Source organism: Mirounga angustirostris, unplaced genomic scaffold, assembly GCF_029215605.1.
Source record: "Mirounga angustirostris isolate CCGP_5_RB_7025 unplaced genomic scaffold, mMirAng1.0.hap1 SCAF_3, whole genome shotgun sequence".
In the NCBI taxonomy this organism is placed as follows: Eukaryota; Metazoa; Chordata; class Mammalia; order Carnivora; family Phocidae; genus Mirounga; species Mirounga angustirostris.
Window position 1 is genome coordinate 191,807,914 of NW_026991711.1, and position 115,179 is coordinate 191,923,092.

At 52.9% G+C, this 115,179-nt stretch overlaps 1 protein-coding gene and 1 long non-coding RNA gene across 12 annotated transcripts; one reads left to right on the forward strand and one right to left on the reverse strand.

Moving 5' to 3' along the window:
• Positions 1–28,962: 28,962 nt before the first annotated feature.
• LOC123838682 (uncharacterized) lies at positions 28,963–63,686 on the reverse strand. Of its 2 annotated transcripts, XR_010410361.1 has the most exons (5): positions 63,406–63,686; positions 41,964–42,127; positions 36,684–36,734; positions 31,456–31,555; positions 28,963–30,629 (listed from the first exon to the last, which is right to left on the reverse strand). It is a non-coding gene; the product is annotated as an uncharacterized LOC123838682 (long non-coding RNA). The 2 variants fall into 2 exon arrangements; XR_006789489.3 differs by lacking the exons at positions 41,964–42,127; positions 63,406–63,686 and adding an exon at positions 36,822–37,135 and having other exon boundaries at positions 28,970–30,629.
• Positions 63,687–63,798: 112 nt separating this feature from the next.
• On the forward strand, positions 63,799–104,447 carry MLPH (melanophilin). 10 transcript variants are annotated; one of them, XM_064587299.1, is made up of 16 exons: positions 63,805–64,059; positions 70,373–70,503; positions 83,965–84,186; positions 84,329–84,525; positions 85,641–85,679; positions 87,206–87,309; positions 88,506–88,622; positions 89,716–89,932; positions 92,098–92,237; positions 95,899–96,084; positions 96,349–96,504; positions 97,970–98,062; positions 98,702–98,773; positions 100,322–100,379; positions 102,389–102,489; positions 104,083–104,447. In XM_064587299.1, exons 2-16 carry the CDS (start codon positions 70,394–70,396, stop codon positions 104,107–104,109), a joined length of 1,839 nt encoding a protein of 612 aa, XP_064443369.1. In that variant the 5' UTR covers positions 63,805–64,059; positions 70,373–70,393; the 3' UTR covers positions 104,110–104,447. The 10 variants fall into 10 exon arrangements, with proteins under 10 accessions (XP_064443371.1, XP_064443372.1, XP_064443374.1 ...); XM_045867653.3 differs by having other exon boundaries at positions 63,807–64,059; positions 84,329–84,441; positions 104,083–104,436; XM_064587298.1 differs by lacking the exons at positions 100,322–100,379; positions 102,389–102,489; positions 104,083–104,447 and adding an exon at positions 99,730–100,198 and having other exon boundaries at positions 63,802–64,059.
• The last annotated feature ends 10,732 nt before the right edge of the window (positions 104,448–115,179 follow it).

Consider the following 115,179-nt stretch of genomic DNA (forward strand, 5'->3'; position numbering starts at 1 on the left):
GGGGCCACCTGAGATTCCAGAGGTAGCCTAACGTAAAATCCTCCAGAGACGCAACTCCACTATTTCAAGAGAAGAAAGATTGTAAGCCCGACCAAAGAGGAGGATTTGGGGTTTCCGCTGACCCCACAGCCAGAGGGCAGCTGACATTCGTCGCTCCACCTGGGTGCCGGTTTCGAGCCGCCCTGAGCAGCATCGTGGAAAGCAGGAATGAGGCCCCAGGGCCTTCCATGCCGCCAATGAACCGCAGGTCTCAGGCACGTCCGCTCAGCTTTCTGTGGCTCAGTTTCTGCCTCTGCAGAACAAGTGAGTGGCATCTGTGCCCGGCGATGTCGGGACAGGTCCAGCACTGAGCCCCCCCGGGGCCAGGGCTGTATCAACCACATTTGCCTTTGCCTGATTCCCAGCCTCCGCTTCTTTCCCTGCCCCCGGTTGTAAACACCTGACTCTCCAGATTCCGCTCCACCCAACCCCAAGCTCAGGGGCAAGGATGGGAAATATGCGGTGGGCTGGCTACCCCCTCCCGCACTCCCTAGGCACGCATATTGACTCAACCCTCCCACTGCTCCGGTCCACCCCTGCAATAATGCCGTTGTAGCAAGTTTTGAGAGTCTAAAGCTAAAGGACATTTCACCTCCGGTCACTAACACATACCAGGCTAGGAGGCTATGAAGGAAAATACTGTGGTCATCATCATGTGCTTGATGCCCTCTCAACATGTGCGTCAAGAGAGCTGTGCTGTTCCTGCAGAACCTTCCAGCATGGCCTCCACTGGTTGACCCAGGGAAGAGCATATGACACAGGGGGTCCAAACCAGGCTCTTCTCCAGGGTCTCTGGCTGTGCCTAGAGCCCGCCAGTCTCAGCCATTTGGAGGAAACTAACCCAAGAGAACAAAGCAGAGAGGAGAGAGGAGAGAAAGGGACAGAGAGGACCACAGCTTCCCAGGTCCAGATGTCTAAAACCGGGTCAACCCCAGATTTTGTCTCACCCTAACCATCTCAACTTTCCCTTTGATTATGTGAGCCCCAAAATTATTCATTTTTTACACTAATTTGAGTCAGGTTTCCAACACTTGTAACCAAAGGAGTCTTGCCTGATGCATGAATAAAAGCTGTTCACAGGGCAACTTCCTAATGTGAGTCCTGGGCTAGCAGATCAGTCAGGCCACTGCATAATTATGGCAGGGATTCCATGATTAGTTCAGCTAGAGTCAAAATGGACCCCATCCTGATTTTCCGTGATTTTTCTTAAAATCATTTTTCTAATCAGGAGGTGAAGTCTTTGTCACTGAATGGCACATGGACTCGAAAACCGAAAATAGAAATTAGATGCTCACAAAAGCATCCACCCAGCTAGACATGAGGGAGGGCTTTGAGTCCTAAAGTAAGTCTTCGACCTTCAGTGCCTGGGAAATACCTTGTAACCGTGTATGTTCTTATGAGGAAATGTCTTACAGGAGGAGTTTTATATTTATCTTGAACAAATAACTTTGGGGGAACATGTTAGCCCCCTCTGTCTGGGGGAATGAGAAGATTGCATTGAGCAGAAGTAATACGCCAGCATTGAGCTGGCTCTAGGAAAATTTGTGTAAAATTGCCTAGTTAAAAATATAGCATTCTTTCCAGAATTTTGTGAGCTATAAACCATGCTCAGCAGATTAATTTTAAGGGTGTCAAACCCAAATATGAGACAAGCCAAGAAACTTTTACAGTGGATTGGAATTCAAAAATCTTAGCAAGGAGATGTTTGGTTTTATAATTAACAGACTACACCAAAATTCCAATTTTGACTCATTATTTTAAACCTTGAAATATAAATTTCCATTTATAAAGGAGGGGTAGATTGGTTTATTTTCTTTTCTTTTTTTTTTTTTTTTTTAGCAATCTCAACCTTAGGATTGATTTTCTCTTGGGCATAAAGTCAAACGTCTACTCATTTCAGCTTCAATGTCTTCTGAGTTCCTTCATTTATTCCACACATGTGTGCTGAGGGGCTCTTGTGGGAAAAGGCTGTGCCAGGAAATGAGGGAGATGCCCAGATGCATCAGACATGGAGACTTCCCTCCAGGACCTTCTTATACCCCAGGTGAGACGGAGGCCAAAGGAGGAGGTCTGGGGGAACGCACAGAGCTGATGCTTGGGGGCCACCAGAGGGCGCGCTCACTCCCATGGGGAGAATGGAGGGACTTGATCACTGGACCTTTGATATGGGCAGCAGGTGGCTCAGGAACAGGAGGTTCCAGTTGTTTTTCAAGAGTGAGCTGAGGCTGAAAACACAAGGATTAGTTGGGAATCTGGGTGGGAAGGACGCGGGCGCGAGATCCCTGCCCCATGCGGATAACCCCTTCCTCCCCGCAGAGGAACAAGGAGGCGAACACAGAGCTTCCGACCAGATTTTCATGGTCCGTTCAAGCCCTCTAGGAAAACTCATAAATAAGAAACAGACACTTAAACAACCAACAGAAATTAATTAATTAGTAGTTCACTGATTAAGGAACTTAAAGGCAACAGAGACAATGTAGGAAGCAGGGAAAACTTTCCAGAGGGTAATAATGAACATTTGTAGAAAGCAAAGAAAAAATATTGCATCCAGGAAACAAGACAAGGACGTTATTTTTTAAATGACATTATTTACTGAAAAAGAAATCTTTTAGGAGTTAAAAACACCATAAGAAATCTCACTTATGCATAGATTCTAAAAAAAGCTGAACTCTCAAAAGCAGAGAACAGTGGCAACCGGGGGCTGAGGGGATGGGGGACCTGGAAAGAAGTTGTCAAAGGGTACAGATGCAGTTTTAAGATAAGCTCTAGGATCTGATGTGCCCCATGGTGATGATACTTAATAACACTGTTTAGTATACTTGGAATTTGCTAGAGAGTTGGTCTTAAGAATTGTCACCATACACACACACTGATAATTATGTATGGTGATGGGTATGTTAATTAACCTGATGGTGATCATCATTTCAAATGTACACGTATATCAAAACATCCTGTTGTACACCATGAATATATACAATTTTTATTTGCAAAAAATATGAGGAAAAAATGTCATCAAAACTAAAAAAAAAAAAAAAATCAATATTTTGGCAGATTAACTAAAGCAAATCCCTCAGAGAGTATGACCAAAACTCCAAGAGAGAGAAAATAAGAAATAGAGAAAAGACAAGAAAATTACAGGCCCATCCAGGAGATCCAACATCTGAGAAACAGAATCACAGAATGAAAGAACAGAAAACCATAGGGAGGAAATTATCAGATAAATAATATTTTTAAAAATCCTGGAATTGGAGGGTATAAGTTTCCAGCCCAAACATTGAAATGGTGAATGGAGAAGGACCCTTGTCAAGACACGTCACTGTGACATTTCACAAACACAATAAAGAAAAAAGATCCTAAAACCTTACCAAGAGGTAAAATGCAAAATAAAAAAATGGGAGTTTTATACAAAGCATTAGGGATCGAAAGACCTGTCAGACATCCTCAGGAGCAACGCTGGAAACAGAGCGATGATGAGGCAATGCCTTCAGAAGTCTGCAAGAAGTAAATATTTCCACCCTAAAATGCTACACCCGACCACTATTAATAGAACACAGGGGTAGAATAAAGACACCATTGGGCCAGATCTCAAATAATTATTTCCCAGTTCCTTTTCTCAGGAGTCTGCTAAAGGATGTGCTCCACCATGGGGAGAAAGAAAACCAAAAAAGAGGAAAACATGAGCTCTGGGAGGCAGGGATCTAAGAAAAGATTCGGGAAAGGGGCATTTCCAGGTAGATGATGAAGGACAACAGCCTGCCAGGACCAGAGTGCTTGGGTGGGGGGTTATAAAAGGGAGGCCCCAGGAACGTAGAAAGCACATAGATTAGTGTAGTGTTTGTTGATGACTGAAAGAAGCTTGGGGAGGAAACATGGGTCAGCCCCTAGACAAGCAAACCAGAGAAGAGGTTGTTAGTAACTCTCATAATAATGTCAGAAGAACTGTTGAGCCAAAACACGTGACACAATTATCAACAGGAAGAGGGGAGTGGTGCAGGTAAGAGAGCTAAGCCCTCATGTCCACAGAAGGAGGTCAGATCTTTGTACTGAGAACACTGAGAACAGAACAGGCATTTCACATAGATACATGGATGAACATAGAACAAGAAAGAACAAAAAGAGTGAAAATGGTTTCAGGAAGGGAAGGGTGGGACAGAGGGTTGCTGAGCTTTAATTTATATAAAAAAATACATACTTCTTTTTAAAAAGAAAGAAAAACAGAATCAGAAAGAAAATCAAATAACTTAGCTCTGGATTTAATACTTTGTTTCCAAATTTTCTGACCATAATGAAAGGCTGGAAAAGTGGGAGGGGGTCCCTAACAACAGCATTGAGTTGACATGTCCTAAAGCATGATTTTTCAATTTGGAGAAATGTATCGTTTGCCTTAAACACTTCCAGGCATAAATTTATGTAAACACAGTTGTTCCATTTTCATCAATAGAAGAAGAAGAAGAACAAAAACAAGAACAAGAACAAGAAGAACAAGAAGGAGAAGGAGAAGAAGGAGAAGAAGAAGAAGCATTGACACCCTTTCTTGAAATCCACAATGTCCTGCAAAATGGCTGAAGCCCATAATAGTGAATGACAACCCAAACATAATTGAGAGATGCTTTAACTGTGTCCCAATGTCTCAGCTTCAAGGACACCGTAGTGGAGTGCAGTGTGTGCCAGACAGCGATGATGTTTGCAAGCCCTGCCCCACACAGGCATGGACTGAGATGTCTCAGCTGTGCCATGCCATTATACCTTCCCGAAGAAGTGTTTTAATCATTCTTCGAAGAAAAAGGGCTTATTTAAAGGAGTTCCACTTCTAAACCTGGCTAAAAATATCTGGTCTTCATTAATGCCAAATGAACTGCCATTTCTGTGTTCCAAGAAATTTTTCCTGCTTGGAAAAGGTCAAAAGACCATCTTGAGAGCTACGCCCCAAATATACCTTGTTTTGTCAGTGAAATTTACTGCTGATTTTGTGTTTCAAATTATTTGAGACAACACATGTAGAATAGCAACTACAGGATGTGACGCATGACCATCTCAACTGCATCTATGTTTGTCATCATTTAACTCTTTCAACGAACTCTTAGTAAGCAGGATGCACTGCATTTGATGTAAGGATTCCAGCTAATGACCTATCCATTCCACCATGCAAAGGCAATCTGAAATTTCCAGTATTCTTTGCTTTTGCCTTGTTTACAAGGAAGAGAGGAAAACACACTGGGTGTGGTAGAGTGTATTGTTGTCCCCCCTACCCAATATTCATTCTGTTCCCCAGGAGAAAAGTATACATTCCCTCCCGTTGCCTTTGATTTGTAGCACCTACTTCCATGCAGATTATAATTCCCACCCCACTGTCAGGCATGACAAGCTAGGAATGACTAGCTAAGGTAGACCCAGAAATGTATCACAGATTTCTGCAACACTAACATTCTCTTCTGCTGCAAAACCAGTGTGTCCAAAATAGGAGCTGCTTCACCAGCTTAGGCTTCTCTAGACTACAGGATGTGTGGCATAGAGCCCCTGAAGCCAACTCATAGCTGCCTTTATGCAACATGACAAAGAAATAATCATTCAACGTTGGAAGCCACTGAGATTTGGGGATGGTTTGTTATCCTAGCACAGCTGACTAATAGACTAGATTAGCAGTGATTGCACCTGCTACCTACTGCAAAGATGGTGGAAGATCATTCCCTAAGATAAAAGTGTTTTATCTGCCCATGCCCTTCTTCTCCTTAAACATGTCAAGATTTGTGTTCCTCTAGAGCAAATGATACACTTCACGTTTTACCTGCACCCCACGTTCTGAATGAGCTCTTTGAAAACTTCCATTAAAAGAACTTATTTACTGAAAAATGATTCTCCTTGGTATGGATGATATTACCAGCCACTCTATGTCATAGTAACTTTCCACAAAATCCAAATAGCCCAGTACAGCTCAGCTCCTCTTGATTTAATTTGTCACTTAAAAAATATATATGGTGACCAAGAAAAGTTATAATGAACAAATTTTGTGTAGTTGCTAAGAAGTTTAAACAAGTTTAATGTAGAAGTAGAATAAAGTAAATAAAAAGCATAACCATCCTTGTGGAAGGGGAGGAGAGCAGAGCCCCAGAACCTTCAGAGGCAAGAGGCCAGGATCACATCTCACTGGTCCACACTCCCCCCACATACCCCATGAACATTTGGGATGAGTTTTAAGAGCCCTGAAGGGTGGGCAGGTCAAGGGATTATTCTGTCACATCCTACCACTCCTCAGACATGGACACTGCACATCTCCAAGGGAGTTAGGACACAGAGGTTGCAAACCAACTCATAACTCATCAATCTTCAGTGCCAGTCCCCATACTTGAGCTTCCAGATCCTAGGAAAGTTGTGCCAACCAGACCCTCCCACATGTCCTACCACTTGGTTCTGGAGACATCTGTACTTTGGCTATTAAAGCTTCTGCAAATCAAAGGCACTGTGGTCCTTCTTGGCCATTCTAGGGGGTCTGGTGCATCCCTTTGACTTGAGCCCCTTAACCTCTTCCCAAAGCAACTGTCCCTCCCAGTGCCAGAAACTTCTCTTGGGCCCTTAGCATGGCTGAGAGTCTCCTGTAAAGGTACAGTCCTGCCTGTTCTGCTCTTCTCTGTTAATGGAGGAGATGAGGAAGGCTGAGTTTCAAGTCTTAGTCTTGGTTGGATGATTGATTTTGATTTTGGTGCTGTTCACCACCCAGTGGTACCAGCTCCTTGTCTGCCATCAGGGGCCTCCTTGAGCTTTCATCCTGTTCTCAGCTCCTTGAGTCTCTGTGGGGAGGCCTGGTCTCTGAAAGGTGGGGCCCAAGGTCAGGAGGCCTCATCTGCCATATGCTCTGACACTCTGCAGGGACGTCTGCCACCCCCATCAAGTGACAATGACCACCATCAAATGGAGGCCCAGTGCCAAGGGCATCACATGCTTGCCTCACCTAACCTCATGACAACTCCATGAGGTCCCCCTGGCACCACCATCATCTACAGATGAGGAAACCAAGGTGTGGAGCAATTAAAATATTTGCCCAAGCTCACCCATCTAATAAATGGCAGGGTAGAGATGGGAACCCAGACAGTTGAGCCCTGAACATCCTCCCAAGACAGAGAGATGAAGAAACATAGCTGGGTCCAGAGTTCAGCCCTACAGCTGCCTGGGATGGGGATGGACAGACGGGGCCACAACCACAGCCCCTCATTTGGCTTTCCTCCTCCATTCACAACTTTCTCAACATTCCTTACTTCTCCCTCCTCTTAAAATACCATGATGTCTGCCCAGATGGATTCTGTAAGAGACCTGAAAGAAAATCCAATTTCTCAACTCCTAGCACATGAACAAATGCATTGCCAACCACAACCACTTCTCCTCACAGCTTAATTGGATGTTGTCAGTTGGCAAAGGAGACAAGTGTTAACTCTCAGCTTGCTCTTCAGTCCAGTAAATGCCTCTCATCCCCCACGAGTCTGTTCCAACTGCTGGTGCAATGGAAGAAGAGAAACTCACATCATGTCAGAATGTGTCAATCCATAGAATTGGAGAATTGGAGAATCAAAGGCCCCCTGAGAGAGCATCTAATACAAACTTTTCACAGTTACAGATGAGGAAACCAAGGCAGGAAAAGATCATGACTCATCAGGCACAAGGAGAACTAGCAGGAGAGCCAGCTCCAGAACTCAGTCTCCTGGTTCCCCAACCCTGCGACTCACAGAGTCTGTCTTCACAACCTTCTCATTTTTCTGTGGTTCTCCCTGGGGGCTGCTCCATTCTCCCACCCTTAACCACAATCTTCCTGAAAAGAACATCAAGTTTTTCTCTACTCTGTCTATTTTCAGTCTCAAAATGTAGGCAGCTTTTCACTATTTCGGTCTTTGTTGGAAGATACACGGTAATGAGATTTTTCTTCCACATAACAAATCAACCTTGGTTTTTCCTTCATGTCACCCACATCTCCTAAGTGGCTCTGAGTCACATGTCTGCAAGCTGCATGGGAAAAGAAAGAAGTTTCCTTTGCCCTTCCTTGTTAACTTGCCAGCCCTTGGTTCATATCCAAAATTAGAACGTTTGAAGTTTCAATACAGACTTTAAGAAACTTGTTTGGTGTCACAAGTCTCCAAGATAATGAACATGTATTTTACCCAAGTTTGATATACAAAAATTAAAGGGGAGTAAGTGCAGGGTTGGGGGCAAAATTCTCTCTCTCCTTAGCCCCAAAATAAGTATGAATTTGTCCCAAACTTGGTAAGAACTTTTAGGAAAGACTGCTGAACTGCTCCATTGGACTCTGGGGGTTATGTGTCCTTAATCCACCCAACCAAAGCAAGCTTGACCCCATGGCCCCACTGAAGTCCATCACCTTCTGCCCTTACTGACCATTCCTCTGTCTCCATAGAGACATGGGTTTCTTAACACTTTTCCAGCACCAGCCTGTGCTTATCCCTTGAGCCTAAGAAAGCCAGGATATTAGAAACCTGGATCTTCATAAAGAAAGGAAAATCATCAGAGAGGGAATACATGAAGGGAAAACAAAATCTGCTATTGTTCTTACTCTTAATGGATATAATAGATAATTGCTCAAAATAATAATAGCAACAATGTATCAGATGGTTATAGCATGTGGATATGAAATAAATGGCAGCAAAGTTGTAAGGTGCAGGAGGGGGGAATTGGGAATACTCTAAGATACCTGCACTGTCTGTGAAGCAGTGTAGTGTTCTTTGAAATTGGGCCCAGATTATTTGTAAATTTGTATGGCAAACTCTAGAACAACCACCAAGGTTTTTTAAAGATGTATAATTTATATCTTGAGGAAAGAGAAAATTAAGTTATATAAAATGCTCAATTAAAACCAGAAAAGGCATAAAAGTGGGGAGAAGAGAACAAAGAACAAGTGCAATAAATAGAAAACAGTTATAAACATGGTAGATATTAATCCATCTATATCAATAATTACTCAAAATAGGAAAGGTCTACACGTACCAAGTAAAAACAGCAATTGTCAGAGTGAGTTAAAAAATAACCCAACTAGGGCACCTGGGTGGCACAGTTGGTTAAGCTTCAGACTCTTGGTTTTGGCTCATGTCATATTTCAGGGCCATGGGATCCAGCCTCACCTCAGGCTCAGTGCTCAGTGCAGAATCTGCTTATCCTTCTCCTTCCCCCTCTGCCCCTCCCCCCACTCATGTGCATGTGTGCCTCTCTCTCTCTCAAATAAATAAATAAAATCTTTAAAAAAATAACCCAACTCTATGTTTCCTATAAGAACCCCAATTTAAATATAAAGCCTCAGATAAATTGACAGTAAAGAATAGAGAAATAATCTTTGACAAAGCAGGAAAAAACATGCAATGGAAAAAAAGACAGTCTCTTCAATAAATGGTGCTGGGAAAATTGGACAGCCACATGCAGAAGAATGAAACTCGACCATTCTCTAACTCCATTCTCAAAGATAAACTCAAAGTGGATGAAAAACCTCAATGTGAGACAGGAATCCATCAAAATCCTAGAGGAGAACATAGGCAGTAACCTCTTTGACATCGCCCACAGCAACTTCTTTCAAGATACATCTCCAAAAGCTAGTGAAACAAAAGCAAAAATGAACTTTTGGGCCTTCATCAAGATAAAAAGCTTCTGCACAGCAAAGGAAACAGTCAACAAAACAAAGAGGCAACCCACAGAATGGGAGAAGATATTTGAAATGACACTACAGATAAAGGGCTGGTATCCAAAATTTATAAAGAACATCTCAAACTCAACACCCAAAAAACAAATAATCAAGTCAAAAAGTGGGCAGAAGAGATGAACAGACACTTCTCTGAAGAAGACATACAAATGGCTAACAGACACATGAAAAAATGTTCATCATCATTAGCCATCAGGGAAATCCAAATCAAAACCACACTGAGATACCACCTTACACCAGTTAGAATGGCAAAAATGGACAGGGAAAGAAACAACAAATGTTGGAGAGGTTGTGGAGAAAGGGGAACCCTCTTACACTGTTGGTGGGAATGCAAGTTGGTACAGCCACTTTGGAAAACAGTGTGGAGGTTCCTCAAAAATTTAAAAATAGAGCTACCCTGTGACCCACGAATTGCACTACTGGGTATTTACCCAAAGATACAGATGTAGTGAAAAGAAGGGCCATATGCACCCCAATGTTCATAGCAGCAATGTCCACAATAGCCAAACTGTGGAAAGAGCCGAGATGCCCTTCAACAGATGAATGGATAAAGAAGATGTGGTCCATATATACAATGGAATATTACTCAGCCATCAGAAAAGATGAATACCCAACTTTTACATCAACATGGATGGGACTGGAGGAGATTATGCTAAGTGAAATAAGTCAAGCAGAGAAAGTCAATTATCATATGGTTTCACTTATTTGTGGAACATAAGGAATAACATGGAGGACATTAGGAGAAGGAAGGGAAAAATGAAGGGGGGGGAATTGGAGGGAGAGATGAACCATGAGAGACTATGGACCTGAGAAACAAACAGGGTTTTAGAGGGGAGGGGGGAGGGGGGATTGGTTAGCCTGGTGATGGGTATTAAGGAGGGCACGTACTGCATGGAGCACTGGGTGTTATACAAAAACAATGGATTATGGATCACTACAACAAAAACTAATGATGTATTGTATGGTGACTAACATAACATAATAAAATTAAAAAAAAAAAAGAATAGAGAAAGATATACCATGCTAACATTTATCAAAAGAAAGTTGGAGTAACTATCTTAATTTCAGACAAAGCAGACTTCGGAACAAAGAAAATTATCAGAGATAAAGAGAAGCATTACATAAGAAAGGAGGCAGTTCTCCAAGAAGAGATAACAATCCTTAACATGTATGTACCTGACAACAGTACATCAAAACACATTAGGCAAAAACTGATAGAAAAACAAGGAGAAAAACCAAATCCCCTATTATAATTAAAGACTAAAGCTCCTTTCTCAGTAATTGATAAATCAATTAAACAAATGATAAAGATTTAAGTAACATAATCAGTAAAGATATAGATGAACATCACCACCAACTACCTTGATCTAACTGATATTTTAAAAATACTCCATCAAACAACATAATAAACATTTTTCTCAAACTCATATGGAATATTCACAAAGATAGACCACACTTTGGGCCATAAACATACTTTAGCAAATTTAAAAGAATAGAAATCATACCACATATAGAATTAAACTGCAAATCAATAACAGAAAAATATCTAGAAAACCTCCAAATATTTAGAGGTTAAACAACTTCTAAATAACACAAGGGTCAAAGAAGCATCAAGAGGAATTAAAATATTTTGAACTAAATGAAAGTGAAAATGTAATTTATAAAAATTTGTGCACTGTAGTAAAACACCGTGTTTAGAAGGAATTTGTTCTAGTAAATGCATATATTAAAAAGAAGAAAGACCAAAATTCAATGATCTAAGTTTCCACCACAGAAAACTAGATAAATAAGAGCAACTTATTTTCTATTTAAGTACAAAAGAAAATAAATAATAGAAACTAGAGCAAACATTGATGAAATTTGAAAACAAAAAAAATTGAGAAAAATCAAAACAAAAGCTGGTTCTTTGAAAAGATCAACAAAATTTATAAACTTCTAGTTAAGCTAACCAGGAAAAAAGAGAGAATACACAAATCACCAATATCAGAAATTAAAGAGGTATCATCAGGACTGATCCCATGGACATTAAAAGAATAATGAAGGAATACTTTAAACAACTCCATGCCCACAGATTTGATAACTTAGATAAAATGGACCAATTTCTTGAAAAACACAAACTACCAAAACTTACACAGGAAGAAATAGATCATCTGAATAGGCCTATATCTATTAAGGAAATGAGCTCATTAGCTAACATCATTCCAGAAAAGAAGGCACTAGTTCCAGATGGTTTTACGGGTGAATTCTACCAAACATTTAAGGAACAAATGATACCAATTTCCCACAATTTTTTCCACAAAATAGAAGCAGAGAGAACACTTTGGAACTCATCCTACTACGTCAGTTTGACTCTAATATCAAAACTAGATAAAGACATTACAAGAAAGGAAAACTAGAGACCAGCATCTCTCATGAACATAGATGCAAAATCCCCAACAAAATATTAATAAAATGAATCCAATATATAAAAAGAATTATGCACTATGGTGAAATGGGATTTATTTGAGAAACGCAGGCTTGTTCAACATTTGAAAATCCATAGGCTAGGGGCGCCTGGGTGGCTCAGTCGTTAAGCGTCTGCCTTCGGCTCAGGTCATGATCCCGGGGTCCTGGGATCGAGCCCCACATCGGGCTCCCTGCTTGGCGGGAAGCCTGCTTCTCCCTCTCCCACTCCCCCTGCTTGTGTTCCCTCTCTCGCTGTGTCTCTCTGTCAAATAAATAAATAAAATCTTTAAAAAAAAAAAAAAAAAAAAAAAAAAAAGAAAATCCATAGGCTAAAGAAGAAAATCATGTAATTGTATCAATTGAGGCAGAGAAAATATTCAACAAAATCCAACACCCTTTCATGATAAAAACTCTCAACAAGACATAAATAAAGGAAAACTACAGAAAATCTACTGCTAACATCATAATTAGTAATGAGAAACTGGACACTTTGCCCCTAAGATCATGAACAAAATAAGGAAGTCCTCTCTCACCATTCCTATTCAACATCACACTGGAAGTCATAGCTAGTCTAACAAGATAAGAAAAAGAAGTAAAAGATATAGAGACTGATAGAGAAGAAATAAAATGGTCTTTGTTCACAAATAATGTGATTATCTAAGTAGAAAATCCCAAATAATCAAAGATAGCATCAAAAATAATAAAATATTTAGAAATAAATGTAATGAAGGGAATGCAAAAGTTATACTCTGAAAACAAAACATTACTGAAATAAATCAAAGTAGAATTAAATAAATGGAAAGACATCCCATGTTTGTGGATTGGAAGACTTAACATTGTTAAGGTGGCAACTCCCCAAACTAATCTACAGATTCAGTGCAATCCCTATCAGAATCCTGGCTGAATTCTTTGTAGAAATTGACAAGCTGATTCTAAAATTCAGAGATTTGCAACAGATGCAGAACAGCCGGAACAATATTGGAAAACCAGTACAAACCTGGAGGACTCACTCTTCCCAATTTCAAAACTAACTACAAAGGATCAGTAATCAAATGGAATGGATTTGCATAAGGAGAGACATATAGATTAATAGAATAAAATGGGGTATAGAAATAAACATACATTTACGTTCAATTGATTTTCAACAAAGTTACCAAAACAATTCCAAGGGAAAAGATTCATCTTTTCAATCATTGGTGTTAGGAAACTGGATATCCATATCCAAAAGAATTAAATTTGACCCCTACCTCACATCGTAACACATCACATACAAAAATTAACTCAAAGTGAATCAAAAACCTAAATGCAAGAGTTAAAACTATAAAACTCTTAGAAAAAACCCAGGGGTAAATCTTCACAACTTGGATTAGGCAATGGTTTTTTAGATATGACTCTGAAAGAACAACAACAACAACAAAATAAATTGAATTTCATCAAATTTAAAAGTTATTGGGTTTTGAGACCTAACTGTCTCAGTCAGTGAAACACATGACTCTTGATCTTGGGGTCATGAGTTCAAGCCCCATGCTGAGCATAGAGATTGCTTAAAAATAAAGTCTAAAAAAAAAAAAATTATCGTGCTTTGAAAGACACCTTCAAATGGAAAAACATCCCACAGAATGGGAGAAAATATTGTCAAATCATCTATCTGATTAGGGATTTGCATCTAGAACGTATAATGACCTCCTATGATTCAATAATAACAAGAAAACCCAATTTTTAAAAAATGGGCAAAGCATCTGAATAGGCATTTTTCCAAAGACCATACACAGATGGTCAATAAGTGCATGAAAAGAACCAGCTTCACTGGCCATCAGGGAAATGCAAATTAAAGCCACAGCAAGATGCCACTTTACAACTGTCAGGACGGGTAGACAATCCCCAGTGAGGATTCAGAGAAGGTGAAATGCTCATATGCTCACTGCTGGTGGGAATGTGAAAACACTACTTTGCTGAGTGCTTAGGAAGACAGTCTGGCAGCTCCTCCAAACGTTAAACATAGAGTCACCCTATGAGCCAGCAATTCCACTCCTAGTTTTGTATCCAAGAGCAATGAAAGCACACATCCACACAAAAACCTGCACAAAATGTCCATAGTAACATCATTCATAATATCCTCAAAGTAAAAACAATCCAACTGATGAGTAGACAATGAAATGCGGTCTATCCCTACAATGGAATATTATTCAACATTAAAAAGAAATGAAGGATTAATACATGCTACCACATGGATGAAGCTTGTAAACATGATGCTAAATGAAAGAAGCCAATCACAACAGACCAGGTATTGTATGATTCCATTATATGTATAGTCTGAATAGGGGAATCTCTAGGATCAGTAAGATTAGTGGTTGCTTAGAGCCAGAGTGGGGTGGCAGGATGGTAGAGGAGGAGGAGAACAGAATAGAATGTGATGAGATGGGACAGGATAGAGTGGAGTGGAACAGAATAATACAGATCCTGTGTCAACCCAGCAATCAAGAAGTTCAGGGCACAGCAAGAACAAGAGGACCGGACGAGAAGACTTGGATCATAGACACAGTTCTCCACTCACTGGCCGTGGGACTCTGAGCCAGTTACTCCACCTGAGCTCCAGTTTCCTCTGGGGTAAAATGAGGATAATTTGCCCATCTTTCTGGTCACAAGGTTGTCATGGAGGTTGGTTGAGAGGAGGAAGTGAAAGTTCCGAAGGCTGCAGGATGGTCTAGCAGGGGTGACAGGTGAAGAACCTTGGTGTCTCATAGCCCCTCTTCCTGTTCTCTCTGCCTAGAAGGGTTCTCTTTACCTCTCCCTCTTCTCTGCCCAGAACAACTTTAACTATCCCCTCCTCTGTACAGCCATCCTTGGCACCCAACAGAGTGACCCCCCTGCCATGGCGCCCCGGTGGGTTTGTGCTCAACGTTCCATGCCGTCGCTTCTGTGAACTGGACGTGGGACCCAGCACGCTGCTGACGGACAGGACTGGAAGGGGAGGACGAGCACCTGGAGAAGGCAGTGCCAGGCACCCCTTGCAGGGGGCGCAGGTGGAGGTGGGAGATAGCAGGGAGGAAGGTGGGCAGCCCCAGGACTTGGAGACATGGATGGGCAGGTGGGTGGGGACGCTCCCGGAAGATGACATGGCAGTGAGTAAGGGCGGAAGCCAGCAGGGAGAGCCAGCTCACCTCCCACCCGCCCACCGCAGCCACAGACCGGGAGGGGCTAAGCACTGAGCGGGGGCTGATGAGACGCCCTGGGAGGAGCAGACAGACTGCCAGGCAGCCATTCATAGCAACTGGCACAGACATGCCCGCTTCGCTGCCACCTCAGCCCTCCCTCCTCCCTCCAGGGGCTCAGTAATGGGATACTCACCGAGGAAGCCCTTAGCAAGGGTGGCCACTGATTCAGCGTTTACAAGCAATGGTGAAGTCCTTTTTCCACTGGTTGCAACCAGCCTAGGTGCTGTAAACACTAACTGTGACCATACCAGCGGGTCCCACCGCGCCCTCCCCTCGTCTGACCTCTCCAGCCCTGAGCAGCCTCCTCACCACATTGCAGAGGCTGCGTGCTGGAAAAGCACACGGTGACGCCTGAAAAAACACCGAAGGTGTAGGTCGAACCTGCCAGCCAAGCCGGGAGGCAGCAGGTGGGCTACAAGCCTGTTTCCTGGACAGACGGAGAAGGGGCAGAAACAGACGTGTCGGTGTCCCCAGCAGGATTCCCGGCAGCAGCGTGGCCAGGAACCCGGTGGCAACAGGATGGGGGCATCGTTGCTTCATTCATTCATTCCTTCGTTCGTTCGTTCATTCATTCTTCGTACAAGCAAGCCATCCCTGAGGGCTTTTACATGTCAGGACCTGCCAGGAGCTAGAGAACCAAAACACAGACAAATGTACGTGGTTCTCAGCACAAAGGGAGGCTTACATATCCTCAGGACACCCTTCGATCACCTTCTAATTCCCAAGGGAAGGATCCCGTCCAGGCAGCTGTGGAGAGAAGCTATTGACAGTCAGGGTGTCGGAGACCAGGACAAATTCCCAAAGCATTCCCACCTCACGAATTGCTTAGACCTACAGGGATGGGGTACATCTCTGCATAGTGCTTAGGGATAAGGGCTCTGACAGCCGCACCACTGGGCTCCCCACCCAGCTCCTAGGATCCTAGGGGAGCCCATCACCCACCAGCGGCAGGTGCAGCAGATAAAGGCTGTCCCCTGCAGCTTTCTCTGCAGGCTTGTCCTTGATTAACGGGAGCCACCCCCTTAGAAATGCTCGGAAGTTATGCCCCCCTCCAAGAGAAGACCCAAAGCCAGAGACTGATGGAGGCAGGGGTGCAAAGCACTCCAGGGCGGATCCCACCTGTGCCCCAGAGTACGTCGATGAACCCACCTCCGGGAGCCAGACCTGAAAGAGCTGTGAGCCAGGATGTCTGCATCAAATCCCAGCTGCGCTGACTCACCTGGGCCAGGCCCTTAACCTCTCCAGCCTCAGTTTCCTCCTCTGTGAAGTAGGGATAATGGGAATACTTGCCCAGACAGTTGTTGTGCGGATACTGTGTGTGCGTTAACACATGCGAAGAGGTTGGGGCCAACCCCAGCCTGTAGGAAGCACCTGGCTGTCCGTTGCTCGCTCTGAGACGTGCCGGTGGCCTTTCTGAGCCGCGTGTCAGACACCCGCCAGCCCTCCATTCTGCTTCCTCTGCACCATCGTGCTCAAACCAGCCACGCGCTTAGTTTTCATGTTCGGCATATTCATTAGGTATTTGCTTAGCCAGCACTTAGGCTGGAAGTTTATTTCCAGGGAGAAAGTATGAAGAACTGATTCTAAATATATAAATACAGCAGGGGCACCTGGGTGGCTCAGTCGGGTAAGCATCCGACTCTTGATTTCGGCTCAGGTCATGATCTCAGGCACCTGGGATCGAGCCCTGTGTTGGGCTCCACGCCAGGAGGGGAGTCTGTTTGAGATTCTCTCTCTCCCTCTGCCCCTCCCACTCCTTCTCTCTCTCTCTCAAATAAATAAATAAATCTTTTTAAAAATTAAAAAAAAAATACACACAGCCTTTGCAGGCAGCTTTGAGCAGCACAGGGATTGTAAACAGGCTGCAGGTCAGAATCAGCTGGGGGCTTATTAAAAATGTCAGGTCTCCTTCCAACGCCACCTCTCGCCCCTGGATGTCTAATCCAGTCACTTGTGGAGACCCTTGCCAAGCACCCAAGACGGTGGGTCATAAAAGCCTTCCTGGAGGAGTAATGCCTGAACTGGGTCTGTCCAGAGCAGTTGTCCAAATGGGGAGGCAGCTGTGAAGGGGACATCGCAGGCAGAGGCGACAGGGAGAGCAGAAGGTTGGCCCTGGAAAGGCTCAGGGGGTGCAGAGAGCTGTAAGCACTCCTGTGTGGCAGGAACATGAGGGGAGGTGGCAGGTCTGGCGCTGAGCTGGAGCGGGCTGCGGTGGCTCATGATGCCCACGACCGTCACGCTGCCCCACCAGCCCCTCTCGGCGGCTCCCACAGCTCCCGCCAGCTCTCCCTGCCTCCTGTCCCCCCACATCATGCCAGGAGGTAATCGTGAAGCCCAGCAGTGGGACCAGGTCTCAAGAGGCATCTCTATCAGGCCACTAGAACTTAACAATGACTCCAAAGACCTCGAAGTGTCTTCTGGAAGCTTCCCTCCCTGCCCGCCTTCATCCCATGATGACCCCCAGGGGCTGTCTTTGCTGGGTGAGAAGGAGCTGGACAAAGGTGGGGGCTGCTTCCCCCAGGACCCCCGGAGTCTCATCCCCATGGTGTCTTGCTGGGGCAGTGCACAGAGCCCGCGTCCTTCCTCCTGGGCCCGCAGAAGGAGCGACGGGAGCTGGCCTTCTCCACACCACAGCGGCTGAGATCACTTACAACAGGGAACCTTGAGGAAGGGGGTGCACGCAGGTCCATCAGAGGATACAGCATTAATTCTGCAGGGTTTACTAGATCTTTACAATTTGTCAGCAGCGGCTAGGAGCTGATGTCGCCACCCAGCAAACAGACACAGCCCCAGCCCTGGCAGAACTTAGAATGCAATAAAACACATGAAAAGGCCAAAAAAAAAAAAAAGTGAGGCTATAATTGGGATTTTTTTGTGATACAGCTGCTTTTTAAGTTCGTAATGTCTAAGATCGTTGGCACTGATCTGTGTAAGAGCATGCTGTGGGCACGTAATGGTGTTATTGAAATAGAAGCACTGCCGCAGCGTTAACGGGGGACAGAGGTGTGGAACGGGCACTGAACAAGGTCCACAGCGAAGCCTTAACATCGTGTTATGATAACCTGAGTTACGGCAAAGTGCAATGACACATGGGCTTCGGGTTTTTTAAGATTTTATTTATTTATTTACTTATTTATTTGAGAGAGACAGAGAAAGATCACGAGCAGGGGGAGGGGCAGAAGGAGAGGGAGAAGCAGGCTTCCCACTGAGCAGGGAGCCCGATGCGGGACTCGATCCCAGGACCCCGGGATCATGACCTGAGCTGAAGGCAGACGCTTCACCGACTGAGCCACCCAGGTGCCTCGACACGTACGGGTTTTTTTAAAAATCACTTGCACTATCCCAAACCGGTAAGAGGAATTTACAATACCACAATAAGCTGTCCCCTCTCCTGGTTGTTCAGGCCTCGGAGAGCGCAGGACGGCAGAGGCTCCCGGGAGTGAGGCAGCTTGTGGCCGCAGCTGTCATCCCTGACCAGCAGAGACCGCCTCCGGGGACCCCAGCCGCCCAGCCCGTGAAGTACCTTCTTCACCCTGCTTCCAGCGTCTTCCAGCGCAGCTACAAAAAGGCATCACGAAGACCATATTCTACAGACCAACACATCAAGAATTGTGTCTCAGAAACCACATGGTCGATTCTTTCTGTAATTAATTTTCAAAGAAATGTTACTTCTCTTGATCTCGATCTTGTAACCCATTCTCCCAGCTGATCTCTCATTTTCTCTTATTCCAGTTACCTTTTATAAAGGGTTATGTGGGGGCGCCTGGGTGGCTCAGTCAGTTAGGCGTCAGACTCTTGGTTTCAGCTCAGGTCATGATTTCAGGGTCGTGAGATTGAGCCCTGCATTGGGCTCCAGGCTCAGCAGGGAGTCTGCTTGGGATTCTCTCTCTCCCTCTGCCCCTCCCCCTGCTCACCCTCTCCTGCTCTCTCTCTCTCTAAAAAAAAATACTAATTAAAATAAAATTAAAAAAACAAAGAATTATGTGTATGTATGGTAAGGAATCTCAATCGCTTTAAGAAAATTCAGTATATAGGGGCGCCTGGGTGGCTCAGTCGTTAAGCGTCTGCCTTCGGCTCAGGTCATGATCCCAGGGTCCTGGGATCGAGCCCCGCATCAGGCTCTCTGCTCAGCGGGAAGCCTGCTTCTCCCTCTCCCACTCCCCCTGCTTGTGTTCCCTCTCTCGCTGTGTCTCTCTCTGTCAAATAAATAAATAAAATAAATAAAATCTAAAAAAAAAATTCAGTATATAAACTCTAAAATATTATATTTATCATATATAATAACATATAAGTAATATATTATATTATTATAACTATAATATGTATAAATATAAAAATATATAACATTATTATATATATGTATTATATTACATTATGTTATATATTTTTTTTTAAAGATTTCATTTATTGAGAGAGCGAGAGGGAGAACAAGCAAGAGGAACAGCAGAGGGAGAGGGAGAAGCCGAGGAAGAGGGAGCAGCAGAGGGAGAGGGAGAAGCAGGGAGCCTGACACGGAGCTTGATCCCAGGACCCTGGGATCATGACCTGAGCTGAAGGCAGACACTCAACTGACTGAGCCCCCCAGGCGCCCCTACGTTATGTTATATTAACCAATGTATCATTTAATTAATTATCTAACCAAAACCAGCTATACACAGTCTTCCCTGGGACGTTTCCTCTCCAGAAGTACTGATCAAGGCATCTGTAGCTTTCTGGAAGGATTTCAGGCTGAGGCCCAGCTGCTCAGGGCTGGCCATGTCCTTCCTTCCCCATGGGTTCAGTCTGGCATGTCACAAGGGTTCAGGGGGTCAGCTACTCTTCTCACCCCTAAGGGAGTCCATACATCTGAGCCCAGGCTCCCAGACTGGACCATACCAGTTACACCAGTTAGACAGACAGACAGACAGGTTTGTTGGGGGGGGAAGGGGTTATGCATGGATATACATCCCAGAGACAAGTTTGGGGTTTCTCGATGCTGACCTCCCTCTCTCGGACTCCACCCACCTCGGGAGCCCTTCCCCACCCCCAGTTTCTCCAGTTAATTCGAGGGGGAAGCACTTAAGAGAACCCACAATGCTGCCCCACAGAGATGTCGGCCTACAGTGGCCAGAACTTCCAGCGTTTCAAGAGAAGCTGCAAACCTCACTTTCTGTGGGACATCGCATTTTCAAAGGTGGGAGCAAATATTCCTTGGAACAAAACTCGTCCTGCAGGCGTCGGGCCCTCATCTGCTTTGCAGATGGTCCAGCTCACACAACAGAGCACAACAGGACCCGGTGCCTCCCCAGCGGGGGTGGGGCGGGACCCCAGCTCTCAGCTCCCGCCCACCCCCCAAAAGCCTGACTTAAATGTTCTAACTGCCTCTTGGTGTAATTTATTAGAGCATTAACTGAATTGTAAATGTGTCTATTCAAACAGGGGCCTGGCCAGTGAAATTTTAACCAACTACCAGATTTCCAACTGTTTTCCATTGACCCACATATTAAAATAGTAGAAGCCATTGGTCTCCTGAGGTTTCTGGACAACCCTGGATCCAGCGGGAATGACGCTCCAGTTGTGGAATTTCGCTAGGCAACAGGCCCCAAACAGAAAATGTCAGCACTTCTGAGGAATAGTGCAGTGTTTCTGGTACACTCTCTCCCACCGCTTTTCTTTATCCAGTTTCTGTTCTTTTATTTTTACCACTCCTTTTAAGGGTTCGTGCGTGTTTTTATTACTATAAGGAGTACTTACCTCCCTAAAATGACCCTTTCTGACTCACCATACATTGCCTACAATTATCATGCTGGCCCCTTCTCTGGAATAAGGCCCTACTCTGTTGAAAGGCCCACCTTGGAAGGGCAATGAACTTGTGCTTCATCAAGGGGATCTTGCAAGAGAGTATCAAGGCATTGCTCGATGGCTGGACAAGTAGTCAACCCAGAGGAAGCCCACCTCACGGGGGAGCAAGGCCTATGTCAAGGTCCAGCCAAGGGTCTTCGAGCCTGGAGAAGGACTCAGGCACCAGCATCATCCAAAGGGAGCCATCGTCCACCCAGGAGAAGCCAGTCCACCACTGGACCCCTCTGTGCCATGAAGAATATAAACATCTGCTAAATGAATAAAAATTGAGAGAGACCCCTCCTTCATCCAGTTTATTATCCTTCCATTGAGTGTCACAGAGCAGAATGGCTCCCTGGAGACCCAAGAGACGGCTGCATCCCCTCATCTTTTCCTATAAGTCTCCACAGAGAACTCACTCTACAGGGATTTAGGTTGGAAAAGGGGACGTGGGGGTAGTTTAGGGAGCGTCGTGGGCTGAATGGTGGTCCCCCGAATGATATGTCTGTATCCTAAACCCCAGAAACTCAGAACGTGACTTTATTTGGAAAAAGGTCTTTGCAGATATAATTAAGGATTTTGAGATGAGAACACCTTGGATTACCGGGTGGGCCCTACACAATGAACACGACCTTATAAAGGACTGAAGAGAGAAGACACAGGGAGAGGAGAACATGGACGCAGAGAAGGGACTGATGTGGCCACAAACCAAGAGACACCTGGGACTGGAGCTCCAGAAGCTGCAAGAGGGAAGGGAGGACCCTCCCCAAGAGTCTCTGGAAGGAGCACAGCCCTGCTGACACCTTCGTTTCAGACTTCCGGCGTCCAGAACCATGAGAAAATAAATTTCTGTTGCTTTAGGCCACCAAGTCTGAGGTGATTTGTTACAGCAGCCCCAGGAAAGTATAAGAAGGAGCTGCCCTTAGAAGGGGGCTCACGGGCCCCTTGCCCAGCGAGGATGTGAGGTCACTTGCGGGGCAGACGGTCAGCTGTGGAGACTGGCGATAGCAGGGGTCCCTCACGAACAAGCGGCTGACCTCCAGGTCACCCTACACAGGACCTTCCGCCAGCATCCGGAGGCCCCAACTCTACACACGTGCCTGACACAGAGGTCAAAGACCACAGAAAATCAACACATGTAGGGAAAAGGGGAAACAAGAAGGCGAGCAGAGTAAACCTTCAGAGAATCTACAGAGAACAGGAGTTCTCAGAGAACAGGATAAAATAATGGATTCTTAAAACAAGCCTACTACTCAAAAACATTTTTTTAACAGAGTAATAGCGATCACTCGATAGTTAAAAATATGAGGATGAGAACCAAAACACAAGAGTGACAGAAACGAAGTTGAGGGGGCGCCTGGGGGGCTCAGTCGGTGAAGCGTCATGATCTCCAGGGTCCCGGGATCGAGTCCGCTTCTCCCTCTCCCTCTGCCCCTCACGCATATTTTATGATTACACTAAATGATAACACTTACCTGCTTTCCCGTTGAGTTAATTATCCTGAATTCAATTTAAAAGTTAAACATGCACGCCTGCACCCCACAAATAGTTTCCCTCCCCGCTTCTCCCCCTAGAAGGCCCGCACTCCCACTGAAAGGACTCTCACTCTCCTGGGGGCAGCTCTGGACCGAGGCCCCCTGCTCCCCGCTCCCAGCCCCGGTGACCCGGTGACGCGGGGCCACACAGCCCGCGGACGCCGGACCAGGCAGGACCTGTGAGCCCTGCAGGCAGCTCCCCCACCCTCCCTGCAGGAACCTTCTTGAATGCACCCGCCCAGAGACCCTGCTTGGGGCCCCCCGGGGAGCAGGAGGTCCTGACAGTGGGGAGAGGGGCGCTGTCCCCGGTAGCAGTTTCCCAAGTCACTGCTGCTCACACAGGGGGGCTCCTGCATGGGTCCTGGGGCTCTTCTCTCATTGTCTCCGTTTCTTGGTCTTCTGAACTATTTTCCAGAGGATTCCTTCTACTTCTAAACCTTTTACTGAGGTTTTGCTCTACTTTTGACCCCACAGCACGCCCTTGCTGTGAGTGTTCTGTTCTCATAGCCCTGCGTTCATGTTTCATGGATGCATTACGTCTTCTTTAATTCACTGAAGGTGTTAACGAAGCTGGGTTTGGGTTTGAGTTTTTTCTATCTTTTTCCTTTTTCTTTTGATCTTGATGTTTTGTTTTTTTTTTCTTTTATTGTGTCAGCTAGGTCATCTGCAAAGCAGACGTGAAGAGCAGAGTTAGGAGTGAACGACACGGGTTGGTGGCAAAGCCCGTGACGGTTAAAATCCAAGCGGGCGAGCATTTCCTGCTGGCCTCCAGATTCCAAGCTGGGCCTGTAAAGCTCAGGCTTCTTCCTCCTCCTTGAGCAGGGTTGTATCACACCCCCCACAGGGCCGGAGAGGCCAGCTGGAGGAGGGGCACCCGTCCGACTGTGGCAGGTAGTGTGGGCGTCTGGGCCCCCTGCTCGCAGCTCATTCCCGCCCCCTGATCCTGCCCCGGCTCCATCCCAGAAGTACCATTTCCGTAGGGGAATGGACTACCCCCAGGCACACCCAGCTTCGTGACTTGGTGGGTGATAAACGGTGATGGGAGATGGACCACCAACTCGTTTAAAGGTCATATTCTCACAATCTTCAAAGACAGTGCGGATCATGCCACCCCACCCAGCTTCCAGAAAGTGACATTGTTTTCCATTCACTACCTTGTCCGAAGGGGCGTAAGGGGCTTTCCAGGATTTCCACTTGGTCTTCCCATTATGATGGCTCTTACTCGCATTCCAAGGGTCCAGCTCAGGAGTGGCACCTCTGCCAAGTATATCAACCCCAAGGCTGTACTGAATGCAACGCAGCAATAACCAGCCATCTCTGCTGTCCTCATACATACTGTTGCCTCCCTGCTTTCAGTAGACCGATCACACTTGTCAGGGCGTCCGCTTCACTGGGACACTCTTCCAAGTCACCCACCATTAAAATTGTCGGCATCTGGGCCAGCGTCTTGAGCTAGGCGCTATCCTCAGCCCACATACCACTTGGGATGGGATCCCCCTCTCCAACCAGGTTGTGAGCAATCTAGCTCCTACACCTAATTCTCAGGTCCTCTGCAAAGCAGAAGCAAAGACAAACGTGCAAGAGATGTATTGGGCATCACACCTGTGAAAAATAAAATGGGGAGGGGACAGGAAGGGAGAAGAGCCTTCAGACGGTGATGCGTGTCTGGCTCCTTGGACGGAGAGAGAAAGAGGGACCCAGGAGGGGAAGCCCAAGTGGGCTATGCAGCCCTGAGCACAGCTCGGCTGGGCCATTGGGCCATGGGGAGTGCTGATGCAGAGGTCATCCTTAGAGGAGTCCCACACAGGCTGGAAAGGGTGAGCCTCGTACTCCCGATGTTGCCCATCATTGGCCTCTGCTTGCAGCTGGGCAGAGCTGACCTCGACTGGGGGAGTTTCTGGAGGGAGATCAGAGGGCCCCCCCCCCCATGGCTGTCGAGTCCCTCTCTGAATGTTCTTTTCTTCTGCATTTTTTTGTGTGTGAGTACTCTGCTTTGCTCTTGTCTTTCAGGCTGCCAGCTCGCCTTCCATGTCTGACGGTTCCCGGCTGTGTGTTCACTGAGGGGCGCAGGGCCGTGACGCTGCCTGGGGCACGGGCTGGCTGCTGGTGGGCCTCTCACTGGGTGATGCCGGGGCCAACGATAACTCGGGACCTCAGGAACAGGGTCCAGGGGAGGGGGCAGTAAAAGTCAGACTGCTAGGTCTTGGCCCTGGGATACCTAGCAGAGGCCATGCCAACGTGAATCCTCCCAGAATAACTTAAATTCCTGAGTGCAGAATCCTTGGTCAGTCGGTAGGGGGTGGGTCAGGTGGTTGAGTCTGTCGGGTAGATGGAGGGGTCCAGGAGAGGAGCAATGCTTAAATGGCAGATACTCTGGGGAAGAGGGGGTCAGGTGGTATATCTCCACTTAGCCCCCTGTTTCAGGTCTGCAGCCTCCCCACAGGCGGCACCCTGAGTCCTGGGCGCCTCCAGGCTCCGCGGGGCTAGCACGCCCTGCCCGGTGCCGCCCCTCTGCAAGTATCCCCGTGAGGACCCTCCACCACCTCTCCAAAGGTGTTGAAATCTCACATCCTGGGAAGGATCCCCTCCCATTCTCTTTCCTTCTATGAGTTTATAAGACCATCTCAAATCCTGTTTTGGAAGAAAGCTATAAAATTTGTATTGCTCAAACTGCAATGGTGAAGCTTACAGATCTTTCTCTCTGGCTGTTTCCCCCCACCGCCCCGACCCTGCTCTTGGCTTCACCCTGAGCACTGCCCCACAGCTGGTCATCTTCCTTCTGATCGGATATGAGATGGGAGCCTCGTGCACCCTGTTCCACACGCAGTCCTATCCAAAGACATGCTCCACCTGCCAAGACGTTAGCAGAAGCAGCAGAGATGTGCACTGCTGTGTGTCTCAGGATTGCTCGGGAGAGAGCAGTCACAACTCCCGAAGATACCCCTAAAGCAGTCTTCAGCCTGGCTCCTTCTGCAGGTCCATGCTAGGGGGCTCCTGTCCCCCATCCTCTCCATGCAACCCTTCCTCTGCCCAGTCCCCCAGCTTGGGGCTTGCCTCCGCCCGGCCACCACACCCCACGGCTCCCCAGATTATTCACTAACAAAGTGTAGACTAAAGCAGCGTTGTCCCACTTGTCCCAGAGATGCTGCTTGGCCAGGGTGCCTTGGGGATGCTGGACCTGGCACCACCTGATCCCTGCAGGTCTCCAGCCAGAGACAGCCAGTGAGGCCAAAAATGACCAGTGCCCCGAAGGGAGGGCTGTCCCAGCAGAAGAGGGGGACAGTGTCCAGTGAAGGTCTCAATATCCACCCAGAGTCGGGACCTGGGAGAACAGACCAAAGGGCTGAGGACACTTGCTGCCGTCTCCGTCCCACACATCCCTCCCACCACGGGCCCCATGGTCCCGGCAGAGATAAGAGTCACACATATAAAGTTAAATGCATTCTCCTTCTGACCCTCCTCCCTCTCGTGCTCTCTGTCTCTCATTCTCTCTCGCAAATAAATAAATAAAATCTAAAAAAAATAATAATAATAAAGTTAAATGCATTAGACGAGCAGTGGAAGAGTCTGCATCCTGATACTCGTCTAAATCTCTAGATTTGCATGTAATTACATGCACAATTATACAGCATACGATTCTTTCCATCACACGAAACGTGGCTTCAGTGAACATGTGAACGGCACCATCCGTTCCATAATGAACACACTCAAGATGAAGGTGATTCACAGAACCCTTCTGGCTTGTGTCGGGACCAGCAGTTTCTGGAGCCCCAGTGAGGCGAGGATTTCTCAGCCCCAGGAGACCCAGACCCCTACACGGGGCAGCCCGGCGCCCCCTGGGATGATGTGCCTCTATAGAGGGGCCTCGGGGAGGGGCGTCAGTAACATGAACACCCACAGCTTGACCCACAGGCACTCAGCAGAAAGGAGAGCTGGGGGTGCCCCGTCAGGGGGCCTCTCCCAGGACCTGCCAGCACTGGAGAGATCTAATGAACAGCAGAAGGGCATATGAGGGCCCCATGACCTGGCTGGGCCTGGGGAGCCCCAGATGTGGCATGGCGGGAACTAGGCAGGGTAGCCCCCGGGTCCCCCTGACTGCCCGGCAAGCAGCTCCCCGCTCCCCAGGCGTCTTGCTGATTCTGACCCTGCCTTACACCTGGACTGTTGCCACCCCTATCCTGGCATTGCAAAGTGGGGGAGCCTCACACAGCCAAGGGCTTGGAAGCAGGGGGAGCCTGCTGTCCCTGGGGTAACGAACAGCTGGGAAGAGCTCGGGGGCAGGATGGGTGGATCCTAAGTGGAGCTCCCCAGCACCTGCCTTTGCCAGGACCTCAGCAATGCTGATGGACTGGCTACTGTGTGGATTATGGTTCTTTGGAAAAAATGCATTTTTTCCACATATTAAGCAACACCCAGTCCTGATTCTCCAACTAAGATTTCCACAGATGTTCCTTTGGGCTTGGTTATTACAGTGTTCCAAAGGCAGCTAAAGTGGAGCAAAGGTATTCAGGGGCACGGGTAGGGAGTCTGATGACCCCACGGAGGAAACACCTGGGTGCAAGCAAAATATGGATCACAGTGAGCCGAGCAGGACAGTGTTCTCTGCTGCAGGAGGACAGGGGAGAGGAAGAAAGAAAGAAAAAGAGAGAAGGAAGAAGAGAGGGAGGGAGAGGAAGGAAGGGGAAGGAAGGAAGGAAGGGAGGAAGGGAGGAAGGGGGAAGGAAGGAAGGGAGGGAGGAGTGAGGAAGAGAGGGAAGAGGGAGGGAGGGAGGGAACTTACTTCTGCTAAGGTGTCAATTTGACAGTAAGATGTGACAGTAAGCAGCACCGAGCAACCTGTTAGTGAACTTCGGAAGGGGACAGGAGTCCGATGTCCTCCAATCAAGGGTCCTTTTTATGTCCCTGCCACAGGACCCTTTTTAAATATTCATACTTTATTCTAACAGGCTCTGTAGGTTCAGTCCTCTCAAGAAGCTGAGGCCAAGAAGAGATTAGATGTGCAGGAGGGTCTTTGGGGGACACCCGAGCAGGACAAAGAGACAGGGGCAGGAGGAGGTAGGGTGAGCCTGCAGACAGGGAGGCTGTCCTAACTCCATGAGAGGAGAAGGGAAGGGAGAGCTTCAGACTCCAGCGCAGCGCCAAGAGAGCTTCAGCCAGGTTGGCAGGAAGTCCTTGTGCCCGAGTGTCCCACTGGAGGGGGTCCCACCGCTCGCGGAATCCAGCCTGCGTCAGAGCCCCACGTGCTCAGTCAGCCCAGGAGCAGCCACGGGAAGTGTGATCTTGCTGAGCGAGAACCCCCATGGCGGGGAGCCTGGCCCCAACTCTTCACACACCAGCAGTGTGTGCGTTGTGTGGTCACATACCACCTGAGAACGTCACCATCCGGAAGGATCTTCTTGATGTCATTTGCTTCCTCGTTCCTCCGTGTTCCCCTCCACTGGAGCATCAGCTCCCCGAGGCCGGGAACTCTGCCTGTTGCATCAGCCCCTAGCCCCTGACACACGGCCGGACACCTAGTAGGTGCTCAAATATCTGTGGAAGGGAAGAACGCATGGAGGAAGATCTTGGCTCGACAAGTTATTATATTGCAGCAGAGATTTTTTTTTTTTTTAAATTAAAATTAACATCTTTCTTTTTTTTTTTTTTTTTAATGATCTTTATATTTTCATTATCTATTCACTTTTTTTTTTTTCATTTTTTTATTCTTATGTTAATCCCCATACATTACAACATTAGTTTTAGATGAAGTGTTCCATGATTCATTGTTTGTGCATAACACCCAGTGCTCCATGCAGAATGTGCCCTCCTCAATACCCACCACCAGGCTAACCCATCCTCCCACCCCCCTCCCCTCTAGAACCCTGTTTGTTTTTCAGAGTCCATCGTCTCTCATGGTTCGTCTACCCCTCCTATTTCCCCCGCTTCATTCTTCCCCTCCCGCTACCTTCTTCTTCTTCTTTTTTTTTTCCTTAACATATATTGCATTATTTGTTTCAGAGGTACAGATCTGAGATTCAACAGTCTTGCACAATTCACAGCGCTTAACAGAGCACATACCCTCCCCAGTGTCTATCACCCAGTCCCCCCATCCCTCCCACCCCAACCCCCACTCCAACAACACTCAGTTTGTTTCCTGTGATTAAGAATTCCTCATATCAGTGAGATCATATGATACATGTCTTTCTCTGTTTGACTTATTTCACTCAACATAATACCCTCCAGTTCCATCCACGTCATTGCAAATGGCAAGATCTCATTCCTTTTGATGGCTGCATAATATTCCATTGTGTATATATACCACATCTTCTTTATCCATTCATCTGTCGATGGACATCTTGGCTCTTTCCACAGTTTGGCTATTGTGGACATTGCAGCAGAGATTTTTGAAACCAGGGAAGTTTAACTCCCCAAACTAGGATAATAAATACTCAGATTTTTTTTCTTGATTGCTATCACAAAAAACCACTTATTTGTGTTAAAAGGTAAAATTGCCTTACGTACTCACGAAGTGTGTAGCCATCATAACCCGTGGTGCTGGGGACGCTCTCCACGTCATTCTTTTCAGCCGAGGGTTTATGATACGCAAAGCTACATATGGTATTATTTCCATACCTCTATTAGGTTTCCCAAAGGAAAACATTCCTTAATCGGGGAGGGGGAATAAGAGACTTGATATCAAGCCATGCAGGCTGATTTTTGGCTAACGATGCGGAAGTCCTGTAGCTGGAAGCTCAATATACAATGCACATTAATTGCCTCCGGTATCAAGCAGCGCTAGAACCTAAGCATACAGCTGTTTTACCTTATAATGTTATATAAACAGAGCCCTCTGCACATTAGGGCAAAAGATAAACATTTGGAACAGAATAATTAGAAAAACCTGGAACCACCATAATCAGAAACAGCCTCTAAGAGAGCTTAATTTTAAGACAGGGTTATATTATGGGTTTTGCAAAGAGGCTTTATTTCTTAACTAGGGGGGGAAACAATCCAAATGCATGTGCTACTAACTCTAACAAAGTTCAAAGGCTTTTTCATGACACTTCAGTATATTAATCATTCCAGAGGGGACACAGAGTCCTTGTCCATGCAAAGGACATGGGGGAAAATCCAGATCACCCAGCAAGGAGAACAAGGTTATACTTGGAAATGAATGACTTTGAAAACTTGTGTGACACCTTTATTTATTTTTTTTTTTTTAAAGATTTTAGGTAATCTTTATACCCACCGTGGGGCTCAAACTCACAACCCCGAGATCAAGAGTCACAGGGTCTACTGACTGAGCCAGCCGACCCCCCTACTTGTATGGCTTTTGATTTCAAAGTGGGAGGTAGAGCAGACCTGGCCTGACCCCCCTGGACCTGGGCAGCCCCCGACAGGCATCTCTGTCCTTCTGTCCTTCTCTCTCCTGCTTTGGTCGACCTTGTAGATGCCTCTCAGGGATTCCGTGGACACTGTGTCCCAGCTCCCTCGGCAAGGGCCCTGGATGATGGGCAGTGATGTGTGACAGACAAAGTAGCCTTCTGAGACGCACCTGCTAACACACCTGAGCTTCTTCCCTGGTGAGAAACACCCACATCTGCCTAGGCCGGTCAGGCTGTGCTCCCATTCGTCCGCCCTGCTGACCACCTCCAACAACGTTTTAGCCATCATGGCCTGTTGTCCCCATGGCTTCCCAATTGGGAAATGGAAACCAGGAAGGTCAAGAGAGAGGCCTGGAGTCAGCAACCGCTAGGCAGTGTTGAATTCGAGCCCACACCTGGAAGTTCCACAGGACTTGACTTGAATCCACACATCTTGCTTGAGTCTAGACTCGCTTTGAACTGGAGGTGCTGGGACGACCATTCATTGTTTGTGTGTCGGTCGATGAGTCTTGAGCTGTTTGGGCTGGAAGGACACAGAGGTGAATAAACCAGGGATGATCCCAGCCCCGCCAGCCCCAGCATCCCAGGGGGAAGACCGACAGTAAGAGACACAAAGCCCCCGGTCTCATGGAGCTCTGGCTGGCACAGTACCAGAAGGGTGTCCTGCCCCCTCCTCCACCCCTGCTTCTCAGGGGGCAACTCTCTCCTCCCCTAGAGATCCCCAGCTATCTAGCTTTCCCTGTGTGTCTGAGCCTCACTGTCCCCTGGCCATGTGCCCAGGCCAGTGATGAAGCTGACAGGGAGGGACAGCGACAAGGAGGCCAGGCCAGGCCTGGCCCCAGAGCGGGGAGAAGGAAGAGTCCACCCAGCCCCACCCCTGCCTCTGGAGGTTGCCACACTCCTGGGATCCTTCTTGTCCCTGATCTGAGCAGACTTTTCACCATCTAGAAGAGAACACCCAGAAGACAAAGAAAATAAAACTCCCGTTCAGAATGCCAAGATGGGGAAATTTATCTTAGTGCTCAAAAAAAATTTTTTTTTGGAATAGCATGATATGTCTGAGGCCCATCTTTGAGTGGGAAGTTGTATTTATCCAACTGTTCCTTGTTATCTCCCTTCCCACCATGACAGGGTGAGGGCAAGTCTGATCTGGTGGACTCTCAGAGTTCTGGGTGGGAGGGTGGGGCATGGTCAAGGCCTTGATCTTCCTGGGCAGCGCCCCCACCACCCACGCCTGTCTCTCTCTCTCTCTCCCCCCTCTCTTCCTCCCTCCTCCAGGAGAGTGTTTGCATTTGGTCCCATCCTCCTGTTTTGACCTCAGCCAAGCGACACGTCACACCCGGACATACATGATCCTGGACAAAGACCCCGCGTGGCGGCCTCCGTGGAATCTTGATGTCTCACTCCAGTTTCCCAGCATCCACATCCAGCTGTTGGAGGTTAGTGCTTCTGTCAAAGATTTAAAAACCATTTTCAGGAAATCTGAGTGTTTCTGGTTTGGCCCAGGCCTTGCTAAAACATCCCACTGGGAGCAGGGAATCAGGCTCGAGATGCTCATGTTCGTAGAAGTCAGCCCGGAAGGAAAGGCGTCCTGGGCTCCTGGTGTCTCGACAGGGTTGAGCCCAGCGTTTCCAGCAACTCCTCTGCCGCTACCCCTTCGTCCATAAATGACCCCAAGTGCCACCGGCCTGGAATAGTCCTCCTGAGAGCCCTCCAGCCGGACGCACCGCCCTGCCTCGTTGTGATGCCATGAGGGCCCGGGTCGTGTCCCACGCACAGCCTGAGTTTGATCGCTCGTTCCTCACGTGTGTGGAGGACCTTCTCGGTGTTGGATACTGCTCTGCAATGCCCCGGAGACAGGGGAGAACAGGCCAGGACCCCAGCCCTCGGGCAGCCTCCGCTCACAGCAGGAGCCAGACCAACGTGATGTTAGCTGTGGCAAAGGGAGGCTGGACCCTGTGGGGACTGGAGGCATGATGTGGAAAGTTCCAGAAGCTGGGGTTGAGAAGGGGAGCCAGGTGTCAGGGGCCCTTGAAGGCCTGGCCGTTACTCTGAGTGAGAGGAGAAGCCTTGAGGCACGAGGGCAGAGGAAGCGCAGGGTCTGGTCCTCCCCAGCACTCATACACGTCCTCCCCTTCCTCGGCCAGGCTGTGGTCCACCCCACCGTGCATGGCGAGGGCAGTGGGAGTCCATAGCAATGAGCATGCGCCAGCAGCCAGGCGGCCCCCACCCGTCACATTCACACTGCTCTGGAGGCAGGCAGGACTGACCCCCATCTCTCCCCGTGTGGGGGCCTCTGGTTCTCTAGGGGACCTGCTGCCCACGGCTGCAACCAGGATCCCCCGGGGTCCGGCTCACACTGTCCTGGGGTCCCTGAGAAGTCCCTGGGCACGTGGGGTGAGCCACGGTGGCGGGGCTCGGCAATCAGGCCAGGACCCCGGGCCAGGCGTGCACCCCTGGTGGCCAGGGAGGGGAGGATGTGGCTCTGGCCACCACATCAGCCAGCGCCAACAAATGTTTCCTTGGCTGCAGAAAGTTCTACGGGACAGGGCCGTGCCCAACGCGCGGGTCTTGGGCCGTCGCTCCGCTGACACTCTCCACAGGAGCCCCTGCTGTGTCCTAAGACCGGTCCTCCAACCAGGCTGTCCTTCATGGACATTCTCTCCCTCTCTGCAGACTGCCTTTTCGTCTTAACGGGGTCTTTCACAGAACAATGTTTTCATTCTGATGAGGTCCAATTCATCAATTTTTTTCCTTTTATGGGATAGGCTGTCTGATGCCAAATCTCAGAGCACTTCACCTGGTCGTAGGTCCCAAAGATTGTCTCCTCTGTTTTTCCTACGAGTCTCGTGGCTTCACATTTTACATTTCAGTGTGGGATCCACTTTGAGTTAAATTCTGTACGAGGTATGAGGATGGCTCAGGGTTCACTTTTGTCCACAGACAGCCGATTGCTCGAGGGCCATCCGTCGGAAAGACAGCCTCCCTCCCTCCGTCGGCTTGGTTTGGCTCTGTCGTCAGAAACCAGCTGGGCATGTGTGGGCTCATGTTCGTGCTCAGCTCATGCAGCTGTTGAGGATCACCTGTGGAGCGTGGGGCTCAGGGCCGGCGATTGGATGGACACCCCTTAGTCAGCAGGATCACGGAGCAGAGACCGTGTCCCTCCTAGGCCTCGCCTTAGCCCTCAGCAGCCCGAGAGCTGTTTCTCCTTCCAGCCCCACCACGCTGCTGCCGGGACACACACACCCCCACACCACCACAGGGGCTCAGCCAAAACTCTGCCCCAACAAGCGTGTCCCGACAGCCTCGCCCCTACCCCACGTGGGACACACGGCAGTTCTGATGACAAAGGCACGTGGGGAGGATGCGGAGGGGATGTCCCCGACTTCCTTGTACTGGGGACCAGGCTCAGGCACCCCACTCTGATGTCAAGCTCTAGGGATCCTGACCGCTCTCTTCGGAGCCCACATCCCTGGGTCCCCAAAGAGTCCCTCCCAGCATCCGTCCCTGGAGCGGCCGCATCTCCCTCACTTTTAACTCAGGACCCTTCCCGCTGGAGCTGAGGCCCATTTCCTGTCCAGGGTCCCCCACGCAAATGAACAACAGCTGGGAAACGTCCTTGCTGAGGCTGAGCACACGGCGTCACCCCCACCCCTGAGGGGCTCATTGACTGCCGAATGGGGGCAGGCTCCATCTTCCCCTGAGCAGCCCTGGCCCCCTTGCTGCTCAGCTGAGCCTTTCCAAACTGCCTCATCCTGTGGCCACAAAGGACAACCAGCCTTGCGGAGAGAGAGGGAGGCGGCCCTGCAGGGGAGTCAGCTCAGTCCCTACCTAGGGAGCGCCCACCCCGTGCCAGGCAGGTTCTCTGTGCCCTGCAACAGAAGTAGATGTCTGCAACCTCCTGCATCCTTCCTCTGGCAAGGAAATTTGGCCCCAAAGGCGGCCAGGCCACGGTGCAGAGCCTCTGAAAGCAGCTCACGGGAGCTCAGGTAAAGGCTTGGGGAGGTCGGAGCCCACATGCTATGGGGACAGGGGGACAGGAGAGACAGTCATGTTGGCTAGAGGACCAGTGAGGTCCTGGAGAGGGGCTGGAGCCTGAGACTGCTGGGGAGTGTGGTCTCTGATGGAAGGAAGGAGGCATGCAGACTGCAGACTACGGACTACGCAAAGAGAAAGCGTAGGGCCAGGGCTGGGGAGCGGTGGAGGCGGGACACATCGTCCAGGGAAGGACTTATCTGTGGGGTTTGAGGAGCCAGCCCCCACCCCAACTTTTCTTTCTTTGTTTTAAATTTTCTTTATTTATTTGGCAGAGAGAGAGACAGCGAGAGAGAGAACACAAGCAGGGGGAGTGGGAGAGGGAGAAGCAGGCTTCCCGCCGAGCAGGGAGCCCGATGCGGGGCTCGATTCCAGGACCCTGGGATCATGACCTGAGCCGAAGGCAGACGCTTAACCGACTGACCCACCCAGGTGCCCCCACCCCAACTTTTCAACCTTCTGATGGTGAGCCTGCTTGTGGCACTAGGGTCCTCGTGCCGAAGGAACAGGCGTGGTGAGACACCCAAGGCTAAATCTGACCCAGTGCCCTGGAGCGCAGTTGCCATCAAAGACTCAGCAGAGTAAGGTTGCTGAGAACACCTTATGATAAACGCAATGGCAACAGGTTACTTAGCAGACAGCAGGTTTTACCTGCACTCTCAGGCTGAACGACCGGGCGTCAGAGGGCTTTCACCCAGCCCCCAAGTCCAGACCTCTGACGTCTGGACTGCTCATTATCTGTCCTCCCCAACCCAGGTGTTTGGGGGGAATGGATGAGAATTCCAGATTTTACTGAAGAGCTGCAAAACTGCCCCTCAGAGAAGCTACCTATGACATCACCAGCAGGAGTGGGAGGGGGGATCCCAGCAGACACCTTGCAAAGTCTCCCCCACTGTACCCAGGGTGAATCCAACTAACATGAGACCCTTCCTCATCCTGACACCTGATGCTGGTCAGGCCGTGGCTGCTGTGAGGTCTTCCGTGGCAGCAAATGCACCCCAGCCAGGTCAACGTCGCTTCCCAATCACAGAAACCCCAGTTCCAATTGACGCAAGCAAAGAGACCCCCTCCCTAGGCGGAAAAGTTCAAGAATAGCAATGGTCTTGGTGACAACTGGATCCAGGACTCAAACAAGGTCATCAGGGCCCTTCCCTGCTCCTCCCAGCCACCTACCACCCAGGGACAGTGACCACCTGCGCTGGGACGGGAGGTCCTCTGTCTCCCAGGGCCGCATATCAAGCCTGGGGAAGACTCGGATTGGCCCTGCTCGGGTCACATGCTACGGCCAGGAGGACGGGACAGTCCCGTGGTCCAGCTGGGTGGAAAGTGAGGGATCAGAAAGAGCAGTTCCCCGAGTTCCATGGAAGACAGGACCCACAGAAAGAAGGCAGCCATAAAGCGTAATCTCCACACAGAGGATCATGGAGATCTCTGACATTGACAAGCGTTCCCACAGACATTACCTTGTCCGATTCCCTGTTCCCCACAGGGTACAGGCAGGCCCGATGGCTGCCGAGAAGCTGGCAGCCGCACCCACTGCTCTCCTTCACGACACCATCAGACTGCTACCCAGTAGACACCGTGCCCACCTGCAGCCCTGACTTCCCACCAGGGCCCCCGCTCCCAGCCAAGGGCTCTCTCTGGACACAAGAGCATGCACAGTCCCCTGGGGGTCCAAGAGCAGCCCTCAATCCATGACCGGCAGAAGCAGCAGAAGGAAGTCCTCACCTTCTCGTATCTGGAGGGGGACAATTCTGCGTGGTCCCTAGGAGGCCCAGTAGCCCACGGGGATAACCAGGGTGATCACACACCTGTCTCCCTGCCCCACTGCCCTGCCTCCCGGACCACCCCCCAGACAAACGACTTGCGCACAGCCAAATTCTCAACTCGGGGTCTGCCTGGTAGAACCTCCAACAAGATGCTCTGTAAACACTGATAAGCTATTGTTGATAAAGCAGATACAAGAAAATGCTATAAAATAACTAAATTAGGGTGCCTGGGTGGCTCAGTCGTTAAGCGTCTGCCTTTGGCTCAGGTCATGATCCCGGAGTCCCGGGATCGAGTCCCACATCGGGCTCCCTGCTTGGCGGGAAACCTGCTTCTCCCTCTCCCCCTGCTTGTGTTCCTGCTCTCGCTATCTCTCTCTCTGTCAAATAAATAAAATATTTAAAAAAATAAATAAATAACTAAATTATATACCAATACCCTCCAACTCAGAAGGCAAATAACAGTGCACAGCTCCCCGCCCCACGCCCTCAGAGACAGACATTGCTAATCGACGGAGGCCCCTTTTGGAGGCTGTCCAAGCCCAGCAAGAGAGAGCATCATGATCACTTAGTCATGTCTGCCACTGGTAGAATAAGTGGGGGGCACAGCATGTGCCTTGCTGTTTGCCATCCCTGCTCCAGCCAATTGGCTTGCAGAGCCCATAAACCCACTCAATGAATGTCACTGTCATCATGTCACCAGTTCTCACAATGGCTAATTTTCCTCCCTCCCTCCCCCAACATTGCCAGCCTTGCTAAGAGTCATATGTGCATACCTGATGGATGAATCTGCTGGAAAATGCCCAGGGCTCAGCTTGTCTCGCCATCTGACAAAGGAAACAGAGATGCCGAGCGCAGAGGACAGTTAGCACCTACCTGGGTGAGTGGTGCAGCTGAAAATAGGCATGACTCACCCTTGCCAGGGAGGACCAAGCTGCAGTTCCAGCAAGCCCTCCTCTGCCCTAAATGCCACCAAAGGTGTCCAGGGAGCAGAACCGTGTGTCCTGTAGGTATGGCTCTGTGTGTGCATGTCATGCAGCCACACAGCCGCCCAGACCCCGCTCCCCCAAGAGTCACGCGGCTCGAGGAGGGCCTTAGGGCTCCGCTGCTCATGTTACACAGAGCACAGCCAGAACCATCTGGCCAGGCCTGGAGCCCACTCGGAGTCCCTGCATAAACACATCCCGTCACCTAGGAAAACAGAATTACATTTTCCATAGTGAAGAAATAAATCTCTAGTGGGTATTTACGAAAATGTATACTCTGCTAAGGGACAGTGTGTTTTTTGCCAATTAGCTAGAACAGGGTCTTCGCACAGCATAACAAAACAAAAGAGAATGAGGAAAGGAAAGTCCAGTTAGGTCTGCGTTCAAAATAAACAATCTTTACCGTTACAGACAGTCCCTGGTTCATACACGGTCTGAGTTCCAAGACTGTGTTCCCAAGTCAGTCATTTGGAGCTTGACATGTACTTTCCCACAGAAACTATGTCCATTGGTCATAAAGCTAACCCACGGCCGTCTCTTCCTCTGATAGTGATGGAAGTACATTACCACCTTCACATCTCCACTTCCCTGCAGCATTGCCTTTGCATTGCCTCTGGGAGAAGATACATTCTGATGTCCAGAGAGGGTCAGGCAGGGCCAGAACTGGGGAAGGCCCAAGGGGGTATGGGTGGGGCCAGTGAGATCTGGTTGCCATTGGCTTCTGGTGTGAATGCCAGCACCCCTCTCTCAGCCCCAGTCACCTCATCTCTGAACAGTTCCCACCTTACATTGTTGCTGCTGGGACGATGAAGTAGCCCCAAGGATGCAGGGCACAAGTTACAGAGCTTGGCCCCAAACAAGAGCTTGGGGGAGAAGCTGCACTGTTACCTTCATGTGCAAAAGAGAACTTGATTATGAAATCCAAGCATTTTCGGATTTGAGGGAATTCACTAAGTGTTTCCAACAAAGGGCATATCTGTTTTGTCCTAAAATGATCCCCAGGCCTGGCCCATGGCAAGCTCTAACAAGGACTGGGTGGATGGATGGATGGATGGATGGATGGATGGATGGATGGATGGATGGACGGACAGATGGATGGGTAGACAGATGGACGGATGGACAAATGGATAGATGATGGATGGATGGATGGATGGATAAATGGATGGATGGATGGATGGATGGATGGATGGATGGATGGATGGATGGATTGGTGGATGGATGAATAGGTAGGTGGAAAAGTGGATGGGTAGGTGGATGGATGAGTAGTTGGGTGGATGGGTGGATGGATGACAAACAGAGGGATGGACTGATGAATGAATGCATAAAGATCAAAACCATTCTTTCTTTTCCTTACCTTGGCCTCTGGCTTGAGTCCAGGGCCCTCCTCTCAGGGACCCAGAGAGCTTCCTCACCCATTCTACCATGCCGAGTGGGGGTATGGAACACACACACGTACACAGGACAGCTATCTACAAAGCAGCATGCTCTCATCAAACACTGAATCTGTCAGCACCTTGCTACTGGATTTTCCAGCCTCCAGAACTATGAGAAATAAATATCTGTCATTTATAAGCCACCCAGACTGGGGTATTTTGTTATGGCAGCTCAAACAGACTAAAACAGGTGTGGACGCTAGGTGGTGTGGCTCACTGGGGCCATCTTCAAGGATTAGCAACCACATTCTTTTTTTTTTTTTTAAAGATTTTTTTATTTATTTATTTGACAGAGAGAGAGAGAACACAAGTAGGCAGAGGGAGAGGGAGAAGCAGGCTCCCCGCAGAGCAGGGAGCCCGATGCGGGACTCTATCCCAGGACTTTGGGATCATGACCTGAGCCGAAGGCAGCCGCTTAACCGACTGAGCCACCCAGGCGCCCTAGCCACCACATTCTTTCAAGCCATAGTCCTCAGCAGGTCTAGCTAACATCATTTGCAATTTGTGGTCTCCAAAGTCAGCATGGCAGAGGAAAAGAGAGAAAGGGAGAGAGCTAGAGAAAGTACAGTGACTTCTGAATGCCTCTGCTCATCGGCCAGAACTAGTCCTATGACCCCACCATGACTGCAAGGAAAGCTCAGGAATGGAGAGGAGTGGGGGACTTTTTCGTCAGCCCCAGTGGCCTCTGCCCCACCAACTACTCCTCTAAGGATGGTCCCTATGTTGGTGAACACAAGCAGACTCCCATTCACTGTGGGTGGGTATGTAAACAGGGATGGCCTCCACTGGAGGGCAGTGCGACCTGCCCAGCTTCCTGCTTGCTCCTGGCTGGGTGTGGAGACCACGGCATGCATGGGCCCTCTGGGCTCTAGGACTCAGTGGGCATGACTAAGCCACAGAAGACGACGGCTGAAGAACATCAGGACAGCAGCCTCCTGTCCTCTTTCCAGAGTATTTTGTGGTGTTGGCCAGAATAAAGAGGAACTCATTCCTCTCGAGGGTGGAGGCCGTTGGTGTGACCCTGTTGGTTCCCACCTAGTTAAGGAGAACACACAGTATCATTGTGGGAGGCAGAACTGGTCACATTGGGCAAGCTGATTTGTATAGCCTTTTCACACACTGTGCCCAATTCAGGGTGTCATATTAGCACAAAGGTGGAGAAACCAGGTAGAAATCCAAGAACAACAAGACCACTTGACCTATAAGTGAAGGTGGAAGGTACTGGGATTAACTCACCAAATGAACAGGAAATGACTCAGCATCAAGTGCCTGTGAGCAGCAAGTCAAGAGTGTGGACATGGGTGTCGAATGGACCTGGCTTGGATCACTGGCTCCATCATTTACCAGCTGTGGGCATTAGTCATATTACTTAACTTCTCTGAATGTCACGTTCTTCATCTGTAAAGTAGCCAAAGTCATAGTAGCTCCCTCACAGTGTTCTTGTGACCATTAAATTAAATCATGTGTGTGCTGGGCTCATGGTGAGCTCTCAGTAAATGTGGGCAGTGTTCTTGCTATTGATGTTATTATCCCTATTTCCAACTATGTTGGAATAACGTGACAATCTCTACAAGTTTTAAGGTTAACTGAGAGAGGAATCATTAGTAGTCCGTCAGTGACCTTAGTGTGGCAGAGCAAACCCTCCTCGCTCTGCCCCTGTCTACCTCTCCTACATGATCCTACCTCACACCACACACCCCATCCCTGACAAAGGACTTACAGTTTGAACTGGTTAGGGTTCTTCTGGATGAACCTGGATGAACCTAAGCAAACTGAAGCTGCACTGAAATCCAAACACTAGAAAAACAGGACTCAGGAGGGGCAAGAATCAGGCAGTTCTTGGAGAAGGAAGGACTTCAGAGGCCATGCCATGTACTCTGGGTTTCAGTTTCACATGGAAGACAACCTGGCCCATGGGAGAACAAATGGCCTGGGATGGCTAAAGTGTAATTCAGGGAAGCCCTACTGGGGAGCGACTGATGCAGGGTCAGTCTTTCTGGCAATCTGCCTTAGCATAATCCAATCAGCATTGCCTGGAACGAATTGCTTGTGCCATGGAGTGCAAGAGAGGATCCATGTTTTATTTTGTGTTAGGGGAAAAAAACCCTGCTGAGTACACCAAACTCTTGGTTTTATGGGGATTACTACTTTACTTTGAAAGAACCCATTTGAAAGTTTTAAGCAAATAGAGGTGGCGCCTGGATATATAGCAAGTCACAAAGGGGCTTCGTGGATTAATGCTGCTTAAGGATTGTGGCCTGAAATAGGGGGTTATAGAGAGCTCATTATAAATAGAAGTGCTCTAATGAGTCTAGCGTCCTAAATGCAAACTTCAGGGTCGAGACAGGAAATCTAAGTGAGTAAGGTGGGCCAGGTGGGACACAGCAGGGAGCAGAAGGCTCTGGCAGCCTGGAGGGGGCACGATCCAGCTGGGTTCCACTCCATTCACCCACCGCAGTGGGGAAACGCAGGCCCAGCACTGTGAGATCTCCACTTTCAAAGAGAGGTTAGACATTTCGGACTTTTATGAGAATTTTTCAGATTTTTAAATGAGAGTAACTAACTCAAAAGTTGTAAAGCAGGGACACCTGGGTGGCTCAGTCAGTTAAGCATCTGCCTTCGGCTCAGGCCATGATCTCTGGGTCCTGGGATCGAGTCCCGCATCGGGCTCCCCACTCAGTGGGGAGCCTCCTTCTCCCTCTCTCTCTGTCTCCTGCTTCCCCTGCTTGTGCTCTCTCTATCTCTCTGCCAAATAAATAATAAAATCTTTAAAAAAAAAAGTTGTAAAGCAATGGGCGAGCCACACGTAGCCCCTCACAGACTGAAGCCCATCCCTGAGCATGCAGCCTCTGACCCCACTGAAATTCGAGAGACCCGAACTCGTGGGCACCGGGTCACACCGCTCCCCGTTCCTCTCTCAGCGCTGAGAAAGAAAGGGCTGGCTGTGTAAACATGCTTGGGAAGAAATGGTGAACCCAGAAAGCTATCCACCTCTTCCCCCTGAAAGATGAAAATGGTGCTTAAAGATGGTACTTTTTTTCAACAATACATAATTATGAAATGTTCAGACACAGAGCAAAGATGAAAGAATCTCACAAGGAATGTCCTTATCTCTACCACCCACATTCTGCTATTAATCATTCACTGCATTTGCTTCGTCACATACCGATCCATCCATGCATCCCCCAGCCACCATCTACATAGCCTCGTAATGAGGTTCCTGGTAAATTAGCAAGGATGAGGTTTTGGAAGCTGTCCTGGTTCCCTTCAGATTCATACCCCCACTTTTCCTTCCTCTGCTCTGCACTGAAGGGAGGTATAATTCCCAGGCCCCGACGTCTTCTAGCTTGTGGGTGTGGGCACACAGGCAGGAGATAAATTAGGGTGTTTCTACCTCTCTCTCTCTCTCTGTTTGAGGTGGCCCCCAACTTGACTACAAGGAACCTGCTAGTCATCCTTCTGGGGTCTCAGCTCCTAGCTGACATGCCTGAAATGACTCCAGCACCTACCAGGTAGCCCGAGACCCTGGGGTCCAGCAACACCTCCTCCTCCTCCTTTTGTCCCTACAGCCTAGAGGGGAGAGAGACTTTCTTGCTCATGTCTTGACTGCCTTATCATTCTGTATTCCACTTCTTACCTCTTTCCACCACCGTGGAAACACTTCCCTGCTTTGTGTCCTCTATCTGAAATAACAGGCATGGATTCTGTTGTCTTGATTAGATCCCGGCTGAAACAAGTTTGTGACCTCCAGTCTTCTGGGAGGCACAGGCCACGATGCAAGATGCTTGTTGTGGACAACACCTGTAAAGGAAGGAGGGGAGGAAGCTATAGAGGAGGAGACAAACTCAGACCCACCATGATGGAGGCCACCAGCATGGGGGAAGATGGCGGGTCTGCAGGAAGCCCTGGAACCAGCCCTCCAAGGGTCCTGCATGGGGTAGAAGGGGCCAGGCTCTAATCCCCCACTGTGCCCAAAACCTGTCAGGAGCTACTGACAGGAGCAGCCTCAGCCCACACACCAGAATGGGTCCTAAAGATGCAGAAGCCAGAGGCTTCCCCACAAACTCACTCCTCCAGCTTTCCAGCAAGTTCTTCCTTAAAGGGAGAGCCAAGCGGTACACCTCCATATCCACAACAGCAAGCTACTCTTTTGTAAAAATTGTCTAAATTATATCTTAATGTCATCTTGAGGGAACCCCACTTGACCTGAGAAGTGAACAAGAATGGGTGAAACTCAACCTCCATAAACACTTGAATTTTTTTTTAAGATTTTATTTTAAGTAATCTCTACACCCAACATGGGGCTCGAACTCATGACCCTGAGATCAAGAGTTGCATGCTCTACAGACTGAGCCAGCCAGGCATCCCCTCCATGGACACTTTTAAATAGGTGATTAATCACAGGGTCACAGTGGATGGGATGGTTAGGGCCCAGCTGGAATGAGTTAAATGCAGAGAAATGTTTTTAAGAAATAAATCTCATCCAGTTGTCAACTGGAACATAGGAAACTATGCTCTAAAATTGCTATCTAAGGGCGCCTGGGTGGCTCAGTCGGTTAAGCATCCAACTCTTGATTTCGGCTCAGGTCATGATCTCAGGGTTGTGAGATGAGCCCCATGTTGGGCTCTGTACTGGGTGTGGAGACTGCTTAAGATTCTTTCTCTCCCTCTCCCTTTCCCTCTGCCCCTCCACCCTCTAAGAAATTAGATAAGATAAGATAAAATAAAATAAACTTCTGTAACCAGCTCTAGCCACTGGCCCAAAAGCCTCCTGCTCACATTTAGGAAAATCTTTTTAATCAGATATAATTTACATCTAATAAAATGTACTCATTTATTTTTTTTTAAAGATTTTATTTATTTATTTGAGACAGAGAGAATGAGAGAGAGAGAGCACATGAGAGGGGGGAGGGTCAGAGGGAGAAGCAGGCTCCCTGCCGGGCAGGGAGCCCGATGCGGGACTCGATCCAGGGACTCCAGGATCATGACCTGAGCCGAAAGCAGCCGCTTAACCAACTGAGCCACCCAGGCGCCCAAAATGTACTCATTTAAATGTACATTTCAATAATCTTTGATAAATGTACACACCTATGTATATGAAGTATGCATCTCGATGAATTGTAACAACAGCATACAACCATGTAGCCACCTCCTCAGTGAACACATAGAACATTTCCATTGCCCCCAAAAGGGCCCCTTGTGCCTCTTCTTTTTTTTTTTTTTTAAAGATTTTATTTATTTATTCATGAGAGAGAGAGAGAGGCAGAGGGAGAAGCAGACTTCCCGCAGAGCGGGGAGCCCCATGCGGGACTCTATCCCAGGACTCCGGGATCATGACCTGAGCCGAAGGCAGTCGCTTAACCATCTGAGCCACCCAGGCGCCCCCTTGTGCCTCTTCTTAGTCAACCCCTGCCCTCAGTACCAGACAACTACTTGCCTAAACTAAAACCTTTCAAATTTCTGGAAGAAGTACCCAGTGGTGCAACTGCCGGGCCATATGGTAAGGGCATGTTGGGTCTTCCAGGAAACTGCCATATTCTTCTCCAGAGCGGTGTACCATCTTACATTTCTACCAGCGAGGTTAAGGGACCTAGCTGCTCCTCATCCTTGCCAGCATTTGATGTTATCACAAGTTTTTGTTTTAGCCGTTCTCACAGGCAATGATATCTCATTGCGGGTTTCTGTTGCATTTGCCTCATGACTAAGATGCTAAGCACCTTTTCCTGTGCTCATTTACTGTGTATTCTCTTTGGTGAAATGTCTGTTCATGGGGAACCTGGGTGGCTCAGTCGTTAAGCGTCTGCCTTCGGCTCAGGTCATGATTCCAGGGTCCTGGGATCGAGCCCCGCATCGGGCTCCCTGCTCCGAGGGAAGCCTGCTTCTCCCTCTCCCGCTCCCCCTGCTTGTGTTTCCTCTCTCGCTGTGTCTCTTGCTGTCAAATAAATAAATAAAATCTTTAAAAAAAAAAAAAAGAAAGAAAGAAATGTCTGTTCATGTACTTAGCCCATTTTCTAATTGGATTGTTTGGAAGTGGTTTTTTTTTTTTTTTTTTAAGATTTTATTTACTTATTTGAGAGAGAGAGAGACAGAGAGCACAAGCAGGGTGAGAGGCAGAGGGAGAAGTAGGCTCTCCGCCGAGCAGGAAGCCCAGTATGGGGCTTGATCCCAGGACACCTGAGCTGAAGGCAGATGCTTAATGCACTGAGCCACCCAGGCGCCTGATTATTTGGGTTTTGTTTTGTTTTTATTTTATTTCACTGTTGAGCTTTAAGAGTTCTTTATATACTCTAGTTTTAATCCTTTGTTGCAAATATGTCACCCCAGTGGGTTGCTTTTCTTTTCCTCCTCTTAATAGAATGTTTCACAAGGCAAGAGTTTTTAGTTTTGATATAGTCACATTTATCCCATTTATCCATTTTTTCTTTTTTCTTTTGGTGTCAAGTCAAACGACTAACTCTTCACCTAGCTCTGGTTTAAAATATTTTCTTTTATTTTTTCATAAAAATGTAGTGGTTTTATATTTAACATTTAAGTCTGTGATCCATTTTCAGTTGATTTTTATGTAACATATGAGGTTTAGGTTGAGGTTCATCTCTTTGCCCACAGATTCCACTTGTTTTCACACCATTTGTTGAAAAGGTTATCCTTCCTTCATTGGGCTGCTCTCACGCCTTTGGCAAATATCAGTTGGGCATATTTGTGTGGATCTATTTCTGGGTTCCCCATTTTGTTGTATTGATCTATGTGTCTATCCCTCTGCCAATTCCATATAGTCTCAATTACTATAGCTATATAATGACCCTAACATCATAATCCACTCCTTTTGAACAAATTTGAACAAAATTTCTGTTTAACTTCTCTTAGATGCTTTGAAGATCCTGCCAGAGATGGGACACAAGTGAGAGTCAAGTAAGTGCACAGATGTCCTGAGCCCAGCCACTGCTAGGGGTCCTTGTGCAGAGAGGAGGATGAGAAAGGTTCAGTAGGGATCCCACTTCCCACAGGGTGGTGGTGGGGTAGGGCTTTAGTCACAGGGCAGGAAGTTTGTTGGTTTTTTTTTTTTTTAAGATTTTTATTTATTTGACAGAGAAAGACACAGCGAGAGAGGGAACACAAATGGGGAGTGGGAGAGGGAGAAGCAGACTCCCTGCCGAGCAGGGAGCCCGATGCGGGACTCGATCCAGGGACTCCAGGATCATGACCTGAGCCGAAGGCAGTCGCTTAACCAACTGAGCCACCCAGGCGCCCAGGGCAGGAAGTTTTGATAGAGGCCCTGCCAGTGGGCTAGACCAACCCAGGACACATGAAGGAATTGCAGCAGAGGGATATTCAGTGCCACATTTAGGTATACGTGGAGCTGTTACTGGAGGCTACTTACTGGTAACCCCAAGACTCTGCGCCTGAGGCATCTTTCCTGAAAAGAGGAGCTTCAATCAACAGTGGACAGGGAGTTGTTGGATAAAATGTCAGCTTCCTCAGCCCAGGCTGGAATAACTCTGAGACCTGTTCTCCCTTGCCTCCCCAACCCCTAGCAGGCAGAGGCTCCAGTTGCCCGTGGTGGTAACCATCTTGATCATACACTCTTTCACCCCAATTCCTTGTCTTATGTTTCCCACTTCCCTACAGGTGCTTCCTTGGGGTGGCCTCTAAAAATACATTATTTGCATCAAATGTGCTCAGAGTCTGCTTCTAGGGGACATAAACCAAGACAGGGGGCCCAGGGTTGGCTTTGAGCTGGTTGCCCTTGGCCTACAATCTGCACTGGTGCCATATTGCTTTCACTGTATGTTTGGATTCTTATAAACCAGCTGCTCCCTAAAAATTCTGATTCCTGTGTGATGAAGCCACCTGTGTCAGCTGATAGCAACTGTAGCTCAGGCATTTTAACCTGGAGAGTTGGGGAATGCTGTGTTTTGGTCTTGTCTTATAAAAATGAGTAGTGCTGTGGCCTGAATATGTCCCCCCAAAATTCATATGCTGAGTCTAACCCCCCTGCCAGTGTGACTGTATTGGGATATTGGACTTATAGGAAGGTCTATAAATTTTAATGAGGTCATGAGGGTGGGGCTCTGATCTAATAGGATTGGTGTCCCTATAAGAAGGAAAAGAGAGACCACAGATCTCTAACACATACACACACACACACACACACACACACACGGAGGTAAGGCCATGTGAGGACACAGCAAGAAGACAAACATCTGCAAGCCAGGAAGGAAGTGCTCTCCGGGAACCAAACTGATGGAGACCTTGGTCTTGGACATCCGACCTCCAAAACTATGAGAAAATAAATTTCTGTTATTTGAGCCACCCAGCCTATGATGTTTTGTTATAGCAGCCCAGGCAGACTAATACAGGTAGTAAATAGAAAGGGAGGGGAGGGAGGTGGGACTAGCTGGCGAGGGAGGAAGAGAGAGAGTAGGTGGGGAGGGAAAGGGGGGAGTGAGGAGGAGGAGGAGGGAGGGAGGGAGGAGGAGAGAGCTAGCTCATACTGGTAAAGAATCTCCTAAACTCAAAACAACTGAGACGGATGGAATTCTTTAGAAAGGCCAAAGCAGGGAGTCAGCTTTGATCAACATTCATAGAACCAAAGGAAAAGAACCAAATTAAACAACACTTTAGAATACTAGAAATGCTTCCCTTTAGATCTAAAAGAAGAGACATGACTATGGAATTCTGCCATCTTTTCTAGGTCTTGTGGAGTAAACTCCTCTCCACAAGTTAGGCTTCTGCTTCTGCTCAGCTTCTGCTCAGCTTCCAGTCACCCTAGTCTGACAGTGGGAGAGGGCAGGTGTGCCCAAACCTGAGCAGTAGTGGAGACGGAGCTGGCTCAGCTGCCCCCTCCGCACTCTGCACTCAACATGCGCAGGGACACACAGATGCATCTGACGAGCTATGGCCTCCTCACTTCGGAAGCTCTCCCAGGAGGAGTGCTTCCCAGGCTGGCAAACATCATTCCAGATTTTACACAGGGGACTTTTTGGCAGAACCACTGCTGACTTTAGCATCCAGACGTCTGAAATCGTTCTGCCTGTGAAATCAAGCATAGATGTTATAAAGATTCCAAAGACCATCAAGTTGAAACCAGATACCTAAAGACGTGGCAAGCCATTTAGCAATAGAATATAACATTAAAGTACTAAAGTATGCCACTTAGGTCTGCTCAGGAGAAATCTATGCTTCCAGGTGTCTCAGACGCTAATGGAGACCAGATGGGCAGCCTACAGCCACCCAAGCTCTCACGGTGGGCTGGGAGGGTTGCATAGACTCGCCATGCGTTCCGGGTCAGGGCAGATGGGCACATTGAGCAGATCAGGGGGTGCTGTGGGGCTGGTATTAGGCCTGGGATGTGTGGCCGCTCTTCTTGAGTGTGCATGATCCTGAGTCACCCCACACCCCCGTCCCCTGGGGCCTCCAGGCCTGGAGAGTCAGCCTCAGTAACTGGTTCTGGCCAGTGGAGGGCATCAGAGGACAGCAGGAACCAGTGGTCGTGCTCAGGCACCAGCTGGCCTGGGAGCCTGTCTTTAAAGGACTGAGTGTGCCCAGACTCAGAAGGAAGCTGTCCCAGGAGCCTGGGGAAGCCGGTAGACAGAGGCGGGCAGCCATCAGGCCCCTACAGCATGTGCCTTTTGGGACGCATGGTTCTTTCCTCCATTCCAGGATGAGCCACCAGTTGGCATAGACCTCGGGGTCAGACCTGGGTGCTGCTCTCCCACGTGAACTCCTAAAGGGCGGTGGTCTATTACACGCCAAGGCTGAAGTACCCCCCGGCCTGATGCACGGGGGAGACCCGCACTGAAGGCTCAGCATTGTGGGGCCGGAGTCTGAGCATGTGGCCAGGATGAGGTGCAAAGCCGGGCTCAGATGGTGCCAGGCCATGGAGCTGGGGGACTCGGGGCCCCAGGGAACGGGGAAGGCTAATGGGGAAGAGAAGTGCACATCAGAAGCTCGCTAGCAGAGAGGTGAGGCATTTGGCTGCAGGGATGAGAAAGGCAGCCCTGGGAATCTCTAGGGTGTCCCTTCCAGGCCAGGGAGCTGGGACCTGGGTCAGTCTGCCATGGGGGGTTAGAAGGAGGGTCTCCAAGGGCAGAGCATTAGAGAGGCAGACATCTGAGTCCTGGTGCCTGACAGAGCCCAGGGTGACTCCCCCCCGAGGGCCTGGCCCAATCACCACCAAACTGGGGCTCAGTGGAGAGTTGGTCCCCAGCCATCAACTTCCCAAGGACCACAGCAGGTGGGCCAGTGGCCCGGTGGCCTTTCAGGAGAAGCCTCACAACAGGGAGGCCAGGAGGCCACGCTCGGCTCTGAGACAGAGCTGAGTGGGAGCCCCGGGTCCGCCTGTGCTGTCCGGTGGCCTTTGGAAAGTCACTTACCCCCTCCGACCCTCACCCCCTCTGAGCCTCAGTTTCATGATCCATGAAATGGAGGTGTTTATAGCAGTGCCCACCCCACAGGAGTGCTGTGGGGACCAAATAAGATCATATTAGTGACACTAAGCACAGGGCTGTGCATGGTTTAAAGGCTCAGTAGCTGGGAGCCACTGAGCATCACATGACTGTCACCTGACGGGCAGCAGGAGCTGGGTCCTGGGCACAGAGGCGGGGCTCCATCCAAGGGCCAGGGCAGCCCCCCACTCTCAGGGCCCCAGGGGAAAACTCTTGGGTTGCTCCTTGCCTCCCTCCCAGCCTGAGGTCATAGTCCCCCACTCCTGAAGACGTGGCCTTTCTCTTAGGCTCGGTGGTGATGCCCAGGACCTACTTACTTATTCACCCCACAAACCTGGGCTGAGCACCAACTCTCTGCAGACAGCATTCTCGACAACCTGGCCCACAGATGGGGTGTGAGACACACAGGGAGGGAAGCCTTTGTCTCTCCACAGGCTGCTCATGCGACCAGGGTGGTCAGGTGGCTGGGATTCGGGCAGCGACATCTCACACCAGCAGCAGCTGCCTCTGAGGGACCCCGAGGATCCAGGGGCAGAAAGGGTTGCCGGGAACTCGGAGGCCCAGGAACAGGTGGGGCGATCCTGTGCAGGACCTCCGTTTGGCCCTCTGGAGGCCCTCCCACCCCTCTCCATGTGTCCCGGACTTTGTGTCCCGGACTCTGACCTCTACGGCCCACATCTACTGAGGCCTGCCTTCTGGGGGGCTTCCCCGTGGGCTCAGCCAATAAGAGGCACCAACCGGGACCCGGAGAGCAGGGGAGAGAGGCCACGGTCCTTGTCGCCCTCCCTCCCTGCCTCGTGGCCCTCGCTGGGCACACCCCCCCCCCCCCCGGTGCTGATGGTGCACCCTCTCTTCCAGCCACTTCCGGGAACCACTCCTTCCTCTGTCCCTCAAGGCCTGGGCAGGCGATGGCTTCCCCTGGGACCAGCTCCGGGAGCAAGTCAGCTTCCCTTGCTGGCTCCCTTAATTCTGCCCACGCCTCACCAGGGGTGTCCAGGGGCAACCCTTCTGGCTGTTTCCTGCCCAGACTTTGGCTGGCAGAGCAAAGGCACTCAGGGAGGCCCATGGGGCGCACAGCCCGGAGCCCCCCTGAGGCCAGGATGAGAGAGTGTGGGCTCTGTTCTCGGGCAGGGAGCCCTGAGGTTACCAAGTCCCACCGGAGGGAGAGCAGACGGAACAAAACCCAGGGCATAGGGGCGGGGGGCCCAGAGCTGCCCCAGCTCAGACTTACCCTGGAGAGTTAGGGTGAGTGACAACTACAAGAGGACACCCACCCACCAGGGAAGCCCCCGCAGGGGGTAGGTGCTGGGTATGAATGGGCAGCAAAAAGGAGCCCTCCCCAGCTTCTCTGCAGATCCCTCACTCAACTGCCTGAAGCCCGGGACACATGCTCCCACAGCCACAGCAGCCCGGCCCCACGCCAGAAACCACACCACCCATGACATGACTAAGCGGCCAACAGAGACAGTCAGTTTCCCATTGTTCCCTGGGAAATGGCAGGCCCAGGTTCCACCCCTTCAAGTCCTGAGAATTGAAAGTCCTGTCTGGCCCCTTCTCCCACCCAGGTCCCCGGGGCCACCCACCTGTTGTCCTCTGCCCTCAGCTCTGGCCAGATGGTCTCCCCCTGGGTCTGCCCCATGGAAGGAGGCAGGGGCTGGGCCTCTGCGGGTGGTTCAGGCCTGAAAGGGAGTCGCTGGAGGTTCGGTGTTCCTAGCAGTAGCTGCTAATTGGGGCTGGGAAAGAGGGGGCAGCCCTGAGTGGACAGCCCCAGGCACCTGTGGGTGGGTCCCTAGAAGCCTCTGCAGGCCTTGAGGTCCTGGGGCTGTGAAGGCACTGGGCCAGGGATCTTGACCCTGTAGGTGGGGATGGAGGGAAATCCCAGAACTCCCATTCCACCCACCCCACCCCCCCGTCCCCGCCCTTGAAGGCCCAAGGATTCCCTAAGCTGCCCTCCAGGATCAGGAAGCCCAGTGATGCAATAAGCTGCTGCCAGGCCCAGCAGGTCCTGTGACAGCTCGCTGGGGGGTGACTCCCCAAGGGGCCCAGCACAGGGGGGGCTTGGACCACCAACAAGCCAGACACAGGGAGCAGGAGATGAGATTTCTTTTTAATTTTATATTAAAAATAAAAAACAAACAAAAAAAAAGCATTCAAGTAACTACTATGGGTAAAAACACTGAGTTGCAGGGCCCAGTACTAAATTTCCATAATTTAGGGGCTCCTGGGTGGCTTAGCTGGTTAAGCTTCAGACTCTCAGGTTTCGACTCAGGTCATGATCCCAGGGTCCTGGGACCGAGCCCCACATTGGGCTCCCTGCTCAGCGGAGAGTCTGCTTCTCCCTAGCTCTCTGCCCTCCAGCCCCGCACTGGTGTGCTCTCACACTCTCACTCTCTCTCGAATAAAGAAATAAAATCTTTAAAATAAAATAAAATAAAACAAATTTCTATAACTTATCTACACCTCGGTCTGGTTGGGAGGGAGTAAGAACAGGGTCACCTAATACATCCACTGTTCTGGGCTTTCAGGTCCCCGTCGCCACTGATCCACCATAAAGCATGGTTTGTGATGAGGATCTCCTCGTAAAAGGGCGTGAGGCTGGGGGCGCTGCGTTCCAAGGTGTCAGAAGCCCCTGGGGGTCCACAGAGAAGGACTGGAGAGCAGAAGGCTAACATTTCCTGGTTCCTCTGCGGCTGCCGCACTTTTCCAGGGGTGGGGGCCACCAGGGGGCCCACCCCTGTCCCACCCAGGGGGCAGATGTACGAGGGTGGGGCGCCTGCATGCTTGCGAGGGGCTCAGCCTCCAGCAGAAACCGCATCTCTGCCTTTAATTATGCATTTGAGTTAAACTTGCTGGAAGCTTGTTGTCCACAAATGGAAAGCCTTTGAGGCCCCAGCCAGACCCGGACTGGGGGAGGGGAGGCTAGGGGGAGATGGGTGCAGGGAGAGTCCTGCTAGTGAGAGGATGAGATGCCGCCTCATCCAAGCTGCACTGGAATCTCGTTCGCTCAGCACCAGGACCTCATCCGAGCTGCACGGGGCCCTCGTCCACACTCCACAGCACTTTGCTGAAGGCTAACCCTTGCCCCTGAGCTCAAACACCAGAGTGCGGGAATGTGTCCCAGTGTTAAATGTGGGGAAGCTGAGGCTGCAAGGGGCAGGTGCCAGGTGGCCCTAGCAGGATGACCGCCCTGGCCCTGTCTGCCCCTTTAGGGCAGGAGGTCGGCTACTAAGTGCCCTGGGGTCCACTGGCCAGAGGCCTCTGTCACTCCCTCTCAGTGCAGAGGCGGTCATGGCAGGAAATGGTCCAGTGGCGGGCTTGGGACTGCGCCTCTGCTGTCCCTAAGGCTTTGCCTCGCAGGGCTCCCTGTGTGCCTTCCCACGCTGCCATCCAGGGCAGGACAGCTGGAGGGAGCAGTCACGAGTCCTAGCGCTGTCGAGGATGGGCCCTGGAGGATGCTCCGAGCTCCACCCGTTGCTGTGTCTCCAGCCCCAGCAAAGGTGGACACATGGTCAGAATGCAGGAAGGAGGGCAGAAAGGAGAGGAGGGGAGGGAGGACGTCCCGATGTGATGAGCACTGTCCTGAGGGTTTTTACACAAACCTTTAAAATCCTAGAAAACAAACATAATAAAGACAAAGAAAATATTAGCCACTGATGTTTATTGGGCCAGATGCCAGGAAGGTAGGGTATGTCCGTCCCTGGTCCCCCTCGTTCTTATTGTGCATCTCAGACAAGTGCCCTCCCCGCCATTCAGTCCTCTGGGAAATGGGGACAGCCCTGGTACCCTCCTCGTGGGTGGTGCGGGGAGGACCTGTGACCACGCGGGTAAATCCTGGAGGACAGCACCGGGGCTAAGGGAATGGTCACCAGCATCCTAGCGTAATAGTTGACAATCCACTCCTAGAAAACCTTCCCAGATCACACAGCCAGTGGTGACATCCTGGCGTCCTGATTCTGACTCTCCGTGTTTTATAAGCCAATGATCTGGGACCCAGATAAAAAGAAAACCCTGCTGAAGCACTTTTGTGACACTAATGTCTGAAGCCTATTTATGACAGCTTCTCTCAGTTGTCAGATAATTCCAACATCAGGTTCATCTAAGCACTGGCATCCATGCCCTGTCTCTGCCCCATGCCGGCGGTTTTCCCGGATCTTGGTATGATAGGGATTTTGTGCTGTATCCTGGACATTTGGGTTATAATGTTAACAGACGTGATCCCAACGAAATCCATTTTAGCCCATAATCACCTACTTTGGTTGAGGCAAGCGCAGCCTAGTTCTCTGAGCCCATGTCATGTCATTCAGGTGTTCTTCATTCTCCCAGGGTTGCTGGGGCTGCTACTCTGTCCCTGCTTTTATCGGCTGCAGGGGCAGAAGGCACTGCCCTGAGCCACCTGTTTCACTGGGTGAACTGCTGCAGGAAGGGGCAGAAGCCACTGGGCCCAGGCCTCCTAATGCCACTGGATGGAGGGCAGGGAGGCACACAGCTTTGTGGCCCCTGCTGCCATGGGTAGCATCTGTGGCAGGTGGGCCCGCCGGGGGCCTGGTCGTGGAGGGGCTGGGACAGTCGCTGCTCACAGCTCAGACTGCCTGCTGGGGCCGGGTTGTTGAGCGAGGCTGGGACTGTTCACGGAGTTTCCGTTGGGTTCCCCTTTCCCAGGGTCTTGGCCGGAGAAACTGGGCTTTTTGAGGTTTTCTTTTAAGCTCTGCCTGTGGGAGGTTCTGACCGCAGGTCTTTCTGGGACCCAGATAAAAAGAAAACCCAGGGAGCATCATTCCTCCAGCCCTGAGATCTCCAGCCCCTTCCACCCTCTTCCACCCAATGCTCAGAGTCCTTTGATCATTGTCAGTTGAATAATTTCCAAGGAATTAGGTTATTTTTAGAATAGGGGAGCAGGGGAAAGAGAGTCCAGCATCTTTTTCCAGAATCAAAATCCTAAGTCCTTTATAATCGCACATTCCAACCCTGTCTCTCACCAACTCCCGCTAAGTGACCCAAAATATATATATATATAATCTAACCTAGTTCTACCAGGCGGGTTGGTCTCCTCAGAGGATGGTTCCATATAAAGGGCTCATCACCAGTCAGATAGGCAGCAAAAGATGAAGTTAGGTCAGCCTTGGGGAGAGGAAGCCGTGCAGCTGGACCACGGTGCAGACACCCAGGTGACCCGGGACAGAGGCTGACCTCCACAGGATGAGTCCCTGAGGCTGACTGCACAGGCGTGCTTCTATGGCTCAGCGTCTCTGCTATGGTAGATGGCCTCTGGTGGGCATTAACCTGAGATACTGATTCACACACGGCCCCTGCCCCCATCTTGGGTCGTGGGAGAGAGAACCATGCCTCCTTGTCTCCAGTCTTCCCATCTTATTTCCTCTGGTTCCCTCTGGTCCCCTGACCAACCAGAGAGGCTTGCATCATTGCCTGGACCTGCTTCAGAAGAGCATCCTCCCATGCTCTGAGCCCGACTCAAACCTGTCAGCCTTCCAACTCGCTTGCTAACGAGATTAGAGCCCTATTCACAAGGGAGGCTTAGGCTGCCTTCAAGGTCCAGAGATTCATCGAGTGCTGGTGGCTCGGTGTCTGTCATAGGGGCCACAAAGTAAATAACTTGCCTTTACCCTAGAAGGCATATCCCAGCCTACTCTAGATCGTTGGACCCCTAAAAGTCTCCCCAAAGTTGTATACCCCCGAGTCTCGTAGGATTTGCTTCCAGCTTCTGATCCTCAAGTCTTCGCTGGGCAGCCAGCATCCTTGCCACTTCTAACGTGCCGGGTCTAATCAGAGAAATATCAATATGTTGGACCGGGACACTCAGGGTTCCTGAGGATTATATTAAGACCGATCAAAGAGTTAGGATAGCCCTGAGACAGCAGTGGGGGTGTACTGCTTCCTTCCCACTTAAAAGCTAACTGCTCCGATCCTCTTTCCTGATGAGGGTGTGGAGGCTCCCTGATGAGCATCAGCTCAGAGCCTATATCCATCATCCCCTTCCACAGGTCAAGAGTTTGCCTTCGCCCAGTACACAAGTTACTCTGGTAAACAGCCGTAGGCCCCTTGGGGGACAGGAATGTGGAATATTTATGGTGTATATCGTAGTGACACTGTAAGGTCTGTCCTCCAGGGGACTGGCTTCTCCTTTAGTCAGTGGGCTCTGGGTCTGAAAACTAGTTTAGATCTGGACACTGGGTGGGGCGGGGGGTTGGGATTTTTCACTGCAGCATCTGCTATCAGCCTTCTGTTCACCAGTTCCTGAATTCTTCTGCATATACCAATCAAGCAATGTCCTGGTTGGATGCTCGTCTTTTGAGTCCCATGGAATACCATGGTCTATTAGCCAGCCCCACTGATACCAATGGGCCAATGGGCCATGGTCACTTTTCTGGACTTGCTGCCATTATGGCAACTTTGCCCACCTTGCCTCTGATAGCTGAGCACCTCCACCTAAACTCTATTTGACAATCCCAACATCCCCTTTGACACTAGGGAGTGGAGTTCCATAGCATAAGCTACGGTCAACACAACAGCACTGAGATACATATGCACTCCTCATCGTTGTGTTCCTTGCTACCTTGATGAGGGGAGTGTCCTCTGGACCCTCCCAGGAACACAGTCAAGTGGTAGAGCCTTCAGCCTCACATGGTAAGTCCACTGGCACATCCCGACTTCCCGACTGTCCGCTCTTTCTCAACACTAACGAGGCAACCACAGAACCCTCACCTCGCTTACACGGGCCCAAGCTTTGCAGAGCCACTTCGGCGGTGTATTTGGGTAACTCCCAAGTATGCTTGCCGGGAGGTCAGATCCTAGGACATGGCTAAGCTCTCCCACATCAGTAAACTCAATTCATTATCTTCAAGGTCCGCGCCCACACATTTCCCCTGTTGCTCGGCGACATGTACAAGCCAGGACCTGCGCTCATGTCCATGAAGACGCCATTTATGCCCAGAGCAGGAATTTTATTTTCCCACTTGGGCTTTGCTGAGACCCAGCCCTAGTCACTGGTCTAAAGGAAAGAAGGATAGGTGGGGTCAGGTCTTGAGAACAAGCATCCTATTGCAGACAGCTAGCTCAAGGGACATGTCCACACAGTGTCCAGGCATCAGCACTGAGGCGGAAAAGGGGAGAGCCACTTCTTCATGCCCAGAGTGTTCTGGAGAATCTGGGTGTTCAGGCTCAGACTCATCCACCCACATGTCCCCATCCCAGGTCACAGGATGCCACCACTGCCCTACCAAGGCCCTGGCTACAGCACAGAAAACCTATCCAGGGTTTTCCCTTTGTAGCTCTGACGCACATTTGCCAGATGTCAATATGAGATGACCGGTTAAACTTGAATTACAGAAAAACAACGAATGTTTTAGTAAAAGTAAGTATGCCTCATGAAATACTTAGAACATACTTATACTTGAAAAAAAGACTGTTCACAGTTAACCTACAATTAAAATTTAACGAGGCAGCCCATATTTTATCTGGAAAACCTACACTGGCATCCTCAACGATTAAATGCTGGGTCTCATGATCAGCACAGTCTGCCCTAAGGTGTCAAGAGATAGGGATCTCTTTAAACACCGCCTGAAGGCCTTGTGGCCGCCACAGCCCGCCCTGGGAGACACCTGCCCCTGCCATTCTAGTCCCCAAGTGTGCGTTAGGTTGTTATTATAGTTTTTAAATGACTTAGGATACCTGAAAATTCTAATCAGTGTCTCCAGAACCCCAAAATACATTTATGAAACTACTTTCAAAACTGGTGAGCTATCTCAGGCTCCTGGGCCGGTGGGATCTGGGCCAGTTTGGAAGGTTAGTTTGGGAGGGGTGGAGGACAGGAGGGAAGGACAGAAGCAGGTGGACATCAAGTTTCCACCCTGGACCGAAGGCCTATCTGTGCTCCCCGAAACAAGCGTGCCTTGGGGAGCAGGAGCTGTGGGAGAGGGGGCTGAGCATTTGAACTGGGTTTGGGAGCAGGTGGCTAGTTAACATGAAGACTGGGGTGAGTATGGGGATAGGGGAAGGGCAGGGCGAGGGTCAGCGGGCGCAGGGTGGACCACAGGGTGGAGAGGGGACAGGGCGAGGCGCGGCTGGAATCTTGCTCCTGGTGCTGGGTTGGTTTCCTGTTGACACTGACCTCCGAGCCCTTGCTGGCATCAGGATGTCCTGAGAGGGTCCGGGTGGAAGCAGCCCAAGTGAGCGAGCGTGTGACAGGTTTCCTTAGCAGCACTGCAAACGTTCAGGAACATTCGGACCAGAGCGGAAGGTGATATGTGAAGTGCAGCTTACGCTGTCGAAACTGAAGCGAGGTCACTGTGCGAGGCGTGGACATGAAAAAGGGGTGGGGAGGGTCGTTACCGCGGTGCCTGGTGTAACCGCGGTGACGTGGGAGCAGGGGTGACGACCGCGGTCCGCGCTCCGGGGCCAGCCGCTGCTCAGCCCTGCGCTGGCTGGTGGCCTCCACGGGGCCTGTGGCTCGGAGCTTCTGGGTCTGCCCCTCCCAGGCTCCTGCCTCTGGCTGAGCCCCCGATGGGCGAGGCCCCTCCTGCCGTGCTGGGCGCTGCGGGGGCCGTGGCTCAGAGACACCCTCGCCTGGGCTGAGGCCTGATGGCCCCGCTCTACCCCCGCTAGCCCCGCGGCCTCGGGCGGGTGTCTCCGCTTCCTCACCGCAGCCCCGGTGACGCCGTGTGGGCCAGGCGCCCAACACAAGCGCTGCTGACACCATCAGGCACCCACAGTGCCCGCTCAGCACCCAGTAGGTCTTCAGTGAGGACCCGCTCTCCTCCTTTCACAGCAGGGTCTGCTGAGAGTAGAGCCTAAAACCTTATGGCCTGCATTCTTTCCCTTCGGCTCACACCATTTCTGCTCGATTCCCGAATCCTCGGGAGTAAAAGCCCCTAATTAAGCGAATGGAGGGAAAGGTAAGTGCTCATTGGCCCCTGCCTCACATGATCTGAAGCTTCCAGAACCCTGGAAGTGCTTTGACGGTCTTCGAGTCACGGGCTTCATTCCTCAGGAAGTTTCGCTCTCTTCTGGCTGGGCTTCTCTGGCTGATTAGAGCCTCTTCTCAGCGATATCAAAATCGAATTCCTTATGTGTTCGGATGAGGAAAAGCACGTTGCCAAAATGAATTTGCAGACCCTATGTTTCCGAGCACTCGAGCCCAGGGTAGGAACAGGCAAATGAAGTTCGGTCAGGCTTTGAGTAGAAGGAAACCGTCTTTTGCCCTCAAGCACGTTCTTCCTGGGGAGGGAAAGCCAGGATGACCTCAGACCAACTCAAGAGAGGAGGAGTCTGAGCTGAGTCGGGGGCCAGGGTCTCACAACACAGTAAGGGCCGGTGGGCGGCAGGAGCAAGAGGAAAAGGATGGCAGAAGCTTCCGGCCTCGGTGAGGGCAATGAGCCCTGTATGGGCCTCTTCCCAGCAGACCCGTTTCCCCAGGAGGGTGCCAGGAGCACTGGGTGCTGGGGGCAGAGCTGTTTGGAAAATGACCATCAGTCAAAGTTAAAATCAAGGGCATCATCATTTGCAACGACATGGATGGAGCTAGAAAGTGTTGTGCTAAGTAAAATAAGTCAATCAGAGAAAGACAAATACCATATGATCTCATTCATATGTGGAATTTAAGAAACAAAACAAATCAGCAAAGGGAAAAAAAAAAAGGGAGAGACAAACCAAGAAACAGACTCTCAACTCTAGAGAACGCACTGATCATTACCAGAGGGGAGGGGGGAACCAGGTGATGGGGATGAAGGAGTGCACCTGTTGTGATGAGCTCCACGTGCTATATGGAAGTGCTGACTCCCTATATTGTACACCCGAAACTAATATTACACTGCAGGTTAACTAACTGGAATTTAAATTAAAACTTCTTTAAAAAATCAAGGGCAGGGGCGCCTGGGTGGCTCAGTCAGTTAAGCATCTGCCTTCGGCTCAGGTCATGATCCCGGGATCCTGGGATCGAGCCCCGCATCAGGCTCCCTGCTCACCAGGGGAGTCCGCTTCTCCCTCTCCCTCTGCCCCTCCCCACCCCCACCCGCTCATGCTCACTCACTCTCAATAAATAAGTACAATCTTTTAAAAATAAAAATTTTAAAAATAAATAAAAAATCAAGGGCATCATCAAAACACATGATCAACATTATCAAACAGTGTTTATTCAACAAATAGTTATCAAAGGCCTACTATGTACCAAGCACCGTGTAAGGCAGCAGGCACGCCAGAGTTCATGAACATCACAGTCCTAGCACTCCCAGAGCTTAGAGCAGGGGAGCAAAGATGTGAACCAGGTCACCACATACATGGCAGGTAAATTATGGGAGTGGTTCTGCAGGAACGTGCAGGGAATGACAGAGTCTGATGGTGGGGAGGGCTGGATGCTCAGAAAATGCTTTTCTAAGGGAGGACTGTTGAACTAAGAACCAAAAAGGGAGGAGGACCAGAGCAGGGGAAAGGAGAGGGCGCCATCTGAGGAGGCTAGAGCTCAAGTAGCAAGGGTGTGGGTGGGGGGATGGCTGGGAGACAGCAGACAGGTGCTTTCCAGTGGTCCTGACCTCACGAGAAAACACAGCTCAGGGTCAGTGTGTGTCCCCCAAGGTGTGGGGGACAGTCATGGGGCCCCATGCCCTGAAGAGATGGCTGAAGCAGGGTCAGGTGACACCTCCTCAAAGGCCCTGTGATTCCCTGCCCAGTCCCACAACCACAGAGCCAGAAGAATGCTTCCAAAAATGGGATTTTCCCCAACTTTCCAGATTCATAAAAGAAAAAAAATGTCATTCAATATCTGATGTAAACATATTTTCTTGTAACGTACAGGTTACTGTTACGTTACAACGTACAGGTTGCTGGACATGGCTGGGGTTTGGGGCAGTATTTTGCATGTATTCAATTTCCTATATGTTCACCTCAAAAAAATCCAGATGCCCCTGTTAGCCCAATGCCAAACTGGCCCAGAGGAATCAAAACAGGGGAGAACGAGGGATGGATTTTAACAGCCGCCTGCAGTGACCTAGAGGACTCAGGAGGGGACTGTGGGGCAGGGACAGCAGGCCTTTCAGCACAAATCCTGGGCTCAGCCATCCCGTGGAGACTGAGGACACTCCCTGGTGGGCCAGGGACCTCCTTTCCTCTGGGGTCCCCGGCTATAAGCAGAGATCAGGCTAAGTCCAAGCCCAGCCCTCAGTGAAACTTGCCTGCACACTAGTCCTGGAGATGGGGGCCTCCCAAAAGGTGAAATTCAAGATCCTCCTCTAAAGGCCATCTTCCATGCTGAGCTTCCTGCTGGAATGACCAAGACAATGATCCTTCCCTCCTTGTCCTCTCTGCCCCTAAATCCCAGCAAAGGCAGGGTCTCCAGGCAGCCACCATGAAGACAAGGAGATGGGGAGGAGCCCTCTACTGCCCTCTGGTGTCCACCCATCAACCAGATTTCGGGCAAGTCCATGATGGCTTAGTGAGCAGCTTACTGCTAGAGAGGCAAGCTGACCCTGGTACACCACCTCTTCTCTGGGTATCAGTTTCCTCATCGGTAAGAGACAGAAAACACTAATTCAAAAAGATATATCCACCCCTAAGTTTACTGCAGCATTATTAACAATAGCCAAGATATGGAAGCAACAGTGTCCCTCAATAGATGGATATGAATGAAAAAGATGTATACACATACAATGAACCATTACTCATCCATAAAAAAGAATGAGAACTTGCTATTTGTGACAACATGGGTGGGCCTAGAGAGTATTATGCTAAGTGAAATATGTCAGGTAGAGAAAGACAAACACCATATGATTTCAACTATATGTAGACTCTAAAAAACAAAACAAATGAGGGGCGCCTGGGTGGCTCAGTCGTTAAGCGTCTGCCTTCGGCTCAGGTCATAATCCCGGGGTCCCAGGATCAGGCCCCGCATCGGGCTCCCTGCTCAGCGGGAAGCCTGCTTCTCCCTCTCCCACTCCGCCCCTGCTTGTGTTCCCTCTCTCACTGTCACGCTGTATCAAATAAATAAAATCTTAAAAAAAAAAATGAAAAACAAAACAGAAAGAAACTCATAAATACAGAGAACAAACTGGTTGATGCCAGAGAGGAGGGGACAGGGAGATGGGCAAACAGGTGAAGGCGATGAAGAGGTACAAACTTCCAGTTATAAAATAAATAAGTCGTGGAGATGAAGAGTACAGCATGGGGGATATAACAGTATTACAGCAATGTTGTATGGGGACAGATGATAACTATACTTATCCTGGTGAGTGGAGCATAATGTATAGAATTGTCGAATCACTAGGTTGTACGCCTGAAACTGATATAACATTGTATGTTAACTGCTCTTCGATCACTCAATCAAGAGACAGGACTGAGCCACAGTGTTGAGAAAGACAACACCAGCCCCTAAGCAAGTGAACAAGGAAGGATAGTCACAGGGGCGCGGGCTAACTGTCAGGGAGCCAGAGGGTACCACCAAGGGGTCACTGGGAGCCCCAAGAAGCTGGGGAGCAGATGGGGTGGGCAGAATCCCAAAGGTGAGGACCAGGCAAGGCAGGAATGTCAGGGGGAGGAGAAGCAAGCACACCCCGAGATCCTAGCCAGGAGCCATCAAGTACCACTGCTAACCTCTCCCTCCTCTCTTCCCTGTCCCCTCCCAGTTTCCCCTAAATAGCTAATGTAGGAAATCAGGATATTCTAAACTGGATCCTTTGCAATAAAGGATATTATTGAGATGACCGGCAAAATTTGAAAGGGTTCTCTTGATTAGAGACAGCAACGTATCACGATTTTGATGGTTAGACCATAGTTTTGTAGAAGATTGCCCTTGTTTGTGTAAAATACACACTAAAGAAAAATCATGTCAGCAGCTTACAAATGGAGGGGAGGATATCTTTGTGTAATACTTGTAAATTTCTGTAATTTTGAGATTGTTTCAACAATTAAAAATGTTTTAATTCTAGAATTTCCTCATAAAAATTGCATATTCTTTGACTCAGCAATTCAGTTTTAGCATTTTATTCCATAAATATATTGATATAAGTATATATGTACAATGATAGGTATGTTCGTACAATAAAATTTTTGTATTACATATATGTCAAGAAACTAAGTATTGTCCATAATATCAATGACAGAAATTTTCAAAATAGCAAAAAAATCAAAAGTTAACTGTCCATCCTTAGAAAACTGTAAAATAATTATGATAAACTCATGCAATGGATACTCTGCAACCATTAAAAAGAATGAATTGGGTCTATAATAATAGCAGTTAACATTTAGCAAATACCACATAGCAGGTTTCATCCAAGAGCTTTATGTATATGGATTCAGAACAATCTAGGATGTAGATTCTATTGCTATCCCTACCATGTACAGGGAGCAGTGAGCCCCGGGGGGAGGGGGGAAGGTAACACGCCCAGGGTTAACACAGCTAGACGGTAATACATCCAGCTGGGAGTCCAGCTCTTGCAGCTGGATCCACAGTCCATGTACTTATCCACACCCACAATAATTCCGGAACAACGCCCAAGACACCATTAGCAATGATTGCCTTTGGGGAGAGGGGTTGGGAGCAGGAACAAGAGCGAATTTGACTTTTCATTTTATACTGTTAATATTCTTTACCATATATCTTTATCATGTATCACTTTTGTACATTTTTTAAAACCCAGTCATTTAAGTAAATAAACACTGAAGTATAAAAAAAAAAAAAAAACTTCCACTCTGCCCTTAAGGGACTTACAGTCCTGATGCCAACTTTTAACAGGTTCATTGATTTTTACAAGCAATAGTAAAATATATGGTAAGAAAATGAAAAACATAGGAACGGGCTCATATGGGCTGTGGAAACTCGGCTTTAAGTTGCAACTGTTTACACACACACACACACACACACACACACACCAGTTGAAGATGCCTGGTGAGAGTTCCTATCCTAACGCAGCCCAAGGGCCTGAAACACCCAAACTCACTTGCAGTGCTTCCTGGGCAGGCCAGGTAAACACGAACTACAGTAGCATTTTGTGGCTTTTGAAGACTCCTTACGTATTATCCAATGTGACATCACAATGATCCTCATAAGGCTTAATTCCCTCGTCTGTAGTAGGTGTTCTCCTAACAGCACCGATTATGTATTTATTAATCGTCCTATCCCCATTTCGTAGCTATGGAAACTGAGTTGCAAAGGCAGCTCCCGCGGCGGGGGCGGTGGACCTTCCGTTTCATCATTTTTGATAAGCGAGAGGGAGGCGGGGGGAGCGCTCTGAGACGCCCAACTCCGCAAAAGAGAGGGGAGATGGTGGTGCCCTTGCTGTCCCCGGGAATTCCGAAGCACGGGCGGCCGGGGCTGGTGGCGGCGCTTGGGCCGTCTGGGTCTGAAGCGTCCCTGGGCGCCGAGTCCGGGCGGGAGGGTGCGGGGAGCTGGGAGCAGGGTCGCCCCGACCGCGTCCTCCGACGCCGCCCCGTCTGCTCTGCGCGCCCCGTGCGCGGACTCCGCCGAGACCTGCAGGCCGGTCCTCGGTAGGCAAGGCCTCGGCGCCCTCCCCGCGCGGGCTCCTGGCGCTGCGGGCTCCCCGGCCCAGCCGCGACCCGACGCCGGGCAGGATGGAGGGCTGCCAGAGGCACGGGCCCTGCGCGACGAAGCCGGGGACCCCAAGTCCCACTTACCAGAGGGCATTCCCACTCATGAGCCGGTGGCTTTGGGTAGAGCTCTCTCCCGAGCCTCGGTTTCCCCGTCGGTAAAGCCGGAGTAAACCGCGTTCCCCCGCGGGGTTGGGTGGGAACAGAAACACGGCCGGCGCGCTCCCAGGGCGCGTTCGGGCCAGCGGGTCCCCTGGCGCCGAGGGCGGGGCCGCGGCAGCCGCAGACCCCGACGAAGTCGCCGCAACTCCCGGGGTGGGCTCAACCCCCCTCCCCGCCGCCACCCTCCTCCCGGCGGTCGGCTTGCGGCGCGCACTCCGGCGCGCTCCCGGCACCCGCGCCCCGCGCCCCGCGCCCTACGCGCGGCACCCGGAGGCGCTCCCGGAGCGGGGCGGGACGGGCAGGGGCGGGGCTCGGCCCACGTGACCCGGCCGGCCGCCCCCGGACCTAGCCCGCGCCCCGCCAGCCCGCAGGCCCGGTGCCCCGCGCCCCGCCTGGCCCCCCTGCGCCCTACGTGGCCCCGTGCGCCCCGCGCCCCGCCTGGCCTGCGCCGGCCGTCCTGCCTCGGCCCAGTGCGCCCGGACCCGACGCCCTGCCTGCTCGCCTTCCTTTCCGTCGCAGGACCAGAGAGAGCGGCCCCGGGGGCAGCACCCGGGCCTGCCCGCCCCTAGAAAGGAGCCGGTGAGTGTGCAGCCAGAAGGGGGAATGGCGAGGCCAGTGTGGCGCCCTGGACTGGGGACCCAGGCAGAGGGAGGGTCCGTGGTGATGTGTGCAGCTCCACCCGGGTGAAAATGCCCCCGGCGGCTCCCAGGCCTTGGGCCAGGCTGTTGAGGAGGGCGCTCGCTTTCCACCAAACCCAGGCCTCAGGGATACGCCGATCCGAGCCTGGGTTCTCAGGGAGCCCATTTTGGGCAAAACAGTGGTTTCACTCAGAGCCTCCTGCGCGTCCGAGTGCAGACAGGGCTGAGGCTTCGGTCACCCCAGGAGTCTCAAGGCTGGACTCCCAGGGGCCCAAGGCCTTCTAAGAGTCTCCCACCTCCACTGCGGTGCCACTTGGAGGGGACAGAGCCCCGATGATGTTTTGCCACGGGAGGAGGGTCCTGACCTTCCTCGGGGCTTCCCAAAGCCCCAGCTTTATTAGAATCATCTTTTGTTTACATACAGCACTCCCTCCTTCCGCCTCCCCCCATCCACCTAGTTCTAGAGATGTGGGACCGGTTGGTGGGTGATGGGCATGGCATAGTGGACACGGGTCCCAGGTCCTGGCCTGAGCTAAACCTCCCTTACAAATCCCCTCAAGTTTCTGAGGCTTAGAAACCTGTGTTCTACTAACCTTAGCCCAATATTGAAAATTCCATTTTCAGTTGGGTTGGGGCTTTCACATTTTCTTTTTTTATGTGGTGTGTTTTTTAAAATCTTATTTACGTATTTCTTTCTGAGAGGTTGGAATGGTAATGGGGGAGGTGAGGCCCCCACTAGCCCATCATGTGCCGAGGCAGGCACTGGCCGTGGCTGTGAAGCCCACAGAAAGGGCGAGGGCTTGCAGGCCATGGGTAGCTGACCAGTGACACTGCCATTCCGATCCAGCTCCTTCACCTCTTTGCTGGACGTCCCTGCCTCCGCTTCATTGTTGGGCCACTCTGCGGACCCTAGCAAGGCTACAGCTTTCCTGGGCAAGAGCCCCATCCCCTCCCAAATCTCCAGGACCTCCCCATATCCAAAAAATGGGCACAGTGGTAAGTGCTCTGGAGGATTGACGGAGGACAGTTCTAGGAACAGGGAGGAGAAGTCAGTGGGTTTTATTGATTAAGGCATTAGAGACTGAAACATGAAAACCAGCTGAGTGGGTCTGGTGGGGGGCTTGGGGTGGTAAAGAGGTTTCAGAGCCCTGAAGGCTAACGGGAAAGGTGACTTCGGTGCCCTTGGATGACAAGGTGGTGCCTGCTCGTGTGTGTGCCGGCTTACGTGGTTGGGTCAGCCTCTGGGGCTGACTGTCTTGTTTGTTTGAGAAGCAACCTCTGGAGGAAGAGCCCCTCCAGCCCGTCCTGTAGGCTCCCCTTTTTAACACCCCGGCATCGTGCAGGGCTGGAGAGGGCTAGAGAGCTCACGAAGCCCAACCCTGTCTGGGACACAGATGGGAAAGCTGAGACCCAGAGAGGCGGGGAAGCTGTCCTAGGTCACAGGGCCAGCTGGTGCCTGAACCGGGATGGGACGCCAGCTCCTGACTCTTGGCCCTGTCCTCATCCTGCAGCCTCACCCCAGGACCCGCTCTTGCTGTGGACCCTGGGGCTGAGGCCTTAGCTGCACATGCAGAAACTATGTCCTTGTAGAGAAGAGCATCACCAGTGACCGCCCGGAGACCTGAGAGAGCAGAGAGAATGGGCGGGGGGGCGCGGGGGCAAGCTACAGAGTGCCCACCCACTTGCCCACCCGGTGCGGTTGCTGCTAGAGCAACAAGGGTACCTGGAGCACCTCGAGCAGGGGTCCGGGGAAGCTTCTGGGTGGAAACGCTCTCATTTTGCCGCTGACAAGGGCTGGGGCTTTGGTCGCTCCTAATGAGCAGCAAGCCTTGGCCACAGAAATAGCCACACTGGCCAGCGCGGAGGGTGGTGTTCGAGAAACAGCCACCAGGGTTAATACAGAGCACTCCCCAGGTGGCACATCCGCCTTCCCCCAGGAACGTGCCCGCACCTCTATCAGCAAGAGCACCTATCAGCCTCGACTCTGAGTCAGAGAGCAATTCCTGCCTCCTTTGTGAGTTGGGCATTTCATGAGAAACTTTGACTTGCTTCCCAGTTTTATTTGCTCAGGCGGGTGACCACTCGTAATCACCATTGTTCCAAGGCTCAGAGGGCAGCTGACCCAGGAGGTTGGTTGAGCCAAGTGTCATGTAGGAGGAGCCTCCGCCCACACTTCCCTTGAACTTGGCCAGACTATGAACTCAGTTCTTTAACAGATAAACACAACACACCATCGAAATTCAGTGGTCTGCATCTGGGATATCCATTTTATAAAACCCATTCCACTGTCTTTGCAACTTGTTAATCTCCATGTCATCCTTGCTTTTCTCCATTACAGCTATGAAACAATCAGGGAGGGCTAACCGTCTCAGAGATTAAAAATGTGATTAAATCTGAGCAGTGGAACGGGCGAAATTGAAAGCATTTCACGCAGGAACCTCATGACTTGGAGCCTGGTGGAGACAGACCTCCCCCCCACACACACGCCCTGGGAGGTTCCCCCACGCGGGGGCAGGAACAGAAGCATGCTCCCCCGTGACTGTCGAGGGTGGAGGGGTTCCAGGGGCGAATCGGGGTCTCGGGGAGCAAACACAGTGTGTAGTGATGGGAGACGGATAATTGGCTGAAGGGCTGTCCACTCCAGGAGCCCACGTGGGTCACACAGTGCGGCCGTACCTGGCAGATGGGCCCCCATCAGCATACCAGCCCGAGGCAAGCCAGATGGGTGCCAGAAAAGCCTCCCCAAGATGCCAGTGACTTTTGGTCAGGTCAAAAGTATTCTCCATTCAATTTAAGGTTACTTTCCAAAGATAGTTTTCAAAAAGCACTAAAAGCGTCTGCATGTCCTTAATTCACTAAGTGGGAAGATTCAGTCACAGTAGATAAAGACCCGGGTCTTGGGCCATTGTCTCTCAACCCCTGGCTGTGCTGGGAACCTCGCTCCCCCCGCCCCAACCCCGCAGCATGGCAGAGCTTCCTACAGGCGACTCTGAACTTTGGAATCCCTCTTCCTTCCCTCCTCTCCCTCTACCCCCGAAGTTGGGTCGGAGCTAAACATAAACACTAGAGTAAAATTTTCAGGTGACGTTGAACTGCTTGGTTTGGCTGTGTCGGATGCCTCTTTTTCACCATCTAGATCATGTCGGTTCTGGCTTTATTAAACAGAGCATAGCGAACCTAGGTTCACTTTCCGTAATAACTCAGCGTCATGATCAGAACTTCCAAGAGGGAGCTAAGCCACGGAGCCACAGTTTCTGTAGAAGCAAGTGGGGCCGCCTGCCGCCCTCGGCCTGCTGGTCTCCCCTGTTCACATCTCAGCCTATTTCTGAGGGGCTCACCCCCTCCTGGCAGGCACCCGCTCGCCAGAGGTGCCCAGACCCTCCAGGTCCAGCATGCATCTTGTCCCCGGGGCCTTGGTGGTCTTTGCTGTCCGAGCTGGGAAACCAAGCAGCCCTCCTTATGAGCAAGAAGCTTCCAAGAGAAGGAACAGTCTGGAAGAGGGCCCCAGGGCAGAGGGGAGACACACACATGTCCTCAGCCTCGGGGGGCAGTTCTGATGGCTAGCAGCCTTCCCATCCATGCTTACCAGCCTCTAGGCTCTCATGGGAAAGAGTATACTAGTTTCCTTTTGTTTGGCTTCTCTCGCACCCATCCCTCACCATCTAGGATTCTTAAAGGAAGCCTGGAATTGTGTCTCTTTGGAGAGGAGACGGCGCTAACTAGTCAGCTGATGCTCACAGATCTTTCATCTGCTCTGAAAAGAGAACTTTAATGAATGTGCTTCTTAGGATACAATCTTTTTTTCAAAAATGGTTTAAGAAAAATGAATAAACCCCAGTGATCCATCAAAAAAGAACTTTTTCTTTTTAAAAACCAGAAATCATATATTCTAGGAGAACGGCAACAGTGAATGCCGTTTTAACACTTTCCTGTCCAAAATCTAAATTCAGCTGTCAATGAAAATAGTTTGAATGACTCTGGCACGTCAAGGCAACTTCGGAATGCATCGTTCACGGTCAGCATCGTGCTTGAAGGGGGAAATACTGAGGGTTTGGTGCAAAAAGTATTAAGAAATTTTTCACTGATTTAAGGCAGAAGTCAGGGAATACTTTTGTTGAGGGCCACGGGAACTCTGAGGAAGTTTTCATTGTAGATGGTATGTGGATGCTGCCCTGAAAAGGTCACTTGTCATAATTGACCCCTTGTGAAACAAATCAGAGTCCATCCCCAGCACAGAGCAAGTTTTGTTGACTTCTCTGTGACGAACGCTTGAATGGTCAGCAGAACTGGAAGAGAGTTGCTCCCCAGAACTCAGAAGCAAAATCAGGTCTTTCATGGGCTTGAAGAATTCCCAGGGAGTGCAGAAAGATGGGACCCCTGCTCTGACGTTCCTGAGAAACGGATTTCAGTCCTCCGTGAAGACTTGTCGAAGGCACACAGCAGTTCTCAAACTCTGTTGTCCACGGCACAACGGTCACCCAAACTGCATCTTCGCCTGAGCCTTGGTGCCCAGAGGAGAGCTGGCGTGGGTGTGGCCGCCTCACCCTCGGGCCGAGGGGCGCCCATGTGCAGCTCGTAGGGGACCAGAGCACTGGGAGCGCGGAACAGTACCTGCTGTGTACTGGGAAAACACAAAGTCTCTGTCCCTCCTGGAGCTTGGCAGGGACGGATGTGGCCACAGCAGTCACACCAGAAGGGGCAAAGAAATGTTCAAAGGACGGGCATGGTGGGGTGGAGGGGTGAGCAGGGTGGTCCCCTCTGGGCAGCACCCCCGGCCCCGTGCGCTCGAATCCCCGGGCGAAGTCCTCCCTCGTGTGATGATGCCTCTGTGTTGTACCCAGAGTAATGGCAGCCTCGGCATCTGTGAGTCCCGTGTACCTGCTCTGTGGGAAGAGCCAGCAGGAGGGCCGGTCTGTCCTCATCCTCTGCTCAGCCAAGCCCTTCTCTGTCCCTGTCCTGCTTCACTAGAGCTTTGCTGCTCACAGGGGTCCCGGGACCAGCAACATCGGCCTGCTCCAGTGTGAACATGACCCCCTGGGAATCTCGTTGAAATACGAATTCTGAATCAGGAGGTCTGGGGCAGGGCCTGAGAATCTGCATTTGTAGCAAGCTCCCAGGAAACGCTGCTGGTCCATGAGGCACACTTGTTTTGTTTTGTTTTTAAGATTTTATTTATTTGAGAGAGAGAGAGCGAGCACAAGCAGGGGGAGCAGTAGAGGGAGAGGGAGAAGCAGGCCACCCGCTGAGCAGGGATCCAGACACGGGGCTCGATCCCAGGACCCCAGGACCATGACCTGAGCTGAAGGCAGACGCTTCACCAACTGAGCGACCCGGGCAAACCAAATAGCATGCAAGGTTCTAAGGTTCTGCTTATCTTGGCTTTTGGCATTTGGACTTTCCTTCCTCTGTCCTTTTAACATGGACTGGGATCCGGTTTAATGTCTACAAATAGGGCATAAAATCACCTGAAGTCTGGCTTCCTGGCCAGCAGGTTACCTAGAAACAGGGCGTCACACAATGCCGCCGTGTTAAGCAGTTGAATGAAGTCAGGATCTCGGAGGAGGGTGAGGCCCGGGCGTCGGGGCGACCAATGTGCGCCCGGGCTTCAGCGCTCCCACAGCCGACCTCCCTCGGGTAAACCGAGCTCCCGCCGACCGTGCTGCCCACGGGCTTGGTAGCCGCTCCCTCATCTGCCGGCACTTCGGCCCCACCGTGGGAAGAATGCGCACGCCCCCCTTGCCCCCCACAGACATAGTGACCTCACAGGCGTCACATTGGGGCCACCGCTCAGCAGGCCAGGGTGTGTACCCGCGACTCCACAGCTTGACCAGGAATTTGGGCAGAAGTTGCCTCTTTTCGGCGGTGTTGCTTCCACCAGGGGTTCTAAGGCAAAAAGCCCATGGATGGAGCACATCTCCAGCATTTCCCCAGCATTTCTGGGGTTCCCACTGCAGAGCACGACCCTGGGATGGGGGAAAGCAGCACGCCCCTAGACACTGACATCGCCAGCGTTCTCTCACGGTGGAGGGACAGCGGCCCCGTGGCTCAGTGTGTGAGTCCCAGGGGTGCAGGAATTCCACATATAAACCTGACACGTTTCAGCCACACAAATCTGCCTGTTTTAGTAAAGCCTTCCGCCCAGGTCCAGACAAACGGCCCGGGATCTCGGTACATTCTGTTTTGCCTCTTACTTTATGGCTTAGGCGCTGTCCACAGGCTCACGGCGTGACCACCGGTGATCCTGTCTTTTCCAGGTGTGATCCTGACAAGCAGAGATGGGGAGAAAACTGGATCTGTCCAAGCTCACGGACGAAGAGGCCAAGCACGTCTGGGAAGTGGTTCAGCGGGACTTTGATCTGAGAAGGAAGGAAGAGGAAAGACTGGAGTAAGTGTGGGGGGCCGAGCCCGCCACTCCGGTGTCCTCTGCAGGGGCCTCGCGGGGCGCCCAGGGCGGGCAGACAACGGGAAGCATGGGTGCAGGACACCGGATGGGAAGCCGGCTGCTGGGAAACGTCCCGCTTTCTGGGCTCGGCTTCCTCCTAATTAACATGAGGGGACCTGACTTTCCAGCCTGCATTCAGGTGTCCCCTGAATAGTTTCATTTCCTCTTGACCCAGCTTCAGGGTCACGTTGTCTCCTGAACCAGGTGATGCTTTGGCCACGACATGGCGAGCTAGAGGTGATAAAATAGGGAAACACCCAGAATGTCGGGATGGAGGGGTTTTAGGATCGAGGCTGGCTCTGTCTTTCCAGCGTGTTGAATGGTACCCATCCTCGAATGGGCAGCCATGGATGGAGTCAGCACCCACCGCCATTATTTACCCCCTTCACCTGTAACGCTTAGCTGGGCACCGTGCTCCTTTCTGACCCTTTCTTGGTGTCCGTGGCAGCTGGTAGACCTATTGAGAAGGAGACCCTCGAGCAGATTCATGGAGGAGGGGGGCAGGCACTCCAGGCGGAAGCAGAGAGGAGGTAGGAGAGGAGTGGGGTGCCAGCCGTGTGGGGCCTCTATGGGACTCAGATCTTCGGAGTCCCAGCCGCCATCAAGCAGGGGAACAGTGAGACCTGGCTGCTGCCCTGCAAGCCGTGGGCTCCGAGAAACGGTCAGCTGTACTTAGAGGATGGAGCCAGCAAGTCTGCCCACGACCCGTCGTGCGAGTACCACGGGCGACTCCAGGGTCGGGGCCTGAGTAGCTGGGAGGATGGGTTGTCTCTGCCTCCGCTGGGGAAGGCGAGGTGGAGCAGGTTTGGGGGAACCAGGAAAGGCTTCAGACAGGTTGCGGTTAGGTTGCCTGTGGGACATCAGGGGGACAAATGAACACGCATGTGCTGCCGGGAGCTCAGAAGGGAGTGTGGAGTTGTCACCAATAGATGGTATTTGTGAGTTTCCTGGGGCAGGTGTACTATAATCACTGGGAGTTCAGCGGCTTACGATGCGTACATGTCTCATGGTTCTGGAGGTAGAAGTCTTCAGATCAAGGTGTCAGCAGGCCTGAGTTCCTTCTAGAAGCTCCAGGGACGAATCTGTCCATGCCTTCCCCAGCTGCCAGAGGCGCCCACACTCCCTGGCGCCCAGTCCTGCCTCTGTCCTCAGGGCGGCCAGCCTGGCATCCAGCCCTCACTCCGCTTTCGTCCTCCTTCTCCCTCTGCCCCTTGTAAGGACCTGTGTTGACACTGGGCCCGCCCAGATAGTCCAGGGTGACCTCCCGCCTCAAGATCCTCAACTTAATCACATCTGCAGGGGCCCCTTTGCCAGGTGAGGTGACATATTTACAGGTCCCGGGAACCAGGAACATAGGACAGTTCTCACGTGGGAGGAGTGTTATTCGACTGACCCCAGTGTGTCGTCACCAGGCAGGAGGAGACCCCTGCAGGAGGGAGTCCAGAGAGAGAAAGACAGGGCCCCCAAGGAGACAGAGAAGGACCAGCTGTGCGGGGAACTCTGGGTCCCAACACAGAGCAAAGTCCATAACAATGGACAAGCCACTAAGAGAAACAGGCGTGGTTCTGGCGGGCGACCCCGGTGTCAGCGGGGAGGGGTCTGAGTCGGTGTCGCCAAGGCCTCCCGCTGCCCCCTACCCCGCCCCCACCCCCGCCTTTCTGCCGTGGGCTCCTGGTCACCCCCTGGGTTTGGTCATGAGGCCGCTTCCACCCTGCTGGCCTCTGGGGACTGCCAGCCCCTAAGGCGCCCCCTCGAGACCTCACACTGGAGCCCACAGGAGGCCTTGATCTGACCCGACCTCCAGGTCCCAAGTGGGGGCCAGAGCTGCCCGCCCTGCGCTCCGCCCCTTCTCCCTCTGCTTCTGATGACCCACTTCCCCACATGCTGAAGCCCCTCCCTCTCTTTCCTTTCTTCCTGTGAACCCTCCAGTGCCCTCTCACTCTTACTCACAGCAGCTCCCCTGCCCTGGCTGTGGCCGCCGGGCCCTGCAGAGGGCCACGAGCTGTGCCAGCAAAGCCAGCCTGGCCTTCCCGCTTGGCACACCCCCTTCCCCTCGGATGGACCAGACCCTGCCTCCAGGCAACCCAGCGGTTGTCGACTTTTATTTTAAGTATATATAGAAACACAGATAAATGGGAAGGAGGGGAACCCAGCTCTCAGGGAGCAGACGGAGGACCACCTGGGCCAGGTCCCAAGAGGCAGCCTCTTTCCCAGAGCCCCTTGAGCTGGGCTGCTCCACCTTCATCTAGACAGCTGAAGCGGTCTCGCAGAAATCCCTGTGTTTCTTGCGTGAAGGTAAGTCATATTCCTTGGGTCATTTCACATTGCCAAGAGGAGACAGGCCCAGCTGATCTCTCGACGCTGTTGGAAACGGAAGGCTCCTACAAGGATGCGGACCATGACTCCCCCGGTCCTGCGTGCAGCCTGTGGCCCAGGCCAGGCCCCCGGGGCCAGTAATGGTCAGGGTGCCCCCCTCATTCAGCAGCGTCTGATGCTGTCTGCTCAGAAAGGGCCAGTCGTGGAAGTGGGAGGTGGGGTGTGGGGGGATTGGCCCGCTCTGCCGTGTCTACTGGGCCTGCCATGTGCTTGGGGTGGGCTCGTTGAATACCCGCTCTCAGACCGGAGGAGGCTGTCTGGGGGGGTGTCAATGCCGAGCAGTGCTGTGAGCTGCAGAGAGGCCATGGCGGGGAAAGTCTGTGTCACATGAACATTGAGCCAAGCACAGTGAAGCCCACTGGCCTTACCGTGCAAACAGGGCTCTAGCAGGTGATACGTTTGGGATGTAAAGAGTCATTCTGGGAGGGAGGTGGAAGGGAAGGGCTTTTACAGTTCTTATCATTTTTGATGGTTTCGTCTCTTGTTCACTGTGCTGTTAGTTAAATATGCAGCAAAAACTAAAGCCGCCCCTGACTGTGAGGAACCTTTTCTGCAGTGTCCCCCCGACCCTGGGCCGCCGCAGGACCCGGGCATGTGGTCCCGAGGCACAAGGGTGGGCGTGATGAGCGCCAGGAGGTCAGGACACGTGGGTTCAAGTCCAGCCCAGACAGGCAGCTTTGCCGAGAAAGGGCACGGCTGCAACCAGCCTAAAGATAAGGACTCTGGGTTCTTGACACCGGACTTGGTTGACAGAGCAGCTAACTCGAGTTCTCTGCTCCGTGAACCAGTCACGGGCCAAGTGGAGAAATCGGTCATCCGGAGACCACGAGCTGGGTAGCCATGTGACAAACCGAGCAGCTCGGGAATCGCTCCAATGGGTTTCTGATGTCTTGGCCATCCTCCAAAAGGGACGCTAAATGGAAGGCTCGGCTCAAGGAACCTACCACAGTCACTGATGGAACTGAGTGAACAGGGAAGAAATTGTGAAACCAAGAAAGACGTTCACTAAATGGAAAGAACTTTCCTATCCTGAATATGCATCAGGTGGACGCTGTGTCTGGGCCTGATTCGCCAGGAGCAAATTTTTTTTTTTTTTAAGATTTTATTTATTTATTCATGAGAGACAGAGAGAGAGAGAGAGAAGCAGAGGGAGAAGCAGGCTCCCAAGGAGCAGGGAGCCCGATGCGGGACTCGATCCCAGGACTCCGGGATCATGACCTGAGCCGGAGGCAGACACTTAACCGTCTGAGCCACCCAGGCGCCCCCGCCAGGAGCAAATTTGCCAAGGGGCAGTTTGCTAAACAACCAGCTCACCGAACATACCAATTGGAAAACAGACAACAACGATATTTCTTTTAATATTTACAAGTTAACAGAAATGCATATTAGGTGGATTTCTCCCCAGACGTGGAAGTGCCAATCCGCTGTAAAGGATGTAGGGACAGGGCCTGGGTAAAGACTCCAGCACCTGTTCCCAAGCCGTAGAAGCAACACATCTTTGGGTCTCCTCTGTCAAAGCACATGACAAATGAGCTGGCCCAGATCCCTGATATTTGGGAGGATAGACAACACAGATGCCTTCCCTCCAAATCGACTGGAAGGAGTTTTCCTAGGTTCTAACTCATGAGTGGCAGGCACCACATAGAGAGCATCCTGAATGGGGGGCTTTCCTTGCAGACTGTTTCGGGAAATGGACGAGAAGGAAGGGGGAGGCCATGCCGTCTTTGATGTAGCCCCAGGCACATAGAAATCTCTCCCTGCAGTTGGCGTGTGGGACCAGGGACTTGGGAGTGGGGTGTTTACCGTACAGTGTGTCTTGTTATTCCTGGCTTCCTCCCATCAGGATGTGATGCTGCACTCCAAAGAATCAAAAATTCAAAGATATACAAAATTAGGATGTTAAAAACCTTGGCATCAGTAAGTGCTTTAGGATAGATTTAACTTACTACCTGTTTCCTACCATCGAGTCCTGAGCAGTGGGCTATATAATGAGGACGTGTGTCTAGCTGTGGATGAACTTCGAGCCTTAAAGTCGGGCAGACCCTTGTGTGAGAGCATGGTCCTCTTTATGCCCAGTCTGCTACCTGGTGCAGGGCCTGGGCTGTGAGCCATCCCGGGTTCTAGGGAGACAAAACATAGGATTATCTTGGGACGCCTAGGTGGCTCGGTCGGTTAAGCATCTGCCTTTGGCTCAGGTCATGATCCCAGTGTCCTGGGATCTGCCTGTATCCGCTCCCTGCTCAGCGGGGAGCCTGCTTCTCCCTCTGCCCCTCCCCCCCTCCGCTCTTGTGCTCTTGCTCTCACTCTCTCTCAAATAAATAAATAAAATCTTTAAAAAATGTAGGATTATCTCAGTGACACAGAAGAGTGTTTGGTGGCATGATGAGAGGATATTCTGATCCAGCAAGGATCTTAAGAGTGAAGAACTAGAAAGACCCTAATGTCCAAAATTACAAGCTTTTGCTAAATAACCAACTTGAACCATGAATTCAACAATGGGTCACCTGGCGCCCATTAAAAATAAAGCTGTAGCAATAAATCTTCATGACCAGTTCATAAGGTATTAAGTGGAAAAGCAGATTGTGAAAATGTATGGGTTTATGACGTTTCACTTTTTAAAAATGCAGAGAAAGGTCTAATAATAACAGAGGCTCTGTGCTCCCTGAGCTTTTTCTTGCTCTGCTCCCCTGCACTCACGTCTGGGTGTCTAGCCCCTTCTGTTCCTTTTGCTGATCCTCCTGGACCCCCCGGTATTCACGTTCGGAGGGTCCAGGGCCCCCACCTCAGCTCTGCTCTGTGCACGCTCACTCCCTGAGGGATGCGCACCAGCATCGTGGCGCTGATGCTCCCTAGACCCGCGCTGCCCAGTGGAACGAGGAACTAAACTACGTCTGCTCCCCAGGGTGTAGCCAGTAGCCACCTGCACCTGTTGAGCCCTTGAAATGTGCCTGACGCCACTGGGGAACCAACTTTGTCTTTTTTTTCCTCATTGTAACTAACTTAAGTAGCCCCATGTGCCTCGTGGCTGCCATATTGGACGGCGCGGGTCTAGACAGCAGGTGCCAGTGTGTGCCCTCAGCCAAGAACTGTCCCCAGAACCTGCGAGGCAGGTAGACAGATGGCTGCGGAGCACGTCGGCCAGGGGTCTAACCAGTATCTCTAAGATAGCACGTCTAAGACAGGTCTGGATTCCCCCAAGGCCCCCGCTTCCCCATCTTGGAATCAGCCTGGCTGCTGAGGTCAAGTGCTCAGGAATCACAGTCATTTCCACTCCTTCCCTGTCATCCTACATTTCATGCCTCAACAAACCCTATTGGCTCAGCCCTCAAAATAAATCCCGGCTGTGCCTGGCCGGCCACACAGAGCCACCCCGCTTCATGCCACACCATCTCTCTGCTGGACATCTCCCCTCCACCCTCCCTGCCCTGTTGTCTTTCTCCCCGTGGCCCCCAGGAGTCGCCTTTCCCCCAGGTTTCCCTATTGCACCCTCCTTCACATCACTCGTATCCCTTCTCAGACATCACCTCCTCAGAGAAGCCTCCGCAGATTGCCCTTTCTAAAATAGCCACCACCGTCCCAACACTACTTCCTTCTGCTTATCCCTCCGCAGCACTCAGGGCTCATCTAATATATGAGTCATGTACTTGTTGAGTAGGATCTGTCTCCCCGCCCATGTCTAAGCCCAGTGAGGGCTCAGTTTTGTCACTAGCGCCCAGAACAGTGCCTGGCCACGGAAAGACAAACGGCTGTCTTTCGATGTGCACTTGGGGCTTTGTGTTAGAACATTTACTCCCTAGACAAGCTTGCCATGCGGCTGCTCTTCTTTTTTTTTTTTTTTTAAAGATTTTACTTATTTATTTGACAGATAGAGACACAGCGAGATAGGGAACATAAGCAGGGGGAGTGGGAGAGGGAGAAGCAGGCTTCCCACTGAGCAGGGAGCCCGATGCGGGGCTTGATCCCAGGACCCTGAGATCATGACCGGAGCCGAAGGTAGACGCTTAACGACTGAGCCACCCAGGTGCCCCCACGCGGCTGCTCTTCTTATCCACATTTCCAGGAGAGGCCGCTGAGGATGGGCCAGGCTCCCCGGCTGTGAAGAATGTCCAGAAATGAATGGTTAACTGTGGGACTGTGTGGGGGAGGGGAGATCTTGCCGCGCGTCGGTTTGTCCTATCGCTCCTCTCTGTGTTCAACATTCATCCTCGTTACTCGGCTATTAAGGAGTCTTCACTACAGAAAAGATAGGCGTGATTTTTTAATGCCACATAAGTAAAGACTAGCACCCAAGGAAGCCTCCTGGAAGGGAACATGGAGAGAATGACCCAGCTCTTTAACTCCCCCCGTCTGGGGAAGAGCCGGGGCTGCAGACACCTGCATCCTCGACCCGACGGCCACGCGCAGCAGAGAGAGAGGCGAGCCTCCACCTGGCGTTCCGGAGGCCGTACGTACTCACTGCGGTTTGCGGGCTGCCTCCTGGGCTCCAATGAGGTCCCGAGTTTGCAGGCTGCTGAGCTGCACCCCCATCTACAGAGGTGGCCTCTCAACTGCATCCGTGCTGGGAAGGATTGAGTAACCCCAAAGCACGGGGGGGCGAGAGAGCTCAGGCAGTGACTCATGCCCCTGGGCGAGGACAGAGCTTACCTAAATAGAACACCCTGTTTTCAAGGGCACAGCCTGAAAATCAAATATTAGCCCTGCGAGCCTTCCCCAGAAGGGCAAACAGGTGGACCTGTGGATTCGCAATCTCTACAAACAGATCGGGGTTCCTGAAATGCTCTCTGAAAGCTCTCCCAGCGTGAGACATGGGCAAACGAGGCGGGCATTAGGAATACTGCTACCAAGGGATGTGAGGTCCCCCTAGCTGGGGGGGGCCACGTGGGGCCTGGAGGGTAGGCTCAGCCGAGAGTGCCCCCGGGGCTCCCAGGACACCAGGGGCCTCTGGCTCTCACAGCAGCAAACTGCTCAGACCTGTCCTGTTTGTCGTCCTGTGGTCAGTCTCCTCCAAGTACTTCACAAAATGTTAGCAAGTTTCTGTTTCCCATCATTATCCTTCCTGGTATTTATTCATATAGTCAGGACTTTGGATGCACATACTTGCTCTTCACCTCTCCTTACGCCACGCTGTCCTTCAGTTGTGACTGGACGTCCTGCCTAGTTTGGGCGCCATGCTTTCCGTGATTTAGCATCCTGATGCTGTGACTCATCGGTGCCTTCCGGCCCCAATACCGCGTTCCTGGGGTCACGCCTGGGATTCTTCTCTCCGTCTGGAGCACATCTGCAGGTTATTTTCTCAGGAAGGGCATGGGCTGTGGAGTTGACAGCTGGGAGTAAGATCCGCTCGCCCACTTTCCCTTCAGAACTCTGGCAGAACAACGCGTCCCCAAAGACGCCCACCTCCTGATCCCCCGAATCTGTGATTGGGTCAGGTCATGTGCCGAAGGGGGATGCGCTTGCAGATGCAGTGAAGGCTGCTGATCAGCTGGCCTGGACTTGGGGAGACGGTCCTGGGCCCCCCATCTGGGCTCAGGGTGATCACAAGGGGCCCAGCAGGAGGAAGGAAGGGGGGGCAGGGCAGCGCTGTGAGGAGCACCCCAGCAGCCATGCTGGCTCTGAAGGTTAGAGGAAGGGGGGCCGCGGGCCAACAGTACGCCCTCGGGATGCTGGAAAGAGCAAGAGAACAGATTCTCCCCCAGAGCCTCCCGGAAGGATGACCGTCCTGCCAACACCTTGATTTTGGCCCCGTGTAGACTTCTGACCTCCAGGGCCATCAGATGAAAAGGCCGTGTTATCTTAAGCCATGAAATGTGTGGGCATTTGCCAGAGCAGCAACAGGGAACTGCCCCGTGGCCGCCAGCTTCCTCTCCCCACCTCACAGAGAGCCACCAGCCCACTGGCTCATGCTTCCCCAGAGCGAGCCCGCCGCGTCCCAACCGAGCGCTGCGGGCCGTCGGCGTGTGTGCGGCCGGCAGTCCAGCAACTCCTGATCTGAAGACCCCGCTCCTTTTCTTCTCCTGCTTGGGAGAGGTTTCCTGTGTTCTTCCAGGGATCACTGCTTCCGTGGCACGGTCAAAACTCAGAGCCACCCAAGCTGTGCCGAGAAGAGCAGCTCCTTAACTGCCCGTCTGAGATTGCTCGTGGGCCCCCACCGCCCGAGCGGGACATGGCTACAGCTTTGCTGGTGTCTGGTGTCCGACACTCTGCTCACTTACACCGACTCTTTACGCCCTCGTCTTGCCTTTCAGAGTCCCCCATCCCCACACCCCCTGCTTCTGGCCCTCAGGGTGACAGAGTTGCTGGGGGCTTGGCTCCACACACTGCCCACTGGCTCCTTGCTGGTCCCTGAGACAGAGTGGAGGGTCAGCTCAGCTTCCCGAATGAGGACCATCACTCATGAATCGTCCTGGCCGGGCATTGGGAGTGGCCAGCCCCCACCCCTGAGATCCCTGATCCCAGCCATCAGCCTCATGTGCCACGGCCTCTTCTCCCCAACCCTGGACTCAGTCCCCGGGCCTCTCAGCACCTCATGCTGTCCTCCAGGGACAGGGTCTAAGGGTCTAAGGATCACCTGAGCAGAAGGCCTGGTCTGAGCTCGTGCCTCTTTCAGCGGCTGCTGGGGGACGTGGGTGCCATGGCCACCGCGTGTTCCTCCCTAGCTGACCCTGGAGGGTGCACCACCAACCTGGGCTGGTCCCCAGTACTCACATGTTTCCACCGTGCTCCCGTCAAGATTCCCCCCTAAGGGGGGAGAGCAAGGACACGTGGGTCTGCCCTCTTCACGTCGCCCCTAGCCCTTCTCCTTTCCACACCCAGTCGTGAGTGAGAGGAAACTTGCCTTCCCTGTCCTGTCCTTGCACCAGACCCGCCTCATCCTGCGAGGTCACTAAGCTTCTCTTGAGGACAGCGGGCATCTCCCCTCCACTCTGGGCTCTGGATGTTGGCACCCCAGGGCAGGCTGGAAGTCGGCGGGCAGAGCACAGTGCTGTGGGTTTCTGATGCCAGGGTCACCCCTCTGCTGAGCTTCTCCTCCATCTGTCCCTGATTTCACCGCCGCCCCCTCTCTCCTCATTCCTATCCCTTCAGCCTTTGCTCTGTATCTGGGGCAGCAAACTTGCTCCAGAATCAGCTGTTCTCAAGCATTTTGGCCTCAGAGTCCCTTTACATTCTTAAATTATTGAGAACCCCAAAGAGCTTATGTTCATATGGATTATGTATGTCAATATTGACCCTATTGGAAATTAAAACCAGGCATTTTAAAAAACATTCATTCATTCATTGAAAAATAACAACAGTAAACCCCTTACATGTTAACATAAATGACATTTTTATGAAACGGAACTTTTCCTGAAACAGATGAGAAGACCGGCATGTTCTGTATTTTTGGAAATCCCTTCCACATATGGTGTAATAGGAGATGGTTGAATTCTCATTTTGGCTTTTGTTCTGAATGTATTGTAATATGTTGTTTTGGCTGAAGAATTTGAAGAAAATCTAGTCTCGTACTGATACGCAGATGGAAAAATGGGGCATGTTTCAGTAGTCTTCCCAGATGATTTTTTTAAAAGATTTTATTTATTTGATAGAGTGAGAGAGCACAAGCAGAGGGGGACAGTAGAGGGAGAGGGAGAAACAGACTCCCCGCCGAGCAGGGAGCCCAATGTGGGGCTCGATCCCAGAACCCCGGGACCATGACCCGAGCCGAAAGCAGACGCTCAACCATCTGAGCCACCCAGGCGCCCTCTTCCCAGATGATTGTGGACGTTGTGCTTTGCTACTACATGGGAACCCAGCAACGGGTGATTTCTTCAAGGTAGTTGCACGGTGGGATCTGAACGCATATCAGTGAATTAAAATCCATCAATCTGTCCTGCACTCAAACTGCATCTCGTATCCATGTGAGGTTTTGTCACACCATATACAGTTTCTAAATGGTGACACATTTCATTATATACCAAAAAAATCACATCGATGGCCGTCACCACTGATCTCACCAGCAACATTTAAGTGATGGATGCTGTCGAGCTCACGGTGGTAGACATAAATTCCCCAAGATTCTTCCCCGTGCTCGAAAGCTTGAGTTTTGTCATGGGCCACAAATATCGTCACTTGTTTTCCTCAAGGTGACGGGCTCACAGTGTTCATTTCTAAGAGAATATCTGGCAAACGCCCAAGTCAGAATAGTTTATTTTCTAGTTGTGCTTTTAAGTAAAAATGATGCTTCATGAAAAAAAGAAATTCTGGTTCATGTTGGAACTCCAGCAACTGGCTGCTTCCTTACATTGAGACCTCGGTGGTGCTTCAGGACGTAGCAGAAATGCTTTCAGGGCGTGCTTCTCGTTTCTTCACACGGGACGTTAAAAAGACACGGGCTCAAGGGTCAAGGTTAGTAAGATGAGTAACTTCCTGTAGCATCAAGGACATGCCTTGAATCAGGACACACTTCAGCAAGGACATGCTCTTTGCCTTTGTGACAAACACCGCAAGGACTGCTGGTCCGGTTTGTACCTCTGCCTTGACCCACGCCAAGGTCCTAGCTGTTTGGCCGCCATTGCTTCACCATCGGTGCAGGAGAAATAACATCTCAGATGAGAGAGAGAACATCTCAGCATTGTTACTAAAATAGTTTTGACCTTGTGGCGCCTCTTAAAGGGTCTTGAGAACCTCCAGAGGTCCCTGGACCACACCTTGAGAACCACAGTTCTAAATCGTGGGACGTGATATGTAATATGTACGGTGGTAATTCCGGCCCATTGTCAGTTTCCATCCCTTCCCATCTTTGTTTGGACCATCTCTCCTCCACCTCAGTGAGCATAGCCTGTGGTCTTTCCATCTCAGCCTGGTTCCTTCTTTATGTCCTCCTCTCTCCATCCCAGTTAGTGCACCAAGCACACTTGTTTCAAGTCTTCTTCTGGTTCTGACAGTCGATCACATTCAGGGTGTCTTTTCTTCCTGGGGCTGACTTAAACTGATAGCTCCATGTTGGGCCTTTGTCTGCCGATGCAGCCATCGTGGAGTGACATCTGGTCGACCCAGTGTTTGCCACAGGCAGGGTGTGTGGATTGCTCTGGCCCCCATCACCTCCTCCCCACGCGGCTCCAGGTGGTGTGATTGCCCCTGAAATATGTCAGTGTCCAGCCACCACCCACCCACGCGGCTCTTACCTGAGAGGACTTCCGGCCCCAGGATTCGGTGTGTGTCCTGCAGGTCCTCATCCTTCTTCCTGCTGGGCTGGGGGTATGGTTTTGCCTGGATGCAGAATGAGGGGCACTCACTGGGAGAGAGGTGAAGGGGTGGCCTCTAGATTTTCTGGCTGATGCAGATACTGTCTGAGGGGAAATGGAGGAGGTTAGGCCCTCCGCACCTGGCTCCACGTGCCTATGCTCCCGGGCTCGGGGCAAGGATGTCAGCACAGCTTTATCCGTGGATGACAGCTCCCCACCCCCCCGGATTGCTGCCAACACAAGGCCGTGTTTTCTTGGTTGTCAAAGCTGAGACAAGAGTTTTGTTTGTGGGCCCGTGTTCCAGAGTGTTTGAGCAATGAGCGGGGAGCGGGGAATCAGTGAAGTGCAGTCAACACCACTTAAAACCAGGAGTAGTGTCCCAGAGCTTTCTAGAGGCCCTGCCTCATCTCCCGCCTCCACTGCGCCCTGGGGTGTCCCCTTCAGAAACCACAGGCACCGAGTTCCCACAGGACGGTGGCACCCAGGGTCGGTCTGATTCTTGTCACTAAGAATGGAGTTAAGTGGATCTCATCGAAAACCAAAAATACTGCATTTTGCAGACATTCTCTAAAATCCAGAACAGACGGAATGTGTCCATGATGTAAAGGGGACATTTCCCAGTCAGTTCAATTTGGCAAGCCCACCAGGAAGGTCTGGGGGGACCGTGGTTTTCCCAGGACATCCTAGTGCTGGATGTTTCCTGCGCTGGACACCCTCCAAACCAGACCACTGCAGCCTTGGTCTGTGGGAACAAACCTGGCGGGGCCGGGGGGGTTGCAGCTCAGCCTGCTCCCCTGCTGGAAGGGACCCAAAACTGTTTGCGAGGAGATGCCTCCCGTCTTTGTCCCCAGGACACCTGTGGCCTCCTGGGGAGAGTGCAGTGACCTGTCACTTTCTCAGTAGGGTGCCAGCCCAACCCCCACTTCCCTGGTGTCGTCCTCTGCACAGAGCCCTTAGCTCAGGCCAGCGTGCAGAGCAGGGCCCTATAGAGAGGAGCACAGCCTTGCCCTTGTAATGAGCTTTAGCTCTGCCTTCTCTGTGGCTTCTGTGGCAGCTCTGACCAGCCTGTGAACCACCTGGAATTTTCTCTCTTCTCCAACCTCCTCTTAAACAATTAGAGTGGGCAACAGATTGGGGTTGGAAATAACCATGTGGCCTGACCAGGTGCACCCCCAGGACCCTACCTGGCCCTGGCCCTGCTGGGCTCCCCAGAGCCACCGACCTCACCCCCTCCAAGGAAGGTGACTGCAAGCCCACCCTCATCCAGTGAAACGGGGTGCTGGAACACAGTCTCTGAGCTCTGGGCTGTGCATCAGAAAAGCTCCGGGCTCTGTCTCAAAGCTAGAGTTCAGGACCTCTGTCCCTCCTCTCTCCATTATGAGTTAGGTGGTGCGGGCAAGCAGCGACAACAGTCCGAGCCTGTGATTCTGAGACTTGATGGGTCATGGCCCTTTGGCACTGGATGAAAGTCACGGGCATGCAGCCTGGAAAAATGTATGATTGTAAAGAGTCACGGAAATGTTTAAATGCGACTTCATTTCTATAAAAATAAGGTGTTTCCATTCCAGCCTACCCAAACTGCACGTTTGACCCCCAACTTGTGGGCTTCCCACTTGGGAGAGAGTGAGAGCGTGGAGCTGGCTCTGCAGATGGTGAGGGCTGCCTAGGGGTGCCTTGACCCGTTTTCTGTATATAAAAAAGTTCCTGTGTGTGTGTATGTTTGCACACATGCGTGCAAACATTTAACACCTGTTGCAAAAATAAGGCAGGCGTCTCATAGATTCCTTGTTTCTGATATTTTCCTAAGGGGGTTGAAGGGCCGGATTAAGAAGGAGAGTTCCCAGAGGGACCTGCTTGCGGACACGGCGCACCTGAATGAGACCCACTGTGCCCGCTGCCTGCAGCCCTACCGGCTCCTCGGGACCCCCAAAAGGCAGTGCCTGGACTGCCGCCTCTTCACCTGCCAAGACTGCAGCCACGCCCACCCGGAGGAGCAGGGCTGGCTCTGCGACCCCTGCCACCTGGCCAGGTGAGCCACGGCCTGGCGTCCGAGGGACCCTGTGGGTGCTAGGGCCCGATGTGTCCCCCCGGTGGGGCTGGCTGAAGAGGGGTGGGCACGGACGTGTGCCGCCTGGCACAGCACGGCGGGCCTGAGCTCGCTGTCTCTGCAGGGTCGTGAAGATCGGCTCCCTGGAATGGTACCACCAGCACCTGAGAGCCCGCTTCAAGCGCTTCGGGAGCGCCAAAGTGATCCGCTCCCTGTGCGGACGGCTGCAGGGGGGAGGTGAGGAGCGCACCTCTCCCCGGGATCGCTTTTTGTTCCCACGCCTGTTTTGGGTTTCAGGACCAAGCAGATCCTTTGGAATGGGTGTGTGCCCCTGTCGGTCCCTTTCGGGTGTTTTGTACAAGGTTGGCTGCTCTCTGTGTGGTGCGCATTTCTGCACACCGCTCCCCGGCCTGGCCCCTGGGAAGTCCTGCATGCTGTTGACAGCCCCACTATTTGAAATCCTATTTTTCAAGGCTTCCTAGCAGGTTGAGAACTCATAGCTAAGGTCTCAAACTCAGTGGCTAGTCGAATAACCAGGCGCTGGTTAATACAACATGTTCTCCAGGCCCTTCCTCCCTGGGCGTCTGATGTGGGGCCTAGATTTTCTCTTTTCAACAAACATTCCCTGTGCGTCTGATGGGCCGAGGGGTCTTCCTGCAGCTGGAGGAGCTTGGTCTGGCCCCACCCCAGAGCTCAAGGGTGAGAACCACAGGGAGCAGGGCAGAGAGCCACACTGCAAAGTGTTTAAGAATCTCGACCCCAAAGGCGGCCCTGTTCCCAGAGGCCACGTTGGAACCCCTGAGGACCTGACCTCGCTCTGGGAGGTGCCGATTCCAGGGACCGGGTGGGCTCAGGAATCTGTGTTGTGTGAAAGGCCGTGAGGATTGTGATGCCCAGCCAGGGTCCAGAGCTGCTGGAGCCAACGCCAACCAACCAGCCCCTGCCCGTTTCAAAGTTGTCACCACCGAGGTGACAAGGTGGTGTTGTGGGGCAACAGGAACCCCGACTCCCAGCTGCTTCACCTGGGCCCCTGGGTCGCGTGTTCTGGGGTGATGGCCAGGCTGAATTCTCCCTGCGGGGTGCCTGGGAGTACAGCTCACTGACTCACAGAGGTCGCAGGGAAGGAAAGTTGCGCGTTTGTTTTCAAGTAGACAAACTGAAAAAATAGAAATGACTGAAGTCACTGTTTTGAAGCCTGGCCAGCCAGGGCCACGGGCAGACTGGTCAGCTGGGGTGAGGGGTGGGGGGCGGCCGGGGTCTTCTCCGGGTGAACCTGCAGAGCGACAGGGGTGTTTTCCCGAGGCCCCCACAGCAGGACGGGCAGACGCTGTGGGAGGCAGTTGTCCCAGGGCCAGGAAGGAAATGAGAGGGAACCCGTCCTCAAGCGCGGTCTCGGGAGGATGTCTTTCTCCCCAGTGCCTTTCCTTTGGTTCCAGGTTTGCCTGACAGAGTGCGAAGCTCGCCTGACATCCACAGTAAGTCCTTGGTGCTCGCAGGGCTTCGTGTTTCTTCCCACCTCCCTGCCAAGAGCGGCTGAGAACTCTCTCCCATATCAGGAGCAGGGAACATCCTTTGGGCTTGCTCTCGAGAGATGCGTTAGTATCGCTCAAACTGCCGTCCCAAGTGGAGAGAGAGATGGAAGGAGTCCGTAACCAAAAGGGGCACAGAGCTCCTGTTCCTGTTCAGTCCTGGGGGAGCTCCACGCTGACAGGCCACGCGCACACATGCACACCCACACACACACGCGCACACACAGACAGGCGTGCGCCCCGGGCCTCCGGGAGCCATGCCCACATTCCCTCGGCACAGGTAGAGGTCAGCTCAGTGTCTTCTGTCTGGTGGTCTGGGGTGAATTTCCTCAAGACTCAGTGTCCAGAGAATGAAAATAATCACCCAGTCTGCCCGCTGCATGGGCCTGAGTTCGGGGGGTACAGAAGGGCTTACAGGGCATGCTCAAGCCCAGTAAATGCCCTGCTTGTTCATGCTTGAGACCTGCCCCCACCCAAAGGCACAGGGAGTGAGGGCCTGGGCGCGGGCTGGGGGGTGTGCAGGGGCAGCACGTGCGGGCCCGGCCCCACAGCCCATGCTCCCCCAGTGCAGAAGTGGCCTCGTAGCCCCAAGAGAAGGCCGATGATCCATGCTCTAAAACCCCAGAGCTCATTGCCTGGTCCCCTCTGGTGACCTAAAGGAGAACAAGGGCCAGACCAGTGGGAGAGCAGAGGGAAGAGGCTGTGATGGGGCCACCTGGGTGCTCAGGTGAGACAGGGGGTCTGGGGGGCAAAGAAAGGAGGGGCGGGAGCCCTGGGGCTGAGGCTCACCTCCTTCCCAGCTGTGTCTGCAGCCTGCAGATAAGCACATGAAATGACTGTAGGTAAAGCAGTTTGTTTGAGAAAACATGACTTTGCCCTTGGCCTCCTTCACCCACCACAAGGCCAGGGATACAGATTGCCCAAGAAACAGTCCATGAACAGAGGGTGAATGCCTATAGGCGTGACCCTCGACAAAATTGATGCAGAGTAATAGTTTTCTGCTGGGATTCAGACCGAGTCTAACCGATGCTTGGATAGGTCTTTGTAAAGCCAGCAGATGGACTTGCCTGGATGTGTCACAGTGGGTGGATGGATGGATATGTGCATGCAGAATGAATGAATGAGTAGATGGAAGGATGGATGGAGAATGGATGGTTGGATGGATGGAGAATGGATGAGTGAGTGGATGGATGGATAGAAGGATGTATGGATGGAAAATGGATGAATGAGTGGATGGGTGGATGGAAGGAGGATGGATGGGTGGATGGATGGAGAATGAATGAATGGGTGGGTAGGTAGGTAGGTGGATGAATAGTAGATAGATAGGTGGGTGGGTGGGTGGGTAGATGGGTGAATGGACGGGTGGTAGATGGGTGGGTTGGATGGATGGATGGGTAGGTGGGTGGGTGGATGGATGGTTTGCCCCCAGTCTTCTTCACCCTGGGTTGAATCATGTGTGTGGTCCATTGCAGGTGGGCCTGAGCCAAGCCCTGGTGAGGGAAGTGGAGACAGTGAGCAGACAGATGAAGATGGAGAACTGGACATAGTGGCCCAGGCCCCGCCCATTGGCAGCAAGGTAAGTCTTCCCCAGTCACCTCTGCCCCTGCCCCTCCCCCAGCTGGAGCCTGGGGTTCTGATGTCCTAAAAATCTCAGTACTCTCCTTGACTCTACCAGTTCCCACAGCATGAGCACAAAGACCCCGCCTCCTTTGCCATGCCCGGACAGTCTCTGAGGCACTGAGCACCAAATAGGATCATGTTTTCAGCACGTGGTGTCACCATAAGAAACCCTAAAGCAAGGTGTGGGGGAGACGGAGCCTGCAGGGAAGCTTGCTTGACCCGTCCAGTCAGGGTCCTGGGGGCAGGCTCGTGAGGTTGTGAGGGCAGGCAGGGGTCCCAGAGGGCACCCTGCTGTCCTCCAAGGTGGCCTTGGCATCTTTCAGGGAAGTGAACCTCTTTAGACTCCCCTCTATGAACATTTTACTTTTCTTCATAGCCAGCCACGAGCCTTGCTTTTATTAGTGTTTATTTCCATCTTTACTTACTTTGTAACTTATTTTTGGTGAGCGACAAGCAAGAGTATGCCCTGGGGTTTTGGGGGGGGGTGTGACGGAAGGAGAGCAGGTGGGGGGGGACAAGGAGTTTAGTTGGAGACACCGGGAGGAGGCCGGCGTCCGTGAGATTTGACACCGACCAGGTCTAGCCAGTCTACAGTGAGAAAATTGTATTCCTGCCACTCGGTGAGCTTAAAGAACACCAGCCAGTGTCTGGAATATTCCCTATACAATACCTTTAAAGGATCAAGGTTATCGTGAGGGAGGATTTCATCTGAACAACATGGAGCTCTCCCCCACCTCTGTGGCCTCACTGTGGGTGCCCCTCATTTGCCTGAACTCCCCGCCCGACACCTCTCAAGGGTACCTGTCAGCCCGAGAGAAGACTGCCGCCCTGCCCACCCCTCACCCCAAGGCTGCAGTGCTCTGGGACCTGTGTCCTTAGCACATCCGGGCAGCCGTAGGCCCCTCGGGCTGAGCAGGTGTTTCCTTTCACTCTAAGAGATGCTGAGGATGCAGCTCTTGCAGGGGATTCGGAGGGGGAGCCCTCTGGGCCCCCTGAAGCTGCCTTCGAGCTCCTTCGGGTTTGTTTCTAGTGCAGGAAGTGGATGTGCCCCTGGAGGCACCCACCCTGCTGCCCAGGGCGGAGAGGCCCCTGGTCCTCTCTGTCAAGCTGACCCCAACTCTCCTCCTCTTGCCCACATCTGCACCTGCTAAGAAAAAGCGCCTTTCTATTCACGACTTGGACTTTGAGGCAGACTCTGATGACTCTACTTGGTCTGGCAGTCACCCCCCATATTCGTCCCCAGTCCCAGCGGCCACAGACAGCCTACAGGTCAGTGGGCTCTGGTTTCTGCCCCCATCCTTCCCGGGATAACCTGAGCGACAGGTACTCAGGCCCCAGGTGGGGGACGGCGCTCTGGGAAGGGTTCCGATGGCCATAGCAGGCATCAGGGCACGACAGGCCAGGGGAGAGTTGGGCTGGGGGCACAGGATCCAGAAGCTCCACACTCCCCATTTCTGCAGAGATGGGTCTGGCAGCTTGGAGAAGGGGAGTGCGGGATGGGAACCAAGGCTGGACAAATGAGGGGCCGGGGATCCGGGCTGGCTGCTTGTCCCAGAAGTAAGGCTTCTACCCTGTGATTCAGGAGGGCAGGCCAGGGAACCGGCGTCTGTCCTGGACTCAGGGCCCGACATGTGCCTGGGCGCCCGTCTGGTGAGGGATGCATCTGCCCAGGCTGATCCACAGACCAGTTTGGGGGGAGGACAGCAGGGCAGTGGGCTGGCACAGCAGTGGTCTTTGGGCCACAAGCCTGCTCCCGCTGCAAGACCAGCCCCTGCGGCCTCCAGGGCCTGAGGACTGCCTCCTTCCTGCCCCCCTCAAGCTGGAAAGGAGCTGGGGCATGTGGCTTCCAGAAGCCCTCAGCACCTTGCTTCCTTGGGGACGAGGGCACAACAGAGAGAACCCTCTGCCGGCCCGAGGAAGGGTAGAGGAGGAGGTGCTGGGGTTGCAGCCGAGGGGCCTCCCGGAGGCCCTGCCCACACTCCGTCTTCCCTTTCTGGGAGTATTAAGGTGCATGCAGTTAGAACAAAGCACCCCCCCCAAAAAAATAACTTTCCCATCCACCTCCTCAGGGCTTCAGTCTCTAGGTGGGTCGGAGCCCCCAAGACTGTCAGATGTGTTCCCTTGTACAATGAGTGGCTCAGGGTCTCGGGAGCCCCAGCCTTCCACGGACACATGGGACAGAGTAGGCAGTAAATGGCTTTCAGCAGGATTTCTGGAAGTAAAGGGAACTGAATCACAAGGGGCCAGAGCTGAGGGGTGTCTAGCATTTGCTCAGTGATGTCGGGAAACCCTCCAGACTGGGATGGAAAGACTTACATGCCAAGGAGCTGCCCCTCCTAGTAAAACCTCACGCACCTGGCAGGTCCCGTGTGCTCAGGCCTTCATGGATGAACCCCATGCAAAGGACACCTCCCCGGAGGCCACGGTCCTGGAGGAGGCCAATGTCAGCGCCTCTGGGTGCCAACCCCGTCCAGAAGAGCAGACGGACGGCCTCTCACCTGAGGGACAGGACACCCTCACTGAGCTCTGCATCCCTGGAGAGTCGTGCACGACAGCCCCAGGGACTCCTGCCACAGCTGGTAGGTCCGTTGATGGGCTCTGCATGGGGGAAGCGGTCCATGGAAAACCCGTCCACTGCCCTGATTTGTGCAGACATCCTGGCCGGTTGATAGCAACCCCTTCCTTCACCACACTGTCCAGCATGTGCGGTCCTGGTAGACGCCATCCACACCTGCTCCCTGCCCCCCAGGCTGGGCGCTGCTCTTGTAACACTCAGAAGTCCCAGCATTAGCACCTCAGCTGGCCACACAGCTCGCTGCCGGCCATAGGGAGGGTACTGAGCTGGCTCGGGGTAGGGACGTGCAGGTGTCCTTGAAATGATTAGGATCACTGGTCACCTGGACCAACCATCCTGATCAAAGGAAAGGGCAGGTCCAAGCCTGGGGACTGACGCTGCACCTGGGGACCCATAGTACACTTGGGGATGGACAGTGCACTTAGGGACAGCGCACTTGGGGACAGGTGACGCACTTATGGACGGACAGTACACTTGGGGACAGGTGGGACAGGTTCCGTTTGGGCACTGCTTCCCCTGGTCCACCACCAGCTCCCAGCTTTGAATCGCGAGGTCTGCAAGTGCTGAGAACCTAGACTTGCTCAGTTTAATTTTGTTGTCAGACAGCGTGCTTTGTAATGAAATCCTGAATTGCTGTCTTTTCCTGTGCCCTGTGGGTTCAGGAGTTCAGACACCCTACGGATGCAGGAGCAGATGAGACCACGGAGGCAGCCTGGCCCTCCCGCTAACGAGCCCCCACGTGGCCGCCGCGTGGGGCTAGCTGCCAGGAAAAGTGGTTAAGACACCGTCTGCCAGGAAATAGGTCCCCTTTCTGTTTTTCTTTCTCATTATATTATAGGAACCATAATCTCATGGTCCACAGGCTGATTAGGATGCTGGAGGCATTTTGGGAGGAACATGGGGCTTTAATTCCCCCTAAACAGTGAATAAATGAATCTATATTGAACAAGTCCTAGAACAGGGACGTGCACAGGATCTGTGCCCCCCCCCCCCCACCGTGATCCCACACCGCCCGAGGACATGGACAGGGCGGCGGGCAGGGAGGGAGAGGCCGCGTTTCTGATCAACCAGCATAGCTTTCACCCATCCCTTAAACTGAGAGCGTCTCACCGGGACATGTAGGAGTTTGATGGGCAGCGTTGTCTCAAGATGGGTCAGACAACCCGCAGGTGTGCCATCTGAGGTTTGGTGGAACGTGGCATGCCACTTAATCCACCTGCTTAGCCACTGTGACTCGATTTCTCCTCACTGTGAAGAGGGCTTCATGCCTATCGTGCGGCATGGTTGTAGACACTAAACGAGATCGTAGTATCACAAACCTCTCGGCTTAAAACAGCGCACCTCCATCCTATCTATCTTTGTGGCCGGGAGCCGGGGCGCGGCCTCACTGTGTCCTCAGCGTGCGGTCTCCCAGGCCCAAACCAGCGGGGCCTGGGGCTGGAGTCCCACTGGAGCTCGGGGCCCTCTCCCAAGCTCGCTCAGGTGCTTGGCAAGACTCACCGAGCCAGTGGGGGCTGGTGCCGTCGAGGACAGAAGGGGCTGTGCACGGTGACTCCCTGGTGCAGGAGCTCCCATGTGGTCAGCCCCGGCCACACCTCCTCCCCCCCCCCCCCCACCTCCCAGGGTGGTGTGTGCGGTGCCATCCAGGCTGCCTGGAACCCTGGGTACCTTTGGTGAGGCCGTGGGGATAGTGAGCTCCCCCCCCCCAACCTGGAGTCCAGGATGAGCATTTCCAGGCACATTGTGGATGACCCGGATACACATAAAGTCAGGCATGAGAAAAAGCCCGTAGTGACCAATGTGGAAAGACTTCCCAACGTCCCCTCCATTCACAGACGCTCCCCGGGCCCTGCATGGGCCACACTCCGGGCACACGGGTTCCGGTGGTGGAATGCGGTGCACTGTGATCCTCCCGCCGACCATGTACCTCTCTGCTCCCCTGGCCCCACCGAGAGTGCCAGGCAGGGGCCTGGTTCCTGAAGCTTCCGTGTGAGGGCTTGCCATCGCTCCATTCCGACTTTGATCTGAGGTTCTCGGCTCCCTCCCCTCTGGGGGCTGTAATCACATCTGCGGTTTCCTTCATCTTTTGTTTTCCCTTATTGGGAAAAACGTGTCCACTGGTTTCCAGCTTTTCGCTCTGCGTAACTCGATCCCACTCTCACTCCAAAGGGACGAGCGCCATCGGGAGTGAGCAGCTCCCCTCCCGGTATCTGGCCGCCGTGGACACCTCCGATGACGAGAGCACCCGGGCTCCCAGTGCGGCCTCCTGCCATTCCAGACAGAGAGGCCACGCCCCGTCCCAGAGCCAGGTAAGGCAGCTGCGAACAGTTCCTTCTTGCTGCTGCCTTGGGTGGAGCCTTTTTACCTTCACGCCAAGTCATGTCGGAGACATCAGAGCTTCCAGTGCTTTAAAACTGCTCGTTTGCACAAGCCTGTGTAGCAGACGCGCGTGCGATATCTTCAAAATAGCCACTGTTCTATCGACGTGAAATTCACAGAACGTAAAATTCAGCGTCCTGAAGTGGACGTTCACTCGCACTTAGTACATTCACAGTGTCGTACTCCTGTTGGTCCCCAAACGTCATTGGCCCAAAGGGAAACTGATCCCGTGAGCAGTCGCTCCCTGTCCCCTCCCTCCGGCCGCGGGCGGCCACCAGCCTGCTTCCTGTCTCCGGGCTTCGCCTCTTCTGGGTGTTGCATCTAGACAGAAGCGTTCGCCGCGTGACTTTCGTGTCTGGCTTCCTGCACGCAGCGTCACGTTTTCGAGGTCTGTCCATATTGTAGCTCATATCAGTGCTTGATTCCTTTGGATGCAAATACTTTATACTGGATCAAGTGTTCTGTCATTGACAAGAGGAGGAAATACCCCTTTTATACCTTTAGCAGACGTCATGCAGAGTTTAAGAAAATTTAACTTAGAATACGTAACACCTGTTAAAGGAGTGCGACTCCCTCACACTGCAGAGCCTGATTTATGACCTAAACCACAGGGTTCCTCTGAGTACCCCAGGTTCCCTTTACTGAGTTTAAACCGTGGTCCCACTTACAGACAGATTTAGGTCTGAGCAAGTACACTTCACTGGGGGAAGACAACAGTGCTTCATACGAGGACAGCATGACCACTAGCCTGATACAGACTCACCAAAGACCCGGGTCAGGCCCAACTCCTACGGAGGAGATCGTGGGATTGGGGCCGTCTGTAAGTGAGTGACTGGAAGCAGGAAACCGACAGGAGGGCCCCGCTCTGGATGGAGAATCTCGGACGTAGCTTAGCCACAGCTGGTCTCAGGCCCATTTTCAGGAGCCGGGACTGATGCAGGTTCTAATGCATGGCACAGAGCTCCTCCCGGGACCCTCCCCCAGGGAGGTTTGAGGGGTGGGGGATGCGCCTGGGGAGCCTCCCCTCGGGACCCAGGGGCTGAGCTCTGGGCTATCAGGTGGAAGGACTGACCGATGTTGAGCGTGTTCAGAAAAGGCAGGAAGCAGTTGGGATGCGTGCAATTGTGCTTGATGCGGTTCCAGAAGCAGGCGGGAGGGGCAGGGGACCGAGGGGCAGGCGAGGGGGCCAGAGCTGGGAGGGGCTGTTCTGCAGGGAGCTAGGGCCTTCCCCAGCCCCTTACCCTCGTGCACTCAGACGACCCAGGGGGAGCGGGTCTGACACAGCCACAGTGCATACCACCAGCTAAAAGTCCCGGCTGTCACCCCACCAGCACGGCCCACAGCCATCGGTGACCAGGGGAGCTGCCCAGCAGGGCCCAGGCTTTGCTGAACTCTGTCCCCAGCAGCATATGTGCCCGCATGGGGCAGGACCTGCACAGGCAGGTGGGGTGCCGGCCGCTCCCCAGTCTCAGCTGACGTAGGAAAGGTTAGAGGTTCTTCCAACCTCCATCCTCTCGCCGAGCCCCAGGAAATGCTCTGCCGAAAACAAGCAGCGGACTTGTAGAAGGATAGAAGGAGCCCTTCCTTGCACGGCTTTTGAGGAATCGGTGTATGTTTTATGTTTTAAAATTGACTGGGCTCAACAATGTCAGCAGAACAGAAATGTGGAGTCTCGCGCTCTCCAGAGTCAGTGCCCTCAGGCACAGCTGACTCTCTTTCCTGGAATGCCGCCCAGAAGCTTCCTACAGCCAGCAGGCTAGAAGTTCTCTGGGCCCACCCTCCGTCTCTGGAAGAAGTGCCCTCTCCCCCTGCCCTGAGCACAGCAGGGTGTGACAGGCCCTGAGAAGGTCTGCAGTGAAAGCCATCTACCATTCTGCACCCAGGGTGGCTCACACTTCTTGGGGCCTGAGCCCCCTTTTACAGAATAGTGAGGAAAACACTACGCAGGAAGGTGACCTTTGATCAGACCAGGGCTCAGTGTCCAGGAGGGCTGGGGGCCAGCGGTGGAGGGGCGCTGAGACCAGGACAGGTGAGACCAGAGCCACGGCCGGCAGAGAAGCCCCCAGTCAGAAGGCGGCAATAAAGACTAGAATTGTCTATTTTCAGCAAGTTTTTAACTTAACAACTTTAGTAACTTTCAGTAAAATACATGCCCTGGCATCTAGCCCCACTGGTACCTGCCATCCTTCCTGCCTCCTTGAACGATTCCCTATTTCATGCTTAGAGCCCGTCTCCGACTCCACCTCCACCAGCATCTCACCCGGCATGTGCCCCTCGCATCTTTATGTAAAGGCAAGTGGGCAGCAGGCCCGGTGCACCGGGGAAAACCCAGGGCAGACTCTTACAGGGGTCCCTGCGAGGGCCCGCGGGTCCGTGCTGCCCCTCAGCTCCTGCCTCTTCTCCAACCCCAGATGAGCATTCCAGTTCCTTGTCTTGGGGTGCTTTTCTTTCTCACTCTGGGGGTGACATTTGACAGTGACCGTGTCGGGGGGTCTGCCGTGGCGGCCACGTGTCCTTTGCACACCGTGCTCTCCGGGAGACAGAAGCGGTCTGTGCACACTCCTGCAGCCCGGTATCGATGCCCGCCTCTCTGCCCGGTGCAGCCAGAGGGGGGCTCAGTTACCAGCAGCCGCTCTGAGTCCTCACCGAGACTTGTGCTGACGTTTCTCAGCTTCCTGTTCTTCTTCGGGCAGATTGGCCCCTCAAGGGCCATTCCCCTCTGAAAACAAGGTGAGCCACAGATAATGGCAGGAAAGACGTACCTGCTGGGCTTGGAAGAAGACGGAAGAATTGATTTTCTCGGGTCTCGGTCTGGGCGCTAATAGACTCTGGTGACTCAGGGGGAGAGGAAGTTGTAATTTTAGTCACTTGAGGTTGTTACCTGGCACCTCCTGGCCCACAGTGACCCAGGGCTCTTGCCAGCTAATGACTTTTGCTTCGAGCAGCCTGGCATCATGAACTGGCGCCTTCCTGTGCTGATCAGGAGCGGCGGTGGCAAGACAACAGCTAGCCCTTGGTCGTGACGCATCATCCCTTTCAGATTCAGCTTCCTCGCTCGCTGAATTTGTCACCTCTTCTTCTGTGCTCACTCCCTTACCCTCTCTTCTGGTGCCACTCCCAGCTTTCGCTTGGTATTCTAGAACTCTCGGTGTCAAAATGTGTTTCACGCTCCCTTCCCAGGTCATGTTATGGATGGCGGCCTTAGCTTTCCTTCCAGTGCTTGGGAATTTGGTGCTTCTGCGGTGATGGGCCCCAGATTCCTGCTGGTGGCTTTGTCCTCCAGCCAGTCCCTCGGCTTGGGGGCCCCATTTAGGGTCAGAGGGAAGAACTGTCCTCCCATGGTAAAAGTGTCCACGAGGGAAAGCTCAGTGTCTGGTTCACAAAAGGTAGGTCTTTGGCCTGGGTGGCAACAGGATCACCAGGAGCGCCCCACCCTGCAGAGCCCGGTTTCTGAGGGCCGGGACTGGCCCCAGCACGGGCACTGCAGGCAAGCTCTTCTGTAGAAGGGGTGGAGACTTCTCCCAGAGCCCTGCCTCTGAGCACGGTGCACACGGATGACCAACTGAACGCAGATCTGTTCGTTGGTTTCAGTGTCTCACGGGCTGCGAGCCCACAGATGCCGACAGAGAAGAAGAGACCCTCAGGAGGAAGCTGGAGGAGCTGACCAGCCACATCAGTGATCAGGGGGCCTCATCCGAGGAGGAGGGGAGCAAGGAGGAAGAGGCAGACCTGGACAGGAGCCCCTCCATCAGGGACCTCCCCGGGGCAGCCCCGGAGGTGAGGCCGCCCGAGTGGGCTCGGCAGGACCTGGGCAGAGGTGGGCCCAGGAGGCAAGAGTTTGTGACTAAGCCACTGGCCCACCCCAGGCAGCCGGCCAATGCACGGTCGGCCCTGAGCCCCAACAAGAGCTGCATGGGATGCTTAACCCTCGGCCAGCCCCACCCGAGTTCAGAGGAAAGAGTGTCATAGGATGGGCCCGTCTTGGGGAGGGCCCTGACATCTCTCCTGCTGGCGGTCATGTTCCGTGCTTCCCTCTCTTAGATGAGCGTGGCTGTAGGCCAGGCGTACAGACAGGAAACCACCCCCCAGGACCCTCAGGACCTCGTGCAGCCCGGCAGGACCACAGACGAGGAGCTGCTGGAGCTGGAGGACAGAGTGGCCCTCACGGCCTCTGAGGTTCAGCAGGTGGAGAGCGAGGTAGCACCAGGCCCAGGGGATGGGGGGCTCCCCAAGTGGCATCATGGTGGGCCCTGAAGTTCTGGAGGCTGTGGACAGCCCACCCGAAGCTCCGGAATAGGAGCTTGGGGGTTTCCGTGGGAATTGCTCATCCCACCACCCCTGTCTTCGTCCCATTTGCCTTGGTGAGAGGCAAGCAGGGTTTTCATCCCTACAGGAATGATGTTGACGCTTACCCCTCCCTATCCCAGCAGGAGGGGGCTTCTTCAGAAGCAGGCTTAGGTCTGAGGACAGCGCTGGGGCTCAGGACCAGACTCTGACACAAGGGCCATCCTGTGAGCCCGAGTGTGGGTCCAGGACTTGAGTTCGGGTGAGGGTTGTATCAGTAGTGTACAAAGGTCAAAGGACAGAGCCAGGGTCTCTCAGGGACAGCCGAGGTGACTGGGCTCTGCCCTGCCCTCCCCTTGGGGACCCCCAGAGAAAAGAGGGTCTGCCCCTCAGGCTGCAAGGGGAGCCAACACCCACAGCCCTTGCTCGCTTCTGCTCATCAGCAGGTGCCCACCGGGAGTAAGGAGCGTGTCTCCAGAGCTGTGCTCATTAGGGGGACAAACCAGCCCAAGGACTTTGCATTCTTTTATTCCTTCTTGCTCAGCAAATGATTTCAAACTCCTGAAAATGGCAGGACACAAAAGACACAGCTGGCGCATTCTTAGATGGAGCCCCTGCCTTCATGGAGGCTTATGCTTTCGTGGGAGGAGATAGAGGACAAGCCAACGGCCAAGGAGCACAGTTCTTGAAGCAAGCTGTGCAAACAGGAAGTGAGGGTGGCTCGGTGGAGCCACCAGGTGGGCTGCTCAGGAAGGGTTATTACAAGAAGACAGCACACATGTGCAAAGGTCCTGGGGTGGTCTTGAACTTGGCGTGTTCAGGAAGGAGCAGTGAAACCCTGAGCCTGGGGCAGAGGGATTAGAGGGGGAGAGGGTAGGAGGCAGGTCCAAGAGGAGGGCAGAGTCCAGAGAGCCGTTGGATGGATTAGAACAGGGGTGATGGGGCCTTGTTTCTGCTTCCAGAAGTTTCCTCTGGCTGCTGTGGGGGCCGATTTAAAATGACGTCAGGAAGGCAGGCTCTGCCAGATGCCAGCCAAGCCTTTGCCCAGAGTGTAGCCCTGTCCCTTAGAGCTATGGTGACATGGTTCCCAGCACTGCCCCTCCTGCCATGCCTGCGGGGATCCAGGCTTCCTGATGTGCCGAAAGTGTGCAGAGCCCCCCTGCTCCTGTCTGGAGGGTGACCTGCAAGGAACAGCAGCCCCTTCCCTGACAACCATGGAAGATGCATGAAAATGGGCCCCCAGGAAGCACGTCTGTTGGGACCCCTATCTTAAGGGGACCGTAACAAAATCAGTGAACGGGCAGCTTCTCTTCCTGGACTGTGATGTCGAGTTGGCACATCAGAGTGACGTCCATGTGTCTGTCCTTTTTCCTGCCAGGTCTCCAACATCAAGTCCAAGATTGCTGCCTTGCAGGCTGCAGGGCTCTCGGTGAAGGCATCGGGAAAGCCCCAGAGGAAATCCAACCTCCCTGTGAGTGCAGGGGCCCCGGCGCCCAGCTTTGTGCCCAGAGCCCCAGCCACCCCAGCCCCCCAGCCGCTGCCCTCCCCACCCCGGGGCCTGAAACCAAGAGGCTGGCTGGCCGCCTCCCTTCCGGCCTCGCCTGCCTGGCTGGATGTGACTGGAACAGATTCTCCGGGGACGCAGAGAGGGGGCTGCCCCTCCCCAGCCCTGCGGCAGGTCTGGGACCAACATCCTTCTCCCCAGAGTCAAGCTGGGGTCCCCAGGCCGGTCACACCGGTGGGGTAACCTGGCAGGCGAACACAGTGTGGTCCCGGGAGAGCCCCAGGTCCAGCTGCAGGTGATATACAGGATGCCCAGTACGTCTGAACTTCAGATAAATGACACATCATTTTTGAGCGTACGTATTTCCTGTGCGATACTTGGAACATACTTATAAACAAACCTTATTCATTGTTTATCTGAACTTCAGAGCTAACTGGCTACTCTGTGTGTTACTTTGTTGAACCTGGTGCGCTGGGGGCTGACGGCCGTCCCTGAGCGCCTGGCCCCGTGCTCAGGGAGAAGGGCCGTCCCTCTGTCCCGCCTGCCCCCCTGTGACGGGGGTCAAACAAGGAGCCATCAGATACAGGCTTTTTCCTTGTCCTCCAGATATTTCTTCCCCGACTTGCTGGGAGATTGGACCAGAGTCCTAAGGATCCGAATGCAGACCCTGCGGAGGAGGTATGGGTCGTCGCAAGAGAGTGGGGCGGCTCTTCCAGTCGCGGGATGAGCCCGGGCGGTGGTGGGCTGACCCGTACGGACTGAGTGAGCTCCGCCAGCCCCGCAGGACAGCGTCCTCAGAGGCGCGTGCTGGGACAGGGTTGGCGTCAGACTGTGGGGGAAACCCAGGAAAATCCAGGTGGGGAGCGGGAAGGTGGGGCAGAGAGGGAAGGAGGCAAACCCCACGCAAGGTATGTTTGGCTCAGAGGGACGCACTGGGCATTGTCCTGCGTGGGGGCAAGGAGGCCGCGTGCACCCCTGCACGCCCGTCACTCATGGACGCTGTCCATTCCGGGCTCTTCCTGGCCTTGCGCAGGCAGGCGGGCTCCAGCGACCTGGGGACAGGCCCCATCTGGGAGATGCAGGTGCTCTAGCAGTGGACGCATCAGGAACCCGGGCGCATGCGGTGGCACGGGGACCAGGGGTGTGGGAGACGGTGGCCCCATTCACAGCGTGCAGGGGAGGCGCCAGCCGGGAGTGAGCCCGATCTCCAAGGTGCAGGTGGTGCGGTTAGAGGTGCGGTGGGAGGCGCCATCCCCGGTGCCCCAGAAAGAGTGGCGTCTAGTCTCAGTCCTGCCTGCTGCCTGATGCCCCCAGGAGCCATAGCGAACACGCGGTCACGTGTGTATCGTGATATGGACACTGGGTAGCTCTTTACAGGTAGAAACAGTGCTTTAACTGCTCTTCCATTTGAGGTTCACAAACCTGGTTGAGGAGGCATTGGGATTAAGCCTGTTGTCCCGATGAGCCAACCCAAGCTCAGGGAGGTTGACGTACTTGATTGAGATCACACAGACCATAAGGGACGGAGGGGTCTCGGCCCAGGCCCCCTGGCCCTGACATCCCACCCTCTTCTGGGGACCACGGTGCTTCCTGACTGGCTCAGGGAAGCCCAGCCCCGGACGCCTCTCCTGCAGGCCTCCAGGTGCAGCCCACAAAACCAGCCAGGCAGAATCTCGGGGGCCGGACGTTGGGAAGATTTCCAGGGGGGTCAGGCCACCTGCTCGTGCCCGGAGAGGCAAAACAGGGAGCGGACGATGCCATCACGGAGAGGCTGTCAACGGGAGAGTGAAGGGAAGGCATGGGGACCAAAAGCCATGGGCGCTGGGGACATGTGAGGAGCAGGTAGTCTCCCAGTAACCCCGAGAAGGGGCTAGTGGCCCCTTTTCCAGACGAGTTCAGAGAGGACACACAGTCGTCCACATCACAGGGGTGGGTGGGGGTACCTGGATTTGAACCCAGGTCTGCGGGGCTGAGATGCGTGCTCTCCCTGCCCTCCCACCCACCGTTGACAAACGTACGCGTCTCTTTTATGCTCTGGCGTTTGGTGCTTCATTTATTGATACCGTGTATTTTAACACTGACAAAAGTTCTGATATTGCCTAAGAACAGAAGACAGCTGACCGGATTCACTAGAATCTGGAAGAACCGTGAGAAGTCCCAGTTTAGCTCCCAGTGTTGCCAAGGATTACAGTAGTTCAGCGAAGCCCTGAGATGTCTTTCTTCTAGGTGATGACAGCGCCCTGTCTTCTCAGAAGGAAGTTCGGTAATTCCCCGAAAAGTCAAGGTAAGAGTTAGCGGCTTCCCTCAACCCCGAGGGCCTGGGAGATGAGCTCGAGGGTGTGAAAGTGGCCAGTGGGGGTTCTGCATTTCTGTGTAATCTCTGGGACACAGCATCCCATGCCCCCGGGGCCTGAAGGATGACTCCCCGAGCCGCTCCTGCCAGGAAGCATTCCAGTGGGTTGGTGTTCTGGAACCCGCCTGGTTGAGCACGCAATGGGCGTGGCGCTGGCGTTTTCCACGTTCTGCATTGTAAACTGCTCTAAGGCTTAAGGCTTATCACCCTTCTCATGCAAAGCACAGAAGGTAACTTAGCTTCCCTTGATGTCTCAGTGGTGACCAGGACATCAACTTTGCTCCACGACCAGGGTGATAGGCCTGGCTGCCTCGTCCACGGTGCACGGCCGGGCTGTCGGGGAATCGTGTCTTGCTCCCCTTGCAGCCCGCCCGAGGATCACAGAGGGAAGCAGCCCCTTTCCCAGGTCAGGGTCCAGTCCCTCCGCTGCTGTGTCAGGCCTCTGAGCCACTGTGGCATCTCCTCTTGTCCCTGCATCTGAGCTCTGCCCTCACCACCCACAGCCATGGTCCCAGCACACAGAGCTCTCTATGTTCCTCCTCTGCTCCCGAACAATCGTTGGCTCCCACCTGCCTGCAGAATGAGTGGGATTTCTTAGCACAGCCTTCCAGACCCTCACTTTCTGCCCCACACGGGACCCCTGGTGAACAACACACACCTCACAGGCACATGGGGGTGTCGAGCGCTCTGTGCACACACACCTCCGTACCTTTGCCTGGGCCGGGCCTTCTGCCTGGAGCGCTCCTCGCTCCCTTTCCTACCCGCCTCTGCCCTCTGAAGGCCAAGTGCAGCGCCCCTCCCAGGAGGTTCTCCACCACCTCCAGAACATTCTCCACCACCTCCTCAGGGGACATCTTTGCACAGCCCTCTTTGCACCCAGCTCTCCTCCATGCAGCTTCCTCTTTGCACCCCAGAGCTCCCCGTACCCGGGCAGGTCAGGCCAGAGACAGAGCTGGTCCTGAGGCCCTTTGAGGCGAATCCCTGACTCAGGGCCACGAGCGGGGTGACGGACTTTGTCAGCGAGGCCACCTGCCGCGGAGCGGGGGGAGCTTCCAGCAGGCCCCGGGGCTACCACCCAAGTGAAGGCTCACGGTTGCAGCGGGGGGCCACGGGGCGAGCGCCTGGTCAGTCAGAGGCCACTCACCTGGTCCCGGGCCCCCTGGCGCCGGCGGGCTTTCCAGGGACTAAACGGCCCGGCTGCAGCTGCTGGTCCCCACACTCCTCTCCGGTCACCACGGCCAGCCTTGGCGGGGTGGCTTCTCACCCGTGTGCCAGACGTCCGTCCCCACACGGGAAGGGTTCACTGCCCCGTAGCTGGGATCGCTGGGTTAGCAGCACCCTCCACAGAGTTTAGGAGCAGGAAGGGGGGCAAAGCCCAGCAACTCGTTCTCTGCCCACAGTGGAACCCTGAGCTCGTTTGCCAGCCCCCCTGCCAAAACATGACACTCAGCCCTGCTGTGTAGCCTCTGCCAATTTCTGTGCTGTAAACACTCCGCCGCGGCTGATGTCAAGCTGCCACCTTGACGTCAAGGGACACGGGGCTGGGCAGAGGAGACGTGGCCCAGCACACCCCCCCCCCAAGAGCAGGTGCATGTCAGGCAGGGCCCCCACTACACCTGCCAGAGGAGGAAGACCCCCGGGATTTGCTCACTTGTGCCCATGAACACAAACAGTTGACTAGGATGTGAGACCAAATGCCGCAGCTACACGACCGAAGCCCTGGGGGGGACCCTCTTCTGAGGGGCAGGGTTCCCAGACCCCCCAGGCCCGTGGCACTTCAAGAATTAAAGGAAACGCAATGGCGTGTTGTGTTGTGTTTCGCCCGAGGGAGCATTTCTGGAGCCGAGAGATAGGAGAGAGAGGATTTTAATGCTCGCTCCGAGGCAAGGGAGAAAGAAGTGTGTTTGCACAGCTGCTGACATGCTTCTGTGCCCCTGAAGGTAAAGACGGGGCCTCCTTTGGTCGGCAGTCGGTGTACCGCGGATCCCTGACACAGAGAAACCCCAACAGCCGGAAGGGGGTGGCCAACCACAGCTTTGCGGTAAGCTTGTCTCTTCCCTCCTGAGGCGGCTTGGAAACTCCCTGACCCGTCAGGTTTACACGTTGGTGTTAAGACTCCAGAGCAGAGAAAATGGGGATAAACTAACAAGTGAAATCAGCAAAATATTTATAGAAAAATTGAAAACATTTCTTAAAGGTACCAGAATATACCAGTGATAGGGGTCCCCGCTTACCCTGGGGTGGGTCTCGGCTTGGGGAAGGGGACCATCGTGACACAGAGAGGACACTCGTGGGAGGGGACCATCCATGAGACAGTGACGACACTCGGGGGAGGGGACTGCCCATGAGACAGTGAGGACGCTCAGGGGAGGGGACCACCCACGAGACAGTGAGGATGCTCAGGGGAGGGGACCGCCCACGAGACAGGACGCTCGGGGGAGGGGACCATCCACAAGAGAGAGAGGACACTGTCCTCACAGCCCCAGCAGCTCACGAGTGCTGTAAAGGTCATTCAGCAAAGCACATGTGCAGATGCTGGGGTTAAGGCTGTCCCCCAGGTTCCATGGGAGAGAGCGCTCTGCAGAGTGCCCCGTCCTGGCTCCCCCTCTCGAGAGCCGGTGAAAGCACCAGCTCTCCCCGCATGGGCGCTGCCTGCCTGAGGCAACCCCAGCAGCACCTCGCAGACGTGGCTCCGTGACAGCTCAGAAGAGCCCATCTCTTAGGACCTCAAGGTCACGCCCACAGCCTGGGGATGGGCATGACGACTCAGTGCCGGTGGCCACAGTCAAGGCCCGAACCCCCGCGACCCCGGTGGCTCTCCACTCGCACCTCTTGCCGGCGCTTTATTCTCTCCGTGAACTCCATTCTTAAAAAAGGGTTTCCAAGCATCTCACGCCGGGGATGCACAACTACAGCAAAAAGGCTGATCCTAAGTGTGTGAGCTTATGCTGGCCACAGGGAGGTGGGTGACCCCGCCATCGTTTGGCCGCCCCAACAAGGGGACGAGGGGACGTGTGTAGGGGGAGATGGCACAGGGTAGAGGTGCCCGCAAGCCCACTTTAACCAGAAGGAGGTGTCGGGACTGTGGCCAGTGCAGGGCCATCCCAGACGGAGGGCTGATGACCACTAATGAGAAATTGGCCAACAGGGACTTGAGAATCTAAATGCTTTCAGGTTAGAATACAGCTCCTTGTGTTTCAGAGCCTTGCCGCTAACCCAGCTGGGGGAGCGGAGGCAGAGTCGCTGTGCAGAAACTGCACAGGGATTGACCGGCACCTCTGACCAATGTGTTTGTGTGTCTGCGTGTTGCTGTGTGCACTCCTGTGTGTGTGTGTGTGCACGCTCGTATTTGTGCGTGCCCACATGTCTGTGCGTGTGTGTGCACTCTGTGTGTATGCTCGTATGTGTGTGCGTGCACATGTGTGTCTCTGCGTGTATGCTCACCTGTGTGTGCACACTCGTATATCTGTGTTGCGTGCCCACGTGTGTCTGTGCATGTATACATGCCTGTGTGCACGCTTGTATATCTGTTGCGTGCCCACGTGTCTGTGCGTGTGTGCACAGGTGTCTGCACATGTGTCTGTGTGCACACCCATCTTGCACAACTATGTGAGTGTGTATTTGTGCTCCACAGAAACCCGTGATGACCCACCAGCCCTAAAGGGGGAGCTTTGTCGGAACAAGACGGAGCGACCCGGGGGCCCTAGCCCTCTCCTTCCCTCCGCCTCACCGTCCCGTTCCTCCGTCTGCCCCGCGCTCTGTGCTGCACGCAGTCCGGGGAGAGACAGGACGCAGCACCGTCCACCGAGGGACCCGCGTTCTCAGACCCTCGGCTCCTCCCCCACGTTCACGGACGACCTCCGCCCCCACCCCTGCCGGCCCGCTCTGATCCCTGAGAAACATCTAAGCTGACCTGGCTTCCCGTTAGGACGGCGTTAAACTCTTTGAAGGACAAAAAGAAGAACATTCTCAGTGTGATCTTTTAGCCCTTTCCCTGCTGGCTCGGTGCAGCATCTGCCGTGTGTGTACTCTACGCGGTGTCAGGGTGCCTGTGTGTGCGTGTGCCTGTGTGTGCGTGCGTGTGTGTGCGCACGCGTGTGCCTGTGTGTGCGCGTGTGCCTGCGTGTGTGCGTGTGCGTGTCTGTGCACGCGCGTCTGCATGCGCGCACCTGTGTGTGCGTGCGCGTGCCTGCGCGCCTGTGCCTGTGTGCGCACGCCTGTGCCTGTGCGCACCTGTGCCTGTGTGTGCGCGCATGTGCCTTGTGCGTGCGCGTGCCTGTGCGCGCCTGTGCCTGTGCGCGCATGCCTGTGCGTGTGCGCGCGTGTGCCTGTGCGCGCGCGTGTGCCTGTGTGCGCGTGCCTGTGCGTGCGCGCGCGTGTGCCTGTGTGTGCGTGCGTGTGTGTGCGCGCGTGTGCCTGTGTGTGCGCGTGTGCCTGCATGCATGCGTGTGCGTGTCTGTGCACGCGCGTCTGCATGCGCGCACCTGTGCGTGCGCGTGCCTGCGCGCCTGTGCCTGTGCGCGCGCGCCTGTGCCTTGTGCACGTGCCTGTGTACGCGTGCCTGCGCGTGTGCCTGTGCGCGCGCGTGCCTGTGTGTGCGCGCGCGTGCTGTGGGACAAGGAAACCGGGCATCCAGACGAGTGACTGAACTCATGGCCAGCTGACGCCCCCCCGGCCCCCTCGCAGCTATTCTGTGGGTTCACCTGTGGCTCACAGCCGGGGAGGAATTGCACTGCGGTCAAGGGCAGAGCGAGCACGTGGCGGCAGGTGAGCCTCCGATGGATGCCCAGGTGCAGGCGCGCAGGGCGTGTGGGAGAGGCGCATGCTGGAGCCCAGGACACGCAGGCAGGAGGGTGGGGTCCGGCCTGCTGCTGCCGCTGCTGTGGTGACATCCAGCGGGACGGAGGGCCAGGACCAACCGGGGATGCCTGCTGGGCACCTGCCGTCCGTGCTGTGGGTGAGCTCCAAGTCCTCCTCCACCTGGGACAGTCGGATTCACGGTTACTTCTGGGCGTCTGTGTGGCTCATCCATTTTCAGGGGAGCCCGCTGGGACCCTCGGGGCCGCCTTGGAACAAGTAACCGTAATTGCACCCCCTCCCCAACTGAGCACTGTTAACGTGCTTCACGGGAACTCACGTGTTGAATCCTTGGATTAAATTTAAGCCCGTTTTGTAGAGGAGGACACTGAGCCCCGAGTGGGAGGCAGCCTCCCTGGAGCAAGAAGCTACCAGGTGGTCCTGATACTTTCTAAAGTGACCTTGGGCCAGCTTTAACTTTTCCCTCTTAAATTGCTTGGTGTTTGTGTGCAAATGAACTGGGAACCAAAAGCAGATGGAGAGGTGGTGGCCGGGAGCCTCAGAGGGCGAGCCCGTCTCCCCCCGACGGTGGACGGAGCCCCCCCACACCACCACGCAGACCCTGGACCACGAGCTTTGCGACCCGGGAACCTTGCGAGGCCTGTCGGTTTGGGGGACCCCACCCAAGGCAGGCCTCTTTTCTCCAAAGCGCCGTGCTCCTGCTTCCCCCCGAGGACACCTGCCCACGGTCTGGCCTGAGCCCGCAAGTCTGGCCGCATCCATGAGCTTCCTTGTTGCCTGGGTTGTCTTTGTGCCGCAACAACACCGTTGAGTATTTACCATCCGGCCCCTTACGGGAGGGGTTGCCGACTCCTGGCCTCTGTCCCTGACTCCGGCAGCAGGGCTGGCCAGGGCGAGGGCTGCACACCAGCCTCTCTCGAGCCTGCCCCCCACCAGCCACCCCCCAGCCCCGCACTCTCCGCCGCCCTCCGCCCCTGCACTACCCACCCCCCGCGTGTTTGGAGAGAGGCGCATCGCCCCGCACTAGCACGGTCTTGGCAAACACTGAAGACGTTACAGCTTGGAGTAGGGTCTCCCACTGTGGAGACCGGGAGTCCAGAATCAGCGGGTCAGCAGGGCCCGGCTCCCTGCAGAAGCTCCAGGACAGACTCCCTTCTCTGCCCTTCCAGCCACGGGGGCTCCCGCCATCCTGAGCCTGTGGCTGCATCACTCCAGGCGGCGGCCCCGTCCTCACACGGCCCTCTGTGTCCGTCTCAGGTCTCATGAGGATGCTTGACATTGGCTTTAGGACCCATCTCGATTATCCAGGGTGATCTTCTCATCTGGAGATCTTTACCCTAATTACATGTGCAAGGACCCTTTCCCCAAATGAGTTCGCATTCACAGGGTCCAGGAGCGAGGGTGGGAGTTTGGGGAGCCACCATTCAGCCCGCTCTAGCTAAGTTGGGAAACCTCATCTGCTAACGGAGTGGAACCCCCCCATCCAGACCCTAAAAGAGAGCACGGAGCTGGCAGAAGGGGCGCTGCATACTTGCAGGGGAGCGGCCTCCCCCGCAGCCACCCAGGGAGCCCCGGGCCCAGGCACACGCTTCACTTCTGAATGCAGCACGAGCAAGGGGCCTCCCTCCCTGCTCCGCCCCCCGCGGCCCACAGCACAGCCAGCTGCCCCCCGTCCTCCCGGCCCCCGCCTCCGTGGACACTCTCCGGTGCCTGTCCTTAATTCACCTAGGAGCAGACATAGCGCTCCCTGCCCCATCAAGGCCAGAGAACCCTTGTGCAAGTAAAGCTCCAGTTCCACCAGTTCAGTTCAGGGAAGGGAGACGGGGAAGGGGGAGAGGGGTGCCCGGGGGCAGAGCGGCCAGTGCCAGACGGCCCAGGGCCCAGCCTGCGCTGACACAGCAGAAAGCTTCGGGAACAACGGCTGTGCGTGTGACCTCACCAAGCAGTAACTTGGGGGCCCAAGCACAAGACAACCCCACACCTGTGGGCGCCCCGTGGCTATAACGGTTAAGCCTGCAAAGCACCCACTCCATGCTGGCCTCTCCAGGGCTAATACTACTGCTCACAGCTCAGACAGAGCCCCGAGGCTGCATCCCTGGCTCTGGGGAGGGCTTCCTTGGGAATCAAACAGGCAGCAGAGACGAGAGTCGGCCTGGTCGCCAAGGGGTGACCAGGGGAAGAGTTTCCTGCCCCCTCTGAGTGGGACTTTTCCCAGGCTGTTCTCCATCCAGTCTCTCACTCAGAGCGAAGGTTCGAGTCCACAGGGCTTTGCTGGGAGGCAGGTGCCCTGCATCTTCAGGAGATATGGGAGCCCATGCCCACAGCTCCCCATGGCCTCAAATAAGAGGTGATTTTTTTCATATTTAATTCCCTATGCTATCTATAAATTTCAGTATTTGGAAGAATTCTCCTGAGTCTCTTTTTCTAGCAGATGGTCATTCCTGAGACATCCTTCCTGGAAGCTGAATACAGACAGGGCAGGGACCAGTGACCCTGGCGCTCACTTCCTTCTAACCAAGAGCAAGAGAAGTTGGTGGTTTTGTTATGACTCCGGGTGGATATTAGAGTTAGCATTTAAAATGTCTCCAGAGTCGGGACACCTGGGTGGCTCAGTCGGTTGGGCATATGACTCTGGATTTCAGCTCGGGTCATGATCTCAGGGTTGTGGGATTGAGCCCCGCATCGGGCTCCATGCTGAGTGCGGAGCCTGCTTGGGATTCTCTCCCTCCCTCTGCCCCTCCCCACCCCCGCTCACTCGCTCTCTTTAAAAAAAAACTTAAAATTTCTCCAGAGTTATATTCTCCAACAGTCTTCTTTATCAGGGAAAAGAGGAAAAGCTTCCTGAGGAGCTGAATGCACGGGTCTCCCGAAGATCCCTCAGAGTTTCATGTGAGTCTGGAGTGGGCAGCGGGAGGCACTCTGCTCAGATCACCTTGCATCTGACACATTGCGGTCCAGGCCCAGACACCCACAGCACGCCCGGCTCCCGGCAGGTGGCTGGGGAAGTATGCAGCCTCGCAGGCGGTCCCCGGCGCATCAGGCCTCAAGCCAACCCCGGGTCAGGGTTCTTCCACCGCAGCGAGATAGTGAGCCACGATTTCTGGAGGTCTCGGCAGCACGGCGTGGAAGCGTCCACTTCACAGGGGGCCGGATAACCCCCCCCCCCCCAAAGACAGGATAGGACTCTTGTGTGCTTGCTTTCTGATCCCCAGGTGCCTGGCATCCGGCACGTGGGCCAGCCAAGTGAACTTTACACGTGCCCACGAAGCTCATAGCACCAAAGTTGCTTTTGCACAGGATTATTATGACCTATGAGCTGTCTTTGTGTTTTGTTGGGAAGAAAACAGAAAATGTAGACAAGCTAAGGCAACAAGAATGTCAGCATCAGCTCTCAACCAGCAAGCCTGTCCATCGCTCCGGACATCCCTCCATATATTTGCTTTCAACTTAAAACTCCTGCAGGTGCATTCCCTGGCAAGGAGGTGAAACCCACTCCAGATGTTGCCCCCCCCCCCAGCTATGGCTTCTCAGGAAACAGTCGGCTCCAGAAAGTAGGGTTTTACCCTCTCTTGCTGCCTAGATTCCCCTGCAGACACCTCCAGCGAACTCCACCCAGAGACAGCTTCGCAGGTAGGTAAACAAGCCAAGTCCCCTCAGACCGCCCAAGTACTTCCACACCTGCAGCTCAGTGGTGTCTAGGCTCAGAACCCCAAGGCAACGGTCATGCTGCAGAAAGTAGCATTTGACTACATCCCTGCAAAAACTTATAACAGACTGTGATGATCAACTTTATGTATCAGCTTGGCTAGGTCATGGTGCCCTCATGTTTGACCAAACACCAGTCTAGATGTTGCTGTGACAATAGTTTTTAGGTGTGATTAACAACTACAGTTAGCAGCCTTTGAGTAAAGCAGATTCTCCTCTGTAATGTGGGTGGGCCTCGTCCAATCAGGTGAAGGCCGTAAGCGAGAAAGGTCTCCCAAGAGGGAATTCTGCCCCAGGACTGCCTTCCAACTCCAGCTGCAACATCATCTCTTCCCTGCGTCCCCAGCCTGTCATCTTGCCTTGTAGATTTCAGACTTGCCAGCCCCACAATCCCGTGAGCCAGTTCCTTAAATCTCTACACACACACAGACACACATATGCTATTAGTGCCATTTCTCTGGAGAAAACTGACTCATGCACAGTTCCCACATAAGAGCTGTGTCTAATATTTCCCACACTGAACTCAGGAACCAGTTGGATGGGAGTCACGTGCAAGCGTTGGAGAACACCATTTCCATTAACCACAAATGTGATGCCAAGTTCCCAGAGCCACTGCCTCTCGGGGCAGGAAGATGCTCCCAGCATTGCTCATCTCTCACTAACACTTGATCTCAGCTCTTGGGAACTTCACTTCCCACATGACACATACTTGGGAAACGGCTTTCTAACTTAAAGATGAGTCCTTTAAATTGTTCTCAAGAATTTGGATTTTTAGTGGGCAGAAGACATGAACGGACATTTCTCCAAAGAAGACATACGCATGGCCAACAGACACATGAAAAAATGCTCCATATCACTGGGCATCAGGGAAATCCAAATCAAAACCTCAATGAGATACCACCTCACACCAGTCAGAATGGCTAAAATTAACAAGTCAGGAAACAACAGATGTTGGCGGGGATGCAGAGAAAGGGGAACCCTCCTCCACTGTTGGTGGGAATGCAACCTGGTGCAGCCACTCTGGAAAACAGTATGGAGGTTCCTCAAAAAGTTGAAAATAGAGCTACCCTATGACCCAGCAATTGCACTACTGGGTATTTACCCCAAAGATACAAATGTAGGGATCCGAAGCGGCACCTGCTCCCCAATGTTCATAGCAGCAATGTCCACAATAGCCAAACTATGGAAAGAGCCTAGATGTCCATCAACAGATGAATGGATAAAGAAGGCATGGTATACACACACACACACACACACACACACACACACACACACACAATGGAATATTATACAGCCATCAAAAAGGATGAAATCTTACCAGTTACAACCACATGGATGGAACTAGAGGGTATCATGCTAAGCGAAATAAGTCAGTCAGAGATAGAGAAATACCCTATGATCTCACTCATACGTGGAGCTTAAACAAAACACATGAATATAGGGGAAGAGAAGGAAAAATAAAATAAGATAAAAACAGGGACGCCTGGGTGGCTCAGTCGGTTAAGTATCTGCCTTCGGCTCAGGTCATGATCCCAGGGTCCTGGGATCGAGCCCCGCATCGGGCTCCCTGCTCCGCGGGGAGCCTGCTTCTCCCTCTGCCTCTGTCTCTCTCTCTCATGAATAAATAAATAAAATCTTTAAAAAAAAAAAAAAAGATAAAAACAGAGAGGGAGGCAAACCATAAGAGCCTCTTAACTACAGGGAACAAACTGAGGGTTGCTGGAAGGGAGGGGGATGGGGAGAATGGGGTAACTGGGGGATGGGCATTAAGGAGGGCACTTAATGGAATGAGTGCTGGGTGTTGTATGCAACTGATGAATCACTGACCTCTACCTCTGAAACTAATATTACACTCTAGGTGGGTTAAATTGATTGTAAGTAAAAAAAAAAAAAAATTTAAGCGTTTGGATTTTCCTTCTACGTCAGAAGGAGCTTTGCCGCTGACCGAAGGCCCCACTCGCCACGGTCACTCTGCTGCTAGGACTCTGGTGACTCCCAGGCCCCGGTGGCCGCCTCTTTCCTGTCAGACTGTGCATGTCTTTCTGGGCCTCCAGAAGGATCCCATATTCGAAACACACAGGCCAAAGTCACAAGGACTAGTTTCTTCTAGAAATAAGCACCAGAAAGTAGTATTTCATCAGTCGCTCTTCACACAGAGCACAGCATCCGTTTCCTGGGGCCGTCACCCAGTGACACAAGCAAGTGGGTGAGGACAACTGAAATTTCCTCTCTCACAGCTCAGGAGGCCGGAAGCCCAGGTTCAAGATGTCAGCAGTGCCAGTTCCTTCTGGAAGCTCTGAGGGAGAAGCCATGTCATCCTCCCCCCCAGCTCCTGGTGGCCACTGCCAGTCCTTGGCTGTGGCCACGTCACTCCCATCTCTAACTCTGTCTTCACAGCACCTTCCCCTGACGTGTCTGAGGGTCTGTCCTCTTCCTATAAGGACCCAACTGACTGCATTCAGGGCCCACCTTCCTCCAGCATGACCTCATCTTAATTTGATTACATCTGCAAAGACCCTATTTCCAAATAAGGTCACATTCTGAGGTTCCTGGTGGACATGAATTTTGGAGGGACACTATTCAACCCATTGCACCATCACGGTCTAAAAACCAAACCCAAAAACAGCCACCCATCATCATGCTACCTGCTGAGTCTGCCTGGAGACCCACCTTGTTGAGGGTAAAAGCTCAAAGGTCTCAAAAGCATCCAGTTCACTCCAAAAGTGCGGTCCTCTTAATCATGCTAACGTGAAGAACAGGGGTGGTTGAGCCCCTCATGAAGGTCTCTTCAATGTGGGGCTCCTTTAATGTCAAGGAGCGGAATCCACTCAAACCGGCCCAAGTGAGATAGAGAGTGTTGAGACTCATGGCACTTTCCTTCAGGACAGTGGGAGCCCAAGACCCAGCCTCAGGAAGGGCAGGGCCGGGAGAGGCTCTGTGGCAGCCATGCCCTTGTGACCTCTCTGAGGTGTCCCTCATGACCGTGAACCGCTCAGCAGACTTTTCAGCAGGCGGCCCCCAGCGGCCTCTCCAGCCCGTCCTGACTGTCCCTGCAATGGCCATAGCTCATGGTTCCAGACACAAAGAGACAGCGTGCGCAGGGCCACGTGCATCCCAGGCCCTGGCCGACCTGGGGGGGCTGCCGGATCCAGATGAGAAGCATCCCGCTCGACTAGCAGGGGGAGCAGGTCTTTTGATCCCGCACATGGGTCACTGCGACCTCAAGAAACCAGACAAGGGTCTGAGGGCCTCCCTCTATGATGCGCTCACCCCTACAGTGAGTCATCTTCCTGCTGGAAATACAGGGGCAGCCCCCTGCCGCCCAGGGGCCCAATCCAGCCGCGGTCTGGTTTTGTAGAAGTCCCTACAGGTGCCCAGCCGTCAACGGTCCCTTCGGGGTGGCCTGTGGCTGCAGCAGGGACTGCGGCCCGCAGAGCTGATAAGGTTGGCCAACCCCCAACAGACAAGTGTGCCAGGGCGGGGGGCGGGGGAGGGTCAGGACAGTGGAGGGCTTGGAACGCTTGTGCACAGGGTGGTTCAAGGACGGGGGGCCGGTGGGAGCGAGGCCGTCACCTGCTGGCGGACCCCCACAGTGGCAAGGCGCCAACGCCACGCTGAGACAGAGCTACTTAGCTGATAAGGGAGGATTCTCTATCCCCCACACACGTGCACGCACATGCACACACGTGCACACGCACTCACACACCCACACGTACACGTGCACACGCATGCATACATACGTGTAAGCGCACACACACACGCTCCCACGGTGATGGCCAGGAAGCCTCCCAGGGCTCCCATGATCTCCGTTTCTCTTGCCCCAGGGGGCCCTGGGACTGTGCACACATCTGTGGGGACCACCCAGGGGACCCCCCTCCAGATAGGACCACACCCCACGACAGCGTCCGGCATCACCATCACCCCAACTAGGAGCGCCGGGAGCTCTTGAGCATGGCTGCCCCAGGAATTCCAGTGTCCTTACCCCACAGCCCAGGGTAGAAGCCCCCCACCTGCCCTCCACCCCCATGCTCCTTGCGCTGCCCCCTCATCTGTGCCCCCAGACCCCCGATCATCCCAGGAGCCCACAGAACCTTCATTGCTAGGAATGGGCAGCCGTGGGGCAAGGGAGAAGCGTGTGGGACTGGTCCCCTGAGGGGTCAGGTGCGCCCTGAAGCTTTTGCTAGAAGTCTGACAGAGGCAAGAAGTGGGGGCTGTCCCCCCACATTCATCTGAGGGGAGCCACCAGGAGGCCTCTTCCCCAGGAGGAGCTCCTTAGCACTGCACACAACAGCACGTACATAACCTTCACGCCCTCTGTAATTCAGAATACGAGTGAGTTGGGTTCTCAAGTCCCAGTTAGATGGCAGAATGTTATGCAGCTATTTTAAATGGCATCAATCCACAGGGTTTTTTTTAACAACTCGAGGGCATGACTGTTGAATGAAAGCAATGAGATTCAAAATGTGGACATCCAGGGAATGTACCCAGAAAATGTGCGGGGAGATAGCCCACTAGAAGGAGATATATCACATGTGCTGAATGACTGGCTTCCTCCTCATTATTGGTGCTTTTTTTCCCCTCGTTTTTCCATATGCGCTAAATTCTTCCCCAATGTATATAAATCGCTTTTATAATACAAAACAAATTTGTTTATTATTGTATAATAAAAATTATAATAAAAATTAATGCATTTGTTTTATAACAGTAACAAACTTGCTAGTTCTACACATCAATCGTGAAGACCGTGGAAGGCCTAGGAGAAAGCACGGTGCGCGTCACAGAAACAGGACGAGGCTGGTCTGCGTGTCACCCGGCGGGGACTGAGGGCAGCGAAGCCGGGCCGGGCCGGGCGCTCCTGCTACCTTTGCCGTCCGCCCAAGGGCCAGTGTGAAGAAGGAAGGCTAATGTGTTTTAAAACCACTCAACCCAAATGCAATTATATAACCCAGGAAGGGACAAATCATGTCGCTGATGAGTTTTTTTAAAAAATAGAAGAAAAAACGCGGAGGCTCTGTCCTGATGCCGCCCTGGGAGGGAGGGGAGGCGGAGAGGGGGGCATCTGGGGGGGCGGGCTGCTTCCTCCTCGGGTTATAAAAGGGGCGAGCTGGCTCTGCCTGGGTCACCACAGCACGCTCACCAACGCTGCCGCCGCCCTCGTGGGGACCCGCAGTGAGTAGCTCTCGCGCCGTTTCTCTGTGCTCCTTCCTGGCCACTCTCCTCCCTGGTGGGCTGGGTGGGGGCTCCCTGCAGCCAGGGGTTGGTGCGTCTGAGGGACACCAGACTGCCCAGAGGCCCCCATGCTCAAGCGTGGTCCGCGGGGGAGACAAAAGGCGAAGTTGTCCCATGCAACTGCTCTGGGAATGCAGACTGGGAGGCCCAAAGGGCCGGCGGCAAAAATCTCCAGTGGGCTGGGAAGCAGGTCCTACAATGCCAACCACCTGGCGTGGGTCCCGCCCAGAGGGACAAGAAACAGCCCAGCCGGTCTGGATGGATCTCTCTGTTACTCCGCTTCATGGGGGCACCTCCATTTCCTCCAGATTGGGGGTCCCCACCCCACCCGGTGCGTGACACCCCAACAGGCCTCTAAAATGGAAAGAGGTGTGCATTTTAAATTGCCTTCCATGGGGCTCGGACAGGCTGGAAAGTCAAGGTCAGCAGAGGGGGTCCTCCCTGAAACAGACAGGGCTCCCAGGCATCTTCCAAGTGCCAAGGGTATGGGCCCCTGCGGGCTGGGTACCAGGTCAGCCTGATGGATGCTGCTTAGGCAGGTCAGCGCCTCTACTCCGGCAGGGTGAACGAGGACTTTCCGGGTGCCCCTGCTGCCTACAGCCCTCTAGTCCTGCCATGCCGCATGGGTGGCAGGGGGTCCCACCTGCTGGAGACACAGCAGATGGCATCTGGGCTCATGATGAGGGTGAGTGCGCTTGGTAAGGACAGAGGACTGACTCCCCTGCATCTCCCGGCCGCTGCCCACCCTGTGGGGGTATCGGGAGGTCCTGGGCTGAGTGAGGGAAAGAAGCCTCAACGGGGGTCGTAGCCCATGAGCCTGTGGCAGGCATGACACACCCCAGCCCCGGCCATGTCTGAGGCTGGCATATCACCCCTACACCTCTCCAGCGACCCTGGGCGCCTGGGGACGAGCTCCCCACAGCCTGCTCACCTCTGCCCTCCCTGCCCGGGCGCACAGCACACACAGTGGTACAGAGAG

Coding starts and splice junctions, on each gene's coding strand:
- MLPH (XM_064587298.1), top strand. CDS start 70,394: ATGGGGAGAAAACTGGATCTGTCCAAGCTCACGGACGAAGAGGCCAAG. Junction 84,526..85,640: donor AAGCAGATCCTTTGGAATGG/GTGTGTGCCCCT, acceptor CTTTGGTTCCAG/GTTTGCCTGACAGAGTGCGA. Junction 85,680..87,205: donor AAGCTCGCCTGACATCCACA/GTAAGTCCTTGG, acceptor GGTCCATTGCAG/GTGGGCCTGAGCCAAGCCCT.